We start from the raw sequence: 143,668 nt of genomic DNA on the forward strand, positions 1-143,668 counted from the left end.
TTCCTCTCACATTTCTGGATTCCAGAGCTCCACGAGAATCCATTCAAAGAGAGATAGATTGCTGGGTCCACATATGCACAAACAAACCGTGTCTCAAAGATTAGCGATAGTCTTTAACACAATCAAGGAAATACTTCCATTTTGTCACAGAAATATTTGATACACAGAGATTCTGAAATCATATGGATTCTCAAACCGAAACATGAGTCTCATTAACCTATTCAGACAATGACCTACTTTTCAGTCGATCCGAATTTTCTCGTGTGAAAGTGAAAATAGACATCACAAACAACTATGGTTACACTGAATTCCAATTCCTTGTTTCGTAAGAAAATAGTATTTACAACTGAATTTTAATTTCAAACTTTAATAATATCGTATTTAATATTTTATGGCGAGGTGTAGGCAGCATGACCTTAACTAAGACGTCTGAGACTGCCCCAGTTTGATGAGGTCGTAACATGATTCACAATGCATCTGGCTCACTGGTTACACCTGTTATGTGTTTTTTTGCGCTTATGCAGTATAGTTCTGTAACGCACAATGTGATTAATATAATATTAAGTCCGTACAAGGCCGCCAAACGTTTCTAGCGGCAGAGCCTCGTTTTAAGATTTCCACGATTTCCAGGTTTCTGTTTGTCAGTGCTCGCTGTACGACAGAGCACGCTGCACGACGTGTTTGCAAGGATTATAAGAAGCGTAGTGTTGCAATATACAAATGGTAAGATGTATCAAATAAAACTGATTAATATTTATGTATCCAGTTAAATTAATTGGTCTCAGAATTCAGGACTGGTTTTTGTACTAAGTTGCGCTATAGGACGGAACCCAGTCAACAGGAAACGAGACTGTTGTGTAATCAATGTTTTGACTTGAAAAGCAATGATAATATGTCAACAAACAATGCATTTTAGGAAGTTTGGTTTGGTTTGTTTGTTGTTTAAAGCTGCACTTAGAAATATTCCAGCTATATGGAGGCGGTCTGTCAATATTCGACCAGACAATCCAGTGATACAATGACATGTGTCAACCAAATCAGCGAGAGTTACCACCAAATCCCGTTAGTCACTGCTTACAACAAGCATGGGTTGCTGAAGATCAATTCTAACCCAGATTTTCACGGGTCTTTTCAGGGAGTAATCAGATAATCATGTTATATATATTGTGCCGTACCTTCTGAGCAAAGAACACATTTTAGTATTTTGTTTGTTTGAGATCAGTTACAGATTCAAACCTACGCTCTCAGCGTGAGACATCTAACTGCCAGCACACTAAGTCAGCAATCTAACCGTTTCAGACACTGAAACGTCCACAAAATGAAAATCGAATCTTGAAATTTGGCATTCGAAACCAGAGACCATATGGTCTCTGTCGAAACGAACCAACCTCAGATATGTCGATACATTTGATTTATAATGTGTACAACACTATCCCAAACCACAAAAGGAAAATCTTCACTCCTTGGTGAATTGGATAGTTTCTACTAAACGTGGCGACAGTAGAAGTAGCTATATATCTATCTTCAGAGGTTCAAAATGTGATAACAAGTGAGAGCTGAAATTATTGAGAAACAATATGTGAATTTCTGCACTTCTTCATATCTAAACATCTATATCACATTTAGGGCAAGATTCGGTATGAGCCATTTAAGCAAGATTAATGCATCCCTGAAAACCCAAGAACACTAATTGTATTCCCATTTTTTAGAGTTTTTAACGAATATGAATCCAAAGTCCTGTTTAGACTGGGAAAAGTACAATTTAGCCAGACGTTTTAACATTTCAGCTTCAGGTATAGCAATAATTATGATATTTTTTAAAGAAATATTGACGACCTTGGTAAAACCGCTTCATCTGTTTCATATTTAAATGTGTTCATAAAGATTCAGAGAGGCAAGAGGTAGGTCTTCAACTTTCCAATATAATAGTCGACTTTGCCTTTATGTCGGGCAATATTCCTACAGTTCCTGGCTTTGGAGTCCACAATTAGCAGGTTTCGAGGTACAATAATAATAATAATAATAGTGCATATTTATAACGCGCACCTATCAACGCTCAGAAGCATGCTCTTGGCGCTACATTAGTACCTTAAAATAAATACATTATATATACAAAGCAAGAAAACTACAATGAATAGGTGCATAATACATAAACAATAAATGCTATTGGGGATAATATTTAGCAAAGAGGTAGGTTTTGAGATTTGATTTAAAAGAGTCTAGAGATTCAGAGTGTTTGACATCAAATGGGATAGAGTTCCACAAGACAGGGAGCATACAAGAGAGTATACTATTTCTACAATGTTTGTTTAACGCCGCACTCAGCAATATTCCAGTTATATAGCGGCGGGTTGTAAATAATCGAGTCTGGGCCAGACAATCTAGTGATCAACAGGTGTACGTGCCTTTCCGACGGGTAATTGGAGGAGTGGGATACGTTCCTGCAGTAGCAGACACCTTGTATCATCAATGTGATAGTAAATGTTAAACTTGTGATACAATCGTACAAAGGACGCAATTTCCCATGATCATACAGACAGTTTTATCCTTTTGATTTGATCAGTTTTTCAATCCAAGGTATATCATGCACTTTTATGATGCCATTACTATTAACACGGTTTCCCGGAAGTCCAAAACTATATAATATTTATTCTTCAACAGAAATGACGGTTTATGACGGATAACATATATTTTCCAGATCTTAAGGAACATTTATTACTGCACTAAATAAATGCCATATACGGGTATACTGCTCACTAGTAATTCTGTGATTACACTATCTGTTATTTTAAACGGCATTGCAGATCTGACAAATCATAAAAATGAAATTTCAGAGGTACAGATAAGCTGCGTATCTGCGTAAATTACGCAAATATTTATGTGAAAACTCAATTCCTATAGAGTCTATTGCGTACAAGTACGCTCGAATTTGTGTAAATACTCAATAAATGTGATCTTACATGCGTACACGCAAAAAATATAAAATCCTAGCTTGCGTACCAGTGGATAGATAAAATAACTGAGGTATATTGAGAGGTTCTATTTCAGCACATAAACTTGGCAACTGGCAGTCTTCCTTATCGTTTCTCATATTACAGATCAAATATAAATAAAAAACACGTTAAATAACATTTAAACTTTATTTTATTTTTACAATTAATGGAAGATGGCAAAGTACCCACATGAGTTTGAGTGAGGTTGGTACAATTTATTTGGTTACTTAAAGGAAAATTAGGATACCCAATTGAGATGAACACAAGCGAGGACATAACTCAGTGACCCAAAAAGTTATCTGTAGCTCTAAACTGACTGACTGACTGAGTTTGGTTTTACGCCGCTTTTAGCAATATTCCAGCAACATCACGGCGGGGACACCAGAAATGGGCTTCACACATTGTACCCATGTGGGGATTCGAACCCGGGTCTTCGGCGTGACGAGCCAACGCTTTAACCACTAGACTACCCCACCGCCCCTGTAGCTCTAAATGAAATTATATTAAAAAATGGACAACAGTATATATGCAAATCTAAACGATTTCAGTCTTCTTTCTATACACCTATTGTATAACATTTCCCCTGAACTGTCAATCTTCCACTGCCTCTGTTTTTAATCATTTCTTATGATGTAATAAGTCACTGTAAATATCTTTGGATGGGGGTGTTATAAGTTGTAAGAACTTGTCCCCGATCATTTTCACTTTGTGAATGAAATATGTTTAAACTAACTGTTTTCAGACTGAAGGTTTTGTTTGTTTGTTGTTTAACGCTCCACTCTGCAATTTTCTACCTATACGTCTATAACTAATGGAGACTGAACCAGACACCCAGTGACCATGAGAGTTGATCTACTCAAATGGGATATGTTGGCATGTGTCAACCAAGTCAGCGAGCCTTGCCGCCCGATCCCGTTAGTCGCCTATTATGACAAGCATGGGTTACTGAAGATAAATTCTAAGCCTGATCTTAACGGGTAAATAAACTTATTGTTATTAGTCATGTTTAAAATCTGATCAGAATTCCAGACACCTTTGGCGGGAATCATTCAGATTTCATCTCCACTACCTTGTAGTTTCGCGGTTATGTCGAAAATTATAAACTAAATGATGGACGATGAGAAGTGCCACACGATTTAAGTTCACATCCCTAAATGGTGAATTAAATATCACAAATGTGTCAACGTTGCAATATGTATTGAAAAACATTCCAAGCCCACAACCAGTTAATGAATGTACATCATACATACATCACTTGTGTACTATTCGGGTTTTTCTGTAAAACGTATTAGGCATGATACTGTGATTTGGGAATGGATGCTTTAAAAAAACTTTTCATTTTTTCTTTATGTTTTTCTTGAATGCTTAATTATGGACACTCTTTGTGCATCGTAGAGATTATAATGCCATTTTAGTAGCATAAATTATATATTTTTTAAGCCGAAATCTCTCGTTATTTCAATTTTCTGTTATTAATGTTCGAAATTTCCTGTTTCTTCTCGTTAATTAGTTTTCATTTACTTCAATTATTTTCTTATATTATTGTTAGGTATAAAAACAGTTACGAGATTTTCTCGTTACTTTATTCATTTGTTCGTTAGTTCAAGATTATTTCGGTGTGTTTTCTCGTTTCTTTGAATATATTCTCGTTATTTCAACTATTTTCTCGAAATTTAAATATTTTGGTCAGTTCTCGATTTTTTCTATCGTTATTCCAATTATATCACTCGTAATTTCGAATGTTTTCAAGTTTATTTTCAAAACTATGAAATTGGAGAAATTAATCGAAATTATGACAAAATATGTTCAAAGTAACGAGAAAATAATCGAAATTTCAAGTTTTTGTTTTTTTACTGAAACGTGGAATAACGGAAAATATTCGAATCAAAGAGAAAAAACTTTCTAAAAGAACCGACGAAATTACGTGAAAAAAATGAAGGAAACAAAATACTCGAAATGTGGAGAAAATATAGAAATCACTAGAAAATAAGGGAAGCAACGAAGCACACTACGAAATTTCGACTCTTTTAATAAACTTAAAATAACGAAACAATAATTGAAATGACGATAGTATAATAGTAACGTGAATAAGCTCGAAATTTGTGGTTCATGTGGTTCATAAACAACGGAAGGTACAGAAAAAAACGTGCACGAAGTAAACTCTTATCCGACTGAGCAGTCCATTTCTCGAAACAGTGACTGTCCATGAATGCTGAACTAAAGTGCGACTTGATTTTCAGCTAATTATGGGGAGAGCTTCCTACAAGCATACCTCTGTGATGCGAGTACTGGACAAGCGTGAACACTCGCAAAAGTTAGCTGCATTTGTGCTAAGACTTAGAGACTGGAAGATGATTGTCTCATTTGAAGAGATATTTATGAGTCTTTTCACCGATGTTGACATAACCCGGAATCAGTACTATCCATCATGCATGGAGGATACAATTAAGCATTCTTACCGTCGGCTCCAGAAAGAAATCCACGAGCCCGGGTCAGCCATACCAGGAGCCAGAGAGTCGTGAACACAGCCATACCTGGATAGCGCTGGCCTTAATTACATTTCACACCTGTGGGGGGCGTCGTTAGCTGGCAAGTAAGTATCTATGTCCCTTACCTGGCTCACAGCCCGTCAGTCACTCTCCGTGGGCACATATACTGCTGACGTAAGCTACTATCATGAAACTCTGCTGACACTACCATCAGTCGGTGTGGTGAGTGTGTACCATTGACATATGCTACTATCACGTGCAGTGAGTCTGTACCACTCACACATGTTACCATCAGGTGTGGTGAGTCAGTACCACTGACACACGTTACTATCAGGTGTTGGGAGTCTGTACCACTGACACTTTACCATCAGGTGTTGGAAGTCTGTATCACTGACACTTTACCATCAGGTGTGGTGAGTCAGTACCACTGACACACGTTACTATCAGGTGTGGTGAGTCAGTACCACTGACACACGTTACTATCAGGTGTTGGGAGTCTGTACCACTGACACTTTACCATCAGGTGTTGGAAGTCAGTACCACTGACAAATGTTACTATCAGGTGTTGGGAGTCTGTACCACTGACACTTTACCATCAGGTGTTGGAAGTCTGTACCACTGACACACGTTACTATCAGGTGTTGGAAGTCTGTACCACTGACACACGTTAATATCAGGTGTTGGGAGTCTGTACCACTGACACTTTACTATCAGGTGTTGGAAGTCTGTACCACTGACACTTTACTATCAGGTGTTGGGAGTCTGTACCACTGACACTTTACCATCAGGTGTTGGAAGTCTGTACCGCTGACACACGTTACTATCAGGTGTTGGGAGTCTGTACCACTGACACACGTTACTATCAGGTGTTGGAAGTCTGTACCACTGACACACGTTACTATCAGGTGTTGGAAGTCTGTACCACTGACACACGTTACTATCAGGTGTTGGGAGTCTGTACCACTGACACATGTTACCATCAGGTGTGGTGAGTCAGTACCACTGACACACGTTACTATCAGGTGTTGGGAGTCTGTACCACTGACACTTTACTATCAGGTGTTGGGAGTCTGTACCACTGACACTTTACCATCAGGTGTTGGAAGTCTGTATCACTGACACTTTACCATCAGGTGTTGGGAGTCTGTACCACTGACACACGTTACTATCAGGTGTTGGGAGTCTGTACCACTGACACTTTACTATCAGGTGTTGGGAGTCTGTACCACTGACACTTTACCATCAGGTGTTGGAAGTCTGTATCACTGAGACTTTACCATCAGGTGTGGTGAGTCAGTACCACTGACACACGTTACTATCAGGTGTTGGAAGTCTGTACCACTGACACTTTACTATCAGGTGTTGGGAGTCTGTACCACTGACACTTTACTATCAGGTGTTGGAAGTCTGTACCACTGACACACGTTACTATCAGGTGTTGTGAGTCTGTACCACTGACACTTTACCATCAGGTGTTGGGAGTCTGTACCACTGACACTTTACCATCAGGTGTTGGGAGTCTGTATCACTGACACTTTACCATCAGGTGTTGGGAGTCTGTACCACTGACACTTTACTATCAGGTGTTGGAAGTCTGTATCACTGACACACGTTACTATCAGGTGTTGGGAGTCTGTACCACTGACACTTTACCATCAGGTGTTGGAAGTCTGTATCACTGACACACGTTACTATCAGGTGTTGGGAGTCTGTACCACTGACACTTTACTATCAGGTGTTGGGAGTCTGTACCACTGACACTTTACCATCAGGTGTTGGAAGTCTGTATCACTGACACTTTACCATCAGGTGTTGGGAGTCAGTACCACTGACACACGTTACTATCAGGTGTTGGGAGTCTGTAGCACTGACACTTTACTATCAGGTGTTGGGAGTCTGTACCACTGACACTTTACCATCAGGTGTGGTGAGTCAGTACCACTGACACACGTTACTATCAGGTGTTGGGAGTCTGTACCACTGACACATTTTACTATCAGGTGTTGGGAGTCTGTATCACTGACACTTTACCATCAGGTGTTGGGAGTCAGTACCACTGACACACGTTACTATCAGGTGTTGGGAGTCTGTACCACTGACACTTTACTATCAGGTGTTGGGAGTCTGTATCACTGACACTTTACCATCAGGTGTTGGGAGTCAGTACCACTGACACACGTTACTATCAGGTGTTGGGAGTCTGTACCACTGACACTTTACCATCAGGTGTGGTGAGTCAGTACCACTGACACATGTTACCATCAGGTGTTGGGAGTCTGTACCACTGACACACTTTACCATCAGGTGTTGGAAGTCTGTACCACTGGCACATGTTACCATCAGGATTTGGGAGTTTGTACCACTGACACATGTTACCATCAGGTTGTGAAACTAAAGGTTGGGTACTGCTGACACTATTGGTCAAACAGGTATTGCTGACACTACAGATCAAACAGATATTGCTGATACTATAGGTCAAACAGGTATTGCTGACACTATAGGTCAAACAGATATTGCTGACACTATTGCACAAATAGGTCAAACATAGGTATTGCTGACACTATAGGTCAAACAGGTATTGCTGACACTATAGGTCAAACAGGTATTGCTGACACTATAGGTCAAACAGGTATTGCTGACACTATAGGTCAAACAGATATTGCTGACACTATAGGTCAAACAGGTATTGCTGACACTATAGGTCAAACAGGTATTGCTGACACTATAGGTCAAACAGGTATTGCTGACACTATAGGTCAAACAGGTATTGCTGACACTGTCAAACAGATATGCAGGTCAAACAGATATTGCTGACACTATAGGTCAAACAGGTATTGCTGACAGTATAGGTCAAACAGGTGTGCTGACAACTATAGGTCAAACAGATATTGCTGACACTATAGGTCAAACAGATATTGCTGACACTATAGGTCAAACAGGTATTGCTGACAGTATAGGTCAAACAGGTATTGCTGACACTATAGGTCAAACAGGTATTGCTGACACTATAGGTCAAACAGATATTGCTGACACTATAGGTCAAACAGGTATTGCTGACACTATAGGTCAAACAGGTATTGCTGACACTATAGGTCAAACAGGTGTTGCTGACACTATAGGTCAAACAGGTATTGCTGACACTATAGGTCAAACAGGTATTGCTGACACTATAGGTCAAACAGATATTGCTGACACTATAGGTCAAACAGGTATTGCTGACACTATAGGTCAAACAGATATTGCTGACACTATAGGTCAAACAGATATTGCTGACACTATAGGTCAAACAGGTTTTGCTGACACTATAGGTCAAACAGATATTGCTGACACTATAGGTCAAACAGATATTGCTGACACTATAGGTCAAACAGGTGTTGCTGACACTATAGGTCAAACAGGTATTGCTGACACTATAGGTCAAACAGGTATTGCTGACACTACAGATGAAACAGGTATTGCTGACACTATAGGTCAAACAGGTATTGTTGACACTATAGGTTAAACAGATATTGCTGACAGTATAGGTCAAACAGATATTGCTGATACTATAGGTCAAACATGTATTGCTGACACTACAGGTCAAACAGGTATTGCTGACACTATATGTCAAACAGATATTGCTGACAGTATAGGTCAAACAGTTATTGCTGACACTATAGGTCAAACAGGTGTTGCTGACACTATAGGTCAAACAGGTGTTGCTGACACTATAGGTCAAACAGGTATTGCTGACGCTATTGGTCAAACAGGTATTGCTGACACTATAGGTCAAACAGATATTGGTGACACTATAGGTCAAACAGGTGTTGCTGACACTATGTGGGACACACTGCTAAGAAAACCAAAATGCAAAATACTGATATTCAGCATGATTATATTTACAAATAAAAATCATGATTACATGTCTTGGTTTCATAAAATGACATAATTCAATAAATACATATGGAACACACACACAATAACAATGATCTAAAACAAATCAGACATAATTGTGAAGACATGGTATTTTATGACTATATACAATATTATATACATGAGTCCATCCCATGCAAGAAACTAAATGGCAATGTGAACATATGCATTTCATCAAATGCATTTGTCAGCAAGTCAGGGCATCGGACGACTAACTATAACTGTGAGTGACTCTCCCTCACTGTTTTGTGTCGAGTGGACACCTCGCTTTGACCAATTTACCTCTCTTCGGAACACTACAGCTACATGTTGGCAGCGTTCTAACCTGACATTTTATGTACAAGTGACTTTCGCTCACTTGATCGGAAGCGATCATTACCCGTATTTATGCCTATTCACACTGTATACAGTCTATTTTTGGAAAGATTTCCGCCCGTAACACTCATACTGTTTTTAATCATTCTATGCCTAAGAATATAGGCCTATGTTTTTTAATAATTGGCCTAAATTTGACCCTAAAACCTAAACCTAAACCCTCAAAATAATCTTAATAAATAGATTACATTTCAAGCAGGGACTGCAGGCGGAACTCTTGCCCTATTTTTATCTTAATCCCACTCTTCCTATTCTATCAATGTACCATGCTTGTTTGTGGTTCTTATGTATTAGCGTGCCAGCTCCTAGTTTTGACATTCATGCTGAGACCAAAAGGATTGTTTGATGGATATTATTATAAGTTTGGATCTTATTTCAAACAATGACAACAAATAATGATTAACTAAAACAGATATGTATTGCCTTGAATTATATTTATATATATATGTCTTATCTGTGTGGCTGAACAAAGAAGTGAACAGAAATTAGTTTACAGTTGGGAGAATTTGGATTTTGTTAATCAATTTTTTTCGGTTTAATAATCTTTAAATTCAATTAAACAGTGAAATATGATGTATCTGTCATCCTGTGACGTGAACAAAATTATGTTTTCAAATGAAATATAGTTATGAGAATCTATTTTATATATATATATATATATATATATATATAAATCTGTATATATATTTATAAATCTGAAGTGATTCTCAAACATATTTAATGTCCCTAAAAAACCTGTCCACCCTAACTCCGACTCTCTGTTTATTAGTGTTGGGAATTGGTTGAAATCTCACAATTGATGATTGTTTCATTACCAACGAACAATCATCGAAAGATATTGGTTAGCATCATTTTTCAGATTTTCCTATCCAGGTTGTTACTGCAGATATGTATAACATGTTGCAGCTTGCTACTTTAAAGTGATGACTGATATATCATGAATATAAACTTCCTGGAGTCTTAGAGAACTATTCAGTCATGATTTTTCAGATAGTGAAGTGAATTAAACATGTTTTCAGGCCCTGAAAACTTCTAAGATATGTTCCATTGTCAAGTATTTCAAAGACTAAAACAGTAGTTCCAAAATCGTTTATGTTCGATTATGAGAAAATGTGATCGATTACTTGGTCGTTTGGTCACTGCGACCAATCTTCGATTATTTCAATTAATTGGAACACCACTGCTGTTTACCACTGACCACTTTTCATTGTCCATGATCCAGCTTGGGTTATCAAACAACAAAGGGGGTTATTTAATTGTGGCTTACGCTTTTGTCTTATGTCTTTTTCAAGGTTGGGAGTGTAAGGAAAGGACAAGCCATGTCAGCAAGTTTGAACTGAGTATGCCACGTTGGCATTGGGTGAATTAAGCATGTTGTGCTTTGTCATTTCATATGAAGGATTTATTTGTGATATTATTCTGAGGATCTATTTGGAACACGAAAGATTTTACCACAAAGTAAGCCTTTTTAACCGTTTTCACTGATACTTGCTTTTTATCTTTGTACATGATATAGAGTGCCATAATTAAAACTATTTTACATTGTTGTTTGATCTCTCTATCATACCAAATTCTTTGTTTATCAAACAGAAGACAACATCTGAGTTGTATCCTACCATAGTGTTGTCACAGATTCCGATCACTTCAGGAATGTTGGTATGAATGAGCTGATGTTGTTGTATTCGTCTTACTGCCACTTTCGGAAAGATTTCCTCCCGTAACCCCGTATTTTAAAAAATAATTCTATGCCTAAGAAAAACAGGTCTATGGTTTTTATAAAAAGCCTAAACATAACCCTAAACCCTAACCCCTCGAAATAATCCTAATAAATAGAATACATTTCAAATGGGGGTTACGGGCGAACTTCAAGGTCTTTAGCCATAGGTTCTGTGCATACCTCTCAGCCTCTGGTATGAGCTTTGGGTACAAGTGACACAAGACAGTGTGAACTCTGTGTACAACAAAATCTAAGTCATGAATTCTGTATATACAAGTTATGCTTTAACCCAAAGGTCTGTGGACATAAGTTCTTCTAATACCTCCAAAGTCTGCTCCATGACCTTCAGGTAATGGTAATGCTACAATTCCAAAGTGAGTGAGTGAGTTTAGTTTTACGCCGCACTCAGCAATATTCCAGCTATATGGCAGCGGTCTGTAAATAATCGTGTCTGGACCAGACAATCCAGTGATCAACAGCATGAGCATCGATCTGCGCAATTGGGAACCGATGACATGTGTCAACCAAGTCAGCGAGCCTGACCACCCGATCCCATTAGTCGTCTCTTATGACAAGCATGGGTTACTGAAGATCAAGTCTAACCCGGATCTTCACGGGTCTACAACTCCAAAGAGTATGGACATGAGCTCTATGTATAAGTTATGCTACAGCCCCAAAGTCTGTGGGCACAAGTTCTGTGTACAACTCCCAAGTCCGTGCCATGAGCTCTTGATATAGGTCCAATGCATGTGCTATGAGCTGTATGTGTAAGACATACTCCACAGATATATACTCCAAAGTACATGGACACAAGATCTGTGATGACTCTGTTAAATCTGTGACAGAGAATAATTGAACTGGTTCCCAAACTTGTCACGGACACGTCGGTAGTCTGCTGCATCCAGCCGTGATCGTCACACGCTTCACCGCCGACCTGAAACATCGTCAGTGGCACTAACGTGTACAACACATTCTCAGACCATATTCCTTAGATATTTATGACTTGTATCAGAGTGACATATACTGAATAATGACAAACTATGGTGAAAATGTAAATAATGTCCATCTTGTGTTGAAACACAAGGGCAACATTTCATCTATGACTTCCCATTATCACCACGAGGGCAATCAAACCTGATCTTCAAATTAAACACTTCAACCACTTGCCCTCCCCAGGGCCCTTTTATATTCCACTTTGCAGTTATGACAGTGTAGTGTAGACAACATTGACAGTGATGAGAGGTGACAGTGATGAGAGAGGTGACAGTGACGAGAGAGGTGACAGTGATGAGAGAGGTGACAGTGATGAGAGAGGTGACAGTGATGAGAGGTGACAGTGATGAGAGAGGTGACAGTGATGAGAGAGGTGACAGTGACGAGAGAGGTGACAGTGATGATGAGAGGTGACAGTGACGGGAGAGGTGACAGTGATGAGAGGTGACAGTGATGGGAGAGGTGATAGTGACGAGAGGTGACAGTGATGGGAGAGGTGACAGTGATGAGAGGTGACAGTGATGGGAGAGGTGATAGTGACGAGAGGTGACAGTGATGGGAGAGGTGATAGTGACGAGAGGTGACAGTGATGAGAGGTGACAATAATGAGAGGTGACAGTGATGAGAGAGGTGACAATGATGAAAGGTGACAGTGATGAGAGAGGTGACAGTGATGAGAGAGGTGACAGTGATGAGAGGTGACACTGATGAGAGGTGACACTGATGACAGTGGTAACAGACAGTGATGATGGTGTGACACTGATGACAGTGGTAACAGACCCCGATGTCAGGACAGACAGTTCTGACAGGATAAACAATGACAACAGCAATGAAACTTAGACAGTGAGGACAGCATAGACATTGAAGAATGTGAAGAGAGTGACAATAGTGTAGACACTGATAACAGTGTAGAAACTCACGCATTGAAGACCTTCCTTTCCAGACGGGACCTGCTGGTATCCTTAATCTTGTCAATATCTGTCAAGTTGCCATACTTTGTCTTCTTTCCTTTGCCCTTGCCCTTCCCCTTGCCTTTGCCCTTGCCCTTGTCTTTATACTGTTTGAGCTGTAGGTCAAGGCCAGTGCTGGCCTCGATTTCACGTAGCAGCTGTGGATCCTGCCAGTCAGGCACTTGCTCTAGGAATGGAGAAGTCAGGTGAAATGGACCTATTTAAGATTGATTCACTCACACAGCAGCATGAATGCATGTGTGGTTGCCTTACCAGTTCAGCCTTGTGCTAGTGTTACAATGCTAGCCCAATGAGAAAACATCATGCAGTTATTTACGTACAAGCATACTGACCGTACCACAAATCCCAGTTTTATTCCCCTAATACAGAGCACCAGGCAGGGGAACAACAAGTACCATCTTTTAACATGTTATGGTATGACAAGGACAGACAGTCACACCACCAGTCCACTTCCAGAAGGACCAGAGCACTGAATGAGCTTGGTAGCAGGCTGCAGATAATTTTTCAACATCAGGAGTATGTACTCCTTATTTCTGCAATATAGGAGTACTGGATAAACTTAAGAGTACATTCTGAGTACTGAATGGAATTTAATGGCGTATCAGTAATCTTGTGTTTCGTTTCATATATGCACCACAACATTGCTACTCCTGTGTAAACAGGTCAATAAACAATAAAACAACACTCTTTCAGATAAATACGTCTGTAAATGATTCCAGGACCGTACAGCATTGCTGTGGTGCGTATGTGCTACGTTTTCTCAATTATTTCCTACCGTATCGTGCATATTTTTTATCCGTACATACGCCGATAGGGCCCTTATCTGGAGCCCTGTGGTAGTATCATAGTTCAAACAAAGTAAAGGTCTTCCTTAAAGGCATTATCAAAAGTAACTTTTTTAAGGCTAAAAGTAATAGTAAGACAATTTTCACGACCACTAACTAGTTATATACAGATAAAATGAGAAGTTGGATCTTTAGCTTTGACAATCAGATCTCTTACAGTGCATATACCATACACTCACATCTTCTCTGTATGTAACATCACAGCATATTTCCTACACAGCATCTAACATACCTTCAGCATTCTTCTCTGCTTGTTTTGCTATCTCCAGTGCATCATTGAGACGTGCCGGACGCCCCTCCTCATCACGGGCAATGACCTTCCCGTGAAACGGGCACTGCAAGGAAGTCAAACAGAAACTGAGGTATATCATGCCCTATTTTAAAGCATGTTCTGTCACTTTGTGCCATACTTTAGCAAGGATTTACACCTTCATGATATTCAAAAAGACATATCCATATAAATATATAAATAAAATGCTCTTAAACTCCTCAATTGCAGTAAAAACAGGCTTCAGATAAGTCTGACCTTGACCTTGGTCTGACCTTGACCTCTGCCTCACCTTGACCCTGTCCATTCTCTCACAAAGTCCTCCATTTGGCATGGGTGCTCTGCACTTCCACTTGACAGGTTCGAAGGTTCCCGTGAAGTGGAAAGTTCGGTTTTTCACTGCAGCAATATCTAACTGCAATGTACAAGTACAGTTATAAATGATTAAGTCGGTTTGGGGGCTTATATAGTTCATTATGAGAGTGATTAATTAGGTTCAAAGGTTTCGTTTTCTACCACAAAATCTAAGTGAAATGCATGTTAAGTCATAGTAGAAATCACACATTGGGATATCATAGTGCAGTGAGACAATCTTCAATTTTCTACACGTAATCCTATTAAAGTTAAACTTGAAAGCTTGGTAAAGCTATGGTACATAACGTATCTTAAATTGGCAAGACTGACCCAACACATGCATTATCAGTGAGTTACCTTCCTTTGACTGAGAGTGACCGTGCAAGATTCTGGTCATCTAGTCATCTGACCATGTACTGATTAACTTGATCAGGTTGATATATGTACTCTAAACCTACTTCAAGACAGTGTCAGAATTGGGATATGTACAGAATTATTTTGTTCATGACAAAAATGTCAAATATAGACTCACAGGATTAGGCTTCTCAGATTCCGACTCTGGTGGCACCCAGAACCGATGGAGAGAGTCGTACCTGCAACACCAATTTAGAATGTTATATCTGTCATCAATACTTCACAGGTTGTACACACTGTGTATTCCTCTACTGCCTGACCACAAGGCAGATAGTGCTAGGCAAACGGTTGTTATAGCTATTTTGGCACGTTGTCAAGTAGTGAGTGAGTGAGTGAGTTTAGTTTTATGCCACACTCAGCAGTATCCCAGCTATATGGCGGCGGTCTGTAAATAATCGAGTCTGGACCAGACAATCCAGTGATCAACAGCATGAACATCGATCTGCGCAATTGGGAACCGATGACATGTGTCAACCAAGTAAGCGAAACTGACCACGTGATCTCATTAGTCGTCTCTTACGACAAGCATGGGTTACTGAAGATCAAGTCTAATCCGGATCTTCACGGCATAGTCGCCTTTTATGGCAAGCACATGGGTTGCTGAAGACCTATTCTACCCCGGATCTTCACGGGTCCCGTTGTCAAGTAAGATACCTTACTCTGCTCCCCAGTTGTGTCCCCCTCGTTGAGATCCACTTTAGAACAGCTGTTCAGCAACCCATGTGATTAACAGGCAGTCAGACTCACAGACTTGGCTGATGGTCATTATATTTCATCGAGTTGCATAGATTGATGCTCAAGACCTTATTTTACCTTATTGTCCTGTCCAGATGCTGTTATTTACAGATTGCCGTCATACTGCTACACCATTGCCCAGTGATACATATTATCAAAAAGTCATTAGCAAATCACACAAATTTACCCCATCACTGGATATGTCACCTTTCCTCATCACTTTTAACTTGTTAATTCTTTTTCAGAAGAAGTCCTCCTTGGGGTACATATAAGCATTAAAATGTCCATTTTAAAAAGCCTATGACAGTTGTAACTATATTTTAATAAAAATATTTACAAAACAAAACACGTTTTGTCTTGTGAGACCACCCCTATGGGGCCCCCGAGAGGCCCCCTACCGGCAAGAGCAGGTAACTCTAGCCGACAACCTCGCACCTCACTTTTCATGCTGAATGTATCAGACAGAATGAGGGGAGGCGGGTGGCCGAACCCAAAGGAGGACTTTCTTCAAAGAATTCATAACCTCTACAGGTTTGTATAATTCTTTTTCAGAAGAAGTCCTCCTTGGGGTACATATAAGCATAAAACAGACTCCCAAAGACAATAACCTGGGAGTGGTATTCTGTCTGACACACTGATCCAATCGAAGTAACTAACTACAGCCGTATGGAAATAGAAAATCACACTTACCTAGTCATGCTTATATGTACCCAAAGGAGGACTTTCTTCAAAGAATTCATAACCTCGTTACTTCTAACTTGTTAAATTTTTAAGAATGTTACAACATTTACAGTTACTGCATCCGATAACCAGGTTATACATTAGAGATGTACCGATACAATGATTCTGCAATAACATTGTAAAATTACTAAACAGTGATATCTTCAACGAGTGGGTAATAAATAAGTTTTGGACACAGTGAAGACTCTGCTAATTATTGTCAACCAGGAAGTACTGCACAAACTGGTTCTTGCACAGTTTCTGTCAGTATTCACATGTTTTTTAATCAATCTAACATAATGTTAAGCATTGTATGCACTGTAATGCAGAAGCTGAGAAATGATGTATCACACCGTGAGCCTGGTATGGTGATACAAAACTGTATCGTTGTATCATTACACTACCGCTAAACATTCAAAACTGTATGAAGGAAAGACACAGGAAATGAGAAATATGTATTGTACCGTGAGGCCTGTATTGTGATACAGTACCGTATCATTGTAAGATTACACTACCGCTAAACAATCAAATCAGTAAGAAGGAAAGATTCCTACTTCATTACAACAGGAGCCTCCATCTTGTCTGGGTTCTCCCAATAAGCCAGGTCTGCACCAAAAGGCACAACTGGAGCGTCACCTCGAGCTTTCTTGGCTGGAGTTGTATTCCCTGATGTTCCTGGGCCTGCTGCAGTTGTCTCCCTTGATGTACCAGCATACGGATGCTTGGACCTGGATTTATATGTAATTAATGTCATTAAAGTCAGACTCTTACTCAAATATGATATTACTCTTCATGGAGATCTCAGGACAGCTCAATAGGAGGTCTTGGCAAGTGAGTGAGTGAGTTTAGTTTTACGCCACTCAGCAATATTCCAGCTATATGGCAGCGGTCTGTAAATAATCGGATCTGGACCAGACCCTCCCCCCTTCAATTTATGTACTGTACAAAGTAAGTGACATCCCCACCCCACCGCATGCCATGTACAAAATCAATGACCCCCCTTCCCATAATTTCTAAGAATAATTTTTAATATTTTCAGGGGTGGAAATAACTTTAAAATTGCTAGTGTACTCCGGTCTATACCGTCCGTTTTTCTTGTTGATTCTTTAAATAAACAACATAATTAACATTGCCATAACTTATTAACAGTCCCTTATACTGCTAATGTTATGATGTGTATCTTGTTATTTGTGACAGCCATGACATCTTCATGTGGCAGGTATGAAGTCATGTAACATTTTGTTTATTTGAAGTTGTCATTGTCTATAGTTTTCACGCAAGTAGTATCATTTTTAAGCATTGGTCTATGGTTATTTTTAGATGTTGCATAGTCCATTACGGGTATAAGGGGTGTCAAGAGATTGTGTCATCACTTGTGTTGTGCCTGTTGACTGGCTTGGCCCCTTGTGTCGATGGGTTCTTTTAAAACACTAAACACTACTTGCACGTCGGCCACTGCACTTCACTTCAATCACATCTCAGAGTGAGTGAGTGAGTTAATATTTAACGTCACATCGGCAATATCTCAGCCATATCATGACGATCACATCTCAGAACACAAACAGCTAACACATCAGATCAAAAGGTAGGAACAATATTACAAGTATTGTATATATTCCGTCAAATTCCAGAATGGTTTCTGTGGGTAGCCGATTGGTTAAAGCGGTTGCTCATGATGCCAAAGACTGGGTTCGATTCCCGACATGAATGAAGCCAATTTCTGGTGATATTGCTGGAACATTACTAAAAGTGGTTGAAACTATACTCAGACTCATCCATTTCTGTGGAAGTTACATGATACATGTGTTCAGTGTTCTTTGCTAAGACAGAAGTTAAAATTCAACATATCAGAGACATTGAGCCACAGAGAAAATGGCTGGCTCTTCTTACAGAAATATTAAAATGCCATTGTTAACAAGACCGAAATATTTGTTCGAGGGCACATTGACTCATGTTAGTACATATCCGACAGGGCGAAATATCACAAAGAATGGCCCCATCATCAGGATCAATGGCAGGGCTCCAGATAATTTTTCAACATCAGAGTACATACTCTAGTGTTGGGAATTGGTTGAAATACTTCATAATTGATGATTGCTTTTTTCAACATCAAGTATCGTACTCCTTATTTGTTCAATTCAGGAGTACTATGAAAACCGTGCAAGTGTACATTTAGAGTACTGAAATATGGAATTTAAGTTGGAATGGAGTATCAGTAATCTTCATGTGCCGTTTCATATATGCACCACAACATTGCTACTGTGTTATATGTAAACAGGTCAGTAAACAATCAAAACAATATGATTCTAAGACCGTGAAGTGTACACCATTGCTGTATATGCGTATCTGCTACGTTTTTAAATTAGGCCAGTAAACAATAAAACAATACCGTTATCGTGGATGTTTTCTATAAATTATTTCCTATACATGACGCCGTTTCTATCCACGGCCCTTATATGGAGCTCTGAATGGGTTGACTGACTGTACTGTTCTGTTCTGCACATCTGATTATATCGTACCTTCCTGCGCTGTAACCTAATGTAGAGTTGCTACTCTCTGTGGAATTGAGGCGCGAGACGTTGGCCTCCCTGGACGTTGGGTCTTCATAGCTGGTCAAAGAACTAATGGCGGACATACTCCAAAATTGAGGAGTCATCTGTGCCATGAACTTCTCGGGAGCTTTTTTCTTCTCCTCAACTGACTCAGACACGGGCTCCAAGCCTGTAATATAGTAAACTATGTTTATAACAAACATATATAACGACGGATATAACAAAGTTGTTGCTTTTGTTATGGCCATTTGCTGCATATTTTTATCATAAAGAAATGATAGATATAAACAACATGTTATAAACTGATGGATATCTAAACTAGGGCTGGCTATCGATATAAATCATTGAGATCGATAATCGTTAACTAAATATTGATTGATTATTGATAAAGAGCAAAATTGCTCCTCAAGATTTGTAAGAAACGAGGGAGAATTATACAAGGCACAAGAGGATTAACAGTCACATGACCATCTTTCCCTACCGGTTGCCTAAGGACAGAGATGTGTTGATAGGACTGAAGCCCTAGAAACTCTCAGCAGTCAAGCTGCTAAATACAGTCCCCTTTCCAAGTATTTCGCACAAACAACATTGCTGGTGACATGTGATCTGTACCATATGATAAACTCAGCAATTGATAGCCAATACTGACAAAAAATCTTAAAACAATACCAAGATACAAGTCTGACCTGGTAGACATGGGATGTTTAGCCCACAGTTTCCGGAATGTGTGAGTAAGCACTATTGCTACCTGTGGTCATTTTTGGTTTGATGATGGTTCCAGGGGTGGACACAGCTTTTTGAGAAAGGGGTGGGGTGGGGCACACTATTGAGAAAAGGAGGGGTGCACACTTCATTTTCACCTGAGTTTCAATGGTCATTTAATAAACTTTCAGGGCAAAAGGAGGGGTGCGCACCCCTGCAACCCCCCTCTGGATCCGCCTATGGGTTCAATGACGGCTCAAAGTGGAAACTGTAGACATGCTCACCATACTCAGCTCTCAGATGCTGTGGGATGTTGGGTTCATAGCCTTCCTTCTCCGGCACTTCCTCGAAGTCATCATCATCATCTACAAGAGAATCAACAAATAGTGAGGTGAGTAGAAATTGGGTTTAACGTCATGCTTGAGAATATTTCACTCATATGACGACGTGCATGCGTGTGTATGGGTATGTGTGGCTGCTTGTACTAGCCCAGACTGAAGCTGGTTTTATAGTGCTAGCCCACTGAGATACCATGCCACAGTGAAGCATGAATACCCCACTCAGACACATTATACTGACTCCGAGCCGACCAGTCCTTGTTGTACCCATTAATGCCGAGCGCCAGGCAGGGACCAACAAGTACCATATTTTAACGTCTTTTGGTATGACGCGGTCGGGGATCGAACCCGCTACCTTCCGCTCTATCGGAGGCGGTCTCAACAAATAGTACTCCTGACGGCAAGATGCTCAGTGTAGGTGTTACAGATTCTTCACGGACTGTACTGATCACAGATAATGTAACCTACACATCAGACTGCATTCTGCTAATACTAACAGGCTCCCTAGAAGGGTATCAAAGATATATACTACGCAAACCTTAACCTACCAGAGCTTTTGTTGCTGACTCAGGCTACTACATATCAGTGATAGCAACAGACCAGAGCTCTTGCACCTGACACAGACTATTCAACAATCAATGGTAGTGATAGTGAGTAAGTATGGTTTTACGCCGCTTTTAGCAATATTCCAGCAATATCACGGCGGGGGACACCATAAATGGGCTTCACACATTGTACCCATGTAGGGAATCGAACCTGGGTCTTCGGCGTGATGAGTGAACGCTTTAACCACGAGGCTACCCCACCGCCCCTGTTAGTGACAGACTAGAGCTGCTGATACTGACATTACTCTACATCAACAGCAACCTACCAGAGTCGTTCCTCTTATTCTTCTTGGCGATTTCAACAGCAGGAAGGACTCGGAGCTCATCACACTTGGTCTTGGTGGACAACAGTTTGTTCTTCAGGTCGATCATCTTCTTGATGTCTGCTTCAGAGCCGCCATTCTTGGACAAAATCTGAAAATATGCACCTAATAAATCATGCATGCTATTTTCTCTTGCAGATCTGTAATGTCCATGTTAAAATTCCTCTTGTCATTTGTGTAACATTCTCTTCTGGATTCCACTCCTAATGAACATGACAAAATCTTCATGAGAATGACGACAACCTCATTTTGATACATCCCAATTGCACAGATTATGCTCATGACGGCAATCATTGGAGATTCCGAGCAGCAGGACAAATAGATCCAAGATTATTTTTCACTTTTGATACACAGGCAATTAAAATACATTTTCAAAAAGCAGGATGGAATCGGTAGATCTATCTTACAGCTAAATACATATTAGACAAGTTTAAGGAGGCAACACAGTTTCGCACTCAGTCAGATTAAAAAGAAATACCAATCCGAGAGTTTCAAAACTTGTCACTAACTAACACAGTCATCACTGGTCAAGCTCTGTTCGGTGTCATGCTGGAATAAACAATATCATGAGAAAGTTGAGTGAGTATGGTTTTACGCCACTTTTAGCAATATTCCAGCAATATCACTTCGGGGGACACCATGTTCACACATTGTACCCATGTGGGGAATCGAACCCTGGTCTTTGGCATGTCAAGTGAACACTTTAACCATTAGGCTACCTCACCACCCCCAACAATATGATAACTATTACCTATTCAAAACTTCACATCCTGTCATTTTACAGGTTGAAGGTCAAGCTAACTTTACCTCCACTGTGACCTACCTCTAGCCACCGCCCGACGAGAGGGATGTACTTGATGGCTATCAGACAGAGAGAGTCCTTTAGGTTGTCAAAGATTTCCTTGTTGTCGTCCGTCTCCTGCACAAACGCCTCCACTGCCTGCATATCAATAGAGATGTTGTACTGGCGGGATCCGAGACCATGAGCTTGTACTAAACCTTCAGCATCTGGGACATCCTCAAAGTCATCATCCTCTTCCTCCTCCTCCTCCTCTTTCTCCTCTTTCTCCTGCTGTGTTGATGTCTCTGCTGGCTCACTGGCTTTGGTGTTTGCTGTAGAGGTAGATGGAGATGTTGAGCCTGATGCGCCGACAGTGTCTTCATCTCTTAAAGTACTGTCAGAGAGTTGGGGCACCTTATTAGCATTGTCCTCTTCCTTTGGCTTGACAGTATCACTGAATGCATCCGCCTTCCCTGATGTAGTGGGCATGTCTTCACTATCGTCATCGTCACAGATAAAGAAGTTGTCTGGAGATGGCAGCAGTAACTGCAGACAGCTTTCCACCTCTGTTGCAGCATTCTCCATGTCAGGGGCGCCCTCTGCAAGGAATACATTTCTTTCTCCGTTACCTTTGCTTCTAAATATGAAACAGTTATACTTCCAGCTTTATTCTTGCATTCACTACATCTATGGTACACCAGAAAGGACTTCACATATTTTACTCAAGTTGAGAATATTTTGAGCACATTTGATGGTATGTACTATTTATTTCTGTCAATACCGCATCAGTCGGGACCAAATAAAATGCCGGTTTTGACAGAGTGCGGTTTAGCTAGGTTCGCTTATGATAAGTTCGCTGTCGGGACTGAAACTTTGTGCCGATATAGACAGAGTGCCGGTGTTTACAGAGGCCGGTATTGACAGAGTCCACTGTATTTATTTCTATAGTCATTTCCTTCTCTCAAGTCATTATGAAATGACATAGTGAGCATGTTTAGTGGAACCAGGGAGACTATAAGACGGGGAGTGGTCACTCCTCGAAAAGCCCCTTAGCGTATGCCTCGGCTTGTCACATGACCAGTGTAGCCAATATGGCGGAAGCTTAGTTTAGCAACAGCTGATTACATTCATTCGCTGAGTGTTGTGACAACTGTTCAGCCTATCTGAAAGTTTGGGGAGGGGTGGCCGGGTGTATCATTTATTCTTTCATTCATTCATTCACATATAATTTTTGCTATAATTAATTCATTAATTCATTGTAAAATTTGGAAGATAATTTAGAAATTGAAAGTAAAAGGCATGGGAACTCAACATAAACAGAAAGGCATTGAAACATTATGAGACATTTTAATTGCGTATCAGATCAATTCAAACATATATCATAATAGTACTGTACACATATGTGTAAATATTTAAGGAAACATGCATGATCATATTGACAGTAAAGCTTATGCTTGCAAAAAGTATGCCGACTGATATAATAAACTGGCTGAAGTACTGTTAAACGCAACCGAAGTTGCGCTGGGAACGAACCAAGTCACTGTGTGCATTGGAGCATGACAAGGCACACGCTAATTAGTAGAAATGGCAGAGAAAGCAAGCGAGTGACCTATCCCTGTTGTAGATTATCCCTGGTGGAACATACATTAATTTAAGAAATATGATGTACAGAAATACAAAAGGATAAATGACAACATGGCCTTGGTACTACCACTATCACTATCCAGCTGTAATGCAGTACAGTTGATATCATACAACAGAACTTGTCACACACATAGCCAACATGCCATATGTCATGTCATGCATTGACACATCTGGTCATACAGCCTGTCATGAGTGAGTGAGTTTAGTTTTACGCCGCTTTTAGCAATATTCCAGCAATATCATGGCAGGGGACACCAGAAATGGGCTTCACACATTGTACCCATGTGTGGAATCTAACCCGGGTCTTCGGCGTGACAAGCAAACGCTTTAACCACTGGGATACCCCACCGCCCCACAGCCTGTCATGAAAGAGACACAGCATGTTACACAGGTCATACCGCTTATCATACACCAACATATAAAAATAGACCTGGCATGTCATACACTGATGTATCATACATAAATATACACATCATGCCACACAATGACACAACATGTTATATAGCATGTCATACACCAACAAAACGTGTCCTACACATTGCCATACACTGACACCGCAAATCATATGTCATACACCAACACATCATGTCATACAGCATGTCATACACCAACACAACATGTCATACAGCATGTTATACACCAACACATCATGCCATACAGTATGTCATACACCAACAGACATGTCATGCCAACACAGTATGTCATACAGTATGTCATACACCAACACAAAAGTTGTCCAAACAGTCATGGAGCATGCCATACAATACATTATGTATGTCATACACCAACACATCATTCCAAACAGTATGTCATACATCAACACACCAACACATCATTCCAAACAGTATACACCAACACATCACAAACAGTATGTCCAACACATCATTCCAAACAGTATGTCATACATCAACACCACATCATTCAAAACAGCATGTTATACACCAACACATCATTTCATCATACACCAGCACAGCCATACAGAGAGCCATACACCAACAGAGCATGTTATACACCAACACAACATGTCATACTGCATGGTATACATCAACACAACATGTCATGCAGTATGTCATACACCAACACATCATGTCATGCAGCATGTCATACATCAACACATCATGTCATGCAGTATGTCATACACCAACACATCATGTCATGCAGTATGTCATACACCAACACATCATGTCATGCAGTATGTCATACACCAACACATCATGTCATGCAGTATGTCATACACTAACACAGCATGCCATTCTACATTTTCTACTATATCTGAAATACACAATACAACAATGCAATCCACGTCACCTTCTATATCTTTCAACACACGCTCCAGGCGGACACGCATAATGTTCTGTTTTCGCCTCTCCTTTTCCTCAGAGCGCCGTCGTTCTGCTATTGTTCTTGATCGGATGTCATTGAAATCCACCTGATGGAAGTACATTTGATATGTTGTCAGATGTGTTATAAGTCAGGGAGTTTGACCAGCATTTCACAACATATATCTCCCATCGTACAATATGTTACTTGATTGATGATGACAACGTCTAACATGTCAGTCAAGTCCTTGATTCTGCTGATGTCTCCTCGGGTTTGTAGTCCAAATGTAAACTTGTTGGGGGACTCTTGAGGTTATAATTCACAAGTACTATTTTGATAGCATTGTGACAGTTGTCAACATTTTCTTCTGTTAAATTTGTAATGGTTAATTTAATACAAAATTATTTTCAGGTCAACATATAAAAATATTCTCAAGCTCTCCTAGACATTAAAAGGTTGGTTCTGAAACCGATCGGAAGCAACAAGTCTTACCATCTTGCAGCTGCGGAGGTAGTGATATCCCAATGCCAGTTTCTTGTAGGCTTCACCATATTTCTCCTGCCACTGTTGGAAAGCCTTCAACGTCTCCCTCTTCAATGTCTGGGCGATTGGCTTTGGGGGCGGAAGAGGCATATCAGGATTGGTATCTGTAATAACAAATAAATGCATCACTGTTGGTAAAAATGCATATCGAAATGCCTCTTACTAGGGGTGGGTATTGCAGAGAATTTTCATATTGCGATATATTGCGATGCGGAACCATACATTGCGATATGTACTGCAATATATTGCAAGGATTATTTTTTTAACAAAAACTACTTATAATCGAGTTAATGCTTGATTATAAAGCAAAAACACAACAAACTCACTATGATTGATTAACCTTTTATAAAAACTTTTAATCATGACAAAATAAAAATGTAAGTAACATTTGGCACTAATGAAACAGGGAAAAGAAAAATTAAAAAAACGGAAATATCCGAAGATTTCCAAGTGTTACGAAGTTTTCCAAATGCATGTCAAAATACCGGTTTTCGATCAGCGAATCGCAATACGTATCGTTTTCATGTCTGAATCGGTAAATACCGGTAAACCGGTTATATTGCGCAGCCCTACCTCGTACTAATAGTGGTAATAATCTTTGATATACCTACATGATCTATGTGAACAGTTCGATCAGTACCAACAGAAGGCGTTTCAGATATACATGCCATACACACATATATATTCTTGAATTTTGCTTTTTCTCAGAATTCATATAAAACAGGGAGTCTCACTGTGAGGATAGTGAGATATGTCTGAAAGTCTGAAGCTCAGCATGGTGAAAATCTGTCTGTGATCATGGTGAATAATGTCTGAGAGTCTGACTGTCAGCATGGTGAATTATGTCGAAAGTCTGACTTTGATCATGGTAATTAATAACAAACATCATACTGTGAGCAAGGTGAGTACTGTCTGAGAGGCTGGTGAATAATGTGTGAGAGTCTGACTGTGAGCATGGTAAATAATGTGTGAGAGTCTGACTGTGAGCATGGTGAATAATGTGTGAGAGTCTGGTGAATAATGTCTGAGAGTCTGACTGTGAGCATGGTGATCAAAGACGAACATCTGACTGCGAGCATGGTGATTAAAGACGAACATCTGACTGTCAGCATGGTGAGTAATGTCAAAAGTCTGACTGTCAGTAGGGTGAGTAATGTCTGAGACTCTCACCAACTGTAAGTTCCATGAAGACCTGGAGGTCTGAGATGAGCAGCTCACGGAACTCATGAGATCGGTTGAAGAGTTCATCAATGATTTGGAAGGTGGAGAGACGGACCTCTGCATGGTTTTTCTCCAGTTCAATCATCAGCATGTGATAGGCATGCTTCACATAGGTGTTGGACTTCCTGAACAAGAGAAAACAAAGAAAAAATGATTAAACTGTTTAGCTAAAGATTAATATGTCCATCAACTGGCATATACATGATGGGCATGGTAGAGAGAATCTTGTTCATTCAACATGATCACCATGGCAACAAATGCCAGACATTTTTCATAACAGGGATGATAACTATTATACCTTTGGAGAAAGAAATATGCTTTCTTTTAGGTGTGACTGGAGCATTCCTTAAGAGTTAAGGCATGTCATGGGTGCACTTTTGGCATCATGACCTTATTGGACAAGTTGTTAATCAAATGTGCTATAAGAACAATACTTTTCATCCATCTTCAGTCATGGTATATAAGGTCAATCCCTATGAACATGATGAACTGCATAATAACAAAGAAAGTCCACGAATGAAGCACACTAGCTTCCAATGCAACACAGCAATCTGTGATCAAACCCTCCATACAAGGATACAAATGTGTGTGATCTGCCAGCAACATTGTAGGCTAACACTGAATGTTAACATGGTTAAAGACACAATCATACAAATATAACACCTGATGATATTGATTGTTTTTCAGTGGGAACACTACAGTCGGAGGAAGTTATTTTCACTGCGCCATGATGATCATACTAATGCCATTAATAATAATAATAATAATAATGCCATGACAGTAATAAAGGAGTACAACCCTGAATAACCTGAACAAGCCGAGAGCCGAGAAGGTAGAGGACGTAACATGTACGTGGTCAAGACATGTAGGACCCCATCGCAGGTCTCGGCTAAACCTGGAACTTACTTGCATATTTTCTTGAACTGTTTCATGACATCAGCATCAAGCTTTGGTTTCCCTGACATGGTGAGTTTCTGAACATATTTCTCCATCTCCACTCGGAGAGCATCGTCGATGCACTCATCTGCATCCTCCATTGTCGTAAAGTAACGAATATCTTACACAGGAAATTGTCCAATTGCTTTCCACACCAGTCTGAACTGCCAGGAGATACAATGTTCAACTGCTTACTTACATATCAAGCTATTACCAAATCCTCGAGAAAGTCATTCAGTCATTGAATGAATCAATGATTGACAATTTTCAGGTTGTACATATACATAATAAAAAGACATGTAGGCTGGAGACAGACACCACGCTGTAGATCACAAAAAGATCAGAGGTCCTTAGTCCTTGTCAACATCTTCAATTGGAACCTCTTTTCAGACGTGACGGTACCGATAATATCCTTTTGTTTACATCCTTTTCTCATGTTTACCCTCCAAATCCCAGTAAAAGCTTGTTTGCTAGTTTAAATACTGATCTTAGAGATCAGGCTAACTAACAGAGGCGTTTCTTGGTGAAATTCTGCTGTTAGTTTGTCACATGATAAGCTCTCTCATTTATGAAGTCGCCTGTTGTCAGTCTAACAAATCACTTTCTCAGCATTATTTACTATTTCACAACGGAACCGGAAACAATTACCCCGTTTACAGTTGTCGTTTTATCATTTCGACTAAGCTGGGCCCCGTCTCGCATATCGCATATACGCTTTGGCGAACGTTAGCGCGCGCAAAGGGAGCCGGGAACCAGCTTACATTTCGACACACTGGAGATGTTAACCGGAAAGTGATATATATGGACTATTTTTATCCAGAACAGATTCAATATATACGAACGATGCAAAATTAATGACTGATAAAGTTAGACTTAATCCCAAGATGAGTTCATGATGTCGTAAACAAACATACAGACTGGTTTCCGGGAATAAATGAAAGATGGCGTCTGCTAGCTGGAACCAAGAAACTAAAGCAAGATTAAATGAGAAAAATCACGGCTAACATAAACGATCTTGGTTCACTGGCGCGTCAGGTTATAAGGGGATCAAAGTCGAACGATGTAAGTAATAATGTTCCTGGTTTTATTCAATTTGATAAGTTGTACACTTCCCAAAAGACATGTTTCTTTCTAGTTGTCAGCTATTTCAGTATTTGTCATAACATTAGGTTTCATTAGCCCTTTATCGGGTACTCTTTTTCTGATTTTAAATGGCTAATTAGCACCTGTATGCGGAACGTAAGTGGTCATCAAATGACATCAGAAAGTTGTCCCCTTTGAAAATATGGTGAAGTGCTTGATGAGAAAGGGGATCCAAGGCTACAGACAGAGTTGGTGGGGTATAAATATAGAATCTGTTTTACAAAAATGAGATAATCATAAATAATTCTTCAGAATTGTCAACATGTAATCCGTCTTATTTCATAGTTGTTCATCTTGTGTTACAGCTTCTTGCTCAAGCAGCCAAAAACTTTTCTTCCCAGGAGCCCTGCATCAATCATTCCTTTGATGTGAGTTTATTCATTACTATAAATGTATTTGAATAGACCTAACTAAACAATTTGGTACCACAAAACCCAATTGTAGTGTATTGCCATTGTAAGTAGAGTTCAAGCTATGTCATACAGAATGATGTCAGACTGACAACTTGTACTCCAGCAATGTTCAAGATTAAAAGCTTGTTGAGAGTCTGATGTCGTGGTGGTGGTTGTGGATCAAGTAAGCGATGACCGACCTACGAGACAATACCTCTAAACAAATGTAACACCTATGGCGAAATTTGTAAAAATATATGAAAGTTAATTTTTCAATTCAGTAATGATGGTGTTCATTGTTCTCCCTTCTAATCCATTTTACAGCCTGGGAGCTGATGCATAAAAGCATGCAAATAGATGCACTTGTCGGGATATTCTTTTTCATTTTACTGATTTATTATTTTCATTTACAAATATTCTTCACTGAGGCATTTTGAGAGAATATCATGTTTTACTGCCTAAAGGAAACATATGGAATTTCTCACCACATTACTTTCAGCTACTTTCACTCACTAAATCATGTACATTAGGTGAGCTATGATTCAAAGCCAACCCACCTTCATGGCCTCTCTTGTTCCTTACTGTGACCAACAAATTCCATACAAGCTGATATCATGCTTCCTTCTACACTTTCCGGTCACAGTCACCCAATGATTTAATGAATACCCTGTCATTCATGCATATGTAGACTCAATGTCTTATTTGTAAAAACATTCACTCAGTTTAATTTGCTATTCTGTTTCAACAATGATCAATTGTGTTCATTTTGCAGACACTTAAGAAGCTGGACCACATCAAATCACAACTAGAATTTCAGTAAGTTTCAAATATATGCTGTATCCATTTCAAATTAAAATAGCAAATTATAACTAACATGATGTGTTTTGAACATATTTTCTCAAAGGTTTAGACATTTGAATGTACTGTATACAATCATGGTGATAGTTCATCGCAATGTCATGGAAGTGTCTTTTGACTGTCAGAAATGGGCTTCACACTGCCCAGCAACTGGAATAGTGACTGTCTAACTACTGGAATAGTGACAACATAAACACTGATTAACTAAATCTGGATACGATTTTTTTTCAATTAGAGTAAGACTAACCCTTGGTATATATTGGTCTTTATCAATCCATGCTTGTTGTAAGAGGCATCTAATGGGATTGGGTTCATTGGTTTGCTTGACACATGTCATTGTATCCCTATTACGTAGATCAATGCTCGTGCTGTTGATCACTGGATTGTCTGCTCCATACTCGATTAGTTACAAGCAACTACCATATAGCTGGAAGGTAAGAGTTCCGTAGGTACCCCCACCTAAGTTTTAACTATAAACTATAGCCAAAACTACAGTGTTTGCTCATCACAAAAATAGGTGGGGGTACGTAAGGAACTCTTTCTAGCTGGAATATTGCTGAGTGCGACGTTATGCAACACACCAACCATGGTATATATACAATCATCAGACTTACTTTGGATAGTATACTTAAGTTATATTTAGTTAAAGAATAAAACCATGTCATTGCTCATTGTACCTCAGGGCGGTGGGGTAGCCTAGTGGTTAAAGTGTTCGCTCATCACGCTGAAGGCCCGGGTTTGATTCCCCACATGGGTACAATGTGTGAAGCCCATTTCTGGTGTCCTCCGCCGTGATATAGCTGGAATATTGTTAAAAGCGGCGTAAAACTGAACTCACTCACTCACTCACTCATTGTACCTCAGTATTGTTATTTTCCAAACGTCCCTATTGATTTGAGCATTGATATCATGGTACTGAATGTTTCAGACAAGCTGCCATAGAGAGAAGGTAAGATAGATGTGATGTTAACCTGTCGATTGTTAAACAGCCCAATGGGCTAAATATTTTTTGGCTGGCTGCATATCCAGAAAGATTCTATGGTTAAGATATCATTTTTAAGATCATGCTAATGGCATTGTCAGGGTCATTGTAGGATGTTTCATACAGTGTTTGATGCATGGAGAAGATTGTATATCAGTATTAAACCAGTTCCAGTATATATCAATATGTGAGCCATAGTTTTACTAATCAACTCAAATCATAGATCAAATTCTGACCAAAGTGTTGACATCTTGCCACAGTCATGTTTAGAATGAACTGGTACATTGTTACACTCATTAGCTGTTGTGTTGTGTAGCTAGAAATGTTTGAAGAAATTGATGACGTCTTGTGACTGTCCATTCTCTTTCCACAGAGGTTACTTGTCATATCTTCCTACGAACCTCTGTTCTGATATGGCCATATTTCCCGGTTCTCGTAAACTCCCCTAGCGGCCAAAAATTGCAACATGAATTATCTCCCTTCTTTCTATCCAATCAGAACACGTGTTACATCGACTTAGATCCAGCTTGACTAATGCAAGCAAATGTGGGGCCACAAATTTGCCCCCTCTGCCGGGGACTTATGTTGATGTGACACACAAGACATTTATTGGCTAGCTTGTCCGTTGTCAACGAGGGCGATGGAGACGCCATTGATCCGCCATTACATGACTGAGTTCTGTCTAGAAGAAACGTTTGCGCATTGCGCAGTCGAAGAGGTTCTAGTTTTCCCGAAGCATACAACATCGCTGATTGCACGACTAAATCTGATTTCAACCAATCCCGAATCCCGAACACTCGTACCATGAAAGGGCCGTATTAGAACAGAGGTACGTAGGAAGATATGACAAGTAACCTCTGTGGGAAGAGAATGGTGACTGTCAGGTTTAGGTCAAACTAGTACATAAAAATTATTTATTATAAAGTAATCTTTATCGTAGTTGGTTATGTTGATTATGTAATTGTAAACTTGGATGCAAATACAATTTGATGTCCTGTTGCAGTATGGGGAATCTGGATGAAATACAAGATGAACTGAAGACTGTTCAGAGAAGATGACGTTGATGAAGATGATGTTGGTGTGCTGGTTTGCTTGACAATGACACCAGGTGTCTGTTCCACTAAGTGATCTTCGTGCCACCCCTTCATAAAGCACTAAGGTTACATAGTGGAACAGACCAGGGTGACCCTTTCATGAAGACTGAAACACATTTCTCTGCATATGCTTATTTCATATTTATAGATAATGGATCAACGTCTCCACACAATAAGAGATATGTTTAATGTTGTCTTGGTCATTGTTGACTGTGAGTTAAGCTAGGCTCTGGATAATGTTTTCAGCCAGTTATACGTTATTACATGTTTATTATTCAGATTGGATAATGATATTTTGTTTAGGGGATGTGGGTATTAAGTACATTATAACTATGAAGAAGTTTCACATTTTTCACTTTAATGATTTTGAACATGTTGTCAACAGTTCCTTTTTCAAAAAATTTGGATGGAATCTAAATTTGTTGTGGGTTTAGTGGTGTTTACCTGCTACACTTTGTGTCATAAGAATCAGAGTGCTGTCTATTTCTGGCTTGTTGAACACACTATACAGCTTTACTTGGGAACATTATGATTAAATTCTTACTCAACAGATTTTCCCTTTAAAAGTGTTTCTTCATTTTCATAAGTATATATCATGTATATAGACATGTATTATGTCAGTGTCACTGTCTAGGTACTCTTAATTCCAACAGAGTTGGAAAGAATGTAGTTTGTTGCACATAGTGATGTATAATATATAATGTGTGTGAGTGAGTGTGAGAGTGAGTTAGTGCAAGGACACTATTGATTTCAGTTTTTGTGCAATTTTTATATTAGTTGGGACCATGCACTGGAGAACACAATGTGGAGTACTTGTTTGTACAATCTTTACACTCTTTGTAATTGATTGAAAAAGCTCCCTGACTGAAATCCAGGTGAGATTCCCCAGCAGTATGTGCTACCACACCGACTGGCTTGGCATGTTGCATAACATAGTACCCAAGGTGATGTTACTTGTTATGTCTATCACTGGTTTGTCTAGTCCCATCTTGATCATGTACAGGCTGAGGTCATGTAGCTGGAATATTGCTGAACATGATGTTATTTTACGAAAAATATATGAAATATGATATAACATATAGAACGTACATTTTGAAAGTCTAAATTGGCTCTTTATTGCCAACTTGGATCAGATGAATCTATAATCCAGAACAATATATAAAATGATGGGCAACAGTTAGGATTTGTGTCATGCTATGATTGTAAATAATTAAACATCTACAACCAAACAGTGATAAGCAGTTTTGTTTTCTTTTGATAATTCAGGGCGGTGGGTTAGCCTACTGGCTAAAGCGTCCGCTCGTCACGCTGAAAACCTGGGTTCCATTCCCCCATAGGTACTACTACGGTGAAGCCCATTTCTGGTGTGCCCTGCCATGATATTGCTGGAATATTGCTAAAAGCAGCGTAAAACCATACTCACTCACTCTTTGAAAAATTGTTATTAACTAGATTGTAAATTCAAGTGACAAATGTGCAGGTGATCGTGGTCATTGTGATGTTGGAGTATATTTAACAGTAAGCATCATCTGGAAATTTGAAACGTAAAGATCTAGGTGAAATTGGTTTTCAGCAACCCTTGTTTGTTGGAAGAGGAGCCAAACCGGAATAAGGTAGTCAGGTTAGTTGATTTGGTTGACATGTCATCAGAAAAACCACCATTAATATTTTACCATTGTTTGTTTTTTTAAGTTAGGAAAATTACAAACATAATACACACACTGCACAATGTTTTCTATTTGTCATCAAACAAAACAGGCAAGACATCTCCAGCATGGCAAGAAACATCCTTAGCTCAGCAGGGTCGCTTAAATCATGTTGTCACCAGTATGGTAGAGAAGATACCTTGAGATGACATTACCAGAATGACAAGGAACATCATTATCACTCACAATATTTCCTGATTGTTACTGACGGTTAAGGGTTTTTTGGAGGCATAGGTACTACAGATACGTACCCGAGGTATGTTTCTGCATTGTCCTGTTTTCTTGATCGGAACTGTCATATGGGCTCGTCAGCTCATTTAATATATTACTCAATCAAATGCATCTCCTACAATAGTAAGACAGTTTCGACCAGGGAAATGGCACAATGTGGAATGGACTTGTCTGTGGGTACATTTCCTTATTCTGATTTTGGCTGGGGTATATTTCTGTATACAGAAACCTACCTGGGGTACATATAAGATAAGATAATTCTTTATAGTCTCAAGGGAAATTTGTTTTGCATCATACGTTCTCATATCTGTAGTACTCGTGCCAACAACGACCCCCTTCAGCCTGACTGAAGAATATTTAGAGTTGCCTGCCTATGATGAATTGATGACATTAGCATCATGAGTCCACCTCCTGTCTAGTGGCCAGGCTGTCCAGATGAACAAACCACACAATCATTGTTGCTGTTTCAAAGACATATTCACATAATATTAAATCAGTCTGTTTCATTCATGATTATTAGTACAAGAGAAATAAATACTGGAATACAAGTGATATTTCATGACACAATTTTACATCATCAAGTTTCTCAGTCATAAATTCCAACATGAAATTCTTATAATACATAATATGAGCATCGAGCAAAGAATTTCAAAAGCATATACTCTTCCTCAAAAGTAATGTGTTTCAAAGAAATGGGGATTTTTTTCCAACTCTTATAAGCATGAGATTGCCAAACCTGGCAGTCAAGAGTTTGTTGTATTTGTTGACATTTATAGGTGAGGTGAAATTGGGTTTAACGTCGTGCTTGAGAATATTTCGCTCATATGACGATGCGCATGCGTGTGTATGTGTATGTGAGGCTGCTTGTACTAGCCCAGACTTAAGCTGGTTTTATAGTGCTAGCCCACTGAGATACCATGCCGCAGTAAAGCATGAATACCCCACTCAGACATATTATACTGACTCTGACCCGACCAGTCCTTGTTGTACCCATAAATGCCGAGCACCAGGCAGGAACCAACGTTGACATTTATAACTGTATTTCAGCTTTATTATGGAGCAAAGCTTCAAATCATTTCATAGTGAGTGGGTGAGTTCAGTTTCAAAAATATTTCAGTCATACCATAGCCTGACAGTTTGATGTTGGTGGACAGATAGTTTCCCACTTTCATGAAACCAATGAGATGTGTCATAGCAGTAAGAACCAGGTACACCATGATAATATGGGTGAATCCAGGATTTAAACTCATAATAATCAAACAGGAATGACTGTGCAACACATCTCCCATAGTGAGTGATTATGATTTTACACCGCTTTTAGCAATATTCCAGAAAAATCACGGCGGGAGACACCAGAAATGGGCTTTACACATTGTACCCATGTTTGGAATCAAACCCGGGTATTTGGCCTGATGAGCGAAAGCTGTAACCACTAGGCTACCACACTGCCTCTTCCCACCTGCAGAGCAAAGAGCATCCCATTGGAACAGAGTCATCACAACAGCTTGCTGTGCAGGAATAGATACCTTCATCACCCCAGTAATCAGTTGTTGATATGTAGAATCAGTCGGGTTTTACCAGCATTTAGCAATATTCTTGCAACATGATGAGGGGCACCGGAAGTGGGCTGCACGCATTGCATCGATGTGGGGAATCAAACCTTGTCTGACGAGTGAACACTTTAACCACCACTCCATAATATGTAGAATATTTGAGGCAAAGTTCTGAAACTCACTGACAAAATATTTGTTGAACATGGACAGAACTGAGTCTCCTTTGTCTAGTTGGTAGGTATTCTGAATATCTAATCATAGGCATTTACAAATTTACATTTAAATTTACTTTTCTAATCGATCAAAGAAGGGGCCTAGTATGCATGATATTACACTGGGTGCATTTATTAACTTCATGCCTAATCCTCACATTAATATAGAGACATAAGGAAATCGCTCTCTATCACAGTAATTTTGCATAAAGGTATAATTCAGAGTATTATCTTTACAACAGTTTAACAAATCACAATACAATTACCATGTATTTGAAACTTTTTCTATACATCAAGTGTGCTACTGGCAAACAAGGATAAGTTGAGCACGACCTGACAATTAACCTGTATTAGCATGTATGAGTGCCACCCACTGGTGCTTGGCATTGTGAGAGAAGGGGCCCCAGGTTGTCCGTGATCAAGTGTAGTGCGATGGGGAAGCGCATTGCATTGCTCGCTTTTAACAGTGCCTGTTTCGTAGATGTAGATTCTTTCTCCATGTACTTACTAACATTGTAGTAAAATGTATTATCTGACCGTGCTTACCTAACTTTGACATGTTTCATTCTCTCGAAATATATATCTATATATCCGAATATTACCGACCACATGAGAGTCTTATGAGCAAGGCGTGTGCAGCTACGCGCGGAATCAATTTCATCGTCATGCATTGCACATGTGCGAGCCTGCTCTACCTTTCACAAACCAAATGGGTTTGCTCATTGCCGTGCACCACCTACTTCTCGTAAATGTGTTCTCTGCCGGTCCAACTTATCCTTGTTTGCCAGAAATGGATAACAGCAAGCACCTTCCTAACTTTCAGTTCACCTCCTTCCACCATACAGTTCTGTGACATCACACAACAGGTTTACAGTGCAGCACTGCTTTCAATCTCTTTGGCCATAAACAATATGTAATATGTTAAATATATCAAATGATTTACTCTTTGGTGAGAGTGTTGTATTTACATGTTATAATGAGTGAGTATGGCTTTACTCTGCTTTTAGGAATATTCCAGCAATATCACGGCAGGGGACAGCAGATATGGACTTCACACATTGTACCCATGCAGGGAATTGAACCCAGGTCTTATGAGCGAATGCTTTAACCACTTGGCTACATCACAGACCCTTTGCATGGTATATGTGACTTTTACTATATACTAGTACATCACAGTTTCATCATCTGATTTAAAATATATTGTTTTGAGATTCTCAATACAGGTTTGAGTTGCTCACTGGACTCCCAACAGCAGACAGCCTCATATTACCCTGAGATGATCAATTTGTAGACCTGCAAACACTATTTTGGAGGGAATGTACCATACAGTTCATTGATAAATACAGTGTATTGTTTCAAGAAATTAGCTCAAGCATCTATGTTCAAACATCAGATTTGCATTTGAACCCATGCCTAGTATTGGTGAGTAACCTCTTGATGTTATGTAGACTCATTATCCCCAAAGTTCTGAACATCAATATTCTCTCATTCTCTAAATGGAGCCCTTCATGTACAAACTGCTTGTGTCTGTAATACACGGTGGCATTTAGAAAGTGGTCAAATGTAACATGTTAAATTTTGGATTTAACTTTCTCAGTGAAGTAAATTGTAGTACCTTTCGTAAGTTTAGTCTATAAAAATCGGTGAGTGAGTGATTTCCATGTCAATTGCTGATATCTCTGCAGGAACCGGGTATCAGTGCCCTATTTAGCGACTTGTTATCTCAATGCATAACGTCACTGGTTCTTATTTTCTCATTTTTACCTCATCAGGAGTAACTATTTGTTTTGTCATGCTGAAATTCACTTTAATGTTTACAAAGCCTTCAAACTGTCCTCTGTTTCATTACAGATACCTGCAAGACACGACACATTTCTGAAAACAATTCATCAGGTTTTCCAGCAGAAAAGAGTCAATATCCAGTATGTGACAGATCCATACTGATCACAGCATGATCCAACTCGTATTTGAGGGCAGTGTCAATCATGTGATCTGAGTAGTCTACACTGATATGTATTCTTTGATCATGTGATACAGATTAACCAATGAAATTGCAAGATTCACAGATATTAGAAGTTACTTAACATGGAAACCTGATCTCACAACTTATAAATATGTACAGTGTTTGAAACTAATAGTTCCTGCAGCCCTTGAGGCCTTCTATCAGATTTGAATCCAAGCCTTTCACTTTCAACATATAGAAAATGACAAGGGGCCCTAATTTCAAAAATTGCATTGTGCTTTCGCAAAGACTTTTCTGGTTAGTAGGTCCATGCAAGTCCCAGTCCCTGAATTGATATAATACACTGACATCAGTCTCTTCCACACTCCAGTTGGTGCTATGAATCGGGGAAACCGTTGGCAACATCAGACACGGCGGCTCCGTCAGTCTTCTCTCCCTTGTTGGGGTAGGACCTCGCTCCAAATATAGTACTCCCTACACGCACATTGGTGCTACCATTCTCTATCTGCAAACAATAAAGTTCCTTCATATTTATCTGTATTAACTGACAAGAGGTACAAGAAATTATGGATGATCTCCCTTGAATGATGTAAGTCATAGCTTACTACACACTCAACACTGATAGAAATTGGCCTGAGCCAGTTAAAGAAGGGTTACAGTTGGCTGAAGAAAGGTTAAAAAAGACGCTTGGATTTTGAACACTTTGGGATGCTCATGTATCTTATTTAGAGCTGTGTATCGTGGGCTAAGTGGCGAGACAATATATCCCGATACTAGTTTAATGAGGCGAGACGATATATCATGAAAGTATTGGCAAGGAACCTCCGAGACGATTATCATCACGATACAGTGATGGCGATACGATACTTATCCCGATACTTTACAATCCTAAAAACAGGACATATATGATAGATAAAAAGACTGAATCTTTATTTGTTATACAGCAGAACATGTTACATTCACACACACTTAAAAGGCTGTTCACGTAATAAAGTTTCAGCGTTTAATGCTTAAGAAAGTACAATCAAACATATTCAGTATACCTTGATCTAGGTTCCCCTTGGGAAGTTGTGTTTCTGCACTAATGCTTTCACAGACAATTTATACAGTAATTTATACCAGAATCACTGCAAAAAACTCATAAGTATGCTTTCTAAATTTTATCTTGTCTTTCTTAACAAAGCTAAGACATCGTTCATAGTTGTTAATAAATGGTGTTGTTTGTCAATCAACTAAAACATGTTTCAATTACTTAAAGACAAGTCTTTACACTTCACAGAGATTGTTCACATGCTTTCACTGATACACTAACTCCTTTGTTCATGTAACAAAGATGGCAGACACAAACAAATTCCTTTTAGGTTCAGTTTGTTTTTAAAATTCAGAAAAATTTCAAAGAGACTCCCTTCCTATTACTTATGCAATACTCCCTTCAACTTTAAGTAATATTTAAGTAGTATCGGGATATATCGTCTCTTGTGGCGATACATCGATGTATCATGGACCCTCGCGATATAAATATCCTGATATATTGCCTAAACGTGTTTTGTATCGATGCACTCGTATCGCGATGCAAACATCGATACTATCGATGAATCGTTACACCACTAATCTTATTGCTATCCAGGGTACTATTCTAGTACTTACAGCATGTTCATAGTCTCCCGACATCCCCATACTGAGCTCCAGGTCTTCCTGCTGTAGTCCCAGCTTCTCACACACCTCCTCCCTACACCGAACCAGGCACTGAAACAGGAACATACAGCACTTTCATAACACAGACAACTGAGTTAAGGGGAAGATGGCTCAACATTGTAAACCTCTGCTTATGTCATCCCATTGTCCTATATGACTTATTCTCATTTGACCAAGTATTTGGACTCAAATTAGAAAGCCTAAAGTGAAAGACAGGGAGGTCTTACTCTCCCAGCAGGACCTGCCTTGAGATTATATTTCTTTCAAGTAAGATCCAAGGTTTTACATGAATATAATCAAGATCTGCACTGAGGTTTTAGATTTGAACTATATCAGTTAACTGGCTTTTAGTTGTCGACTTTTGATCGGTCAAGATTGCTTTTACATGAAAATTCCACGGCAGATATTAAACTAGACTAATGCTTAGTCTCTGAATATATATAATTTTCAAAGAAACAAATAATTCCTTTCAAACTGAAAAGGAACCACTGTGAAATGGGAGATTCTAAGGAAATCTAGACTTGCTTCATTAACGGCTTAAAGGTCACATGCAACCAAAAAATCAAACATAATTAAAACACAATTATCACTTATTCATGACATATAATATACATTGCTGGTTACTAAAAAATATATAAACAAAATTATAAGCGTACAATCGCAAATCGAAAGTGCAAAATTGTGTACTTCGGTTTACTTCCCAAGAAACGAAGCAGCCGGGATACCGAACCCAGTCAGAGCGGGTGGGTGTGCACTCAAGTGTAACGGCTGGCTCATTTGCAGATGCCTTCACGGCTAATTGTGTGTGTATATATAGAGATGTTGGGTTTTGTAAATACATGCTCATTTTTTGTGTATAACATTTTGCAATCAACAGACATCATAACATGTCATGTGTTCAAGTATCACACCTGCCTGTCTGTGTAATTACATAATGTGACAGACACCGAACTCGGGCCATAAATCAATGCATTTTGTTTATGGTGTATAGCCTGATTGGTGTTAAGTTCAAATTGCATGTGGTCAGTGATAGCAGCTGTGTATTGAATATTGTCATTAGCAGACAGGCAGGCAGACACACAGGTGTCAATAAAACAAGACATTGAGTTTTGTCTGTGACAACGACATATCTATATCACAGTTAGAAATTGTGTCAACGCTAAATAATGACATTGCTTTTAAGTATCGAACTGAGAAAGTGTCTCGGTAAGAAGAACGTGTGGTGAAATAGACAAATGAAATTATAAACAGTTAATTTACTGTCCTAACATATAAAAAGCTCGCGCCTGTGAGATATCAACAAAACATTAGAAAAATAGCTCACACTAAAGCCTTCACCGAGTATTCACCCGACAACCCGCTTACAAGCTGCGCGACCCTATTTACTTGCGCAGACGTGCTATGAGCGCAGCCCAGCTGTTGAAACCCGTTTTCCCCAGAGAAGTCTGGGGAAAATTAGTGAAACGTTTGAACTCCGATTTCGCGCGTTTTTTTTCATCGCGTTATTTTTCAACTTTATAAGTTGAATTTGCATTTTTGACGATTTGTTTCGGTAAGTCCATACCGAAAGGTATCAGAATCTGCAAAGTTGTGTTTTACGTTGCATGTGACCTTTAAGCATTGCAGAAAGGACAAGGAGGAAGGGAAAATAATGTGGTCCAGGACTGGGAGGCATACTAGAATCGAACCTGCAACCACGAGAGACGGAGGCAGGGTGGCTAACAAGTATAACCTCTGAGCTATCGGCCTTCAGGCTTTCTTTCCTAACTACCCCCTTACTACAGATCTTACTCATCCAACTAAGGCCTGATTCAAGGTTGTGAACCTTTCTATAAAGCTACTATTGCAATAGATCGATGTCAATCTAACTTGGCACATTTCAGCAAACCTTCATTGTGGCTGTGGGGTAGCCTAGTAGTTAAAGTGTTTGCTCGTCACACCGAAGACACAGGTTCGATTCCCCACATGGGTACAGTGTGTGAAGCCCATTTCTGGTGTCCCCCGCCATATTGCAGGAATATTGCTAAAAGCGCATAAAACTAAACTCACTCACTCACTCATTGCTAGTCACTGTAACATCCCCAGATACTCACCTGGAAGTCTGGGTTGGGCCCTTTACTGAGATCGTAGTCGTAGGCGCCAATAGTCATGAGCCCCACCAGGTCTAGAGAGGAACACTTCTCTCGTATAAACTGGACTAACTCACACACAGACTCAGGGGAACAACCATGCTTATCTGAAATGAGTCAGTAAAGTTCTCGAATTGACACTACAAACATTTGTTTTGCTGAGTGATTTGTTATAGAGCTGTAGAAGCTTTGGTGTCTAAACTTATGGGTGAGAAGAAGATTTGGTATGTACTACCACTTCTAGTTATTCCATAAACAATGGTTCAAAGGAATACATATCAAAAATTCATTTTACATGGACACAACCGTAAGTTCCTCACATCAAAGTCTGACACAACAGTATTTGACAGCACCTAGGTATGACAATAGTCACTGAGGTGTATATGTACTTCGCCATCCAAATTTTGGTGTTTTGATCAATTGTACAGCAAACCTCCTACATAACACAATCAATCTGAATTCCACAGGATCCAACATAAGTTACATGACCAAGACTCTCTATAGCTGTGTTCTACATAAAACAATAATAGGTGGTATAATATGGAATGTAAACAATTGCTCCATACATTATAAAAAACTGCTCCATACATCGAAAACTGCCGCACGCAGTGTTGTCAATGTTTGCCGAACTAGTTTCAATCACAATTTGTATGTAGGATATTTCTAAAGAGCCTCCAAGGGGCATCACTCTATGGGGTTCGCTTGAAACAATGTTCGGCCGGTAGAGGGCGCGAGAGTCAATTTAATTTGCAACGTTGCATTTATCCATTCGAACTTAATATCGTAATCTCTAAATGCTTAATTCTTTTTGGAAAAAATTATATGGTAGCTTCCCTGAGGGTTGACAGTTCAGAGGGCTGAGTATTATTGACAGAAATGCATCATTTATTTTTAGATAAGTGTGGGGTGTGATACAGTGCCTTTAAACAAAATGACCCATATTTCTCAATGTTCAGTAAAACATGTGACATCGATGCAAATGAGATAATTGGATCTGAATTCTGAAAGGTTTACTGACTCTGTTCACCACTGGTGTTCACTTGAGCCATGACCTTCAGTTGACTTGACTTCGTCAGCCTCTCCCACGAGTTGTTAACAGCCTGGGCCAGCTTCATCGAGTCCACCGTCTCCAACATGTACAGGTTGGGCACACCTAGGTAGCAATACATCCTTGCTTTCATCAGCTCATAACACTCACACATAAAACATTGGTTTGTTGTTTAATGCTGCACTCAGCAATATTCCAGCTATATGACTGCACTCTGTAAATAATCAAATCTGGACCAGACAATCCAGCGATAAACAGCAAGAGCATCGATCTACACAATTGGGATACAATGACATATGTCAACCAATTCAGACAGCCTGACCATTGATCCTGTTAGTAGCCTCTTACAACAAGTATGGGTTGCTGAGGACAAGTTCTAACCCAGATCTTCTTGGGTACTCACATATGAAAAGAATGGCGGATGAATTTATGACTGAGACAGATATGATCCAGATATTTCCTCTAAATAATTTCAGTTTGTGTGTGAATGTATGAGTTTGGTTTAACACTACTTTTAACAAAACCAAGTTCTATGGATCGTCAACTTCTTTATTGCAATGGGTGCAACGTTTCGGTTTAGTGAAGGAACTAACACCATTATCAAGCAAGTACCTACACTGAAACGTGCTTGATAACGGTGTTAGTACCTACACTAAAACGTGCTTGATAACGGTGTTAGTACCTACACTGAAACGTGCTTGATAACGGTGTTGGTACCTACACTGAAATGTGCTTGATAACAGTGTTAGTACCTACACCGAAACGTGCTTGATAACGGTGTTAGTACCCCACACTGAAACGTGCTTGATAACGGTGTTAGTACCTACACTGAAACGTGCTTGATAACGGTGTTAGTACCTACACTGAAACGTGCTTGATAACGGTGTTAGTACCTACACTGAAACGTGCTTGATAACGGTGTTAGTACCTACACTGAAACGTGCTTGATAACGGTGTTAGTACCTACAACGTAAACGCGCTTGATAAGCGGTGTTAGTACCTACACTGAAACGTGTTTGATAACGGTGTTAGTACCTACACTGAAACGTGCTTGATAACGGTGTTAGTACCTACACTGAAACGTGCTTGATAACGGTGTTAGTACCTACAACTGAAACGTGCTTGATAACGGTGTTAGTACCTACACTGAAACGTGCTTGATAACGGTGTTAGTACCTACACTGAAACGTGCTTGATAACGGTGTTAGTACCTACAACGAAACGTGCTTGATAACTGTGTTAGTACCTACACTGAAACGTGCTTGATAACGGTGTTAGTACCTACAATCGAAACGTGCTTGATAACGGTGTTAGTACCTACAACGAAACGTGCTTGATAACGGTGTTAGTACCTACACTGAAACGTGCTTGATAACTGTGTTAGTACCTACACCGAAACGTTGCACCCATTGCAATAAAGAAGTTGACTATCCATAGAACTTGGTTTTCCTTCATCTATACAACTTCTAAAATGCCTCTCAAAGAAGTATATCAGTTGTGTCAAGGCGTGTCAGCAAGAGGTGAGGACAAAGCTCAGTGATACAGGTGATAGAGTGAGTGAGTGAGTTTAGTTATACGCTGCACTCAGCAATATTCCAGCTATATGGCTGTAAACGGTCTGTAAATAATCGAATCTGGACCAGACAATCCAGTGATCAACAGCATGAGCATTGATCTGCGCAATGGGGAACCAATGACATGTGTCAACCAAGTCAGCAAGCCTGACCACCCGATCCCGTTAGTCGCCTCTTACGACAAGCATGGGTTACTGAAGATCAATATTCCAACCCGGACCTTCACGGGTTACAGGATGCTAACCACTTTACTTAACCTCATGAGCATAGTTCATGTCGAAAAGTAAGCTTCAATCATTGAATTTATGTTGATATCAAATGTAAGTTTCAATCATTGAATTTATGTTTATATCAAGTGTAAGTTTCAATCATTGAATTTATGTGTTTGTATCGAAAAGTGAGTTTCAATCATTGAATTTATGTGTTGATATAAAAAGTAAATTTCAGCTATTGAATTTATGTGTTTTATTTCAAAATATGAGTTTTCAATCAATGAATTTATGTGTTCATAACAAAAAGTAAGTTTAAGAAGGTCTTATCATGCCAACAGGAGGGCTAAACATACCTAAAACCTTGTTGACTTTATTTTTCTGAAGATGACCGATGAAATGCCATCGTATATCTCTGCATTGTTCAAGAATCTACAACAGAGAAAAGACACAGATCGATGATATACAGACCATCACACCATTCACATATCACCTCACTCTGTAACACATTTCCAACATCCATACCACTTATCTACATCACAACATACAAACATCATAATTCACCAGTGGATCACATGAGTCAAGATCGTTATCTAAAATGCTCTAAAGTTTTTTTAAAATTTGGTGAAAATACTGAAGATTGTCCAAAAGAGTCTTCAAATCATAAATATATCCAAAATTGTATATATCTTCTACACAATCATCACATATACATCACACTTCACAGATCTCAATAAATGATTCAAAGATTTGTCATGTCATTTACAGATATATGAACTTGCATATTTACAGATGATATCTATATGAAAATATATGAATCAAGTCCAGTATGTATCTAATAAGGGGCGGTGGGGTAGCCCAGTGGTTAAAGCGTTCGCTCGTCATGCTGACTGACTCACTGAGTTTGGTTTTACGCCGCTTTTAGCAATATTCCAGCAACATCACGGCGGGGGACACCAGAAATGGGCTTCAAACATTGTACCCATGTGGGGATTCGAACCCGGGTCTTCGGCGTGACGAGCCAACGCTTTAACCACTAGGCTACCCCACCGCCCCCTCGTCATGCTGAAGACCGGGGTTCGATTCCCCACATGTGTACAATATGTGAAGCCAATTTCTGGTGTCCCCCACCGTGATGTTGCTGCAATATTGCTAAAAGTAAAAGCGGCGTCAACGATACTCACTCACTCACTTACAATATACATGGTCATGTTTTTACTCAATATTCAGATTAAACGTGTCATAAGCAGGATAAATGTTGGATACATTAATAGTAGATATGAATAAACACCTTTGAATTGTGACCTTTTTCTTGCAACTCCTGTACCTGAAATAGAAAACAGTGAACAAGTCAGTCATAAGACAAGCAAGAACCAGTGCCAAAATATACAAGGACACAAAAATCCCAAGGGTCATCGTAACAGATATTAGGGTCAGTGTATTACTATTAGCATGTAAATTGCATGACAGTATATCTCAATACAAGACGCTGTATTTGGATTAGGGCTGGCTAGCAACAGAGATCATAGAGATTAATAATTCTGGACAGAATATTGATTGATTAGGCCAGGCCAATGTTATTTCTTCTTTTACGGATCTGCCGGTTGTATTTTTTCAAGAATAAGAAGAAAAAAAAAGAAAAAAATTCCTCGCTTAAATTGGCCAAAAATGTAAACTTTCAAGACAATTTGTTTCAGATTTTTTTGCCCCATATACAATTCATTAACTGAAAAAGTAAAATACTTTTAGTATTTAAAACGAATATTACTTTGATTTTTTTTCCCTCCTGTCTTTAAGATTTCAGAGGACAAAAATCTGCAAACAAGACATAAAATTGGTCTGGCCTTATCAATAAATATCGGAGATGTGACTTTGGGCAAAAATGCCCAATATTCCAAAAGAAATCAATATATTTCACACTCTTGCTGAGTGCTGACATGTTTGACTCAGATTACTAACAAGACACCATCTTGAATATAATTTCGAAAGCAGCCAATGAGTAAAGACCTACTTTGTGTATTGTCTGAGCAAATTGAAAAGTTATTTCATCAGAATAGTTTATGTACAACATTATCGATGACACAATGTTCATATTGATAATCATTAATAATGTCTCTAATCGACGATGTTTCCGATGATCTATCCATTTAGCCATCCCTATTGTAGTTTCTTCTCCGGACCCAAAAATCTTTTATATACATATTTGTACTTTTCAATTGGTGAAACAAAACCCATAACTTTTTATGACTGATGGCAAGGTTTGACCCATAAATGATTACATCAAACAAATGACAACTTAAAACTGGTAAATTAATGTAGACAGCGCTAAGCATTGCTAGTCCATCCAAATACTTCAAGACAGAAGATATGAACTATGCAATGACAATAATTCTTCTGTGACTGTGTTGGAAAATACAGATATTCAAGGGAAGTATGGCGATATTTGAATTGCTGATGTACATATTACATTATCTTGCCTCACACATAAATGTTGTTTTCTGATTGGCTGAGCGCTCTTCTATTATTTTCAATGTACCCCGCTTACAAGCGAGTGACATTTTCTATGTACCCGCGCTGGGAATGCCGAACTCATTTGGTACTCCATAGTAGTAATTCTTTATCTCGAATAACATTGAATCCGATGTTTTGTGAATGCAAATCGATGGAAGGGAGATAACTCTACATTGTTTTTCTTGTCGTCTGGTACTCCACACTATGATCCGATACCTGTGCTTCAAACAGTTAAAAAATTACCATTAATGTGTTTGCTAAGATAAATACATTGTTCACTGGTCCCTCGGGGCCCATGGGTTGATGTACCCTCGATGTTTCTTTATGTTCAAACGAACATCTAGGGTACATCAGCCCATGATCCCCTCGAGACCAGTGAACAACTTATAATATACCAGTTATATGGCACACCACTGACAAACATATGTAATATGGAATCAATCAGGCAACAGTATATAAACATAAGCGAGTGAGTGAGTGAGTTTAGGTTTACTCTGCACTCAGCAATATTCCAGCTATATGGCGGTGGTCTGTAAATAATCGGTCTGGACCAGACAATCCAGTGATCAACAGCATGAGCATCGACCTGCGCAAATGGGAACCGATGACATGTGCCAACCAGGTCAGCGAGTCTGACCACCCGATCCCGTTAGTCGCTTCTTACGACAAGCATGGGTTACTGAAGATCGATATTCTAACCTGGACCTTCACGGGTTAAACATAAGCAAAGGAGATAGATGTTTAATTACTAACTAAAGTACATAGATGTTTCTGAAGGAGGGTTTCATGCAAACAGATGTTAGTTATCCTTGAAGCAGATGAATACAGGCAAAAGGCAATTCAATTTCTGTCAAATGGGGTTTTCCTGAATGCTCTACTCTTTGTTGACTACCTACATAGTTTTCCCCAAAGTGAAGCTGTCCACACTCATATGCTGTAACGATGGCATCCACTGGTTTGGTTTTGCTAACTGCTACTAAACGCGGTGAAACCTTCTGATGAACCTGCAAAATACAAGACAACAATGTTTCTAACTTGTAGTTTTAATCCTATTACTATTAATGTTTCCTGGTTGGCGGAGTTGAATAAACATTAACTCACGATGATGAAGACCTGGTTCAAATTCCCATTTTGGCACATTACAGGAAACCATTATTCATGTATTGTGACTTTGCAGAACCATTTCTCCAAATGACCTGAAAACCAGCTCACACTCATTTACCTGTCACCTACATACTTTTCTGTCCTAACAGATGATTAAGAAAACAACTCAGGGCTTCTCATTGAAAAAGGTTACATTTCTAATTCTTCTAACAATCACCTGTGCTCAGTCTTGTTAAACAACAATAGTAACAAACGAGGGGTGATAACTCTCACCTTCGCTTCTCAAGTTCTGTAGACATAGAGTGTGAGTTCAGTTTCACGCCGCTTTTAGCAATATTCCATCAATATGTGGGGAATCGAACCTGGATCTTCGGCGTGACGAGTGGGTGCTTTAACCACTAGGCTACCCCACCGCCCTCATTGATCAATAGCATATTGAAAAAATGACTTAAAAAACATTTGTCAGAGACGAAAATAATGGTTTTAAATGCAGGGTTTATCATAATAGTCCAGAAACACTGGCAAAAGGGGTAGAACAAATTGCAATAAAAATCATTTTTGCTGGAACATGCAAGTAGGTTGTGTACTTTTAACATATCAAAAGTATAGAAAAGTATCATGAACAATTTTGTTCGAAAAAGTTATTTTTTGTAATGCCAAATCGTGTACATCTGATACGAAAAAAAACAGATGGCCGCTGTTACTCGCTGTGTTTCCGCAGATTGCACCACATAAACAAGATGGCCGATCAGTGCACCGTCACGGCTCAACACAACCAGGGTAATTGTTTTCACACATTTACAAGTTAACTGGCACCATTAATATCTAATATATACATAAGTTGCATATATTATCCCCCAAGGCCAAGAATCATTGACGTAGTGGATACTGAACGATAGTTAGCTTCGAGCTGTTGACGCCATTCAACGTTTATGATACACAGTAGAGATTTCACTAAAAAACGACACAAAAACAAACAGTGAGACATAATTTGACATGTCATTACTTCCTAATTGTTAGAAAAGGGGAAAAAAGCTATATTTATTACCAAGACATCCCGTAAAATCTCGAATATTAGCACAGACTTACTCTGAATTTTCAAACTATGGAAGCCTATTAGGACCATTACTTTTCTCAAATTCATCTGTTTTTAGACCAGTTTTATGCGATTTTTTTCGGTTCAGTGGATGAGCAGAAATACTATAAAGTACTGAGGGCACATTGAATATTTCCACACAAAAATACATGACTTCTGTTAAACGGATAGGTCGAATGGGGTATTTTTTGGTGGAAATGAAATTCGAGGGGATCTTCCTGTTTGCACATCTACGGTATTGTTACATGAGTCCATCTCATGACTTTATGTGATGTGAATTATGCACATTCATTTCAAAAGAAACACAACGAGCAGTGAAGCCATTCACCGGCGCTGAATTCGTATCCAAAACGATCAGAGAACTCGTACCCACTTTCTTTATTTAGGATTATTAGTAAATTATTATGTACAACATTAAACTGTAGTGATCATTAATTATGATTTTTACATCACTGTCACATAAATAATGTTATGTAGCAATTGAAATTGATGATTTGGTAATGTTCATGTTCGCAGTTTCACGTTAAACGGAAAGCCAAGTTGCACTGATGAGTCAAAGTCATTTAATTAATTTAATAAACTAACGAGCAAAACAAACAATACCAAAATTTAATTCGATAATTTGGACTCGAACTCAAATTTTGTAGGTAGTTATGAGCTTAAAACAAACGCTACAACGGTTCCCTAACATTTATCATGAAAAATGTTGTATTTGGGCGAACAACATCACTGCAACAGGTCGCGAAGCACGAAAATCTTGTGAACGGATTTGCACTAAGCACGTGCATCTTTGGGGGTATAAGAGTGCACTCAAACATTCCTCGACATCAGACCTTCAAGTCAACTTCAGCGACCATGCCCGATTATTGCAGGAATCCAGAGAGAGAGAGAGCCATTGGAATGTACAGATGGGTACCACTCATGCACATGTTGCAGCGACCTTGGGCAGTACACGTTTAACCATCACGAGGATGATGGCCCACTACAGGCAAACAGGGCGGACAGTAGACAGGCCCAGAAGTGGAAGACCTCACGTCACCACCCCCAACGAGAACCGCTACATACGTATCCTGCACCTGAGATACTGTTTCCTACCTGTGACATCATCAGCAGTGACTGGACTTGGACATCCCATCAGTCGATGAAAAGCAGCATGACGACTCAGACAATGCGGTATCTGCGCCTTCAGGCCCTACCGTGGTGTACGGCTGACGCTTCAACATCAACGTCAACGTCTTCGATGGGCACGCACAGTTTGCCAGTGGCAAAACAGACAGTGGCAGAGAGTGATGTTCTCAGACAAAAGCAGGTTCCAGCTGTTCAGGAATAATAGCAGGGTTCATGTCTACAGACGCCGTGGAGAGCGTGTGCAACGTTGGTGTTTTACAGGAAGTGGAACCGTTTGGTGGAGGCGGTGTTATGGTTTGGGGTGGCATATGTGACGATATGAAGACAGATCTTGTTGTGGTGGATGGTGATCTCACTGCTCAATGATACACTGATCAAATTCTGCGTCCGGTTGTACTACCATTCCTACGTCAACGTCGTAACCGGATCATGTTCCAGTAGGACAATGCCCGTCATCATACAGCACATATTGTCATGGAGTTTCTACAGAGAAACAACGCCAATGTGCTTCCTTGGCCCTCCAGGTCACCTGACATGTCACCAATTGAACACTTGTGGGACCATCAGATTCGTGCTAGAGCCCTTGCTCCTGGAAACCGATGTCAGCTTGTCCAAGCCCTTCAAGGGGAATGGCGAAGGATCCCTGCCCAAGGTGTATGGCGTCTGACGTTCTCAGCACGTCGTAGAGTTAGGGCTTGCATTTATACCAGATACTGACCACCTATGTTAATTTGTTTACATCTGTGATCGAATACTGGACACTTCATTCCTTCATTTGTACAGTGACTCAATGTTATTGTTGCTACTCGAAGGAAATGACAGTGTATGTTGTTCATACACCTGTTATTAAAATTCACTGTCCTTTTTCATAATGGTGGTTTGTCGTTTTGTAATATGAGTGATTTCGACTCGGTATCGTTTCTTTTGCCCATTAGTTTATTATCCAGAAAAAATTAAGTTTATGAAATGATAAAAATACGTCATATAGTAAAAATGCACGTAGGAAGATCGGTATGCTTTAATTGGAATTAGGTTCACTTGAGTAATTAGACAAACATGTTCAGTGTCGTTTAACCTCTGACTTGATCCACTTTGTGTTTATAATATCTTAAAATACATATTATGAGGATTACAAAACAGAAGAGTTAGCTTTTATTGCAATTTGTTCTAGGTTGAGCTGTATATGAGCTAGAATGACTGGACTATAAGTGCATTTTCTACGATTTGCCAAAATTCTGGTAATCATGGTAATGGCAGACAAGAAATTCCAGCGAATATGTTACATGTGATTCTGTGGCATTTGATTGGCTAACCAAGCAATTTTCGGTATGAGACATGATATATTGTGCTGAACAATGTCTCCAATTTCATATTATTGTCACCAGATTTTGTGTATTCATGTTTAAAGATATTAGATAAGCAGTTCTGTGAAGTTATTATTGTTGACATATTTATTTTGAAGAATTGACTTCAACATGTTTTTGCATTTTCGGGGGTACAATATTAAAAACTGGCGTATCCTTTTGTACAAATTTGCTCTGGTAGGCAGTTTACACAGCCTGCCCATGTGTCTTGTGGTGAGCCGCAATCACCTTACTTCAATTCTTAAGGACTCATAAGTTCATATAACAATCACATGACCATACCTGCCAACTGTCACGCATTTGGCGTGAGAATTACGCATTTTCATACAAAATCACGCTTTCAGGACCAAACAGTGAAATCTCAAGCATTTCCAAAAATTATAATATATCTCCATTCCCTGGTCTCCAAGAGAGTGTTTAAAAGTGCTAAATCCTTTTTCGGCTGGGAGGCTCCACCCCGCTAGACTCCCTGCCAGGGCATCATCATTGACCTGACCCTGGACCCCAGCTTTTGGTAAATCTACTCGTTGGAAACATATTAGGTTGGCAGCCCTGCATGACTTCTATTCTCTAGTCCAGTTTTCTGTTTACAAAACAAGCACCTGACCTCAATTCTCATATGCTGAATCAGCTGAGATAACAAGCACCTGGCCTCAATTTTTGTATGCTGAACCAGTTAACATAAAAAGCACCAGATTTCTATACTCTCATCCTGCTTTCTGTTCATAACATGACCCCAATTTTATGTTCTGAACCAGTTCAGATAACAAGCACATGACCTGAATTTATCGTGCAGAACCAGTTTACGTAACAAGCACCTGACCTCAATTCTCATGTGCTGAACCAGTTTACGTAACAATCACCTGGCCTAAATTCTTGTATGCTGAGCTACTTCGCATAACAAGCACAAGACTGCTTTTCTCTCGTCCTGCTTTCTGTTCACAAAACAAGCACCTGGCTCCTATTTTATCGTGCTGGGCCACTTTACGAAGAAGCACCTGACCTCATGTCATTGTCGCACAAAAATGGCAAATCCAAATAACAAGCTGTCATAAGCAGATGCGATCGACGTGTTCGTGTATACATTCACAGGGATGTAACAATGATGACAAAAATTAAAATGGTGACACGGACATGGTGATGATGGGGCTTCAGGATTTATCATCACTCAAGCAGACGACGGGTCACAAACAAGCATAGAGAGCAAATGCCTTTCAGTGTTGTTTTCCTGATACACGATTTCTCTAATAAAATACATGTACAAATAAAGGGTTACCATGGTGTCCCTTTTCTTCATTTACCTCTTGTCTTTTACTACTTGCAATGCTTATTTTCTCCAAGACTGACTTGATCGACCGACAAATATTACTATCCGCAGCCATTTTGCGGATCATGACTGGCCCGGAGATAATTCATTCGTCTTTTCTATAATAATATTTTCTCTTTAAGAAATCTCAGATATACATATGAATGCACAACTGGTGACTTACATTAGATAAAAAACATTATACATTTGTTGCAATAAGATTTATTAGATCAAGATCGCAGTAAAGTCTCATACTCTTAGCATTACCGAGTGCATTTTCCCTGTACAGACGAATAGTATTCGAAACCTTCTATGTACTGTAAGGAGTTTAGGTCAGGTGCTTGTGTGTGATCAAGGCAACACTTGACGGTTTCGCAAACAATAAGAACTTTGGTTTGGAAGGGGCATAACTGCTGTAAACATGACTCTAGCATGTGGCGTGACCTCTTGTATAGTGACCCCACATCGGCTCATGTTGTTCGTCAAGATACAACAATAAGTCATACACTATCGTCCCTGTCACCATGTTTTTAAGTGTTTACTTACCCTAAAGAAATCAGCCCACTGTGTGAGCTAAGCTACTCCACTTGCAGCCGATCAGCAATGCAGCGTCAGCGTCGACGGTAGCGACTGTCACTAAAGTGTATAGATGTGATTATTCAGGAAGATTATTGCAGGGAACATGTAAATTACGGAATTTCCGGGTTTGTAACTGGGACCATTGTACCATTACACCTCAAAATTGACAGACGACGTGATGGCTTCCACAGACGTCAACGGTTTTCATTTTCCAGAGGATTCATCTGAGAATAATGGCACAAGTGTGGACTATCCAGGTAGGTGTAGCATTTAGGGATAGAGTGAGTGAGTTTAGTTTTACGCCACACTCAGTAATATTCCAGCTATATGGCAGCGGTCTGTAAATAATCGAGTCTGGACCAGACAATCCAGTGATCAACAGCATGAGCACCGATCTATGCAATTGGGATACAATGACATGTGTCAACCAAGTCAGTGAGCCTGACCACCTGATCCTGTTATAGTCGCCTCTTACGACAAGCATGTGTTACTGAAGATCAGTTTTATCCTGGATCTTCACTGGTATTTAGGGATAGATGTCCAGATAGTGAGTTTTGTTTTACACCCATTTGAGCAATATTCCAGCAATATCAGAAATTGGCTTAACATATTGTACCCATGTGAGGAATTGAACCCGGTTCGTGACAAGTGAACGCTTTCACCACTCTGCTACCCTACCACCTAGATGTCCAGATGCAAAGGAAAACCTGTTTATGTGTATAACCACCTGTAACCCCATTAAAAGTCATACTGGGGTAAAAACATTACCATGGAATTCAAATTTACTATTATCATGATTATATCTGACCCGTGAAGATAGGGTAGAACTGGTCTTCAGCAGCCCATGCTTGTCATAAAAGGCGACTAACAGGATTGGTTGGTCAAGCTCGCTGACTGGTTGACACATGTCATCGTATCCCAATTGTGTAGATCAATGCTTGGTGATGCCAATCACTGTATTGCAGGGGTGGAAATAACTTTAAAATTGCTAGTGTACTCCGGTACAGTGGCACATGTAAAATCACTTGCCCTGATAATTTTTCCACTATACCGTCCGTTTTCTTGTTGATTTTTTAAATAAACAACATAATTAATATTGGAATATCAACTGGACACTGGTACAGTGTGATATACAAATTTGCTTGCCCAACAGAAAAAACACTGGACTCGGGCGTCGGGCAATGGGTTATTTCCACCCCTGTATTGTCTGGTCCTCACTCGATTATTTACAGACCACCCCTATTGTCAGTAATATCACAGAGTGCAGCAACAAACAAATCTCATTTGTGGCTGTAAGTCTCACAATATTCATAGTGATGTCTAGCTTGTATATTTCTTCCTTACAATATCCCATCTTTGATGTCCTAGGTTTAAGAACAATCGATTCAGGATTGTCATTTATCTGGAAAAAGGAAGAGCATCAACTAATTAAGTAAAAGTACTGCATCAGGAATAGTGTATTATATCACCCATAAAGTCAGGATACATATTGTACAGTTATTTATTGGATTACTGCCTAATCCGTCGGATTTTGAACAGTCAGCAGTGCCGATCCGACAAATCATGCTTGAGTGGTTCTGTGCTAATCAGTCGAATTTCAGACCGTGTTAACAGACTGGGAGAGTCTAAGTTCATTAATTAAGGGGTCGGCTTGTATTAGATTAGACTACATGCGAAGAAAGTCTAAATTCTATCGATAAAAACGTATTTCACATATTTGTTTTAATTTTTAGAAGGGAAATATACCTTAGTTGAAAGGTGTTTGCAAGAAATAGTGACAGTTTCATGATTTTAGAAAAATTGTTAGGGTGTATTTGAGGTGTGTGAAAATATGACATCTGACCTGATCCACCATTGAAATACTACAAGGAGATGTTTGAGTTTTTCTAGTTATTATTCTAAAAACTTCTTTCACATGCACCTTTAATTTTTATGAGGGGAATATACCATCAGTTGAAAGATATTTGCAAGTAATGGTGATAGTTTTATAAGTTTAGAAAAATTGTTGGGTGTATTTGAGGTGTGTGAAAAATATATTTGTATATATTTCTCCTTATGAATGCATTATATTTAAAGCATGAAGTTTAATTTTGTACAAAAGTACAAAAATAAAGAGAGTTCAAACATATATTTAATGCACCAATTTCTCATTGAATCATAAGAGTAGGCAAAGATAAGTACAAAAGTACAAAAATACAGTGAATCAAACCTTACAACACCCCTTATCTTTTTTGGTATGAACCAATGTTTTGATAACTTATTAATAGCTACGATCACATTGCTCATTAGTCGAATGTTTTATTACTTGATATCAGAAATTGATGGATCGTGACTAAATGACCATTTATTGCACCCCTCCGTATCATGAACACAAACAATTCTGGAAACTAGTGTTCGGAATTGGTTTCAATCTCATAATTGATGATTGGTTCATTACAACCAATCAATCATCTGAAAATAATTGTTTTCAAGTCATTTATCAAATTATCCTAAAGATTGTGTTTGTTATAATGCAACATAGAGGTCAAAGAAAAAGATGTATTTCTTTTCGCTTTTCTTTGCCAAATTACAAAAAGAACTGCATGTTTTCACATCTTTTTTAATGACTAGCATGTTAGGAACATGAATTTCATGGAGTCTTTAAAAATAAATTCAATCATGAATTGAAGAGCTTGTAGTGCTAATGAAATCTAATTATGACAAAACCAACCTTGTGAAAAATATTGTTGTTGCAACACTAGTGTCATCCAAAATTGATTGTGTTTTACTACTCTGAACATGATCATTGCTTGGATTTGTCATTACGACCAATCTTCGATTATTTCCATGATCGGACCACCACTACTTACAACACCTCTGTGTGTCCACAAAGCAGCACTGTTATAATGATTATTACTGTGTGACATTTGGCACAAATTACTTTAATTGTGAGACAGTGGATACCCCCACCCAACCTGACGCTAGAACATAATGAGGTGCATGTACATATTTATCAGTTCTGTTAGAAAATAAGGCTTTCTGTTTTTTGACAAACTATGTTGGGAATTGCTTCTCATGTTTGACACTGCCCGATCAGTCATCGAAAAACTTGGTTAGCATCATTTTTTCAGATTTTTCTATTGAGGGTTGTTATTGCAGGTAAGTATAACTTTTCAAAGAAATATTCAGCTATTACTTTTCAGTTAGTCAAGTGAGTTTTTCTAACAATTAAACACATTTTACTTATGAAAATGTGCAAATTGTTTCTGAGGACCAGTATTTTGGGTAAGAAAATTATAACAAGTTCTGTCAGCATCTCTGTGGTTTATGTCTGTTGATTGCAAATGTTATACACAAAAATGAGCAGTTAAAATCTACACAGACTTTCATTCACCTCTGATGTTTTCCATGTTCAAATAGTTGACACTCTGAAACGGCAATCTATTAAACCTATAAACTCTGAATTGTCACAGAAAAATAGAACCATGTTTGATATCTATTAAACCTATAAATTTCATGTTGAATGTTCTTAAATTAGCATTTAATATTTAGTGATCATTTTGCCAAAATGTTTGTTATCTTGACATTCACACCTAGCGTCAAAACACACTTTCATTAAGTAGCGTTCTCTTCCGACTGCATACAAGCGGCGTAAATACTCTCACTCACTCACTCACTCACTCACTCACTCACTCACTCACTCACTCACTATAAGAGCACACGTCATTGTATCCCAGTTGCATAGGTCGATGCTCATGCTGTTGATCACTGGATTGTCTGGTCCAGACTTGATTATTTACAGATCTCCCCAATTTGCTGGAATATTGCTGAGTGCGGTAGTAAACAATGAACAAATAAACAAATACCAAATAGCAAACAAAAACACTGAGTCAACAAGGTACAATGTTTTATTTCATTTTCAGTCCACAGTCTTAGATACATTTTTAGTGATAATTTTGTCAAGATCGGTCTTTTTGTATCGTCTTACAGGACCCTTGAAATGCCCAAAACATTTACTACCAGAAAAAGAATAAATATAATTTGGGAGATACATTTGCATCATTGTAAACTGCTTTTAGATTGTAGATTGGTTATCTTCTATTATGTTTTATTAATAATCAAATAAACATGAAATGGTATGTACATCTGTGTGATATCAATTATGATGATAATAATTAAATGGACGCATAAACTGGTTTGTAATTAGCTGTTGTCATGTGTCACTGTCATGTTGGATGTTGCTCTCGACACAATAAACACAATTGTCCTAACACAATTGTCCTAACAGAAGTTGCACTGCAGGGAACATATGGCTGAAGTGTTATCTCAGGCTTGTTGGGAGTTCAGGGGGGTTGACACACAAGCCAGTTCCAAGGTTGTCACTGACATTTGGACTGTGTTAGGGGCAGGTAGAGCGTGAAGGGCAGGTGTGAGAGGGATAGGACGAACGTCTAGGGTTATAGTCAGGATCTGTAGAAAGTGGGAGAATATTTTCAAGACTGGTAGAGATTGTGTGAGGGGGACAGGTGGTGTGTGTGAGGGACAGTCAGGACAGGTAGAGGGTGTGATAGAGGTCAGGTGAAGGGTTTGTGAGGGCCAGGTACACTTTGTGTGAGGTCCTGGTAGATTTTGTGTGAGGGCCTGGTAGATTTTGTGTGGGGGTCAGGTAGATTTTGTGTGAGGGCCAGGTAGATTTTGTGTGAGGGCCTGGTAGAAGTTGTGTGAGGGCTAGGTAGAAGTTGTGAGGAGGACAGGTAGTGTGTGTGAGGGGGACTGTTAGTGTGTGTGTTAGAGACAGGATAGGTTAAGTGTGTGATAGACAGGTAAAGGGTTTGTGAGGGCCAGTGTGTGTGTGAGTGTGGGGGACAGGTGTGTGTGTGTGTGTGTGTGTGTGTTAGAGACAGGATAGGTTAAGTGTGTGATAGACAGGTAAAGGGTTTGTGAGGGCCAGGTAGTGTGTGTATGAGGAGGGCAGGTAGTGAGTGTGCGAGAGACAATCAGGACAGGTAGAGGGTGTGATAGTGGGAGGGCCAGGTAGAGGTTGTGTGAGGGACAGCCAGGACAGGTAGAAAGTGGGGGAACAAATTCAAGACAGGTAGAAGTTGTGTGAGAAAGACAGGTAGTGTGTGTGTGTGAGACAGGATAAGTAGAGTGTGTGATAGACATTGTGTGAGGGTCGGCTAAAGGGTTTGCTAGGACAGGTAGAAAGCCGGGGACAAATTCAAGACATCTAGAGTGTGTGTGAGTGACAGGTAGTGTGTGTGAAGGATAGGTCAAATCTGTGTGATCATTAGGCAGAGAGCAACAGGGACAGGTAGAGAGTGTTAGAGATAATTGGAGTGTGAGCTGCGAACCAGGTCTGGAAGACCAGGTGTGGGAAAGGTAGAGAGTGTTAGAGATAAGTGGAGAGTGAGCTGCGAACTAGGGCTGGAAGACCAGGTGTGGTAGAGAGTTTTAGAGATAAGTGGAGAGTGAGCTGGTAGGCAGTATCTGGGAAACACCGGGAGGACAGTAACATGCCAGCTGTTCTGTCAGGAAGTGGGAGTATGTCGGGTAACCCACCAGGTATGGGGATCATACCACCAGGTAGAGAGAGTGAGTATTGGTATTTGTTGTTTTCTGTCTAATCTTCTTAAATAATGCATTGGGTGAACTCTCTGATCTGTTGATGGCTTGGGTACAGGGGCTGCAACAGGGGGGTATCCTGACTATATAGATGGACCGACTGGTCTGTTGATAGGTAGACTGACTATATAGATGGACCCACTGGTCTGTTGATGGGTAGGCTGACTATATAGATGAACACACTGATCTGTTGATGGGTAGGCTGACTATATAGATGGACCCACTGATCTGTTGATAGGTAGGCTGACTATATAGATAGACCCACTGATCTGTTGATGGGTAGGCTGACTATATAGATGGACCCACTGATCTGTTGATGGTAGGCTGACTATATAGATGGACCCACTGGTCTGTTGATGGGTAGGCTGACTATATAGATGGACACACTGATCTGTTGATGGGTAGGCTGACTATATAGATGGACCCACTGGATCTGTTGATGGGTAGGCTGACTATATAGATGGACCCACTGATCTGTTGATGGGTACCCACTGATCTATATGACTATATGGACCATATTGATGGGTGGTGACTATATAGATGGACCCACTGATCTGTTGATAGGTAGGCTGACTATATAGATGGACCCACTGATCTGTTGATAGGTAGGCTGACTATATAGATGGACCCACTGATCTGTTGATAGGTAGGCTGACTATATAGATGGACCCACTGATCTGTTGATGGGTAGGCTGACTATATAGATGGACCCACTGATCTGTTGATGGGTAGGCTGACTATATAGATGGACCCACTGGTCTGTTGATAGGTCTGTTGATATGGACCCACTGATCTGTTGATGGTAGGCTGACTATATAGATGGACCCACTGATCTGTTGATAGGTAGGGTGACTATATAGATGGACCCACTGATCTGTTGATAGGTAGGGTGACTATATAGATGGACCCACTGATCTGTTGATGGGTAGGCTGACTATATAGATGGACCCACTGATCTGTTGATAGGTAGGCTGACTATATAGATGGACCCACTGATCTGTTGATAGGTAGGGTGACTATATAGATGGACCCACTGATCTGTTGATGGGTAGGCTGACTATATAGATGGACCCACTGATCTGTTGATAGGTAGGCTGACTATATAGATGGACCCACTGATCTGTTGATAGGTAGGCTGACTATATAGATGGACCACTGATCTGACTATATAGATGGACCCACTGATCTGTTGATAGGTAGGCTGACTATATAGATGGACCCACTGATCTGTTGATGGGTAGGCTGACTATATAGATGGACCCACTGATCTGTTGATAGGTAGGCTGACTATATAGATGGACCCACTGATCTGTTGATAGGTAGGCTGACTATATAGATGGACCCACTGATCTGTTGATGGGTAGGCTGACTATATAGATGGACCCACTGATCTGTTGATGGGTAGGGTGACTATATAGATGGACCCACTGATCTGTTGATGGGTAGGGTGACTATATAGATGGACCCACTGATCTGTTGATGGGTAGGCTGACTATATAGATGGACCCACTGATCTGTTGATGGGTAGGGTGACTATATAGATGGACCCACTGATCTGTTGATAGGTAGGCTGACTATATAGATGGACCCACTGATCTGTTGATAGGTAGGCTGACTATATAGATGGACCCACTGATCTGTTGATAGGTAGGCTGACTATATAGATGGACCCAGTGGTCTGTTGATAGGTAGGGTGACTATATAGATGGACCCACTGGTCTGTTGATAGGTAGGGTGACTATATAGATAGACCCACTGATCTGTTGATAGGTAGGCTGACTATATAGATGGACCCACTGATCTGTTGATGGGTAGTGACTATATAGATGGACCCACTGGTCTGTTGATAGGTAGGCTGACTATATAGATGGACCCACTGGTCTGTTGATGGGTAGGGTGACTATATTGATAGACCCACTGGTCTGTTGATAGGTATGCTGACTATATAGATGGACCCACTGGTCTGTTGATATGTAGGCTGACTATATAGATGGACCAACTGATCTGTTGATGGGTAAGCTGACTATATAGATGGACCCACTGATCTGTTGATGGGTAGGATGACTATATAGATGGACCCACTGATCTGTTGATAGGTAGGGTGACTATATAGATAGACCCACTGATCTGTTGATGGGTAGGCTGACTATATAGATGGACCCACTGATCTGTTGATAGGTAGGGTGACTATATAGATGGACTCACTGGTCTGTTGATGGGTAGGCTGACTATATAGATAGACCCACTGATCTGTTGATAGGTAGGGTGACTATATAGATGGACCCACTGATCTGTTGATAGGTAGGGTGACTATATAGATAGACCCACTGATCTGTTGATAGGTAGGGTGACTATATAGATAGACCCACTGATCTGTTGGGTAGGCTGACTATATAGATGGACCCACTGATCTGTTGATGGGGTAGGCTGACTATATAACGGATCACAGTGTTCAGTTTATTGCTGTCAGTCTGCAATTTCAGCATTTAGTATGGTCAGACACCCAAATCCTGTAAATGTCTGTTTGGTCTAATATGCTGAGTTAACAGTAATCATGGTAATGATACTTCCTGTTAAAAGGGCTTGTGAACTAAAGAGTGTTTAGCACAGACTGTAGTATGTTGACCGAGGTTGTGAAACAGTTGCCTACAGCTAGTGGCACTTGAGGTTCTGTTTTGCAAGTCACACTTTGGCAAATTTTCCATAGACAGTAAATGTCAGAAGACTTTACAGAATTGAATGCGTCTTTTCTCATAAAACAAGTTAGAGTCAGTGGGTTTTCATTTCTGATAGAACTTATTTTTTTCAGACAATTTCCGAAAAACGTGATAATTTTTTTGTGGTGTAACCATACTTGTTGATGATATCATTTGAATAGTTTGCTATTTGATAATGAGATACCTTATGTAAAACAGTATTGATTTTATTATTTTTACGGAAAGGTTTCTCCTGAAACTCAAAATGTCAGGTGAAGAATGAGGTGGCCTTGATCTCATTTTCAAGGTCATTGATAGCTGCCCATTCTCTTCACACAGAGGTTACTCCTGTCATATCTTCCTATGTAACCTCTGTCCTAATACGGCCATATTTCCCGGTTCTTGTAAAATCCTGTAGCAACCAAAAAATCGCAACACAAATTATCTGCTTTCTTTCTGTCCAATCCGATCATGTGTTACATTGACTTAGATCCATATGGCGTCCGCCATGGAGTTAGTTGATCAATGTGCAAGGTAGGGCTGCAACGAATACACTATGTGGTGAATATGATACGTATCATGAATATTGGGTAATGAATACGAATAATTATTCACGAATACAATATTGTAGTTTAGTGATTGATGTACAATATGGAACGCCATGACACTCATATTTGGTATGTTATAGTTATAATCGACAGTACCATGTGCAGTCTTGGCAAACTAACATGACTTGCGCTACTGCAAGGCTAGTACATGTTCCATTCTTGCATATCTCACTTTGGAAAAGGACATATGGGTTCAAGTAAAACTTGCTATCTTAAAACAATCGTAAATATTCGTTAATATTCGGTTCTGGTGACCACGAATAATGAATTGAATTCATGAAGGGCTACGGTTCAATTCACCGAATATGCGAGTGAATCGTTACAGCCTTAGTGCAAGGATAGATTCGGTATTTCATGTTTAACTGAAAACTAGAAACTAAAGTACTGTCGGAAATAAAAAAAACCTGTATTTTTCATTTATCTCTACAAGTTATGTATTTGATATGTGCAAGTGTGAAATATCTGTTAAACTAAGTTCGGGCCTAACTGCAAGTCTCAGCGGTAGGGACATAGGAAACGCAGTAAAAGGACTTTACTGAGGATAGCTTAGTGCAGAAATAAGCAATGCAGGGTTTTTTCTAAGTCCAAAGCGATTTATTTGGAACAGACCATGGCTTTATGCAAATTAGTGTGCGACGATATTGTATTACAAAGGACACTTTTTAAATGCCCAATTTGAAATCAGACATAGCTTCATTATAAACGATAGCTGGCATAAAAAATAATAAATTTCATGCTGAAACTATGAAGGATGTAGCTACCATGGAGTCTCACTGTAACTATAAAAAGAAACAGGTAGGAGGGGTCGTCTCAAAAGCAAAACCTAGACGGGTGTCGCAGATTGTTGGGATTGGGCTTGGGGATAGAGATATCAGCTAAGATAAGATAATCCTTTAGGGTAATTATACTGGGGGAAGTATACAGCATGTCATAACAATTTACAAATAATATCCAGTCCTGTCGATCTTCGCGATCGGGTGGTCATGCCACCTAATACATTCAATGCGAAGCGTTTCTATGGTTATCAGGTATCATACTCTTTTACATGTCTCAACATAAACTTCATGAAAGAAAGACACATAAGATGTTAATCAATACATGAGGCATAGTCAACATACATGAAAAAGCACAAAATATCTTTGAGATGACCCCTTGTGCCTGTAGGCAGCACGCGTGCATTTCATGCCAGGTGAGTCGACGGTCCGTCATCATACCTGGCTGAGCGACCTAATTGCCATCTATAGTCTGATCTATTGTTTTCAGCAGCTTTTCGTATTTTTTCTAAGTTTTGTCCGATTTTACGAGTAAACATGTTTTTCTGGATATCCTATTACGCATCCCACTGAATGCCCAGTTAGGCTGAAGTGGGTTATTTCGACATTTGTTATTTGCAGTTGTGTAAATTTTAGGGATACAGAGTAACAGCCTAAAAACAGTTTTTTTCTATTTCTGACAGTACTTTAGCACAATAGAGAGTGCAGGAATCAATCGATAAGATGTTTTAGTTTGTGAGTCAACGAGGGCGATGGAGATGCCATTGATCCGCCATTACATGACTGGGTTCTGTCGAGAAGAAACATTTGCGCATCGTGCTGGAGAAGAGGTTCTAGTTTTCCTGAAGCATACGGAAATTACCTAGGCTTTGCGAATGATAACTTTTGAAACAATGTCGCTGATTGCACAACTAAATCTGATTGCAACCAATCACAAATCCAGAACACTCGCACCATGAAAGGACCGTATTAGAACAGAGCTTACGTAGGAACATATGACAGGTCAGTAACCTCTGTGGGAAGAGGATGATAGCTGCCTTGCTGTCTTGCTTTTGATTAGTGAAATATTTAAAAGTAGTTTGTTTCCATTGATCATATTCATTTTAAGTGATAAGGTCAAATAGGAGAGTCTGTCAACCCTAGTGAATCATGATGACCTTGACCTTCTTTTCAAGGTTACAAATACCATTGGACTCTCTTTTTGTAAATATTTGTCACACTGATCACTGTCACTTAGTTGGCTTTATCTAAAAAATATTTGCTTCAAAACTTTTATATTTGTAATTCCCGCTGGAAAGCAGAATACAGGACCCTGGTTCAACCAGAAGCGGTCAAATGCATTCCTGTATTTATACCAACTTGCACCCATGTTATATTATTTTCAAGATGTTAACTCTGTTTATTTATCCAGAAATAATCATCCCACTTATCACATTCCTCAAGATCTTTTACAAGTACGACTGTGCTATTTAAGAGAATATGTAGGCCGCTTAAAGCAAGGAGTTATCACTGCTGCTGATCCTGAGTTGGACTCTTGGCCATGGAATAATGTTTACGTGCTTGAGGGCTGCTTGCATTTCACCATACTGCATTTGTATTGATTGAATGACTGTTATTGTTCATGTTATGAAATGTTATAAAGTAGAATAACACGATATAATAAGTCACAGTTTTTTATGATTATCATATTATCATGTTTATGATTATGCCAAATCATCATACCAGACCTCAAGCATTGCATATAATTTTTTTCTCCTGAGCAGCAGGTGCAACCTGTTTTTTTCTGGTGTAGCAAGGTTGCACCGTGTGCAAGTAGAATTAATTTCTTTAAATGGAGCCAACATCAACATTAGCGAGTACCCAGTCACATGTCTCTGCAGAAACAGATTCCATTGGGCTTATAAAGAAAATTAGCAGCTAAATCTACAGATTTTTGAAAAATCAAGAGGCAATTAACGTGATCGGGTGGTCGGGCTCGCTGACTTGGTTGACACATGTCCTCGTATTCCAATAGCTTAAATCAAAGTTCATGCTGTTGACTCGATTATTTACAGAACATCGCCTATATATTACTGCTGGAATATTGATGAGTGCGGCGTAAAACTAAACTCACTCACTGAAAAAACAGGTGTTCACCAAGTAAAGTAGTAAAGATTAAATATGGTGGTTGTGTGAAACTGCTATTCTTTGCAAAGTTGAATTGTCTGCAATCGACTGTGTACACTGTGAGAACAATGCGAAACGCAATAATGTTTAATAACAAATACCACAGCATGTCACTCTGCTTAATATCGAGCCTTGTAGTAACATCTGGTCTTATCAAAACCTGTGTAATAACATTTCATGTTTTATTGTGCTTGTAAATGATTAGGACTTCACAGTATTATATGTAAACCAGAAAATGTGCATAAAATCTTCTTAAAACAAGCTAAAAATATTAGCAAGGGTCACTAACACCCTGACATTGCCAACCGCCTCTGTGGTGTAGTGGTTAGAGCGTCCGCCCGGAGAGCGGAAGGTCGCGGGTTCAATCCCCGACCGCGTCATACCAAAAGACATTAAAAATATGGTACTTGTTGGTCCCTGCCTGCCCCTCGGCATTAATGGGTACAACAAGGACTGGTCGGCTCGGAGTCAGTAGGGTGGTGGGGTAGCCTAGTGGTTAAAGCGTTGGCTTTTCACGCCGAAGACCCGGGTTCGATTCCCCACATGGGCGCAGTGTGTTAAGCCCATTTCTGGTGTCCCCCGCCGTGATATTGCTGGAATATTGCTAAAAGCGGCGTAAAACTAAACTCAGTCAGTCAGTCGGTCGGAGTCAGTATAATGTGTCTGAGTGGGGTATCAATGCTTCACTGCGGCATCTCAGTGGGCTAGCACTGTAAAACCAGCTTCAGTCTGGGCTAGTACAAGCAGCCGCACATACACATACACACGCATGCACGTTGTCATATGAGTGAAATATTCTCAAGCACGACTTTAAACCCAATTTCACCTCACCTCACCTCACCTCACCTCACCTCAACATTGCCTGCCAACTTCAGCTGAATAACAAATATTAAACATATAAGGACAAACTTTAAGCAGAGGTACAGATAAGCTGCGTATCTGCGTAAATTACAGAAATATTTATGCGAAAACTCAATTCCTGTTAAGTCAATTGCGTACAAGTAATATTTTAGTATGCTTGAATTTTTGTAAATACTCAAAAAAATTGATCTTACATGTGTACACACAAACTAGATAAAATAACTGAGGTATATTGAGAGGTTCTATTTCAGCACATGAACTTGGCAACTTGCAGTCTTTCTCATTGCTTCTCATATTAGAAATCAAATATAAATAACAAACACGTAAACCAACATTTAAACTTTATTATATTTTACAATTAATGAAAAATGGCAAAATACCCACAGGGCTCCATATAAGGGCCGTATCGGCGTATGTACGGATATAACATAAGCACGATACGGTAGGAAACAATTTTAAAAACGTAGCAGATACGGACCACAGCAATGGTGTACGGTTTCAGAATCATTTACAGACGTATTTATCTGAAAAAGTATTGTTTTATTGTTTATTGACCTGTTTACACAAGAGTAGCAATATTGTGGTGCATATATGAAACGAAACACAAGATTACTGATATGCCATTAAATTCCATTCAGTACTCTAAATGTACTCTTATTGTTTTCCAGTACTCCTATATTGAAAAAATAAGGAGTACGTACTCCTGATCATGAAAAATTATCTGGAGCCTTGACCCAATTGAGTTTGAGTGAGGTGGGTACAATTTATTTGGCTACTCAAAGGAAAATTAGGATACCAAACTGAGATGAACACAAGCGAGTACATAACTCAGTGACCCAAAAAGTTATCTGTAGCTCTGGTTAAGCATGAACAATTTCTTTAGTCAGGTGATGCGATGTTTTGATACAGATTCATGTGTCACTGTCAAGCAGGTAACGATACAAGAATCTCTATCGAAACGTTGATTCATCCGAATAAACAAGTTGTACATCCATAAAGCTTGTCCTTATCTGACTCTCCAACTTCTAAATATGCCACTCAAAGAAATATTAAACACATTTTGACACATCCAGGGGTGGAAATAACCCATTGCCCGACATTCGAGTCCAGTGTTTTTTTCTGTCGGGCAAGCAAATTAGTATATCACACTGTACCGGTGTCCAGTTGACTTTCCAATATTAATTATGTTGTTTATTTTAAAAATCAACAAGAAAACGGCTGGTATAGTGGAAAAATTATCAGGGCAAGTGATTTTACATGTGCCACTGTACCAGAGTACACTAGCAATTTTAAAGTTATTTCCACCCCTGACATCACATGTATGAGCTGTTTAAGAGTAAGTAAGTAGAGCTGAAACAGAATACAGATGCTCCCAAAATATTTAAAAAAAAAAAATGATTTGTGACACTTTTTCACAATATACACATATTTAACTGAAAAATTAAATTGCATTGCACTTTTCATAATTTATAGAAAATGCTCGACAAGTCTGAAAACAGGTCATTACACGATGATCATTAGGGACACCTGTCACATAAACATAGAAGTTCTGCCCCAGTTTGAAAACATTGAACAAGTTGCCATGGGAATTATAATAAATTTATTACTGATTATTCTTGACCAAAATACAATATCTGTATCAAACTTTGTACTGCACCTTTCCTATAAACAAAGAAGCCATTACCATCATCTGAAAACAGTATATTAAATGATTGTAAAGTTATTGGAAAACAAATTTGAAGTGGGAATTTTTCCTGAGTTGAAGATATGTAATTTGTTATCATGAATGAAACATATAAAGATATAATTTGGCACTGCACCTCTTCTCTTGACATGGGGGCGGTCGGATAGCCTGTGTTTAAAGTGTTCACTCATCATGTCAAAACCCGGGTTCGATTACCCACATGGGTATAATGTGTGAAGCCATTTCTGGTGTTCCCCATGTGATAGTGCTGGAATATTGCTAAAAGCAGCGTAAATATAAACTCACTCTTGATATGGAGGACAATCCGCAAATCTAAAACAATCTATTCAAATGGGGTCAAGTTGTTGGTTGAACAAAACTTCCCATGGTTTTTGTTTTCAGTTAAAAAATATGTAGCCTAGTGGTTACAGCATTCGCTCGTCACGCCGAAGACCCGGGTTCGAGTCCCCACATGGGTACAATTTGTGAAGCCCATTTCTGGTGTCCCCCGCCTTGATATTGCTGGAATATTGCTAAAAGCGGCGTAAAACCATACTCACTCTCTACTCATCTCAAATGGGTATCCTAATTGTCTTTTGAGTAACCAAATAAACTGCACCATCCTCACTCCAACCCAGTGTATTTTACCATTAATTGTGAAAATATAATAAAGTTAATGTTGGTCTACGCGTTTGTATATATATTTGATCTGTAATATAAGAAACGATAAGAAAGACTGCAAGTTGCCAAGTTCATGTGCTGAAATAGAACCTCTCAATATACCTCAGTTATGTTATCTATACTTCCCAACAAAAGTTTAGACGCATTTAAAACACTCACTATATGTTATGTATATATGGTTACATCAAAGATTGATTTCTCCACTAACCTGGGGGAACCAACCGCAACTTTATGCAGATGAATTGCACGAGGATCATGCATCAAATTGCTGAAAAGTATGTGCCAATATCGTGCATGTGAACAGCTGCGTTTTGGTGTAAAGTTTTGTTAAGAATTTGTCAACTTTCACTGATTTTTATCATTTATTGAACTCATGACACAAATTTGTTTTACAATACATCAGTTCATTTGTAAACAGTATCTTTAAACAGTATGGAATATTTAGCAAAATTTAGTTCAGAACAGTTGACTGAAGTAAGTAGCTACATTTGCACTAGTGACTGTAAACTTTTGTGTGTACGCATGTAAGATCAAATTTATTGAGTATTTACAAAATGTCACGTGTACTTGTACGCAATAGACTTAATAGGAGTTTTCACATAAATATTTGCATAATTTACACAGATCCACATCTTATCTGTACCTCTGGATATGATTAAGGTCCATGTTTGAGTTGCCTTCACAGAGGCCCAGATAAGCTGGGTATCCGGGTAAAATACGCATAGAAAATTTCCAATTTCCAAAATTATTGTTGCGTACCATTTACGCATTTAAAATGTTAGATACGCAAAAGGTTTAAAACAAATGCGCACAGAGTATATTTATAAAAATCGCCATGTAATGAAAAGACATCGATTGCTAACAAGTTGTACTGTTAGTTAAGTGCCTTCAAGTTCAAAGTCCACAAACAAGCATGGGTAAAAGCTATAAATAATATTTGTATGAAACAGGGCTACATTAATGTTTTGTGCTATTTTAGTATCTGATCTTTGAGGTTGTGACCTCATTTTTTAACACAGGTCCCCAACAGTCAAATGCTGGTAGTCATCTTGTCACTAGATAAATATCAAAGGTAAATCCCTGCAGAGTTGGGCTTAAACTGACTGACAAGCTAACTTGGGTCACATGCTGTTGTGTTAAGGTTCGTCACAGATACTCTTAATGCTGTTAGAAATTCAGGCTTTTAAGGGTATTTCTTTTCTTTTATCATTGTTTTTCTATTTTTTAAATACAAAATATTTTGAATCTTATATTTTTTTCCCCCGCAACACATTTTGCTTGGGATATTAACATGGACGCCGTCCATCGGTCCGTGCCTCTGTCTGTACACATTCGTCTTTTCTGGAGCAGAACTTGAAAACCGTTCAATATTTCTTCACCAAACTTGGCACATAGATAGGTCTGGTGGTGTACTGGTGCCTTTTGGTGTTTTTGGATTTCTGAATAAAATATTTTTTGCATTTCCATGGCAAAAAGTTTGACTTCGACTGAAATTGAAGGTAGTGCTCTATTCTGGAGCAGAACTTTAAGACCGTTCACCATTTCTTCACCAAGCTTCTAACATAGATAGGTCTGCTGGTGTACTGGTGCCTTTTGAATGAATGAATGAATGCAACGTTACATTTAATCATCTTGAGCCTTATGGCCAAACATTATTTGGCTTTAACCCCATAGAGTTTGTCCCTTGGGCATCACGGATATCCATACAACTTGTGATTGAAACCAGTTCGGCAAACACTGACAACACCGCGTGCGACAGTTTTTTCGATGTACAGAGCAATTGTTTGCATTCAAAATATGGCAAGTGTTCTTTGTTTTAGGCTTTTCGCCTCGAAGTTTTAATTATCCCCCGCCGTGCGTTTAGCGTGAAGCAGGGGATATAGTATTAGGCTCAGTCCGTCCATACGTACGCATACAAATTGGAATATCTTAAGAACCGTTGACTGGATTCTTTTCATATTTGGTACCTAGGTTCATCACAGTAAAAGAAAGGTCCCAGTCAGGTTTGGTGACCTTGACCTTCATTTCTAGGTCACAAGGGGACTTCAACGTTTTGCCCTTGTCAGCGAGATATCTCAAGAACCGTTCACTGGATTTTCTTCATATTCAGCACCAAGCTTTATCTGTGGAAGGCGCAGGGCCCAGTCGATTTTGGTGACCTTCAAGGTCATGGCGACTCTCTGAAGATTTCAGCATGTTAACCTGCATGTAAAGATTGTCAGCGAGATATCTCAGGACCATTTACTGGACTTTCTTCATATTTGACACCAAGCTTCATCTGGGAAGGTGCAAGGCCCAGTCGATTTTGGTGACCTTCACATAATTTTCATTGTCATGGCGACACTTTGAAGATTTCAGCATCTTAAACTGCATGTTAAGATTGTCAGCAAGATATCTCAAGAACAGTTCACTGGATTTTCTTCATAGACTTTCAAGACTTCCCTTGAATGTTTTTCAATAAGCAATTTCTTCATTACTATTTTTGCATATTTCATACACTAAGACATTCATGCCAAGGTCAAAGTGAGTCTTGAAAATATTTGTGCGTTTGAACAACTACGGAGCAAGATATCAAGAGAGGTTGACTGGTCATGTTTTTGTTTACATTTAACTTCATCTTAAATTACAACCTTCACTTTCATTACTTTTTAAGTTTGATTTGATAATTTGCGGCGGGGGATTATGTCACCTTAGTGACAATGCTTGTTATCAATTTCAGGCTAGTCTTAAGGGATAATAAGTCTTTTATTGGATTAATAACAAGCTAAAGTGAGTGCATATGCCCCAATATATATATCATATAGCAGGGCTTCAGATAATTTTTCATGATCAGGAGTACATACTCCTGATTTTTTCAATACAGGAGTATGGAAAAAAGTTAGAGTACATTAGAGTACTGAATGGAATTTAATGGAGTATCAGTAATCTTGTGTTTCGTTTCATATATGCACCACAACATTGCTAGTCTTGTGTAAACAGGCCAATAAACAATAAAACAATACTTTTTTCAGATAATAACGTCTGTAAATACTAAATAATTCTAAGACCGTGCACCATTGTCGTGGTGCGTATCTGCTACGTTTTCTAAATTATCTCTTTCCGTATCATGCATATTTTTTATCCGTACATACGCCGATAAGGCCCTTATCTGGAGCCCTGAATTATAGGCCAAAATATTGTTGAAAATGTGTGACATTGTGCCTTTAAGTGAAACAATAACAAAGTTCATTCTTTTATATGTTTTGATGATTAAGACAGTGTTAAAATCACAACAATGACGAGTTCCCACATTAAATATAAATATATAAGAGTACTGACCACAATCCAGCCTAACTAGGATATATTCCATTTTGCATCTTTTCCTTTAATAAATAACAAATTTGTCAATGCAATTTGCTCAGTTTCTAAATAAAACAAAAAAACAACAACAAAGAACCACAAGTTTTTTTTTCTTTATACGTATCTGCAATTACAACTTAACCTGAATAGGAAAATCTGAAAAATGATGCTAACCAATCTTTGTCGATCATTTCTTGTTGGTAATGAACCTATCGTCAATTGTGAGATTTCAACCAGTTCCCAACTCTGGTTATCTCCCATTTGACAGACACCCATTTGACAGACAGTCATTTGACAAACACCCATTTGACAGACAGTCAATTGACAGACACCCATTTGACAGTCAATTGACAGATACCCATTTGACAGACACCCATTTGACAGACAGTCAATTGACAGACACTGAACTAGAAGGTTAATTAGCGTAACACCTACGGGTATAATGGAACAGTCCACTGTCTAGTGAGTAGAGCAGGGTGAGCCTGAAACAGGTTCGTTACTGAGAAGTTTGATTGTGTGTAAATAGAACTTTGTTGTGATTAAATGATAATCTGTCTTCTCTTCTCAAAATTGTTTTTACTATCAATTACTATCGAATATAAAAACAGGTTTTGTCACTGAGAGGTTTGATTGTGTTTATTGATTGAAACATATTTTATTCATTCAAGAAAAGGATTGGGCCAAAGTTATCCAACTTAGAAAAGCCCTCTCTCAATAATAGATATGTACAAGAGAAGATAACTGAGAAAAAGTTTTGTTTGAGAGATATAGATATGTACATATTTGAAGACATTCTGATTTTCAGTAACTGAGACACCTGCATTGCCATGTAAGATTAATAAGAGTCAGTGTTCTAATTTTTAACAATATTTTCTAAATATTCTAACAGTTTATGTCTTTGAATAGTATACAATGGACATTCTAGGTAGTAATGAAAAACATTCTCACATGCATGGCCACATTGACATGATGCATCATTTTTTTAATATTTATTCTAAATAAATCATAATTAAGTGTACTGATCATATATCTTAATCTTGTGTGCAAACCGGCATATAGCTGGAATATTGCTGAGTGTTGCGTAAAACTAAACTCACACTCACTCACTCTTGTGTGCAAACCATTTAACTTACTTATTCAATATGAATAATATTTGGGTTAAAGTAAGAAAGCCCTCCTTGGTGTAGTGGAGAGCGCGACGGAGAGGAAGGTCGCGGGTTCATCCCTGAACGCTGGCCATATAAAAGACGTTAAAATATGGTATTTGTTGGTCCCTGCCTGGCGCTCGGCATTAATGGGTTCAACAAGGACTGGTCGGCTTGGAGTCAGTATAATGTGTCTGAGTAGGGTATTCATGCTTCACTGCGGCATGGCATCTCAGTGGGCTAGCACTATAAAACCAGCTTAAGTCTGGGCTAGTACAAGCAGCCGCACATACACATACACAGGCATGCAGGTCGTCATATGAGCGAAATATTCTCAAGCACGACATTAAACCCAATTTCACCTCACCTTGGGCGCAAAGTTCATTTTAATGTCTTGTTTTTATTTGGACTATTCCATTGTAATGTGTAGGTAACAGGTAGTAGCTAATCTGTTCTTTGAACCATAAATGTTGTTTTAAGGCGTCTGCGAACTGCCTGTCTGTGTAATGGGAGGACACCCCACCACTAGTTATCACTATTCATTAAGGCTACTAAGTACAATCGTCAACACACTGCGACATTATCTAAATGGGTCAGTTGTTGAGAAAATCCATAAATAAGTGTATATCTGATTTGATCAATGTTGAAAACTATTCTTGTAATTTCCAATCATATATTACATTTCAATGTCATCATACAGAAAGTGTGCATGGCGTAATTGTCATTTCTTTTATAAATTATTTCATAGCATTTTGATAAAGGGTTTCTAATAACATGTAAAAGGACTGTGGAAAGCTTACATAATTGCAATTTGAACAGATTTTGTAAAGATTTTGTAGTTAATGATGAAATATATTTCATTGTTACTACAGCTGTTGCTTTAGAAAATGATGGCAACAAAAGCAAACACCTGTTCTCGACTGGTCATTGTCACGATAAATCAGTTATGGGTAGTGTTGGGAATCGGAAACCAAATCCACTATTGATTATCAGAGGACTGGTGAACAATTATCGATTATAATCGAAATATATACATTTTTAATGTAATCACCAATTTTAAGTGGTTTTTCCCCATATTTTTACTAATTATGTTTTTTATAACTAATACTGTCATGCGATGAAATGCATGCATGCAAAAAAGACAATAAAAGTGGTTAAAACTTTACAATGCGCATAGCTTTATGCTGTTGAGCGCATGTTTGTTCGTGAATATTCATCAAATTTAATGGTTAGTCTCCTTCATTCAAGTGTTATACTAAAACAACAAAATTCCGATTAATTGAAAATATGTTTTTTACGATCGATGATTAGTTTTAACCCATCTTTCGATCGATTTTCGATTATTTTCGATCATCGGACCACCACTAGTTATTGGGTCCAGTTATGGGCTCTCTTGATGTTGATGTTTACAGGACATAGTAGCTGACAATTGTTCCAAATAACCACAGAACTAGAATTAATGCTACTGGGTATATATTGCAGTCGTGACACATGGGCAGTGGGTCCCCTGAGTTGCTGAAGAGTTCGCTTGTCACGCTGACGACCCGGGTTCAATTATATATGGGTACAAATGCGTGAAGCCCATTTCTTGTGTCCCCTGCTGTGATATTGCTGAAATATTGTTGAAAGCAGTGTAATACCATACTCTCTCTCTCTCTCTCTCTCTCTCTCTCTCTCTCCCTCCCTCTCTTCTCTCTCTCTCTCTCTCTCTCCCTCTCTCTCTCACTCAAAACTCGCTCACTTTAGTAACATCTTGTCTCAACTGCACCTTCTTCTTAAACCAACACCATACTTCTTCACCCACTCACTCACTCATCGTGATACACTACACTTCTTAGCCCTGTTCTGTGTTTGTTTCAGCAATGCCATGGTTTGGAATGGACATTGGCGGAACATTGTGTCCCCGCGTGAATTGCTGGTGTATTTCGAAAGCCACGAGACATCAGCAGTCTTACAGCTGTGTTTGAAGAACATGGTTTGGAGGAAGTGGAAACACTGCGGACAATCCGCCGTTATCTGACAGGGAATGTCGCATACGGCAAGACAGGGATCAGAGATGTCCATCTGGAAATGCCCAACCAAATGATAGGAAACAGACGAGGATCTCTGCACTTTATACGTTTTCCCACCTCAGAAATGTACGCTTTTATAGATCTTGCAAAATCCAAAAACTTTTCCAGTTTATCTAGTGCAATCTGTGCCACAGGGGGAGGAGCTTACAAGTTCGAGGAGGACTTCTATAAGGTGAGGTGATGAAGATTCAGATACGGAAGAGTAGTGGTGAAATGGTATATTGCAGTATTAGTAGAACCACTGTATTTTGCCTTCAGTTCACTATACTGTAATGCAATAAAGAAATTCAGTATTTTCCGTTTTCATACCATCGTTTTATTAACCTTTTTTAACGTTTTCTAAAGTGTCTAGAAATCGAATAATGTTGTTAAAATCTATGCATTTCTTTGTTAGACGACCACTGTTTTCCCGTAAGTAAGTTCTCATGTACCGAACCGAAACGGACCGAACCGAAGGCCTTGTATTGCAGTACGTACTGTACTACAGCATACCATTTCATTCCTACGGAAGGACATGCAGATGTTGGATGCAGATGTTGGATAATGCTTATGAGTTTATACCCTTCCCTTTAACAAGAAGCCTTTACACAAAGGTGTATACCTGCTTTCATTAGTGTTTCTGCTACTGTAAGCCAGTATTTGAGGCAGGGAGTGATTTTGGGTGGGTATTTTTCAGTATCTGCAATGAGTGCAACCCAGCTTGGTTGCACCATCAAAATTTTAGCAATTTTCATAACAAGTTGCACCATAAAATAAGTACAATCTTCGACCCGCACAAAATACACTTACACCGCATGCACCACGGACTGGTCGGCTCACTTCACATATGTATCTCAGTGGGCTAGCAAATATTCTCAAGCAGCCGACATACACTTAAACCCAATTTCTCAAGCACGACGTTAAACCCAATTTCACTCACCTCACAAGTATTCAGTATCAGATACACTCATGAGAACCTGACCCACCCGTGAAGGTCAGGGTTAGAATACTGATCTTCAGTAACCTATGCTTGTCGTAAGAGGCGACTAACAGGATCGGGTGGTCAGGCTCGCTGACTTGATTGACACATGTCATCGGTTTCCAATTGCATAGATCGATGCTCATGCTGTTGATCACTGGATTGTCTGGTCCAGACTCGATTATTTACAGACTGCCGCAATATAGCTGGACTATTGCTGAGTGCGGCGTAAAACTAAACTCACTCACTCAGAACCTGACCCCCATAATGATAAGTGACGAATGATTCTGTTGCAATTTTGCATTACCTTTATTTAGAAATCTCAATTATATGATTACTTCAGATGTTTCTGCTTGTAATAAGTCACGCGGAGAGAAACATATTACTTTGAGTCACTTACTTCCGAATTAAAATACACGACGACAGCTATATGATAGTGAAGGTAACATGCACCAGCCATTGTTAACATGCACCAGTGCAGGTTGTTAACACAGGCCCTCGTGTCTTTGCGAGGATTAAACATTTTATAAATTATATACAAAAATTTGAGATGACCCCCTCACTCGAAATGCTTCACAGTATAATACATTATGACAAGGCCGGACACTTCGGTGTACCCCACCCGACTGCTTCGCCGATAGCTACGCTATCATAGCATGCAATCGATTAAAACTTAATGTAAACATAATCATGGATGATTGGCCTATCGAGCACCACTCATGACACCTACCAGTTCTTTATTGTTATTTCTGCAAGTCGATTGAAACCCGATTTTGACCCTCAACTAAACGATCTTGACACAAATGGCTGACGATATATCCGCACAAAACGGGGGTGTGGTCGAAGCAAGCCCTCTGGTTGGTTGATGTTTGTTAAAGAGACATTTACAATTGATGCTTTCTTTTGAGAAGCCATTGCAGGAAAAAAAAGCTTACATTTCTTCCAAGTCAAGCAGTCGATAAATGTGCAGATTTAGCAGCATTGACCAACCAAAGGGCTTGCTTCGACTACACCCCCGTTTTGTGCGGATATATCGTCAGCCATTTGTGTCGGGGGTCATCTCAAAAACAATATTTTTTTAATCATTAATCCTCGCAAAGACACGAGGGCCTGTGGCAAAATCACACCTTTATTTGAGGCAAGTAATATCTATATATAGGTATATCTATATTTATGGCTTGTGTATAAGGAGGTATGCATTATTTGTGGCTGGTAGGTATCCCAAAACGAGCTGAATTCGACGTTCTGGTGATTTCAACGATTGCATTGCTCGCGCTATATCGGGGGAGAATGTGCGCGATTGGAGTGCACAAGTTGTTTCATCGGTAGGGCGGATGCCCAGTCGCTGTCGGGAGAAGTTTTATTGACAATGGAAATCGGGAAGTTAAGTTATATAAAAAGCAAACAAACATCAACTTCAGGTGCAAAATCAGTTGCCTTTATGACAAAAAATAGCAAGCGGAAATTCAGTAAGATCAGTTGTCTGCTGGTATGTAAATAGGAAGCCACGTGATCACACATGAGTTATTTTCTTTGATACTTATCACCAAGTTTACCCAAACGCATCTTTACCCCATACTAAAGATTCTTCAAAATATGGCTGTTGAAATGTATCACTGGTCAGGGTATTCAGCAGTAAACAAGCAACCTTTTCACAACACACTGGGCTGTGTACAATAGCTGCCTATTTCCCATGTGGGGGGGCAGTGGGGTAGCCTAGTGGTTAAAGCATTGAAGACGTTGAAGACCCAGGTTGGATTCCCCACATGAGTACAATGTGTGAAGCCCATTTCTGGTGTCCCCCTGCTGTGATGTTTCTGGAATATTCTTAAATCAGCGTAAAACTAAACTCACTCACTCACTCACTCACTATCACCCTTCCTTTTCTGAGAAAGACTGACTGACTGAGTTTGGTTTTACGCCGCTTTTAGCAATATTCCAGCAACATCACGGCGGGGACACCTCACACATTGTACCCATGTGGGGATTGGTCGCGTGACGAGCCAATTCTGAGAAAGAATAACTTATACCTGTATTTCCTCGCACAGATGGTGAATCTGCGCCTTCACAAGTATGACGAGCTTGAGTGCCTCCTAAAGGGTATCCACTACATCGATCGCTTCAACCCCTCCTTCGAGTGCTACTACTGGACTGACCCAGGCAACTCCCAGCTCTGTCAGAAGGTCCCATTCGACTTCAGGAATCCATATCCCTACCTCGTTGTCAATATTGGATCAGGTGTCAGCATCTTGGCTGTCAAGTCTCCTTCTGAATACAGGAGAGTCTCAGGAACCAGGTGAGTTTTTGTACAAGTCAGTATGTTCGTTGACAGTTCAAAAAATACTTGTGCCAGGCAGCCATTTTGGAAATGTCAAGATGTGACCATATAATTAGGTAATGCATGGAGTTTTGATACATATTTCTCTATCAACTTGTATGCCCGTTTATCATGTTTGTAGCTGTATGTAGCTTTTGTGTGGCTTCTATAAAGGGATGTCGCCATCAGTTATCACTTTCTTTCATGTTCAGCCTGTTGACCTTTTGTTTCAGTCTGGGAGGTGGAACATTCCTGGGTTTGTGTTGTCTGCTGACAAATTGTGAGACGTTTGAGGATGCCATCCAGCTGGCGTCTGAGGGGGATGCCACCAAGGTGGACAAGCTTGTGCGTGACATCTACGGCGGTGACTACGACAAGTTCAACCTGAAAGGGGAGACTGTAGCCAGCAGGTACGCATCTGGTAGAAGAATAATGGTGTTGGTAGATAGGGGCCAGCACTGGTAGATAGGGTACGGTGTCGGCAGATAGGGGCCAGCACTGGTAGATAGGGGACAGGACTAGTAGATAGGGTACGTTGTCGGCAGATAGGGGACATCACTGGTAGATAGGGGCCATCACTGGTAGATAGGGGACATCACTGGTAGATATGGGACATCACTGGTAGGTAGGGGCCAGCACTGGTAGATAGGGGATGGTGTCGGCAGATTGGGGCCAGGACTGGTAGATAGGGGCCATCACTGGTAGATAGGGGACAGGACTGGTAGATAGGGGCCATCACTGGTAGATAGGGGACAAGACTGGTAGATAGGGGCAATCACTGGTAGATAGGGCCATCACTGGTAGATAGTAGATAGGGGACATCACTGGTAGAGATACTGGTAGATAGGGCCATCACTGGTAGATAGGGGACAGTGTTGGTAGGCAGAGGCCATCACTAGTAGATAGGGGCCATCACTGGTAGATAGGGGCCATCACTGGTAGATAGGGGCCATCACTGGTAGATAGGGGCCATCACTTGTAGATAGGGGCCATCACTTGTAGATAGGGGCCATCACTGGTAGATAGGGGCCATCACTGGTAGATAGGGGCCATCACTGGTAGATAGGGGCCATCACTGGTAGATAGGGGACAGTGTTGGTAGGCAAGGGGCCATCACTGGTAGATAGGGGACATCACTGGTAGATAGAGGCCATCACTGGTAGATAGGGGACAGTGTTGGTAGGCAGAGGCCATCACTGGTAGATAGGGGACATCACTGGTAGGTAGGGGCCATCACTGGTAGATAGGGGCCATCACTGGTAGATAGGGGCCAGCAATGGTAGATAGGGGCCATCACTGGTAGATAGGGGCCATCACTGGTAGATAGGGGACATCACTGGTAGATAGGGGACATCACTGGTAGATAGGGGCCATCACTGGTAGATAGGGGACAGTGTTGGTAGGCAGGGGCCATCACTACGGTAGATAGGGGCCATCACTTGGTAGATAGGGGCCATCACTGGTAGATGGGGACATCACTGGTAGATAGGGCCATCACTGGTAGATAGGGGACAGTGTTGGTAGGCAGGGCCATCACAGGGTAGATAGGGGACAGTGCCATCACTGGTAGAGGGCCATCACTTGTAGATAGGGGCCATCACTGGTAGATAGGGGCCATCACTGGTAGATAGGGGACATCACTGGTAGATAGGGGCCATCAATGGTAGATAGGGGACATCACTGGTAGATAGGGGCCATCACTGGTAGATAGGGGCCAGCAATGGTAGATAGGGGACATCACTGGTAGATAGGGAACATCACTGGTAGATAGGGGCCAGCAATGGTAGATAGGGGACAGTGTTGGTAGGCAGGGGCCATCGACGGTAGGCAGGGGCCAACGATGGTAGGTAGGGGCCATCGACGGTAGATACAGGTAGAGAGGAAACAACACTGGAAGATTGGGTTGTGACCAGTAATGAAAGATTGGTTCCACACTGGTAAGTAAGCGCAATTAACAACTGCATCACAGGTAGATAGCTGTGGTGGGCAAACTGTCTAAGGAGGGCTAGTGATGTAAAGCAACTTTGTGTGCAGTTTTCAGTGGACCTACAGTCTGTTTGACCACCTGTGATCAGTTTAGAAAGGGTTGTAAAAACCGAGGCAAGATGAGTCAACAATTTGTGTGCAGACTCTTTCAGTGTTGTCAAACAACCCCTACAGTCTTTTTGACTAGATCGCGATAAGTGTCCCCATTCAAATTTTTATGCTATATCCATATATCAGTTTAGTAAAAGGTAGTTAATAAATAGTTTAGCTAGCTATACTTAGGGCAAGATGATTCATGAATAACCAATACCCAAGCACCTTTTCAGCTATTAGAAGTTGTCATGAATCTCAGAAAAAGTTGTTTAACAAACTATCATCATTATAAACATGATTGTTGGCGCTGAGGGGCACACGGCAGCAACGGGAATAGACAGGTGCATTTGATGCACGGGCATTTCGTGATAACTGCTGTCTGCTGATGACAAAATGAAGTTCACTGGACAGGCAAAAAAGTTGATAATTAAAGAATTAGGTCTTGGAACATATAATACAGAAGAGAAACAGTGTTGTCGACACAACACTTGTAAGGGGCATGTCAAAAGCATCAATTCCCCAGGGAGTTGAGATTGAAAATACGATGTGCCGTTGAGATTGACATCCAGTGCTCAAGGGAAAAAGCAAAGCGCTTTGAGCATGCATGTAGATGGGATGGACTATAGTGCTATATAAATACCCATATACTATGATAATAATAATTCTACATCCACCGTTAACACTGTTGCTTGACCGTGTTCCAGTTTTGGCCAGATGATGAGCAAAGATCGGAGAGAGACGGCTTCAAGGGCTGATCTGGCCAAGGCAACCCTGGTTACCATCACCAACAACATTGGCTCAATAGCACGGATGTGTGCCGTCACAGAGGTCAGTACTCAGGTCATATGGGTCTACATGGCCATCTTCAACCAGTAAACACAAACCGCCTCCGTGGTGTAGTGGTTAGAGCGTCCGCTCGGAGTGCAGAAGGTCGTGGGTTCGATCCCTGACTGCGTCATACCTAAAGACGTTAAAATATGGTACTTGTTGGTCCCTGCCTGGCACTCGGCATTAATGGGTACATCAAGGATTGGTCGGCTCGGAGTCAGTATAATGTGTCTGTGTGGGGTATTCATGCTTCACTGCGGCATGGTATCTCAGTTGGCTAGCGCTATAACACCAGCTTAAGTCTGGGCTAGTACAAGCAGCCGCACATACACATACACACGCATGCACACGTCGTCATATGAGCGAAATATTCTCAAGCACGACGTAAAACCCAATTCCACCAACACCACCACCACCAGTAAACACAAATACATTGGTTATTAATACTGTTGGCCGATTGCCCTTGGTCTGTTACTGAGATGGACTTAAGAAATATAGTCTTGGTTTTCTGGCACTGCGGCATCACAACAAAGTTTGCAGCACGTTTAGATTTTCTTTCCGTTAATAATTAATCAATTTGATAAATATACAGCATTGCGAACACACAACCACTATGGATCCAATACAGCATGCAGTTACCTCCCTTCCCACGCGTTATACAGAACTGCTCATATCATGTCATCGTAATGATGGCGGTAAATCTTTGAGCTTGTTATGCTGGTCTCTAATTCGGTGAGTGATCTTGATTAAAACTGTTACAATACATTACTAATGTATAAATGAACACCTTTATGGCCAGATAGCAAAATAAGAAAACGAACATATTTACTGAAGTTTTGGTCTGCTGGTAGACTGTTTCTGGGTTTATGTGCTTAAGATATTCTTTTTGCGTTGACAAACAAAATCAGAGTTTGTTGAACACTGCTACTGTATTCCCTGTATTTCACTAATTCACTGGATATTGGAATACATTGGCAAAGTTGACCACAAAAACATAAGTGCATCTGCTACATACATAGCTGGTTATCTGGTTGTTGGGCTTAAATAGATTATTGGTTCAAGTTGAGTTCTATGAATTAGGGATGTATGAACTGTTGGACTTCCTGCCTGAAGAGTTAATGTGGTGACCACAACAAGCCGCTTCAAATTGGATGAAGGCATAAAATGACAAGTATTGTACTTAAAGTACTATTATATATATATGGAAGCACTTTCCAAGGGACCGCCTCCGTGGTGTAGTGGTTAGGCGTCCACCCGGAGAGCGGAAGGTCGCGGGTTTGATCCCCGACCGCGTCATACCAAAAGACGTTAAAATATGGTACTTGTTGGTCCCTGCCTGGCGCTCGGCATTAATGGGTACAAGAAGGACTGGTCGGCTCGGAGTCAATATAATGTGTCTGAGTGGGGTATTCAAGCTTCACTGCGGCATGGTATCTCAGTGGGCTAGCCCTATAAAACCAGCTTAAGTCTGGGCTAGTACAAGCAGCCGCACATACACATACACACGCATGCACGTCGTCATATGAGCGAAATATTCTCAAGTACGACGTTAAACCCAATTTCACCTCACCTCACCTCACCTCTTTCCAAAGTTGAAAAAAGAAAATGCCACCTTTCTGCACCAATGTTTCAAAAGCCATTGCCTGAGAACCAATTTGTTTTAGCTGTTTATGGCCCATGCTTGGAATAAAGTCCAGCGGTGATAAAGATCAGCTTATTGTTTTGTGTGAGATTGCCGATGTGACATTAAATATTAACTCACTCACTCACTCACCTTTGTGTGAGCATATCATCTGTGGAATTAGTTCCCTTAAGAATGCCATTATCCCAGTTTCTACTTAATGGACTTAAATTTTGCAGCATTTAGGTTTGGTATATGCTTAGGTTGTTTTCATTAGTGGTGGTCCGATTAATTGAAATAATCGAAGATTGGTCGCAGTGACTAAACGACCAAGCAATCAATCATGTTTTCTCATAATCGAACAAAAACAATTCTGGAACACTTGTTTTCATCAACAATATTTTTCACAAGGTTGGTTTTGTCTGTTACATTTCATAAGCACTACAAGCTTGTTCCAAGTCGTGATTGAATTCATCTTAAAGACACCAAGAAATTTATGTTTCTAACATACTAGTCATCCTTTAAAGATGTGAAATTTTGCCCAAAATACCCCAAAAATAACTACATGTTTTTTTCCTTATTTTATTGTGCATTAACAAATTTCATAAATGACGCTAACCAATTATTTTCGATGATTGATCGGTGGTAATGAACCAATCATCAATTATGATATTTTAACCAATTCCCAACACTAGTTTTCATTATCTTCCAGAAAATCGAGCGTGTGGTGTTTGTGGGGAACTTCCTGCGAGTGAACACTATTTCCATGAAACTGCTGGCCTATGCCATGGACTTCTGGTCAGGAGGGTCACTCAAGGCCCTCTTCCTGGAGCATGAGGTCAGTATAGGCAGATATGATACTGTCTGAATGTGTTCACTATGAGTTAGCAGGACTGGTAGATGCCTGTTTGTTTAGGGTATTTCTGTCTATTAGATGCCTGTCTGGTGATGTACCTGATCACCTTCAGTGTATTTTGTTGTCAGTTGATGTTCTATCTGATCATATTATATGCTTTCAGGACTTGTAGATGCCTGCTGGGTTCGAATCCCCACATGGGCACAATGTGTGGAGCCCATTTCTGGTATCCTCCGCCTTGACATGGCTGGAATATTGCTAACAGCAGCGTAAAACCATACTCACTCACTCACTGTAGATGCCTGTTTGTAGTTGTTCTTTGTTTGTTTCCATGGCTTGTTGATGCTGTTCTGTAGGTGCATGTCTATGTGATGGTGTTCTGTTTGTTGGTGTTCTATCTGATGGTGTTCTATGTGATGGTTTTCTATCTGTTAGTGTTCTATGTGATGATGTTCTATGTGATGGTGTTCTATGTGATGGTGTTCTATCTGATGGTGTTCTATCTGTTAGTGTTCCATGTGATGGTTTTCTATCTGTTAGTGTTCCATGTGATGGTGTTCTATCTGATGGTGTTCTATGTGATGGTTTTCTATCTGTTAGTGTTCTATTTGCTGGTGTTCTATCTGACGGTGTTTTATGAAATGGTGTTCTATGTGATGGTGTTCTATCTGATGTATTCTATCTGATGGTGTTCTATGTGATAGTATTCCATGTGATGGTGTTCTATCTGATGGTTTTCTATCTGTTAGTGTTCTATCTGATGGTGTTCTATGTGATGGTGTTCTATCTGATGGTGTTCTATGTGATAGTGTTCCATCTGATGGTGTTCTGTGTGATGGTGTTTTCTCTGATGGTTTTCTAACTGTTGGTGTTCAGATGGTGTTCTATCTTAGGGTGTTCTATCTGATGGTGTTTTATTTGTTGGTGTCCTTTATGTTGGGGTTCTATTCATTGATGTTGTATCTGATGGTGTTCTGTGTGATGGTGTTCTATTTGTTGGTGTTCTTTGTGATGGTTTTCTATCTGTTAGTGTTCTATGTGACGGTGTTCTATCTGTTGGTGTTCTATGTGATAGTGTTCCATGTGATGGTGTTCTATATGATGATGTTCTATGTGTAGGTGTTCTGTGTGATGGTATTCTACATGATAGTGTTCTATTTGTTGGTGTTCTATCTGTTGGTGTTCTATATGATGATGTTCTATGTGTAGGTGTTCTGTGTGATGGTATTCTACATGATAGTGTTCTATCTGTTGGTGTTCTATTTGATGATGTTCTATCTGATGGTGTTCTATGATTCTAGGGCTACTTTGGAGCTATGGGCTGCCTGATGGAGTACCTGAACCTGGGTCACCCTTGCAACACCTGAGGCCGAAGTTGTCACAAACCAACATCTACTGTTACTGCCAACGTCATGTCTTGGAATAGCTAGCAATATGCTGTGGGATAACAAGCTGATATACTGTAATGACTCTGGGATAACAAGCTGATATACTGTAATGACTCTGGGATAACAAGCTGATATACTGTAATGACTCTGGGATAACAAGCTGATATACTGTAATGACTGGGATAACAAGCTGATATACTGTAATGACTCTTGGATAACAAGCTGATATACTGTAATGACTGGGATAACAAGCTGATATACTGTAATGACTGGGATAACAAGCTGATATACTGTAATGACTGGGATAACAAGCTGATATACTGTAATGACTGGGATAACAAGCTGATATACTGTAATGACTCTGGGATAACAAGCTGATATACTGTAATGACTCTGGGATAGCAAGCTGATATACTGTAATGACTCTGGGATAACAAGCTGATATACTGTAATGACTGGGATAACAAGCTGATATACTGTTGTGACTTTGGGATAACAAGCTGATATACTGTAATGACTCTTGGATAGCAAGCTGATATACTGTAATGACTGGGATAACAAGCTGATATACTGTAATGACTGGGATAACAAGCTGATATACTGTAATGGCTCTGGGATAACAAGCTGATATACTGTAATGACTCTGGGATAACAAGCTGATATACTGTAATGACTGGGATAACAAGCTGATATACTGTAATGACTCTGGGATAACAAGCTGATATACTGTAATGACTCTGGGATAACAAGCTGATATACTGTAATGACTCTGGGATAACAAGCTGATATACTGTAATGACTCTGGGATAACAAGCTGATATACTGTAATGACTCTGGGATAACAAGCTGATATACTGTAATGGCTCTGGGATAACAAGCTGATATACTGTAATGACTCTGGGATAACAAGCTGATATACTGTAATGACTCTGGGATAACAAGCTGATATACTGTAATGACTCTGGGATAACAAGCTGATATACTGTAATGACTCTGGGATAACAAGCTGATATACTGTAATGACTGGGATAACAAGCTGATATACTGTAATGTCTGGGATAACAAGCTGATATACTGTAATGACTCTTGGATAACAAGCTGATATACTGTTGTGGCTTTGGGATAACAAGTTGATGTACTGTAATATCTCTGGAATTACTAGCAGATAATCTGTACAAGATGTAGCATAACAATCTATACAGACAAACTCCGTTGTCTCAAACTCAGTTGTGTCAAATCCCCAGTCATGGTGAACTTACAGACCTCCCCTCATAAGTATGTTATTTATCTGTTTTTAAACCTTGACATGTGAAACTATATGTGTCAGATTCTCTGTTGTGTCAGACTAAATCTATAGTCCTGGGATAAAATTCATTGTGATACGTCAAGATCAAAGGTGAAAAACAAAGAAGAATTTGTATCCAATATTGTGGCTGAACGTGAAGGACAGGCAAAACATGGTAGAAAACAACAGCTTGTCACATCAGGGACCTGGTTTAGTTCAGCTATAAACCAGATTCTTCCCCTTCTCCTCAGATGTTTAGTAAGAAGAGTAGGACGTGTCACATCCCAGACAAGTCAACATGGTTTTACATGACGCATGATTCCTGCGTATTTGACACTACAATTTTGTTAACGACTCTCAAAATACTATCATACGAGTCAAGCTTGACGCAAGTTTTATAGGTGGCCCTCACAATTCAGTTCAATAAAATCGATTTGGTGGTGTGACATACACAGTTACATACTGAGAATATTAAACGCAAAGAAATATTAAAAGAATTTCATGACTCCTAAATGTTGAAAATGACTCCCAAAAATAAATATTGTGAGTCACAATGACTCTCATTTTCAAAAGTCTGTGGAAAACCCTGAGTCAATCTAATTCTGGTCTCCAGAAGCTTGAGGCATCGGGGGTTTGACTGCATACAGAAATAGTTGTAAGAAAGCAGCATGTACATAGTGTCTTTGTGTGTCAAGACAATGTGTCCAGTACCAAGTGGATTATACTACTGGTGTATAAACTGGTTGTGTGTCCAGTAATTCAAGGCAAATTATTGATTTTAAAAACAACAGATGCAATGCTATGTGTATCACTGTTTGAGGGCCCAGAACCTTTTGTTTATTTACATGAAGATTACAAAGATTAAATATTAAATTAATTTAAGGTTTGATAGATATAGGAACATTGATTTAATGTAATGTGTGACACAAAAACGTCTGTAGCCATGGAAACAGTCCTGAGTGATTACTGATTGCTTGTTACTGATATTTATATGAGATGAATCAAAAATGAAAATATTATTCCAGTTACATTTATTGGAACCCTCTAAAAATTATTTACACTAATGCATCGGCTAATCATTCGGCATTGAATCTTCTAAAACAGCATCCTCATGTGACGATGGCAGTGGTAGTCTTGAGGGTCCAGAACTTGTTGATGATGTACAATATTATGACTATATGAGAGATATATTTTTATATATGAAAGGTGCTTTTGCTTCCTGCAACCTTGTATATTATTGTAGGCATGTGTATAATCACAAATATGGCTGGAATCCATCTTGATGTCCAGGGAGTTGTTTTTAAAAGGTGAGGGTACAGATGTTCAGCTCTGTTGTACTGTATAGATCCCTGGTTGGGAAAGTTTAACTCGTGTGGTGAAGATAGTCCATTGCCACAAGGGATAGTGGCATTGTGACACTGGGTAGTGATGTTTTTGTCATGTGGGTTAGTAGTATCACAGAGGGTAGTGACATTACACTGGGTAGTGACGTTGTTACACTGGATTGTGATGGAACACAGGATGGTGATGTTATGCTTAATTGTGATGTCACACAGGATAGTGAGTGTTACACTTAATTGTGATGTCACACAGGATAGTGATGTTACACTTAATTGTGATGTCACACAGGATAGTGATGTTACACTTAATTGTGATGTCACACAGGATAGTGATGTTACACTTAATTGTGATGTCACACAGGATAGTGAGTGTTACACTTAATTGTGATGTCACACAGGATAGTGATGTTACACTTAATTGTGATGTCACACAGGATAGGGATGTTACACTTAATTGTGATGTCACACAGGATGGTGATGTTATGCTTTTTTTGTGATGTCACACAGGATAGTGATGTTACGCTTAATTGTGATGTCACACAGGATAGTGATGTTACGCTTAATTGTGGTGTCACACAGGATAGTGATGTTATACTTAATTGTGATGTCACACAGGATAGTGATGTTATGCTTAATTGTGATGTCACACAGGATAGTGATGTTACACTTAATTGTGATGTCACGCAGGATAGTGATGCTGTTACACTGGTAAGTGATGTCACACAGGGTAGTGACATTACACTGGATAGTGCCGTGACACAGGACAGTGACATTACACTGGATAGTGGCATTGTGCAGGATAGTGATGTTGTTACTCTGGATTGTGGCATCACACAGGGTAGTGACGTTACACTGGATTGTGACATCACACAGGGTAGTGACATTGTCACACTGGATAGTGAATGATGTTGGTACTCTGGATAGTGAGTGACGTCACAAAGAATAATGTCCATCATAGCAATTATGAAATGCAATTGCAAGAAAGAAATTGTTGATTTTATGTATATTTTGTCCGATGTTAATACTAAATACTAATAAATGCACAACATATACATGATTTTATGTTCAAGCATTATGACATTTCATGTATCTAATGTTTTATTTATTTATGTGGGACACATTATCTTTGGGATAAAGTGAAAACATTCTGGTTACGGTTGCCTGACCAACATTAAAATACGGCAGCATTTCTATCCTTTTTTAATGGCGACCACTGTTCATGATAGACCGAAGAAATATGCCTTCGTTACTGATTTTATGGAACTCCAGATTATGTTTTGAGTTGTTAAGTGTTTACCCTCTTGTTGGCATGTGGTGCCGATACTTGTAGCTACTCATGTAATTCGGGCAAACCGGATGGCAACTCGTACCCCTTTCGTGGCCATGTTGGTGACTGGGCCTTATCTAAGCACAAATGGGCACGTAGATGAAAATAATCTAGGACTATTTCCAAGGAAAGATAACTCTGAATTTCCATCATTTTGCAAAGTTTCAAAGTTCGACGATACGTCAATTTTATGCTTCGAAATGTGTTAACTATTTCCTACACCAATTAATTTATAATGCAACACGAAAGTCACTTTTAGTAAGTTTCTTATGTCATTAACAAATATTAGTAACAAGATGATTTTATAATCATGAAAATAGTAATGAAAATCAATAATCGCAAAGAAACTGTTTGACCTCATTTCACATTTTACTACACGAGATTTGATTGGTTTGCCACGATTTTTGGCAATAATGGCGTACTATACAGGTACGAGTCTTCTTGTAGGTCACGGAAAGAGGCGAGTAGTTACGAATGCTGGTACCGTTAGTTTTGTTTGGGCATTTAATATATTTGATCTCTCTGTCTACCCAATTGGTTTTATGAACCAGGGTGTAATTTTATTAATATAATTAACCTTCATGATATGTCAGGGAAATTGTATTTTATGTTTTTGTGCTGTCCTGAGTCATCACATGGATGTGTATGGTTGGTTGTTGATCAGCGCGCCCAATCCAGCAGCAATATTCAAGCTGTATGACGGCAGTTTGCAAATAATCATGTTCAGACCGAACAGTTCATTGATCGACATCATGAACATTGATGTACATAATTGGGATATGATGACATCAGTCAACCAAGTCAGCAAGTCTAACCATCCCATCTGGTAAATTGACTCTACTGATAAGCAATCAGCTGAAGATCAATTCTAACCTGATTTCATGACATTGGTTTGGATGGTTGGTTGCAATATTCCAGCTATATGGCAGCGGCCTGTAAATAATCGAGTCTGGACCATACAATCCAGTGATCAACATCATGAGCCATCATTCTACGCAATTCGGATATGATGACATTTGTCAGCGAGCCTGACCACACGATCCTGTTAGTCGCCACTCGTGACAAGCATGGTTTACTGAAGACCAATTCTAACCCGGATCCAGGTTGATTCCCATGGATGTAGTGAGTGAGTGAGTGAGTTTAGTTTTACGCCGGACTCAGCAATATTCCAGCTATATGGCGTTGGTCTGTAAATAATCGAGTCTGGACCAGACAATCCAGTGATCAACATGATGAGCATCGATCTACGCAATTGGGAACCGATGACATCCCATGGATGTAGCCTCATAGCAATGAGGGTGGAGGGGTAGCCTAATTGTTAAGTGTCCGCTTGTCACGCTGCAGACCAAGGTTTGATTCACAAAATGGGTACAATGTGTGAAGCCCATTTCTGATGTCCTTACTCACTCACTCATGGCAATGGCACAAGTTATGAATAAGCAAGCTATCCGACATCTGTACCTTATTCACTGCAGAAGAGCCCATGTATTTGCGATATAGTGTTTTATAGGGCTTGCTATTGTTAAGGATCATAGAGATTGACAATCAGTTGTAAATTTTATGTTAAGATCCGGGTTAGAATTGGTCTTCAGCAGCCCATTCTTGTCAAAAGAGATGATGGCGTCTGGTGGTCAGAATCACTGACTTTTTTGACACGTCATCGTATCCCAAATGCGTAGATCGATGCTCATGATGTTGCTCACTGGATTATCTGGCCCAGACATGAAAAATTACAGAACGCCACCGTATAGCTGGAATTTTGTTGAGTGCTGCATTTATCAACAAACAAACAAAACATTGGTAAATATCAGGAAGTAACTTTCTGAAAATATGCTGAAAAAAATCTGAGAGAAATCAACACTGGTGAGATTTGGATAACTCACAAAACAGCACTCTAAAACATAACATATGGGTTACCCATGAATAAAGACAGAACTTTGTGTATTGTGTGTGTATTAAGACTTTATTTCATTTCACTAGTTTTTGTCAGATAGTATCAATGTCACAGTTCTCATGTTAGGGGTTTATGATTTTTCACATTGACGATATTTCTGATTATTTATCCTTTTTGCCAGCCTGAAAGTTTAACCTTGACCTGCCAAACAAGGCATCCTTTGAACTCCTGTTTCTTATTTCAAGGGTTTTGACTGGAAATATGAGGTGTATAAAATGGTTTAGTGTACTGATAAATAAGATTTAGTAATTCTGATTTACACCAACCTTGTATAACATTGGTATAATTAACATTTTGATGCAACGACAGGTGCAATATATTTGTTTTTTTGCATCCATTCTATAATTTGTGCATACTTGATGCACATCTCTGGATCGCGTAAAACAATGTCAATACTTGCATTCAGTCAGTAAGAAAAGATCTGTCACAGTCATACATGTATGCATTGTTAAAAAACAACTGGTTTATTATTGTGTCATGTTTATACGCAAGAAGCTAGGAAGTTAATTGTATTCTGATGATTTTGTTTGCCTATTTTATGTATATGCTCTGGAGGTCTGCTACCTCTCTCATATGTTTGCTGACTCTTTAGAAATAGAAAAACTAGAAAGCCTGTCTAATCTCTTTGATGTTGATGATGATGATGATGATAATGATGAATCTGGATGATGATGATGATGATGATAATGACTTATCTCTATGATGATGATGATGATGGATGACTAATCTCTTTTTAATGATGATGATGATGATGATGACGACTAATCTGTATTATGATGATGATGATGATGATGATGATGATGACTACTAATCTCTTTTGATGATGATGATGATGATCAGACGTAATCAGAACTGCAATATTATTTTTATCATGGTTTTAGCTTGATAACGGTGTAAGAATCTACACAGAAATACTGTTGATTAGCACCCCGCAGCAGCAATATTCAAGCTGTATGTGTCAATATGACTGCATGTGCCGTGGTTATACCAGGAATAACCTGCTGAACGATGAATGCTTTATTATAAGTTTTGTAAGTTGAAATAGTAGAAACATCATTTGTGCAATGAACAAGAAGTTGTTATTATAAATATGCTTTATTATAAGCTTTCAGTATCCCATAGTCTTAATCCGTTAGAATATTGATCTTCAGTATCCCATGCTTGCCGTAAGAGGCGACTGACAGGCTCGCTGACTTGGTTGACACATGTCATCGGTTCCCAGTTGTGCAGATCGATGCTCATGTTGTTGATCACTGGATTGTATGGTCCAGACTCGATTATTTACAGACCGCTGCCATATAACTGGAATATTGCTGAGTGTGGCATAAAACTAAACTCACTCACTCACTAGTCATTTTAATAAAAGACAGGTATTGTGCCACTTCTTTGGAGTGACATAACAGAGTACCTATAGTCCTATGGAAGGATAACAATATATGGATGAACAACTTCTTTATTGCTGTGAGAGCGACGTTTCGGTGTAGGTTATAACGCCGTTATCAAGCCAGTTTATATCAAGACGTTATAGTCCTATGAAAAAGTTGGGTGTTCTGCAGCATCTTTTGATTAGTATGTGTGTTTAATTATGCGAGTTTGAACATGAATATTACGCAGGAATGTAACCATCATGTGGAGTGGAGTACACTAACACTTGTTGTAAATTAATTATCAACGAATTATCTGAAAGTCACTAACGATGAACTAACGATGTCCATGTCACAATATAGAGATATATCATCAAATCAGATCATTTCATCCAATAGGATACATCTGTGTATGACGTTTGAAGGACATCTCCATAGAAGATTGACTGTCCAGTTGAAGGGATTGATTCTTGAGCCAACTTGATGTTGATTTCCTGAAAACTGCAGCTTATTTCTTCACAACATGAATTCGGAAATTTTGATTGAATTCTAATTTTGGCGTAGATGACATTGCATTCAGAAATGGCAATGAACATGACAAGAGGCATGACAAGAGGCATGACAATGATTATTTTACATTCAGGACTGTTTTTTTTTATTGTTTTGAGATACAGAGCTTAGAAATGCATGTCTGAGTACCTTGCTCAATCTGTCATGAAGTACTTGACGCTGTTTGGCTTCGCAGAAAGTTCACTTGACTTGAACACCTGTCAGGTGACCTCCGATCTTCTTGCACTGAAGTATTGTATTGGAGTAAGGATCTGATTTGATTACAACTGGTCAAGCATCACAATGCATCATTCAATCTTGGTTTGATACAGTTGTACATATGATGTCCATGTTATGTGGTTGAGGGATGATCGTCTTTGTGATGAATGTACTCGTATGGGAGACGTGTAAGTGACTACTGTAGTCTGTATATTGTTACAGCTGTATGCTGTATGCTGTCTGTCCATGAACATGTAGCAGTGTATGAAATAAGCCAAAAATCCATCTAGACATGAGGGCTGGTAACTTCAAAATGTTACCAGTCCAAATGGATTTAACCAGACCAAATATGGTGAATTTACTCAGATGTATGGAGCATCTAAAATTTGTACCAGACCATCGGGCTGGCTAGCTGTAAATTTAGACCGTCCGCCAGAAATGTAGACTGTCTCGGGCGGCCGGACAGGCCTTATTTCATATACTACATGTAGCTGTGCATTTTTTAACAATGTGCACCAACGCCATGACATCTTCACAGCGACATTAATGTATCATCACAGGAGCAGCAAACATTGCAAGAACATTATGGCAATATTGCAAGAACATTGAACATTGCAAGAACATGGCAACATGGTTCTTGCAACTTGGCAACATTGCAAGAACATTATGGCAGTATCGCAAGATCATTGAAACATTACAAGAACATTGCAAGAACATCATGACGACATTGCAAAAACATTGTGTCAACATTGCAAGAGCATGTTGATATCGCAAGATCTTTGCAACATTACAAGAACATGGCAACATTGCAAGAACATTGTTGGAATATTGCAAGAACATCGTGGCAACATTGCAAGAACATGGCAACATTTTAAGAACAACTTGGCAACATTGCAAAAACTGGCAATATTGCAAGAACTTTGTGGCAACATTGCAAGAGCATCGTGGCACAACGCAATTACATGTCATCATTGCAAAACATCACAGCAACATTGTGAGGTCATTGCAACATCGACACATCATTGCTACATCGCAACAGCACCATGACGTCACAACATTGTTGCAACTTCACAGTTGCAGGGCAAGAGTGCAACAGCAACTTTCTAACTGATAATATGTGCCTCATAGTCTTAATATCTATTGCAGAATAATTGACATGTTATTATAAAGTGTGTTATTCAGAACATTGAAACTGAAGATTGAATCATGAAAATAGCGTATCACATGCAAAGCCAGGTTCATGAGAGTTTCCATTCCTTTGAAATTTACGAATGACCTCAGTAATGACTCATGTTTGCTGACTCAGTATACCATGTAGAAGTATGAAGAGGTCAGTGACATCATCAAGCCCAAAATGGACCGCCGGAGGTCAAGCAGTGTTGAAGTCCATATCGTAGCAGAGAAGACGTTAACTGACTCATACCACAGTTAACGAATAGTCTCTGCTTTGGGCACTTGCTTAATACTTTGAACTGAGTCTCGCTGCCCTCGATATCAAATAAAATTGTCCGACCACTGCATGTGCCGTGGCAATACCAGGAATAACCTGCTGAACGATGAACGTAACACACCAGTTTTGTAAGTTGAAATAGTAGTTTAAATATTGGTAAAAGCAATCATAGTCCTTCGGAACTGAAGTCCGTACTGGACATTTTCACTGTGTGAGCAAGTAGCATTTTGACTATGATTGAAAGAAAAATGTACAAGGTTGTCACGAACAATGACCTCACACCTGGTTGCTATGAACATGCTCATTGCTGTTTGGATACTCTAGAACCTGCTTGATCAGCTTATATCAACTATCTGCGACCAGCAATACTTAGTGAATACGAGTTGAGTAAACTTTACATCGGGGTTCATTTATTTAAGCCTTTGTTCCATCTTTGATATGAACCTGATTTGATGATATTGGTGCATTTTGTACTCCCCAGGGAGTTGAGAATCAAAATCAATGCTCACTGATTCATCCATCGAGGAAGTAATAATGACACGCTTTGAGTATCCCTTCGTGTTGTATGAAAGATTATAGATCGCAGTGATGTTGTTGTTAGCATCATTTCAGAGAAATTTCAATATGCGAGAATCACTCATAAAATCTCCATCATCATTGATTGGTTGTTGTTTAATGCCGCAGTCAGCAATATTCCAGCTATATGGCGGCAATCTGTAAATCGACTTTGAACCAGACAATCCAGTGATCGACAGCATAAGCATCGATCTACGCAACTGGGATGCGATAACACGTGTCAACCAAGTCAGGGAGCCTGACCACCAGATCCTGTTAGTCGCCCCTTAGGACAAGCATGGGTTGCTGATGATCGATTCTAACCGGGATCTTCACAGGTCCATCATCAACAAATATTGTGAGCATCAATTTCATGACTTAGAGTCACACTGGTCAGACACATCGATTCGGAGACACTTGACATACAGTTTGTTTTCATTATTATTATTATTTTTATTATATACAGATTTGAATAAATAAATGCAACACAGGGTTTTCAGGTCCTCCTTGTTTATTGTTATTATTATTTAATTATAGATGTGTTTTATAGATTGAAAATTATTTTTATGTTTAACAGATTTAGATACATGAATGCAGCAAAGAATACTTGCGTGATCCTGGCACTGTCAGGCTGGTTACAAATAATGATTATTATTATTATTTTGTTGTTTTACACGACTGTGACTCTTCAAGTGAGAGCCTCTCCCAATTCTTTTGTTATTTTGCTGACATCTTTGGGATGAAACCATCTGAGATGATTACGTTTTTGTTTAAGTTGTGTATGCTTTGTCAATGAAATGAAGGCACAGTATAATCTACAGGATGATGTTCCAAGAGGTTTGTAATGCAGATTCTTTGTCAGGGTATGACTATGGTTTGATGTGACAGTGCGATTTGTTATAGTAAATTCGACTTTTAGAGTTGATGATGTACATGATTATTTAAGTAAAGTATCCGATTGGTTTATGATGAATACATAATCATATTTGATGTGTATAGATTTGGAATGTACATACGTCTATGGTTGTTTGTTTGAGAAACATGTACAAAGGTTAAGCATGATATGTGAAGGAACCTTTTTCAATCCATTCAAAGTTGTTCACACTTGGCGCACCAGGTTATTTTTGTTCTGTTTTTGTGCAGTAGCTTTAAATGATGAACTGGTGGAACTAACGACACGTGTACTTATGAACTGTCATAGGTACCTGCTTGTAAACTGTCATTGGAATTGGGGCATAGGTACCTGCTTGTAAACTGCCATTGGACTTGGGACACAGGTACCTGCTTGTAAGCTGTCATTGGACTTTGGGCACAGGTACTTGATTGTAAACTGTCATTGAAATTGGGGCATAGGTACCTGCTTGTAAACTGCCATTGGACTTGGGACACAGGTACCTGCTTGTAAGCTGTCATTGGACTTTGGGCACAGGTACTTGATTGTAAACTGTCATTGGAATTGGGGCATTGGTACCTGCTTGTAAGCGGCCATTGGACTTGGGACACAGGTACCTGTTTGTAAGCTGTCATTGGACCTGGGACACAGGTACCTGCTTGTAAACTGTCATTGGGATTGGGACATAGGTACCTGCTGTCCTTTTGCCTCCTATGTATCCGATTGTAGACACTCACTCACTCCGGGGAATGGGCATCTGCTTCTAAATCCTTAGTTACTCAGGGGAAAAGAGGGACCGCCAGTGTACTGCTCACTGTCACGCTTGAAGACCCTTCTGGGAGACTGGGCACCTGCTTGGAACTCTCAGAGAATCCTGTACTGGGATCGACACCATCTTTCTATAACTTTTGTATTGAAATCACAATCTATACTTACACAAATGTACTTGTTTTGTTTTGTTATATCTAATCATAATGTTGGGTAGAAATTTATAATTTCATGAATTACACCATTACGTCTTATCCACTTATTTTCTTTTGGTATATTATTTACCAATTATTTTGTTTACCGCCCATGTGTATACACCGGTTTTTATTTTGGGATGTTTTACTGATGAATATATTATGATGGGTTGCCATGGCTGCTGATGACTTGTAATGAGTGGAAGGAATAAACGTATTCCATACAGAATCCTGTGTCAACTCGTCATTAACGTTTCGCTTAAATATGATTCTGTCTGAATTTGGAAGATACCACTGTCAGAGTTTGCTTTTGAAATCACTCATCATTTGAACAGGGAGTCCATAAAAGGGTAAGCATGTCCTTTATGTTGTTTGTGCAGTGTGGAGCACCATTTAAGTGGCCTAAATATAATTGATACTATTCAAAAAGACGTTAAAACCCAACTCACTCACTGTCAGTCCATGTAATGCATACCTCCATTACAGACCTGAGAAACCTTTCGGACATATTGGTCCGAAATGAATGGGTGAGTGATCGGGTGGTCAGGCTCTCTGACTTGGTTGATACATGCCATCGTATCCCTGATGCGTTGATCGATGCTCATGCTGTTGATTACAAGGTGACCGCCTCCGTGGTGTAGTGGTTAGAGCCTCCGCCCGGAGAATGGAAGATCGCGGGTTCGATCCCCGACCGCGTCATACCAAAAGACGTTAAAATATGGTACTTGTTGGTTCCTGCCTGGCGCTCTGCATTAATGGGTACATCAAGGACTGGTCGGCTCGGAGTCAGTATAATGTGTCTGAGTGGGGTATTCATGCTTCACTGCGGCATGGTATCTCAGTGGGCTAGGACTATAAAACCAGCTTCAGTCTGGGCTAGTACAAGCAGTCGCACATTCATATACACACGCATGCACGTCGTCATATGAGCGAAATCTTCTCAAGTACGACGTTAAACCCAAATTCACCTCACCTGACTGATTACAAGATTGTCTTGTCCAGACTCGATTATTTACAGACTGCCCCCATATAGCTGGAATATTGCTGACTGCGGCTTTAAACAACAGTCAGCCACCCAGTCTTTAGTCTTTCTATTTTGAGTCAACGGAGGATGTAAAGTAAAAATAACTTGTACCTGCGAGAACAGTTGGACGACAAGTCACTGTTGGGAGCTCGTGAGGAACGGCCTCCTTCGTCAGCGAGCTGACCACAACGATGTACTTGCTGCCGCCTGTTGTGTCTTGTAGAACGCCGATGATGTCGATTCCAACGAGGCTACAGGTTTTGGCAGGCACAGGAATGGAGTGGAGTGTTGACTTTGGGATTGATAACAAAGCACTTCGGACACGGCTTGACATATTCTTACACGCCGTTCTAAATGCCTTTGAAATAACAACACAAGGATATCTGCCGAAGATTTTCGTTGCTTCTACTACCGTCTCCGCCATGCCTGGCTTCGACTCCGAGGTCCATCCATGGTACGAGCCTGAATATGAAAACGATGCTTTCGAACCTTTGTGGAATCGGCCTATGTACAGCCTCAGATGAATTCCAGCCAACAAACCTGATCTTGTCCTTTTTGATAAAACCAATGAATTTATTTATATCATTGAATTTTTTGTCCCTTTTGATAGGAGTGTGATTGGCAAGATTCAGAAAAAGCATGCTAAGTATGCGGACCTCGCCTTTGAAATGTCTCGCTTGCATCCCAAGTACACTGTCGTTAGACTCCCCATTGTTCTCGGTGCCCTTGGTTTGGTACCTCCTGATCTCTTGGTGCAGATCAGGAGAGTGCCCGGGTTCTCCACCGGGAGCACTGCCCTTCTGACACTCTGGGTAATGCAGAAGGCTGCAGTGTTGGGGAGTCTACATATCCACCCTAAAGTTCTTGGTGGGTTCGACTTGGCAGCGTTTCATAGGAGAAGTCCCATTCGCTGTCTGGGATGCGTGTAGATGGGGCAAGGGCCCTGAGCTGCTGATGAGCCTTATCAGTATGTGTCAGGATCACCCGAACCCTCTCTGCTGCATATTTTCTTTAATTTTATTGTGTACTTTTACATATATTTATCAGATGACCCTCTGGTGATGCATGTCAAGACTCATGATGAAAGCAAGGAATTCCACAGCTATCTTAAGCGTGCCAAGGTTGTAGGACAGAATCTGAGATTTGAGGTTGATTTTGCTGATGGTGATGTACTGCTGGACGTTACAACGATGGGAGTAAACCAGGTGAAGTCCTTCACCAAGTCTGCCCAGAGTTGGTCTTTTGTGGAGAAGCTTTCTGAGAAGCCATTGCATCGTGTGTACATGCAGTGTGTGGAACAGAATAGCAATCCCACCGACTCCTCCGCCTGGATGAAGTCAGCTGGTCTCAAATGTGAAACTGAGGGCTTCCTTTTTGCTGCTCAGGACTGTCATTTACCACTCATAATCGCCAAAATGTGATTCTAAAAGAAAATATCAATATGAAATGTCGACTATGTAATGAATTTACAGAGACTGTCCGACATCTTGTCATTGGATGCCCTTCTTTGGCACAAACAGCATATGTTAAACGACATGATGGCATGGCTCGTTGCTTTTACTACCGTCTCCGCCATGTCTGTGGCTTTGACTCCGAGGTCCATCCATGGTACGACCCTGAACATGTCGGGCGTCATGGAAAACGATGCTTTCAAACTTCTGTGGAATAGGCCCATATTCAGCCTGAGAAGAAGTCCAGCCAACAAACCTGATCTTGTCCTTTTTGATAAAGCCAATGAATTTATTTATATAAATGAATTGTCTGTCCCTTTTGACACCAATGTGAAATGGCAAGATTCAGGAAAAGCATGATAAGTATGCGGACCTCGCCTTTGAAATGTCTCGCTTGCATCCCAAGTACACTGTCGTTAGACTCCCTATTATTCTCGGTGCCCTTGGTTTGGTACCTCCTGAACTCTTGGAGCAGATCAGGAGAGTGCCCGGGTTCTCCACCGGGAGCACAGCCCTTCTGACACTCTGGGTAATGCAGAAGACTGCAGTGTTGGGAAGCTTTCATATTCTCCGGAAAGTTCTTGGTGGGTTCGCTTAGGCAGTGTTTCCTGGGAGAAGTCCCATTCGCTGTCTGGGTTGCGTGTAGAGGGGGCAGGGGCCCTGAGCTGATGATGAGCCTTACCAGCCTGACTGTGCCAGAATCACTCTGCTGCATACTATTTTTATCTGTAAAACATAATAATAGACAAGCTCCAGAATGCCCAAATTCAAGACAAACTTCGGGCCGAGTATTAAACTCACTTAAAGAAAATCCGGAACTCAGAGCTAAATGCTCGAAACAAGGTCAAAGCCACCAATACTTTTGCTGTGCCAGTCCTCTTCTATTCCTTTGGACGAGATCCGGTGACTCTCCAAACAGGCACCTGTCAGTGTGTTGGGAAGGGATGCTCACATTACTCATTTAACTCCTGACATCTGTTGGGCCGAGTCCTGAGAAAAATAGATGCCTTAGATTGTCACCTCGTAGTACGAGCTTGGCAAAACAAGTCTTGGTTCCTGGACTATTTTGTTTCTTTGTTCTTTACACTCAACAAAAATCCAGCCATGTGACATATGTCTATAAATAATGGAATTTGAACCAGGCACCCCAGTGATAGACATCATCAGCAATGAAACGTTTGGGAAATGATCACTAGCATAAATCAAGTCCAGACAGCCTGGCCACCATATCACACTTCCCCCGCGACCCCTCAAAAAGCAACCTCAAAATTAATACCTAAAAACCCAAACTAAAATACTCCCTCGCACAGAGACCTTATTGTGCCCCGTACAGGGTAGTGCTGAAGTTATCTTTCCACATGCTGTCTTTGTCCAGTTTTTATTTCTATTTGGACAGTCCCCAAAGAGTATCATTTTTGATTTTCTGTTTCTGTCATTAGTAAAATTTATGTGAAGATCTGGGTTAGAACTGATGTTCAGCAACCTGTGGAAAGATAACTTCAGCACTACCCTGTACGGGGCACAATAAGGTCTCTGTGCGAGGGAGTATGTTAGTTTGGGTTTTTAGGTATTAATTTTGAGGGATGCGGGGGAAGTGTGGTTGGATCGATGTTATTATGACATGGCTACTGTAGGGGTAGAACTGGTACCCTCACTGGTTTGTCGATGTTACTATGGTTCTTGAGTCTGGTAATTAACACTACTTTAGCATTGATGAGGCAATCCCCTAACCTCAGTGTGGAATACTGTAGATATATCTGGGATCTGTTTCTTGTATTTCGTGACTTAAAATTGTATTCTTTTTTACTTAAAAGTTTCTTCAGTTAATGTAAACTTGACCGGTATTAGCTGAGTGGTTGTCATGATCAAAACTGTGTATAACAGACACGTCATCCTTGCTGTAATGTCGGCGATTGAATTTAAAAGATGAGTGAATTTACAGAACGACCCTTCTCTTTCTGTTTGTATCATATTAAACACCTTATTATTGTTTTCTCGAGTAGTGCCTACTTTTCACAGTGCAGTTGTCAGATGGATGGAGTGATGGACTGAAGTAAGGGGTGGTCAGTCGGAGGGATGGAGGTGGTCAGTTGGATGGCCTGACCGGTAATGTGGCATTGGATAGCCGGAAGGGATGGAGTTGTAGTGCTGTACAGAGGGTATTGGACGCGGCTGATGATCTGTAGACAACTGTAGACAGCCGGACTGATACTATACCGGACTGATATTCAATTTGGCTATTTTGTTGTACTAATAAGTCCTTAGAAGGAAGTATTCATTTTGAATTGCAATTATGTAATAAGAATGATAATAATATATAATTGATAGTGCGCCTTTTCCATGTACAAGGCACGTGCTCAAATCGCTAACACATCGCTGATTATTTTTACCCCGGATAACGCAAGCTGCCTGTGAGGCGCAATAAAGTTTATAGTCACATGACTTATCCCATCAGGTACCCATTTTCTGCTGAGTGAACAAACGCAAGTTTGAACTTGTGTCACATGTGTTTCGTTGCGGGGCAGGACTAAAATCCAAGAATCTCTCAGGAATCAAGCTCCCAAACACGGTCACCCATCCAAAGTCCCTCCGCGCCGAACGTTGCTTAATTTCAACTAATTTGTGACCTGAGCTCTATGCACAAGACCACACACCATGTAATTAGAAGTGTGTATGCGGTTTGATTGTTGTGACAGGCATGAGGGTTCGGATTGTTTTTGTAATCCTTGTCCTATTGTTGTCCTGGTTTCTGACACACGACGTGTTCATGAATCCTCTTTGAAAAACAAATTTCTCCAATTTAAAAGTTAACTGTTGCCTATTTTAATGATCAGGACCCACAACATTGTGTGGTTCTGAGTCCTTAGTAGTGTTGGGAATCGGTTAAAATCTCATAATTGATGATTGGTTCATTACTACCGATCAATCATCGAAAATTGGTTAGCGTCATTTATGAAATTTGTTAATGCACATTAAAATAAGGGGAACAAAATGTAGTTCTTCTGGGTTTTTTTGGCAAAATTTCACATCTTTAAAGGATGACTAGTATGTTAGGAACATAAATTTCTTGGAATCTTTAAGATAATTCAATCATGACTTGAAACGAGCTTGTAGTGCTTACGAAATGTAACAGACTAAACCAACCATGTGAAAAATATTGTTAATGAAAACAAGTGTTCCAGAATTTTTTGTGTTCGATTATGAGAAATTATGATCGATTGCTTGGTCGTTTAGTCACTAAGACCAATCTTCGATTATTTCAATTAATCGGGACCCGTGAAGATCCGGGATAGAATAGGTCTTCAGCAACCCATGTGCTTGCCATAAAAGGCGACTATGCTTGTCGTAAGAGGCGACTAACGGGATCGGGTGGTCAGTTTCTCTGACTTGGTTGACACATGTCATCGGTTCCCAATTGCGCAGATCGATGCTCATGCTGTTGATGACTGGATTGTCTGGTCCAGACTCGATTATTTACAGACCGCCGCCATATAGCTGAAATATTGCTCAGTGCGGCGTAAAACTAAACTCACTCACTCACTCAATTAATCGGACCACCACTAGTCCCTAGGGACTGCAGCTTTTCAGGGTTAAGGGCAAACACTGTCTGCCGACAGATAGGATAGTCCGAAAGATGTTCGATATGGTTCATATCGGGGCTCCTTTGGTTCATGGTGCTGTTCTACAAATGGTGGCTCGAAATCTCTGAAGTTTTGCGTTGTCATCTATGAGTATGGGGCAACTGACAGGGGGATCGTTATTACAACAACAACGACGACGGTATCCAGTAGCAACAGCAAACAAACAAACTGTATGGAGGACGAACTTGCAGTCACACCTCACCATTATTGAGCCAACACCAACTGGTTCAGCAGCACTGACCATCTCTTGGTGATATGCCTCATTATCCAGCCTTATGTAAGAATGTCGAGTTCACGTGAACTGGTTCACGTGACTCTGCTAAAATACCATGTACACCCGTCACGATCCGCGAGCTGGATGTACAAAAGTCATATTATCCTGCCACGCCTCGGTGACCACGTGAAGGGAGAAAAGCGTGCATCGCCAAGCCTTCAGTAACGTGCGCTGCATTGACGTCAATCGATCAGCTGGTGCACGTGGCAGCATGGCAGCAAGGAAACGTTTTGCCACAACAACAGAAAATGAAATTGATGCGTTATGTTTTCTTTTGGTTTAGTAAAAACATTCGGTTAGATAAATGCGTTATCACATCGTGTCCTCGACGTGTGTCCTCGACGTGTGACTCCATACGCGACAACAGCAACGGTAACATGCACAAGCTATCGCCGATCATCATCAGACTAAAAAAGTACTGTCAGAAATAGAAAAAAACCCTGTTTTTAGGCTGTTACTCTGTATCCCTTAAACTGACACAATTGCAAATAGCATATGTCGAAATAACCCACGTCGGCCTAACTGGGCGTTCAGTGGGATGCGTAATAGGATATCCAGAAAAGCATGTTTACTCGTAAAATCGGGCAAACCTTAGAAAAAATACGAATAGCTGCTGAAAACAATAGATCAGACTATAGATGGCAATTAGGTCGCTCAGCCAGGTATGACGACGGACCGTCGACTCACTTGACATGAAAGTATATTTTATGCTTTTTTATGTGTATTGAATATGTCTCTATTGATGATCTAATCGAAGCTAATGACTCCAAGCCCGACCCCAACTACTGCCAGCAACACCCGTCTCGTTGCTGCTTTTGAGACGACCCCTCCTACCTGTTTCTTTTTATAGTGATAGCGAGACTCAAAGGTATTCATATCTCCTTAATAGTTTAAGTATTAAAGTTGTTATTTTTTACGTCTGCTATAGTTTATAATAAAACTAAGTCTAATTTCATAATGGATATTCAAAAAGTGTCATTTGTTATACAATATCATCGCACACTAATTTGCATAAAGCCATGGTCTGCTCCAAATAAGTCGCTTCAGACTTTGAAAAAACCCTCATTGCTTATTTCTGCACTATTCTCTCCTCAGTAAAATCCTTCTTTAACATTTCCTATTTCCCTCCCACTGAGACTGTAGTTAGGCCGAACTTAGTTTAACAGATATTTCACACTTTCACATATTAACTACCTAAATTGTAGATATAAATGTGAAAAAACAGTTTTTTTCTATTTCCGACAGTACTATAGTGAAGCCTATTCTATGTTCTCAGGTTGCAGTTTTCTCGTAGCCTCCACCATACAAGACGATTCTGTGAGGAAGGTCCCGTGAAGATCCGGGTTAGAATTTATATTCAGTAACCCATGCTTCTCTTAAGAGGCGACTAGGCCCGTGAAGATCCGGGGTAGAATAGGTCTTCAGCAACCCATGCTTGCCACAAAAGGCGACTATCGGGATCGGGTGGTCAGGCTCGCTGATTTGGTTGACACATTTTATCGGTTCCCAATTACACATATCGATGCTCATCCTGTTGATCACTGGATTGTCTGATATAGCTGGAATATTGCTAAACTCACTCACTCACTTAAGAGGCGACTAACTGGATCGGGTGATTAGGCTCGCTGACTTGGTTGACACATTTCAACGTATCCCAATTGCGTAGATCGATGCTCATGCTGTTGATCACTTGACTGTCTGGTCCAAACCCGATTATTTACAGACCGCCGCCATATTCCAGCAAAATCACGGCGGGGGACACCAGGAATGGGCTTCGCACATTGTACCCATGTGGATAATCGAATCCGTGTCTTCGGCGTGACCACTAGGCTACCCCGCCGCCCACAAATTATCCGGCGGAAGGTCGCGGGTTCGATCCCCGACCGCGTCATACCAAAAGACGTTAAAATATGGTACTTGTTGGTCCCTGCCTGGCGCTCGGCATTAATGGGTACAACAAGGACTGGTCAGCTCGGAGTCAGTATAAGTGTCTGAGTGGGGTATTCATGCTTCACTGCGGCATGGTATCTTAGTGGGCTAGCACTATAAAACCAGCTTCAGTCTGGGCTAGTACAAGCAGTCGCACATACACATACACACGCATGCACGTCGTCGTATGAGCGAAATATTCTCAAGCACGACGTAAAACCCAATTTCACATCACCTCACCTCACAAATTATCCGAAGGTATATCACCTTTCTGTGCAAGTTTGCTCTTCCAAAACCAAAGGATAGTGTACTTTCTTTAAACATAAGAACATTATGTAATGTTTAAGTTTGCATATTTGAACTGAAATTATGAATTATTAAGTATCTTTCATGTGTGTATGAAGGCTTGATTTATTATTTGCATAATATATTATCTTATCATCAACACTATATGTACATACAATTTTAACATATACTGAAAGACCACCATGTTGATCAACCATTGTGAGTAGAGCCGGACGATGGATATTGTCCACATAACGTTGAGCATTCAGATTGCCGTTAACCACTACCATCTGGGATCGGAAGTTGGCATCGATGGCGCACCAGATCATGACACAACCTCCTCCAGAACAATAATGTTCAAGAACACACTTTGGCTCAAGTATACCTCCTCGACGTCCATAAATCCATTGACATCCATCTGCAAAGGATACGTTAAACCTGGATTCATCTGAAAAAAATGATATCTCGCCATGTCCTGTTGCCAAGATTGGCCCTTTAGCTGCCCATCGCGGTCTGTCAAGTCTGTGACAATGCGATAGGGTTGGACCACGGGGTAGACGACACCGGATGTTGAAAGCAGCAAGGCGCCTTCGCACTGTTTGGGTGCTGAAATGACGTTGTCTTGTCCCAATTATCCTCCTTGCCGTATCAGCAGCTGTTTGGAGCCTATTTCGCAAGTGTGAAACTCGGATTTTGCCGTCCTGTCGAGCTGTCGTCACAGTTGGTGCACCAGGTTGCGGACGATCAGTACGACTTCCGGTGGCCCGAAAACGTTGTCTGAGTCGACCAACAGTGGTTGGATCCATGTTAAAGTGCCTGGCAATCATCACATCTGAAGCACCTTGGCTGACCATAGCGATAGCCTGATTATTTCGTCTTGTGTCAAGCCTGGCATTTTCTCAAAGCGATTGAGTTTCACATTTCCTTGTGCTTTTAAAGGGCCTGGGTTCAGGTAATGCACGTGCACAACGTGTTTCATGAATGTGGTTGTGTTTACGAGAGGTGTCAAAGCTTCAGTTTTAAAGCATCAAAGGTTATGTGGGAGGAATGCTCCGGGACTCAAACTCGAAATGGTCCAGAATAACAGCCATTTATGCCTACATCCTCTGTTTCGCACAAAAAATCTTCAATAGAACTTTTGTAAGTTCCAGGACAACAAATACCAATCGCGTTTTTAATGGCTTTCAGTAAATTATCCATAACATGGTTTACCTTCTAGTCTCTCATCTTGTTTTGACGTGGTCAAATTCCGTATTGCACCCCATGTTCCGTATTGAACCCCTGCCAGTTCTACCGTTTTTTTTTATCAAGTAACAGATTAATGCAAGATAAGAGGGTATATAATAAATATAGAACGTCATACTAGTCCATCTGGATGTTCTGTATTGAACTCGAAGATGTCATGGGAGCAGAGAAACAACTCGTTCTTCGAAATCGTTGTTTCTCTGCTCCCCTGACTCCCTTGAGTTCTGGGGGGTAGCCTAATGGTTAAAGCGTTGGCTCGTCACGCCGAAGACCCGGGTTCGAATCCCCACATGGGTACTATGTGTGAAGCCCATTTCTGGTGTCCCCCGCCGTGATGTTGCTGAAATATTGCTAAAAGCGGCGTAAAACCAAACTCAGCTAGTCAGTCAGTCTTCGAGTTCAATACAAAACATCCAAATGCACTAGTATGACGTTCTGTATATACTAGCCACATAAAGAAACGGTGCACACAGAAAATGCCTTCATAATTGGAATACATCACAGCAAAGACGAAATGATGTAGACACGTTATAAGCTGAAGTATCTGACCACAAGAAAATGTCAAAAGAACATGAACAATATCCGTAACGATGACGTCAGAAGTTCAAAATCGAGTAGGGGGTCACACGACGAAGTCACAAAGTCAATAATGGGTATGACCACCGTGTGCGTGAAGCACAGCAGTGCATCGAAGGCGCATAGAGGCTAGCAAATGAGCATTGAAGGACTGGGGAATGGTCTGGGACGTGGTCACTGCTGGAACCTGTATCTGAGATGAGTCACCCGAATCCATCTGTCCTGTCTTGGCGTCTTGGCCCAGAACGTGGGTGGTCGGCGACGTCATTACTGTTTGGATAACGCCTGACCCCTGCAGATATCGTGTTACGATGGCATTGGAAATGTGCTGCCACCTGTTGTTGGATCATTCCTGCTCGAACCATTCCAATGGCTTCATGACGTTGAGCAGATGTTAATCTTGGCATGATGTGCATGTGACTTCTCATGTGAATTGGTGAACGTTTGAATGACAAAAGATCAAGCTTTCGACAGTGACAGCAATTTCAGAGTTTCACATGCTGTGTGCATCTGTACGGGCTTCACGTGCAGTAACACATTGCAAGGCCTTAGGCCACCGTCAATGACGTCACGTCGCCTGGCACGTGCATGAGCGTTTGATTGTCTCCAGTACTTACTATGTTCACAAATGTATTGATTTATAAATACGCTGAGTGCCTATATTTATATTTTCTGTGTGCACAGTTTCTTTATGGGGCCAGTATATGTATCTATTATGTCTGAATCTTCTATGTGTGTATTAAAGTGACTGTTTAACAGATTCATGTGTTACGTGTTGAGGCTACCCATGTTTTGTTATTGTGTTCCCTCTCCCTCCACCCTGAATGTTCACTGTGACGTGAAGTAATAAAATCCTGCTTCTCTCATTTTTCCCTCCCTCTGTGGAAATATTTGTCGTGATGTGAAAAAATATTCATACACACTAATACAAGACCCAGGTCAGCATCTTTCTTCATCCATATTTAGTTATAAAAGTACAATTTGTGAAGCCCATTTCTGGTGTCCCCCGCCGTGATATTGCTGGAATATTGCTAAAAACGGCGTAAAACCATACTCAGTCAGTCAGTCAGTCAGTTATACAAGTGTTTCCCAACAGATTAACACCATCTTCACTATAAATTAACGATACGTTTATTTCCGAGTGAACTCACTTTTAAAATGGCATGCAATACAGAGTTTTTATGTAATTTGTAAGACATATGTTTGACTCAACAGTTTTAGCATTGTACATACCATCGCCATGGGAACAATTTGACGTTAACACCTGTATGTGGGAATTGCAAGCGCCCTGCTGTGACGCATCGGACGAACAAGGAGAAACGGTATATTAGCGCCACGTATTTACACTGGATGTCACACTTTCAGCTCATTGTCTTTCAGAGAGATGACGCAGAGGTTTGGCAGAATGTGTGAACAAGCATCAATGCGGTGTGAGCGACTAGGTGGTGTCCGGGGTAATGGGGCTGGGGTGGGGGTGGGTGTGGAGGCGGGGATTGGGGTCGGGACAGAGGAATGGGAATGGATTGATGAGCGTACCATTATCCTCCTTAGATTTGGCGCTAACAAACACAGCCCAGGTGAAACGTACCAATTTCTTTCTGTTGATTAGTGTTGCTGTTGAGGTCTAACGTGAGTGAGTGAGTGAGTGAGGGAGGGAGGGAGCGAGTGAGTATTTTAAGTCACATATTTCAGCCATATCGTGACTAAATCAAGTTACAGATTTTTAATAAATAGATTTTTTTATAAAAGAGCAAGACCTCTCGATACCTCTCCAGGTGATTAGCTGACAACGGTTGTATTGACTGCAAAGAGAGTGCCGAACAAAATTGCTGAAATGAAAACTTATGAAGCCATTTTTTTGAAGTCAGTGGTGTATGTGAAAAAAAATAAAAGAGTGCAATTAACCTGTCTACATGAATTTATAAGTGCTCACTTTTGCTTTTGGCAATGAAGTCCAGGTTATTGATAATTCTATCAGAACGATTAATGAATCATTTAAACACTTTTAGTTACTTCATCAGGTATATTGTCGGGAGACTGAGTTCTGCATTTGATTGTTTGTAATTTTGTTCTATTCTACGAATGTAGTTTATTTATTTTCAGAGACTTGAATTGGCATGTGATCCTCACCATATACAGGTGAATATTGTTTCTCATTTTTTTAAATGTAATACATTTTCCTTCTTTTGATCTTCGTTCTTTTAAAGGTTGAAAAATTGAACAATTTATGGCATGGCTAGTGCCATGAACCTCCCCAAAGAGCGTCCAAATGCAAATATCGAGTAATAATGATTGTTCGTTGGTACAGTTGTTCCGACGATGACAACTGTAGTCGCAGTTAGGCCGCAGTTATACATACTATAAAGTATATCTGGTCTGCCTTTACTTAAAGCAACTTGGTTGATCATTAGACTAACGTTTCCAATAATTTCATTAATTTTTAATTTCCAAGAAGAATCACTTTGAAGTCTAATTCAATTTTTTTTTTATGAATCCTCCTTGTATAAGTTTGGTCTAGCGCTAAATGTTTCTATTCGACAATAATAACGTATTCGTTCAATGAGAAGATGTTATCGTAAAGAACTTTATCTACACTTGATTATATAAATATATTCTTTTATAAGCAAAAAGAGATGATTGCTAAGAATACTCTTATCCGTGTGTCATTGTTGATTTTATAAGTGTATATGTTCGCGGTGTTTGTAGCAAAGATATACATGTGGACTAAACATACTTCATGTGAATACCATCAGTAATCCTGTGAATAACATCCTTAAACGCTTATAACTGTGATGTCGTGTATAATACGTGCTACATATAGTTTGTGGAAGTGTATAACACAGTATTATTGTAGAAACATCAAAATAAGACAGCACAACTGTTTGATGCACACTAAAACGTTGGAGAGAGGGATGAACATGTGAACTCACAGTTACTGGAGGCGTGTACCTTTCGTTTCGTAATCAGCTGCTCGGTGCTTTTTCGCCCCGTAAAGATCCGGGTTAGAATTGGTCTCCAGCAACCCATGCTTGTCGTAAGAGACGACTAATACTATGTTCAACCTATTACGATTCGCCCCAGCGATTGAAATCGTGGTCTTAATTGTGGACTAATCGTGGTGATCCTATCAGATCTGATCAGATCTTGAGGTCAGTCCAAAAAAATTTGCTCATGCTGTTGAACACTGGATCGTCTGGTCCAGACTCGATTATTTATAGATCGCCACCATATAGCTGGAATATTGCTGAGAGCTACGTTAAACAAACACAAAAATCAAACAATCTACTTTGCTGAAAACAGTCTCCGAGATTCCACAAACGGAACATCCAAAACAAAACTATCGAAAACCATCAAAACATTTAATGATTAAACACATTATCCGAAGCCATATCACATTTCTCTGTTATTTTGCTGGAATATTGCTGTGTGCGGCGTTAAACAACAAACCAACCAACCAATGTGTTTTTCAGTAAGCAAAGATCAAGCCAAGAAGAAGCTTTCCTTCATCGAACACAGGTTGTGATGGTCACAGCTGGTGATTTTAAAACCTCTGTTGGAACAATGCAATTGTAAAACACGATCTGTATTTACTTGGGCTCCCTTTCCGTAATGTTCTCGGATCCAATAAGAATGAGCCACGTATGGTAGTCGTAACTGCTGTCAGACATGTGTTCCAAAAGCTATGAATGCAATGTAGGATAAGAAAAAATGATTTTCTATGAGCAGTGAAGCAAGGATCAACTAGAATACCATTCTACATGCGACGTGTGCTTGAATAGATACTGGAAAACAATGTTTGCCGAACTGGTTTCAACCACAGGTTGTGCGTAGAAATTCGTAAAGAGCGCTCCAAGGGACAAAACTCTATGAGTAGGGTTCGGATGACGTAATGTTCGGCCGTAATGCAACGTTGCATTAATTCATTCGAACTTTTTAATTTAATATTATAATCTAAATACGTAATTTTCTTTTGGAATAATTTAAATGGTAGATTCCCTGAGGGCTGATAGTATTACTGAGGGAAATGCATTATTTATTTTTTAGAGAAGTGTGATGTGATAAAGTGCCTTTAAAATTTAATCATGTCACAACCATCAATGTTTCCAAACTGTAATATTTGATGTGTGGTAAGCAGCCATTTGTTGAAGGGTAATACTAATAAAATTTTAGATGATACAACCGACAGTTTAGAATTTGCATGTTACAAACTTTGACGTCTCAGACGTAGTGCACAGTGAACAACATAAAGTTGTAGCTTAATAATAACGAATTATCATTAGATACCATTACGTTGATGAAACTACTTTATATGTTATAGGATGTACAGACAAACGGTAGGTATTTAGATCTTTAGCTGGACATATCATAACAAAATGAAATTCATCTTCAATCATGTCTAACTTACACACTTTACACAGACCACTTCTTATGCTATATTTATCGATACAAATGTAATTAATATTTTGCTCCATCAACAATGGACTACTTTCACAGTATTTTAATGACGCTTTGTTCAAAGTAAGACTTAAAACATATAATAAAATATATAATAAACAGAACAACGGTCCTTCTTGTCACCTCACGTGTTTATTTCACCACGTGACCTTACACAACCGACGATAGTTTAAAGCCTTTAAACCCGTGTGTGTTCCAGCCTGCAAGGATTTTCTGTCGCTATGACTACAGGTTTCAAGTTTTACAGTTTGACATTTATTCAAGGGTACGTTGATATGAAAGGGTCATTGCTCAATAACAATACGTACACGAGTAAACATACTCACGTGCAATACTGTACACCTGAGCTGAGCTGAGCTGACAAGATGATAGAAAACCTTATTTTGTCATACACGCAGTTGCATGACCGTTTACCTCAATAAATACACAATGCCAATCGGGAAGACATCAAATGTAGCATTTGTTACATAGACTACATTGCATTTCAGCTCATTTGCTCTCAGTTTCTGCCCTTTTGGCATCCCGCAGAAAGTCAGTGTTAACATGCTTCGGCTGCTATTAAGGGCCTATTCGATTATGCTAAACTGGTTTTGGTTTCTGGAAAACTATGCACTCGATTATGTCGAAACCTAAAACTGGTTTCTGAAACTTCGAAACCATCTCCGAGGCACGTTTCGCAGTTTCGGTTTCGCGTTCTCTAAACAAACATGGCGGAAACGAAAGCTCAGCTGATCTTGGTTAGGTGGCAAAATAGGGCAGCAGTTTCTGTAACCAAAGTAATGATAAAAATCAACGGAGAACAGGGAAAATGGTATTTAAAACCCCAGTCTATTGAACATGACTATTTTATGAGGTGAGGTGAAAGTGGGTTTAACGTCGTGCTTAAGAATATTTCGCTCATATGACGACGTGACTATTTTATGTAACGTGTATACATATAAGTACTTGTAACAGTAAAATTACACATACGCAAATATTTACCTCCAAACAATGCGTACAAAGGCCTCGAGTACATATTTTCCATTGGTATACATTTTAGAACGTATTATCAAGTAGAAACATAGCCCGTCTTCTGCTTACTTTCGGCCCTCTGACAAAAAATGCACAACGTCCAGTCCTCTATGGAAGTACCACCGAGTAAAAAGCGGTATCCTTCATCTGAAACACTGGACTGCTCCTTGGCAAGATTTACATTTATTTTTCCCTTATGTGTGTATGCTGAATAACACACTTTGTGCCATTTCAGTTTAGGGTTGCTCTCAGGAGGTTCTTCAGAGGGATGAAAGCCTGTCTACAGCTGACCGAACTTCGCAATTTCTCTGTTTGCGCCTGACCTGGGTGGCCTCCTTGACGGAAGAGATGCCCAGTTCTGTCTGGTTGTAAAGGGTATCTGTAGACCGACTGGTTTCCTGAACAGAACAGAACAGAACAGAAATTTTATTATCAAAAATCACATATAGTGACACAGAGAACATACAGCAATTTGATACATATTAAAACATTGAGCAAGGTCCAGTTTTGATAAATTTGGCAATTTTAGAGTTAAGTGGTGAATAGTCACATTTCATTAGATAAACAAATTTTTCAAGAGTGAGATGCTTACAGAAATATTGGGGAAGAAATTGATGTCTGAGGGCATTGAGTGCTGGACAGTATAATAGAAAGTGAAGTTCATCACACACAGATGATGTACAAAGTTGGCAGGTTCTATTACATCGTTTTGATGCCGTACCAACGTCCTGTTTCAATGGGCAACCTGTGGTTTGAAGTTCTAAATTTAGTTAACCAGCGTCTATAGTAATTGTAACAAATAAGGTTCTTCAAATAGTGAATGCTTATATATTATATAGTAATAACCCTTCGATGAGTCAACAGTAGAGCGCCACCATAACTGCTTAAACTGATCAATGAGAATGAACTGACAGATGATACAAAGCTCAAATGACAAATCTTGGTCTGTGACTAGAAACAAACTTACACCAGTGCTATGGTTATTCTGCAACTGATGACCTCTCCTGGTACACACACACTGCACCTTTTGAATAAAAATACAAGCAGGACATCAACTAAAAAAAGCCCTCTGGCAAAAAGGTTCCTGAAACCTAATGTGTGATAGCAAAGTCTTTTAGTACAGCCTGGATCCTTCAGTCATCGCAATGGCTTGTATGCATTTATTTTACACTTTCGCCTTCATCTTCATATTATCTATTTGACACAGTATCGGATAGGGTTCCTACCTGTTCCTGTGATTTCCTGAACTGTTACGTGGGTAATTGTGTTGTAAAATCATTAATCAAACTCACTGCATGAATGAAAGCAGTTTCATTTGACATGCATGTGAAGCAACATTAAGCAGTCGTGTGGCATACATGTAAAAACGCCTACGACCTGTCCCACTCATTTTCTTTAGAAGTAATTATGCACTTAATATGCAAATTTTGTGATTTAAACAGTTTGTCTGGAATATAATTCTGTCAAGAAAAGGAAAAGATTCAGCCCTGCTTTGCATTTTTGGAAAAAAATGCCTGTAAAATGTAGCTCTTCACGCAAAAACTGAAAGTCGCTCCGAAATGTTTCCTTCAGCATTTCCTTGAAATCTAACATTTTGAAATCCCGGGGTAACATTTTTATTCAATATATTTTAAAAGGACTTCATTGTATGGATAGAGAATGATAAATAAAACACTTTTTTAAACAATTGAATTTTGCACTCATTGACCTTTGACCCCATTTTGTGATCTAATTAATCATTTCTGAGCTTAGCAAACAAAAGCTTCGTATTCAGCACGAAAAACTACCCCAGAGTATGTGGTTTGCTGGCTTTCTCTTAAAAAGGCCTCATGCATTTACATTTCTGAGAAATTTGACTAATAATACTTCAATATACATTATGGCAGGCGGCGCTAATATGGACGTCATGTGTGAAGGCTGAAGCTTACACTATTTATTGTCTCGGCTATAATGACACTTGTCAAGTCTCGGAGTACAGCTGAGTGCTGGCAAACACCTCCCTAAGGATTCTCGCACTGATATCATGAAGCGCTAACATAAAAGAAGACGCCTTCTGCAGTATAGTGGTGCGGTTGGTTTCCTAGTTATAGGATGACATTTTGGAGGTTAAAATCTTTTCCCATTGCTCAATCCATCAGGACTCTGTCGTGTCTCTGCAACTTCTCCCCGGAACTACGAACCCATTTCGATCTCGCAAAAGTAGACATTACATGAAACTACCAACCTACCCGAAAGTCGTCCATTTCTGCATACCCTTCCAACATGCATGTTCTTTTATATGTCCTAGCGCCATGGGTCGTAACTCCTTCGTAAACTAGTAAAACGTCATAAAACCTCACTCACTCATAACTAGGGGTGGGTATTGCAGAGAATTTTCATATTGCGATATATTGCGATGCGGAAGCATATATTGCGATATGTATTGCAATATATTGCAGGGATTATTTTTTTAACACAAACATGTACTTATAATCGAGTTAATGCTTGATTATAAAGCAAAAACACAACAACATCACTATGAAGATTAACCTTTTATAAAATCTTTTAAACATGACAAAATAAAAATGTAAGGAACATTTGGCACTAATGAAACAGGGAAAAGAACAATTAAAAAAACGGAAATATCCGAAGATTTCCGAGTGTTACGAAGTTTTCCGAATGAATGTCAAAATACCGGTTTTCGATCACCGTATCGCAATACGTATCGTTTTCATGTCTGAACCGGTAAATACCGGTAAACCGGTTATATTGCGCAGCCCTACTCATAACCTTTTACAGGAAATGATATGAATTTTGGTCCAGACAAGATTGCTCACAGTCCCCTAACGTAAAACGTAACGTAAATATAAAATCTCTGTTGAATTATTGCCGAGAGCGGTTTCTTAACACGAAAGACAAATAAGCCAGATCGTTGGTCATCCGAATATAATCAAACCCCATGACTCAAACAAATTGAAATGGTTTTAAGAGGTTGAATTTCTCTTAAAATATACTTATACACATTCACAATTTCATGTTTAATAGAAAGTTTTTGTGCTTTTGTCACAAGAAATCAAATATGGAGGAATGTCTGATATTTTCTACAGCAGATCGACGGAAATGACATACACGTTAAGGTGTGAACGTCTTGCTAGTTATAACCACAGGATGTTGCACGGAGCTGATTCTCGTATTTACAAAAATAACCTAAACCGTATTGGGATGCTCATCTCATTTTCGCGACATCAGTAGGGATGGGATACCTCTTGACGCTTAAACTGTGAACATATGACACGTCGGTGTGACAGACAACGGTCTGAAGGCAGTTATAAAACACAAGACGCATCGTCAGGATCACAATAGGGTAGACACTTTGGGGTTTAACGACAGCATCCCAGTTCGCACCTGCATCGCCTTCTCTCATTGGCTGACAGTCGTGATAGGAGATATATTTCTTTCACCTTTGGTGACGGGTGTGTCACTTGTGAAGGCCACACGCGGAAGACTACACTAGATCGATCGACAGTGGTCAGTTTACAAGCATGGAGGTAAGTGGAATCATATTTTTGGGATTTGTATCATGTTTTCTAAACTACTGTTTGAAAATTCCGGTGCGTTGTATTCACAAGGAGTGTCATTTGAGTATATGGTTAAGGCTAGGCGTGTATTCGCGTTCAATGCATAATGCTCTTTTGAGAGACATACTGGATAAAAATATTTAGGGATATATGTAAATTTTGAGATTATGAATAATGATTTATTTATTCATTGACACACTGACAAAATATCAATCATAAAAATACAAATACCCCTAATATATTTTGTCCAGTATATATGGTGAGGTCACAAGAATGTACGTGGCAGTCACAGTCATTTAAAATATACGTAGAGAAACAAAATAAGAAACACAGGAAAATTCAAGTGTTCCTTTAATATTTTCCAGTTTTCATCACCACAGCGCTATTCAAAACTGGGGATGAAAACTGGAAAATAATAGAGGAACGCTTGAATTTTTCTGTGTTCCTTTATTTGTTTCTCTACGTATACATTCTCACTCATTTGGGTACATGGCTCAGTCTCTGGGTTTTAGTAAGGTAAAGGATACTTTGCACAGCTAAAAAGTACATGGCACAGACAACTGGTAGATGCGGAATCAAGGCGTGAGTGAGTATGGTTTTATGCCGCTTTTAGCAATATTCTAGCAATATCACGGCGGAGGACACCAGAAATAGGCTTCACGCATTGTACCCATCGCAATCAAGGAATAAATCGCACATTTATTAGGGTACATTATGTAATCTTTGGGCATTGCACAATTAAAGGATAGTTCAGACAATGGGATAGGTGCAAGTTCAAAAGGGATATTCAATTGGTTGGTGTAGAGTGGCGCAGTGGAGAAATGAACTGCACTCATGTGGGTACATGACATAGACTTGGGTATTTTACAGTGAAAGGATACATAGTACAGTTATAGGGGGGGGGTATCATCGGAGTATGTCAAAGAGACCATGGCACAGGTAACAACAGAAGCATTGCTCAGACAGCATGGATGCACGGGATGGTGCACGCTCAACATGTACACAATGTTTGTGCCTGTGGTTCAAAACAGAATAACTTTTCAAATTATTTACGTTTTGGGGAAAACTGATCCCAACTCAACGGTTGTGTACTTTCGTTTGTACCTTAGTTTAATCAGGCTGAGGTTTAGGATCTTAAAGTACACAGTGGGCAAATGTAACTGAAACGAACAAACGCGAATGGACATCAAATCTCAGCTTCTGGAATTTTTCATTATTCGTGATGGATAATATATTCCTTGGGAGTGGTCCAGGGATCATCTTTCAAGACCATTTTCTTACAAATTCAACATAATATCTGTCTTGATACATAGATATAAATAAAATAAAATGGCCTCTCACAGGTATATATAATCTATATGATCTAGATATCAATAAAGTATAATGGCACTTTCTATACTTGTGAAATGTAAATGCCACTGATACATAATATAATAAAATGACCTTCAAAGGTTTCCGTACTTGTGAAAAACGGTAAATTGGCGCTGAATTATGTGCTTACAGTTATTTTAAAGGACCAACTGCTTTCTCCACAGCTTCCTCTAGATTTGAGTGTCAGAAAGACTACCATCGATGACGTAACGCCCGGCGACGACACTGGCATATCGACCAGTGGCGACTCCCAACTGCCTTACATCGATGGTACTGGCTTCATCGCGCACGACGTCAGCAACCCTTCTGTTACCAGGCACGGTGGGGAAGTTAGCATATCTCTCCTTGATGCCCATATATGGGAAGCATTCAGCCATAATGGAACAGAAATGATCATCAATAAGACTGGAAGGTAAGCTTTTCCATGTGATGAAAAGTACCCACACATACATGCCTTTGTTTTTGTCTTTTCATCCTTTTTGGGGATTTCTTAATTGCATCATCATTAGAGCTGTGTATTGGTATATACGTGTACGTTGTATAGCAATATATTGCGATATGGTTCCCTTATTTAGATCCGTGTTGCCATATGTTGGAAGCTGAAGTAAATGACATTGATTGTACATGGAGAGTATTTTTTACATACGAAGGACATGAATGAAATATTCGACCAATCAAATATTTTGGATGTGCCGAATTGCTGAAAATCTGTACAACGAATTTTGGCGCTCTGGAGGACTTGGCTCTGCAGCCTTGATTTTAGAAACAAAAGTTACTTATATTGTTGATGTAAATTCAATAGTGAAACATAACTTAGATCATGTACATATGACCTGATCTTACAGAATTTCACTTCACATGCGCTTTAAGTCGCCGTGCTGAATATTAACAATCACGTGATCTGTTTAGACGAATGTTCCCACACGTGACTGTATCTGCTTCCGGTTTAACTCCATCCGGGCTCTACAGCGTCTGGCTTGAAATTCTGCCTGCAGACGGGAGAAGGTTTAAGTACGTACAAAACAAGTGGCTCCCCGTCAGTCCTGCTGACCCCTGCAAAGCCTTCCCTCCCTACCTCCACCTAGACTCGCCAAACACAGGGGCGTTCTGGATGCAAAAGAAAATCTCCTTTGCACGCCTCAAACTCACGAATAACCGAGATTCTGCAGTTGGAAATGTAAGTAGATGCTTCACGAGCAAACATTAAATTACATTAATATTTGTATGTTGGTGTAAAGATGTTTTAGTCCTACTACAACGGGCCTGGGAGAACCCGTGAAGAACCAGGTTGGAACTGATCTTCAGCAAACCATGCTTGTCGTGAGAGGCTCGCTGACTTGTATGATGCAGGTCATCACTGGTTTTAACGTACATGTTATATTTTAATATATCGTGTATTTAATGTATCATCAACTAAGATCTTATTGGTCATGTATGCACAGGTAATGCTGCAGTCCATGCACAAATACAAGGTCCAGATTCTCATCAGTGAGATGGGGAAGGACATCAACGTCATACCGCCCAAAACGTTCACGTTCCCAGAGACCACGTTCATGGCCGTCACGGCATATCAGAACAGCCTCATCACAAAGCTGAAGATTCACAACAACCCTTTCGCGAAAGCCTTCAGAGACAAGCACATTGGAAGGTAAAATATTTGTTACGGCGCAGTCTGTGTTCTTCCAGTGTGTGAAGGCTATCTCTGGTGAAATCGAATCCCATGTCAGCCTTATTATGATAGTTGATTTGTCAGTACCATTTCTGTGCTGATGGTTTTCATCAAAGAGGTAAATGCTAAATCCTGGAGTTTATTTTTATTTAAAGACTTCCTTCCCACATTAAACTGTTGCAAGCGGCTCCTCACTCACTAACGCCACCACCAATTTACCGATCACATGTCAATTGTATGAAGAAGGATTTTGAATCACGAACTGGCTGCTTCCTTCTAGAATTCAGCTCGTGACTGACCTGACTCTGATTCAGACTTTATCTATATTTTTCAGAAAGTACCAGAAACAATCTTGTGTCTCTACAAGATCCTTTCCTGCCGGTAAGTGCAGAACTCCTCAATTGTGTTGATAAATATATGTGAAAGGTTACGGATGTCACAAACAATTTCAATCTTTGGCTTTCGTTATATGTTTCAAAGTAAACTGCCCGGCAAACGAAACTGATGGTTATTCTGTTTTGATCCACTTGATATGGGTGTCATAGTTGGGGTTTGGTTCTTGATTGATTGTTGTTTAACGCCGCACTAAGTAATATTCCAGCTATATGGCGACAGTAAATAATCGAGTCGGAGCCAAACCATCCAGTGATCAACATCATGAACATCGATCTACGCAATTGGGATACGTTGACGTGTCAACCAAGTCAGCGAGTCTGGACATCTGACCCTGTTAGTCGCCTCTAACGACAAGCATGTGTTGCTGAGGATAATTTCTAACCCGGATCTTCACGGGTTGCGGTTTGGACCTTAAGTCGGTATTGTTTAGGCAACTGTTTTCCGTACAATAACGTTTGGATAACACTTTGTAAGTTTGGGCAAATCTAGCTTTCAAGTGTACATCTTTTACTCGGTGGTTTACATGGAATTTCAGCCTCGAGTGTCTCACAGTCCCCATGGGCAATATGATTTTCCTTTTTCCCAGCCTTACTATAATGTTATGTCATCAAAGAAAGCAAATTCAGATTTTCCTCAGGTGAGGATCATATCATTGGGGCTTCTCTATCAAATTATAGTTGCATGGTTTTATCAAAGACATATCATTTTAAAGACTACGTATTTGTCGCAACTTTATAATGTGTATATTTCTAGGGAATCTTGACAGTTCACACAACAACAGGAAGCGGAAGCGTGAGCCATCAGAGGAAGATGCAGCCATTAAAGACCGCGCAGGTCACACAGGAGGGATGAATGCTGTAGGCCAGGCAATGTCAAGGACGAAGATGGATCTAGTTACCGACTATGGGTGGGATATGATACGTGAGTGACTCTTTCCCAGATATTTGGCGTGACGAGCGAACGCTTTAACCTCCATTCTACCCTCCGCGCCCATGACTTAATGGGCTGGAATGTCACTGTCGTGAAAGTGAAACATCTTGCTGGCTTACGATCATGCTTTTGTACCCTTGGACGTTAGCAATAGATGCTTGTCGAAAGAGGCAATTACGGTATTGGGTGTTCAAACTTGCCAAATTGGTTGATGCATGACATCATTTCCCATTGGTGATACTCATGATTTCCATCACTGGATTGTCTTGTCCAGACTCGGTTCCATTCTTTAAAAAGTGTGTTTCCTGGCTCGGATATTGGACTTCAGAGTAATAGACACGTAAAGCTATAATTATGAGTTCAGGAAATATCATTGGTTGTTTATTTATACGACTTGTAGGTGCCATTGTGTTATTTCGAGATCTCTCGTTTTACAGCGTCTGAGCGAGGCAGTCGTCCCATGTGTGAAATCGACCAACATACGGGGTTATATCCCCTTTACGGACCCTTTCACCACCAGACGTCTCCAGCGGCCGGCGGATTCTGTCCCCTTCCCTCACTGATGTACCCAGCACGTTACTTACTCAGCCCAGAGGTTTTCCTCTCGCACCCCAGCAGCTACTCACTACCCCACCCAGTCAACACGTGTCATCCGCAAAGGTACACTCCGTCAAATCATTATAAAGACTTGTCATAGGATGGAGGGTATTGAGATGGTAGATGATCTCTGATGACGGGATCTCTGTGAATAAGTGTTGAGGGAGATATTTCTGTGCATGTCGTCGATCAAAATGGCGAACTTCGTCGTACGTGAAACAGCGTACAGGTGTTCTGAGTGAGTGAGTGAGGTCAGTTGTACTCCGCATTAGCAATATCCAAGCAACCGTGTCTTCAAGATGGGTGTGAGCAACAAGTGCTCCTTGCATGATACTCGTGACATCTCCCTCATACTGAGACAGAAACGTGCGCGCCACGTGTTAGCCATAGTAGTGCTGGCAAAAACATTGTTATGTTTGTTTCGTGTTAAAATTGTATCTTATTGTATTATTGTATATTCTATTATAAATAAACTACAATAACATTTTAGCCTAATGTGTTTTGTGTGGACAACCAGTTTGGAGTTCATCGTGTCGAGAGGTAGATGGATAGGGTAGCTCTTTTGCACAAAGAATTCTTAAGGTTACAGCTCTTGCAAATCCAATACCTTATCCCAGATATTGGATAGTCGCAGTGCTAAAATCGCAACGGCCCATGTTCCACATAGCGATGTTCACAATACAGCAGACATACATGCCTCTGCGTTTAAGAATAGGAAGTAAGGACAAGATATATGGATGAACAACTTCTTTCTTACAATTAGGAGTGACGTTTCTGAGAGTTCAAACACCTCTACTCACCTCCAGTCAGCTTCATCAGATCATATCCATGATAATTCCTGCCACAGCATCCAGTGGATAACCCACGATAAGATATACAGTAAACCACCTTTACAACCAACACTCTTCTCATGAACTGACGGATATTACGTTTGTCTTGTCCCCCACACATGCTGGGATATGAATTTATAAGTGTCAGGATGTGCAATGTAGTAGCTCTTAATATACTTATATATCAACATATAATAGGCTGGACATATACAGTACAACCAGAAATTATTGAGAATTTAAAGATTGTAAATGTTTTATTTCTTTCACTCATTACTCACGTATTAAATGTGAATATTAGCAGAACATAACTCCAGATTCAAAGACAGGTGAACAGTTAGTATGTTGTCAAGTCACCATGGGCAGCAATGCAGGCTTCAATGCGGCAGGGCATACTATTGATCAAAGAAGTTAGAAAGTCGTGGTCCATGCTGTCCCATTATCGGACCACCTCTTCTTTCATTTCAACAATATTTATCAGATTTTTCTTATTGACACTTTCCTTCATAAGTCCCCAAACATTTTCTGTTGGATTTAGGTCAGGGGTATAGCTTGGCCAATCTAATAATGTCATATTTTGGGTCAGAAACTAGGCCTGTGAATGCTTTGAACGATGTTTTGGGTCGTTGTCCTGCTGGAAAATCCAAAAGTTTCCATAGAACATGTGAGCAGATGGAAGTAAATGTCCCTCGAGAATATCTGTGTACCGCTCACTGTTCATATTCCCTTCAAATACACAGAGGGGCGTTGCCCCTAACACAGATATGCCACCCCACTCGTTAAATTTCGGACTGTACTTTGGACGCTGATACAAAGGGTTTTCAGTTTGTTTGGTCCAGAATTTCAGTGTATTAGGAAACAGCCACACAGAACTTTCATCTGAGAAAATCACATTGTCCCAGTTAACATTTCTACGCTGTAAGCACCAGTTCAACCTTCGCTCCTTTTGTTCAGGTTTCATGATCGGTGATGGAATTCCTCGACTTTTCTGCCAACCCATTGCATGCAGCTCAGTTCTAATTGTCTCCTTACACACAGCCACAGTTCCTCTATCAATTATATCCAGCCTTAAGTTTTCTAAACTCCTTCGTTTGTTTTTTACAAACAAGAATACCAAGCCGCCTCCTGTCACCGACAGTCAATTTTCTGGGCCCACCTGCGCCTCCCTGGTGCTCAATGCCATATCCATTTGCAATTTTTTTCAAAACACGATAAACAGTGGACAAAGGGAAGCCTGTTCTACTTGAAATCACTTTAGCTGATCTGATCTCCTTGTTATAATACTCTAAAATCAACTTCCTCTTCTCTAAATCATCCATACTGAGGTTCACTGAAAATGTCGTCTGCTAGCAAGTAAACAACTCTTCACAAACTAATGAAAAAGGATTAACGAATTAACGGACTTTTTGATACATATTTGCATACCAACAAAGAGATAAGTAAACAAAGTATTTGATTTTCATCATGAATGTTGCTATAAGTCTCTGGAGAGCTAGAATTGACTGTTTTTGTCCTCGCAACCCGACGACCACGTTGTTTTTTACCCTGGTATACGGATACCCGGTGGAATGCGTGTAGGATGTCGCCTGTTGTTGTTGATAATGACTTTACTCATTGTATCTGGAGACGTGGAATCAAACCCAGGACCTCCTAAAACACCACATGCGTCTTCTGATAGTAGGGTTCAGACAAGACTATCGTCTCAGAATGTCGCAGGTCAGTGTGTTACTCCAGACGCTGAGGTCACCCTTGGTGACCTCGCTAAAACGCTCAACAACATTCAGACTCAGATGCCATCGTTGAATGACAAGTTTGATGAGTTTCGTAACGACGTCAGGGAAAAATTTGCCACACTCCAGGAGGAAAAAGGCATTTTAAGAAAACAAATTTCTGATCTTGAGACAAAGCAAGATAATTTAGAAGCACAATCCAGGCAATGTAACCTCATTTTCCATGGATTGACAGAGGGACGAAATGAGACGTGGAGTGAAACAGAGAAGGTAGTGCGAGATTTTATGAGCTCGTCACTTGACATCGACTCATCTGGTTCATTGAGCATTGAACGTGCTCATCGGTTGCATGCTCGTAATGGGAAGAGACCCGTGATTGTCAAGTTTGCTTTCTTCAAAGACAATTCAGATATATTAGAAGTAGCAAAGAAAACTTTGAAAGGAAATAAACAGTTCAGAGTGTCCGAGGACTTCACAGAGCGTGTCCGACATACCAGATCCAAGTTATTTCCCTTTATGATGAGAGCAAGGGATGACAAGAAAGTGTCATACATGAGCTATGACAAGCTCATCATAGATGGCCTGGTGTATGTCTATGACCATGAACTCTCTGATTTGAGACAGGTAGGAAAGCGTCATAACTGGGTCTCATCCAATCGTGCTACAGACGAGACTAGCCATCACACTGGATACGAAAACGGTTATAGTCTCAGTGAAACTGACTGTATGAATATCAAAGTTGCATATAGTAATAACGATAATAATCTAAATAGCGACTTAAATTCCAAACCACACTCTGCTGGAGATCCAACTAACTTCTCTTCTGACGTCACAAGTCGTAGTGTTACTCCAGACGCTGGGGTCACCTGTGGTGATCTTGCTAAGACACTCAACAACATTCAGTGTCAGGTGTCATCGTCAAATGACGAGTTTAACGAGTTTCGTAACGACGTCAGGGAAAAATTTGCCACATTTCCTCAGGAAAATGCCATGTTAAGAAAACAAATTCCTGATTTACAGACAAAACAAGAGAACTCAGAAGCACAATCCAGTCAACTCAAGGTAAAGTGCCCCTACCGTACAGCCAGCACGATCAGAGCCACGTCAGCAGCCAATGCTACAGCTACCAGTGTCTCATAGACAGGACGATACAGATTTGTCAGTTAAGTCTAACTTTGAAGTACGCTTAGACAATGATGATATTGATTTTGATATTGCTCTCACTCATGATTTTTATGAATATGAACAGGGGTCAGCGGAAATCATAGTGAAGGGTCGTTTAAAGTCTAGTATTGCATTCTGGCATAGTACAGGTGCTTCACAATTTGTTATAGACATTATAGACAAAGGATACAAAATTCCTTTCATTTCCAGACCGCCGAGGATGGATTTACGAAATAACAAGTCGGCGTTGGAACATTCAGATTTTGTCAGTCAGGCTATTTCAGAGTTGCACAAAAAACACTTGATTGTTGAGTGTGATGCTCCACCCTATACAGTAAATCCACTTTCTGTGTCTATTCAGTCTTCGGGGAAAAAGCGTCTAATCTTAGATCTGTCTCGAGTGAACAAGTTTATTAACAAAAAGTCAGTTAAATATGAAGCCTGGAAATCTGCGCTTGAGTACATTAACCTCAATGACTGGCTGATTAAGTTCGATATACATTCAGCTTATCATCATGTAGACATTTTTGAGGGTCATACCGAATTTTTAGGCTTTGCTTGGGTAAACGCATTACAAGAGAAACAGTATTACAAGTTTATGGTTTTACCTTTCGGGCTTACATCAGCGCCCTATGTGTTTACAAAGATTACACGACAGTTGGTCAAAAAGTGGCGTTTCGAAGGAAAAAGGGTAGTCACGTTTTTAGATGACGGTATCTTGTCAGCGCAGTCTGAGCATATCACTCGTGTGTCTGGTGAGGCGGTGAAAGGAGACTTGATCAAGTCTGGTTTTGTTCCGAAGGTTGAAAAATCACTGTGGGCTCCCTCTCAGTCTGTAGAGTGGTTAGGTTTCCACATAGACACGCGACAGTTGCGTTCATCTGTTCCTCAGAGGAAGTTGGATAAGGTTGTAGCAAATTTGAAATTTCTGTTGAGTAATAAACGTTTTAATCAGCCAGTGCGTTTGATTGCAGCGGTGGTAGGACAGATAATCGCTATGAAATTAGTGATGGGGAATGTAGTTCAACTCATGACGAGGTTTTTTGAGTATTGATATTTTGTCAGCTCAATCTTGGAACAGAAAAGTTCATCTGTCGGTGCTTAGTGTTGATCAGTTAAGGTATTGGATTGATAACATTCCTCGTCTGTCGAGTACAGTGCTGATTAAATGTTCCACTGTGAGTCGTGTCGTGTACAGCGATGCAAGTGACACTGGATATGGAGGCTATTGTGTAGAGATGGATTCGGCTTTTTCCCATGGCCAGTGGTCAGAAGAAGAGGCTAGGAAAAGTTCAACTTGGAGAGAGTTGAAAGCTGTTTATCTTGTTTTGAAAAGCTTTATTCATCAAATGCAGCATCGTAGGATTATGTGGTGTACTGACAATCAGAATGTGGTAACTATAGTGGACAAGGGAAGTATGAAGCCCCATTTACAGTCAATAGCTCTTGATATATTTGAGTTGTGTTCAACGCGAAATGTTGCTCTGAGTATGCAGTGGATCCCGCGTGCAGAGAATGCAGTGGCAGATATGCTGAGTAAGATACTTGACTATGATGATTGGGCTATTGCCTCACATGTATTCAAACGGATAGATGCCAAATGGGGCCCTCATGATGTGGATAGATTCGCATCTTGGTACAATGCAAACTTGTCATGTTTTAATTCCAGATATTATAATCCAGGATGTTCTGCAGTGGACTGTTTTTCAGTTAGTTGGAGTGACGTCATGAATTGGGTTGTACCCCCTGTTGGTATGATACCGAGGACTTTGAGACACATGGCTGAGTGTCGGGCGAGAGGCACTCTTGTAGTACCTGAATGGTATTCGGCATGTTTTTGGCCACTTATCACATGTAGCTATTTGTTTATCCCTCAGGTGTTAGAATACATGTATTTACCCAAAACTAAACAAAGTTATGTGCCTTCCAGGATAAGAGGCGGTTTGTTTGGTGAACAGGACTTGCACTTTAACATGTTAGCTCTGCGAGTTGATTTTAGCAAATGATGATTTTGTATATTGCGTGTTACAGGTGTGATATCTTGTGCTTATGGAGAGGAGATGAAGGCGTTACCCCCTGGTGTGAGGGGACTGGTGACAGGTTTACCAGAGTTGTTGAGCGAATGTAGAGCTGAGTCTACGTCGCGGAAAGTACAGATACGGTTTTCAGGCCTGGAAACGGTGGGCGCAATCTTGTGGTATGCCTACAAGTTTACCTATTGCCCCCTTGCACTGTGCAATTTATTTGGTGTCTGTTGTTCAGAAGAGTGATTCGTTTGCTTCTGTGCAGACAGCGTTTTATGGCATTCGGCATGCTCATGTTGTAGTAGGATTGCAAAGTCCCACTGATAATGGGTTGGTTAAAAATGTATTGGAAGCAGCCAAAAGGAGATTGGCTAAATCTGTTTCTAAAAAAAACCCATAACACCTGCTTTATTGGAAAAGTTGTATGATGTATGTATGTCTCATCCCACGCTTTGTGATGTGAGAATTGTGTGTATGTGTTTTCTAGCTTATTCAGGTTTCTTGAGATCATCAGAGTTATTACACATCAGACGTTCCGACATTGAATTCTATGAGTCTCATATAATGTTATTTATTGAGCAATCCAAGACTGATATATACAGGGATGGTTCATGGATTGTTATTGGTAGGACAAATTCTAAGCTATGCCCAGTTTCATGTTTGGAGAAATATCTTGAGATTTCAAGTATTTTGCCTTCATCTGATGAATATATTTTCAGAAGCATTACCAAGACTAAGAATGGTTATATACTTAGAAAAATGATTCCCCAATGTCATATACTCGTCTTAGAGAGCTTTTCATTGATGCCTTTGCTCCCTTTGTGAGTGATATCAGGAATTATGGACTGCATAGTTTAAGGAGTGGTGGAGCAACAACAGCGGCAAACAAGGGTGTGCACGATAGACTGTTTAAGAGACATGGCCGTTGGAGAAGTGAAAACGCAAAGGATGGTTACATTAAAGATAATTTACAGAGAAGACTTTCAGTTTCTCTGTCTCTTGACTGTAGACTTTCTTTGAGGTTCCGCCCGTGTCGACACTGCGACCGGGCCAATATTCTTGTGATGTTTGTTGTTAGTGAATTGGTAATGTTATCATTGCATGGTGTGTACGGAGAAATGATGTTTCTCTCGGTTGAATGCATTGTGAATAAGAGAGAAACTACTTTCTCCGTAGTGGTATGCAATGGTAAAGGGAGGTAATTACACCGGGTGATCTAGGGGTATATATAGGGTGTATGACAGTAGGTCTTCTCTCTCGCTAATTACCACGGCAGTGTTCATATTACAGTGTTTGTTTCTTTGAGTGTTGCAAAATATTAATATGATTTCTATTTTCAGATTGTAATCTGACGTGATGCTCGTGTGAGTGGATGTTCACTTGTCGGGTCGACCTGTGTATGGTATGGTCGTGTTGGCGAGTGAGCCTAATCATGCATTAAAGTTTCTTCGTTCAGAAGCGTAGGCTGACGAGTCTTTATAATACGTTTATTGTGTACATATTTGTTTTTTTTTGTCTGTTTGGCTGTTGAGCCGAGAGAATACGAAATATGTTTTGTAATGCAGCTCAGCATACAGTTGATTTACCTGTTTTTGGTATGGTCGGGTCGGCTAGTGAGCTTTTATGGTACGCTTATAGTGTGAATTTACGTGTTTGCTTACTCTTTGTTGAGTTATGATAATTCGTAATATAAGTATTGTAATGCAGCTAAGCAGATACTTGATTTGCACGTATATGAGAGAGGTGTATTATCTGTGTTCTAGGCTGGCGAGCCTTGATAATACGAGTTCACTTTGAACGTGGTCTGTTTGGACGAGGATTGTTTCCCTCATGTGCTATGTTGTACAGTATACATCATAATTTGTATTTATGGCATGCTCAGTACATCAAAGGTTAAGCTGTAAACTCCCCAGAAAGGTGCCGCTGACTTCGTCGGGAGAACACGGTCCAGAGTAATTTTCTCTTGAATGCAGTTTTTGATCTCTGTTTACGTGTCGGGCAGCGGTTCCACACCTGATGATGTAATGTTGAAGGAGGGAAGTGTATTTTGAAGGTTGGTGCGTTGATGTCACACTGTTTGCAATATTTGTAAGAAAACTGCCGTGTGTCGACACTGCGACCGGGCCAATATTCTTGTGATGTTTGTTGTTAGTGAATTGGTAATGTTATCATTGCATGGTGTGTACGGAGAACCGCATTTTCCATGGTTTGACGGAGGGACGAAATGAGACGTGGAGTGGGACAGAGAAGGTGATGCGAGATTTTATGAGCTCGTCAATTGACATCGACTCAGTGGACATCGAACGTGATGATACTCAAGATATCGACTTTAATTCAAAGCCAAAGTCTGCTGGAGATTTAACAAACTTCTCTCCTGACGTCACACTTGATACTCCACTCTCGTCATCTACTCTGTATAATGATGACACAGATATGCATATTAGTGACATCATAACTCGCCACAATACACCGAGTGACACTGATGTCATAACGTCCATATGTTCTTGGAATATAAATGGGCTCATATCAAAAGTTGAGTATTCTGATTTTATATCATTCTGTAAAAAGTTTAACATTTTCTGTTTCATTGAAACAATGTGTCCAAATGCACATGATATTTTAAATGACATTGTCGGTGAATATTATATTTACACTAGTAATCCTAGAAGATATAAAACCCGGGGAAGGTTTTCTGGTGGTTTAGCAGTTTGTATTAAAAGAGATATTGAATCTAATTTTGAGAAAATTTACTGCCAAGCAAAAAATGCTCTCTTTTTCAGAATAAGAAGCGAGTTGTCCCCCTTTCAACTCTTCCTCGTGTTTGTTTACATTAACTCCGAGGGGTCACCAGCGTACACAGACAGTGAAGAGAGTGGGACTGACATACTAGAGCGACAACTGCTTGATATTATTAATGATTATGGCGGGTTGTCGGAATTCATAATGTGTGGCGACTTTAATGCCAGGACTGGAAGTGAATTAGATTACGTCATAGATGACGATGTTGATTAATTACCAGTTGATGATGACTATAAATCCGATGACTTCTCTTGCCCCCGACATTCGCTAGATACTGTCGTTAATAATTATGGTTTAAACCTACTACATATCTGTAAGGTACTTGGTATCCATATTGTTAATGGAAGAACTAAATCAGATAACGTTGGAAACATGTCATATATATCCCATTCTGGATCAAGTGTTGTTGACTATTTTATTCTTTCTTCAAATATATTCGATAATATTGTAGATATGAAAGTTTGTCAACGCACCGAGTCGGACCACCTTCCATTGGTGTGCTATTTCAAGAATATTATCCCATCAGTAAGTAATAATGAGATTCCGAATTCACAAAAAAATGAATCATATTCAAGGATGAGTTACAGGCTTCCTCCGGATTGTCAAATTCCATATCAAAATTATCTCCGCAGTAAAGATGTCATAGAATATAATGTTTAACACATTTACTTTATTATTGGAGGAAGACATCAACACTGCTGTAAGACATCTAAGTAATATATTAATTCACTGTGCAGTGAATGCCGGAGCCTATGATACAGTCACCCGGAAATCTCATTCACAGCAACCACCTTGGTTTCATAAGGATTGTAGTCAATTAAAAACGAGAAAATATTTTCTATTCTTTTTTCAAATTCAGAAGATTTAAATGTGATTTAAACTTAAAGTTGTATGTGGATGCCAAAACTGAATATAAAGATGTTGTGAAAAGAAGAAGCGTTCTTTTAATACTAAAATATATGATGATATAAAGAGGTCTGCTGAACATGGAGATTGTAAGAGTTTTTGGAAGACATTGAAAAAAGTTATACGTGGAAATGTTTCAAGTTATTCGATGTCTCCTGATATTTGGTACGATTATTTCAATAATTTGTTAGATCCGAAAGTTGAAAAAGTTGATGTAAACGATTTTGATTGTTTTGTCTCTCAATATATTAATTCACATTCTTGTGAGGATTGCAATGATTTGCCTTTCACGGATGATCTTTTGTCAGGTGAAATAACCGATAGGGAATAGTCGATGCTCTGAAGAGTTTAAAAAGTGGTAAATCTGCAGGTGAGGATGGAATACCCCCTGAATGTTTCAAGATGTCGGGAAATTTTATTGTACCTTATTTGAAACTTCTTTTTAATAGAGTCTTAATTACTGGCGATTTTCCAGAATCATGGAATATAGGTATGATGTTGCCTTTGTTTAAATCGGGTAAACGTTCCAACCCTAACAATAATAGAGGTATTTCTATTCTGAATGTCACAAGTAAATTGTTCACTATTGTCATAGAAAAGCGCCTTAGAATTTGGTTAAATATAAATGATCTTTTATCAGAATGTCAAGCCGGTTTCCGCCAAAATTACTCAACAGTTGATAATCTATTCATATTGCAAGCATTGTGTTCAAAATATTTATGTAAGCCGAAAGGTAGATTCTATTGTGCTTTTATCAATTTTAAATAAGCTTTTGGTTACGTTGATAGAAAGAATTTGTTATATGTACTGCTTACTAAAGGTTGTCCTGGAAAATTGTTTAACGTCATTCGTAATATGTACTCTTCTGTAAAGGCTTGTATTAAAACTTCATCAGGTAGAACAGAAGGGTTTTCCACTTCTAGTGGTGTGAGACAGGGTTGCATATTAAGCCCAGCTTTATTTGTCTTCTTCATTAATGAACTTGTAACAGAAGTATATAAAGAGTGTAGTTATGGTGTATTTGTAACACAGGATATTGTTGATTTAATGTTACTTCTTTTTGCTGATGATGTTGTCATGTTTTCATATACTGTTAATGGCCTGCAGAAACAATTAAATGTACTGTCTTCCTTTTGTAAGAAATTGGGTTTAGAAGTCAACTCACAAAAAACAAATGTCATTGTATTCAGAAATGGAGGTACAATTGCTAAGCATGAACACTGGGCATATGACAATGTTCCTTTACAAATTAAGACATATTATAAGTATTTAGGATTACTTATGTCTTCTAGATTATCATGGTCAGTATCTTGCAAACAATTAGCATGGCAAGCCTCTAAAGCTGTCATTCCAGTTTATACATTTTTCAAAAAACTTGTAAATGTTCCGTTTTCCAAAGCATGTTCTATTTTTGATGGTAAAATTGCGCCGATTTTGTTATATGGGGCAGAGATATGGGGCACAAAATATAATGAGGCAATAGAGAAAGTCCAATCATCTTATTTTAAATGCTTTTTACGGGTTGGAAAGTTTGCTTCAAATAAGGCCATTTTAGGTGATACAGGGCGGTATCCTCTTTTTATTCTCAGCCAAGTTAGAGTGGTTAAATATTGGTGTAAATTACTAAAGATGGAACGACAACGATATCCTTATCAATGCTATAATTTATTAAAAACTCTTGATGATAATGGTAAGACCAGTTGTAACTGGGTTTCAAATGTTAGATCTTTGCTGTTTATTTGTGGGTATTCTTTTGTTTGGATTGCGCAAGACTTTGGCGATGAAGAGTTATTTCTATTTTCATTAAAACAAAGATTACAAGATATGCATTATCAAACCTGGCACAATAGTATTTCATCTTCATCCTTTTTATGTCATTATAATTCGATTAAGTCAGCTATAGAATCAGAGAAGTATTTAACATCATTAGAAAATAAGGATTTGAAAAGAGCCATGTGTAAATTTAGACTTTCCCTACACAATTTTAATGTCAATTTTTCCAGAAGGTTTAAACAAGACGATATTGACCTAATTAAATGTGCAAACTGTAAATTGGGTTTTATTGAAGATGAATTCCATGTATTATTAGTTTGTCATAAATATAAAGATCTGAGAGAGAAATATCTTCCACACATTAAACATGTCCATAAAAACAATATGTTAATGGTAAATTTATTAAACTCTCACAATCCTCTTGTTATACATGCAGTTGCAACATTGTTAAAACATATATTTATTGCTACATAACTATTTCAATTTGTGCTCACGTGACATTAAAAAAATACATTATATATTAACTGTAAACTGGGCCCAAAGGCCGTATATTACCGAATAAAATGTCTGTCACATTATACATTTTACATATCCTGTGTTGTTTTATTAAGCCTAAATACCCACCAGCTTCTATTAGCAAATCATGAGATGAACAGCGGAATTGCGCAAGGCTTAGTCTGAATGTTCTTAAATCTAACACAGACAGATACTGTTCTTTGTGAATTGATTGTTTAATCATTATATAATAAACACATTTGCCAGAACGAGGTGCATTTTCAGTCCAGTTTTGCATGTACATATCTTTAAGTCGTTGTTTAACAGATAACAGGAATAACGAGTGAGATTTCATATGCTGTTCATACCATGCATTACCAAATCGAACAGAAAATAATTCCTTCACGCTTGTGATCCAATTCCTTATCAATATTTCTATCATAAATAATCCTCATATTATAACATATTTTCGGTAATCTTCTTGGAACCATACTCAATAATTATAACCAATATTGAATAACTTTCATATTTGCTTCAATATAGGGGAAATCTACCACACTCACCATTTAGTGCTGAATTACATGTGTTAATGTTTACCCCAAGATATTTCTTACGAGCATATAAATGAGCTTTTTCTATTACATTGAAAGTTTTGATTTTCTAGATTTCAGCACCAAACAAAAGTATAGGGCATATTTTAGCATAAAAAGCATGTTTCTGACACATATCTTTATATTTTCATATATACACCGTACCATTTTGTTCATTTTACAACTAACACAATGTCTAAGTAAAATATTCCATAATTTATCTCTACAAACCGAATCGAACGCCTTTGCAAAATCTACAAAGAGAACATAGTCGAGGAGGAGGCAGCTGAAAAAATTGAAATCGTACTCCCCAGTACTGATTTTGTTTGACACTATATTCAGTTAGTATGATGTGTTGGGCGCACGAAAAGACCTGCAATACCTCTCAGATTGTGGTATCAGGGTTTTTTACAGGCCATTATATGTGGTGGGGTCTGCGAGCATTTTCGTCACATTTGGTTTGCTGTCCGAGAACACCTGAAAGTTCATCATGGATAGTTTTACTACTGTCAATCTGATCACATTTAGTTTTACCTCGGTGTGTTGCTAAAAGATATAGAAATTATTTGACATATTTTTGTTTTTGAAAAATATAAAAATGGCCGCCATTTTGTTTTGTCGTGTTTTGTCTTCTCGGCGCTTAAATTTACATAAAAATGAACACCGAATGTTTCCATTTACATCTAGTGTTGATACTTTTGATATTTTGTTACACTTGTCTCTACTAGAGTGATGTCTTGCGCACAAAACAAGTCGTTTTGTATGGTCACATTGTGATAATGTAATGTTTTATAGCTTATTCTTTGAGGTATTTTAGCGTTTCTCCTACTTTTCATGGAAACGTGTTGTGGTGATTTATTTACTGAGAGTAAACATTATTTTTGCAACTAAAACAAGTTGTTTTTGTTTCCCCTTTACTTTTAGAGTGAGGCGAACAAAATGGTGTCTATTTGTATTTATTTTGAAAACACAAATATGCCAAGTAATTCCAATAGCATTCAGCAACACACAGAAACTCACTCACTCACTCACTGAATTTTTCTTATTGAACAGATAACCAGACAAAAGATGTAGATGTTTTCACAATTCCGAGCAGAACAGATACTCTTATATCACAGGTCTTTCTGTCATTTCAGATCTAAACCTTAAGAATTATGTCATTTTTGATAAAAGCTTTGACCTCCAAAATGAATTTTAACATAAAATATCTTGACTCTACTGATAAAAAAATTATTGAGGTTATTTTTTATATTTATTTTACATTTATACCATTCAAAAATGTAGGGGATATTCCATTATGCGAGCATACCACTAGCCAATGCTAATGCATATGTGAAAAGTAATATATATCCATACTGATGAAACATTTCCAAAGGAATGGAAAAAATTGTCGCATTTTCACTTAATTTCTCTTCATCATCTGTTTCCTCCTTGGCTTCATCATTTGCATTTTATCAGTGCTGTAAATCCAATATCCCCTACTTCTTTCGGAGGGCATATTTTGTTATTATCTCGTACTATAGATATATCTTCCCTCCTCCAGAACAATACACAAATAGCCTGGACTATGGTGTCCTATAATTGCTATCGCGTGGCGCGTAAAAGAAGAACTACGTCGCATAAAAAAAGACGACGTCTTGCGCGACGTCGCTTTGTAAAATATTTTTTGGCTACAAAAATAACGGGCGACGTCTGACTATATCGTATGGTGTACTATAATTGCCATCGCGTGGCGCGTAAAAACAGCAGAAGATTAACAGCAGAAGAGCGGGAGAGGGCCATTGGAATGCTGCAGACTGGGTCGACTGATCGGGAAGTGGCTGCTGCATTCGGGTGTCATCGCCTCACCATTCTAAGGCTGCGTCAGCGATTCCAGAATACTGGCACAACTAGAGACAGACCCAGGAGCGGGAGGCCACCAGTTACAACCACTTCCCGATCAGTCGACCCAGTCTGCAGCATTCCAATGGCCCTCTCCCTCTCTTCTGCTGTTAATCTCGGCATTGTAGTGAATGTATGGTGTGAATTGATACATTTAGGGGCCTTATTTACCCGTTTCCAACAGTTTTCACGTGCATTTCATGCAAGGTGAAGTTACAATGGGTACGTTTTGGCGTTATGCTTCCTTATACAAGGACAGAAATAGGCAAAAAATTTCAGCATCTAAGGGAAAAAATTAGTCTTTTCTCGTTTGACGACTCTTCCCAAAACAGTCGAAAGTCATGATGATCCAAAAATTAAACCTCAAGTGGTTGGAATGTGTTTTAAAGAGACAAAAATCCAATTTCAGCATTGGGTCCCTTTTTAAGGTAAACAACCATTCTTTCATATCCAAAACCCAACTTTATCACTCTTTGTGAATGTGCATGCATTATCATCATAAACAATATCATTTGGACCCTTTTCTAACTGTTTTTTACACTTTTGATTTGAATTTTTACATGATTGAAAATAGGACAATGGACCCCACCTAAACAAACATGTCGATATCCTAATTATCAATGAATTCCTCAGTCTGATGTTTTGACTCAATAGAGTTACATGATTGGTTGTTAAAACATACCAAACCAAAGTCTTCTATCCATATAACATTTTAGGATATTCTCATGTTCAGAGGTGTAACATTTCTTTTGGCGTTCAGTTTATATTAAATCACAACCTTTTGTAATATGTTATAAAGGATCAAAGAAAGTATACATTTACACACAAAAAAATTCTTATGTGTTTTCATTGTATTCTAAACCATAAACAACACCAGCCAAAATCCGATAGCCAGCGCGTATGCATATGCTTAAATTTGCTAGTACACATGAAAGGCAAAATGGTATTCTATGTACCTAAATACTTCTTTATAGAGTCGCAAAGCGTAGTATTTCAAGCAAACACGTTGCTCGAGGTGAAGCCTTTTTTCTATATACATGTATGCTCAACAAACACACTGTGTCACAAGCGTTCGGTCCGGCTTGGTTCGGGTCGTCAAACACACCTCAAAGGTGAATCTTTAATTGTGCTTAAATCCATAGATTAGTAGTATATCTACCTACATATCACATTGAAATGTTACAAAATACCACATGTAAAGGTAACTGGTCCGTTAAAGTGAAGCACTTAACACCTCAAAGGTGAACCTCTTTGAAATGTGTTTAAATCCATAAAACAGTATTATATCTTCCTAAATGCCACATTGTGATGTTACAAAGAAAACTGGGTCTATAAAGTGGTATTTTGATAGATATAACTATGGTCATTGGATGTAAACAGAATCTAGGATTCATCTGTGAGACTTCAATCCACATGTGTGAGGTGTAAGTTGCTTTTGACAGCCCGGGCCAAGTGGGGGCAACAGAGACTTAACACTTTTGATTGAGGCTACGTTGAAAATGGAGAGTGAGTGAGTGAGTGAGTTTAGTTTTACGCCGCACTCAGCAATATTCCAGCTATATGGCGGCGGTCTGTAAATAATCGAGTCTGAACCGGACAATCCCGTGATCAACAGCATGAACATCGATCTGCGCATTTCGGAACCGATGACATATGTGAACCAAGTCAGCGAGCCTGACCACCCGCTCCCGTTAGTCGCCTCTTACGACAAGCATGGGTTACTGAAGGCACTTTCTAATCCGGACCTTCACGGGTGAAAATGGAGAGAGAAAAGGGCTGGAAAAGTGATATATAGGTAGATGTGATACTAATCTGTGAATTAAAACACAATTCAAGATACATGTGTGAGGTTTAAGCTGCTTTTGACGGCCCTAGTTATGCCGGACCGAACAATAGTGGCGGTGATTATGTTTAGAGTGTGGGGAAGAGATCGTTTCATTTGCAGATGGGTATGCCTTACATACAATGAACAGTGGCCTTCTAGGGTGGTATTTGATTGGATATAGATGTAAATACATTTTTATCGGGAGTGACTGTAGCATTTTTGCGTTTTAAATCCTGTTTCGATTAACGATTCTTCTTTTAGACGTAACCTTGGTCAGCCACGTTCAGAGGCCGATAACCCCTCGATATTAGTCAGACGTCGCCCGTTATTTTTTGTAGCCAAAAAATATTTCACAAAGAGACGTAGTTCTTTTTTTACGCGCCACGCGATGGCAATTATAGGACACCATAATATCGAGGGGTTATCGGCCTCTGAACGTGGCTGACCAAGGTTACGTCTAAAAGAAGAATCGTTAAACGAAACAGGATTTAAAACGCAAAAATGCTCCAGTCACTCCCGATAAACATTTCTGTCGACCCGAAAATGTTTTTACACCTATATCCAATCAGATAGCACCCTAGAAGGCCACTGTTCATTGTATGTAAGGCATACCCATCTGCAAATGAAACGATCTCTTCACCACACTCTCAACATAATCACCGCCACTATTGTTCGGTCCGGCATAAGCAGCTTATACCTCACACATGTATCTTGAATTGTGTTTTAATTTACAGATTAGTATTATATCTACCTATATATCACTTTTCCAGCCCTTTTCTCTCTACATTTTTAACATAGCCTCAATCAAAAGTGTTAAGTCTCTGTTGGTCCCACTTGGCCCAGGCTGTCAAAAGCAACTTAAACCTCACACATGTATCATGAAATGTGTCTAGATTCATAGATTAGCATTATATCTACCTACATGTCACTGTATAAAGTTCCAAAACGTCGTATTTGAAGCAAACACGTTGCTCAAAGTGAAGCCCGCTTTTCAACAGAGTTGCTATATCGAAAGCCTTCCGTCTGGCGTGGCCCGGGCTCTCAAAAGCACCTCACCTCAACCTACACCTCACATATGTATCTGAATTTGATTAAATCCATATAGTCCATGGGCTGATATAGGTGACCATGCCCCCCAAAGGGGGGCAGGGTGGGAAAAAAATTAAAACACAATTCAAGATACATGTGTGAGGTTTAAACTGCTTTTGACGGCCCTAGTTATGCCGGACCGAACAATAGTGGCGGTGATTATGTTTAGAGTGTGGGGAAGAGATCGTTTCATTTGCAGATGGGTATGCCTTACATGCAATGAACAGTGGCCTTCTAGGATGGTATTTGATGGGATATAGGTGTAAAAACATTTTCGGGTCGACAGAAATGTGAAGCATTTTTGCGTTTTAAATCCTGTTTCGTTTAACGATCCTTCTTTTAGACGTAACCTTGGTCAGACACGTTCAGAGGCCGATAACCCCTCGATATCAGACGTCGCCCACGACGTCGCCCGTTATTTTTGTAGCCAAAAAATATTTTACAAAGCGACGTCGCCCACGACGTAGTTCTTTTTTAACGCGCCACGCGATGGCAATTATAGGACATCATAAATAACTGCTTTCTATCAGGAACTATATAAATATATTTAAGGTTTATTGATTAGTTACAGGTACAGGAAGACATTTACTTTGAAAAATGCATTGCGTCTAAGGGAAAAATAAAACTTTATAGCTGTTTTTTAACGCTTTCTAGTTGGCAATTGTTTTAAGAAAGTATTCTTGTTTCAATAGCTCTAAAATGATCAAAATTAATGTTACAGGTATACTCAAAGCATGAAAAGACTTTGAGGTGGTTTATTGTAGTCTGGGTGCGGAGGATCTTTCGTGCACTGACCCCCAAAAGGGGCGCCAGGGGGGCCAGGGGAGGGGGTTAAAATTTCGAAAAATGATTTTTTTTCTTTTTTCACAAAATACATTCTAATAACTGCTCTTTATCAGGAACAATTAAAATCATTAACATTTATTCCTTAGAGGCACAGAAAGACTAACTTTGAAAACTGCATTGCTTATAAGGGGAAAATCAAACTTGAAAGCTGTTTTTCTACAGTTAGTATAAGAATGTATTCTTGCTTCAATTGCTCTAAAATGATCAAAATTAACGTTACAGCTATACTTAAAGCATGATGGTTTATTGTCACTTTGGCTTCCTATAACATTGAGTTACCCTTGAGTACCTTTATGCCGAATCATCATAGAAGACCCTCAATCTCAGCTTCGTCTGAATCCTCAATTCTACTCCAATCTAAGTTCTTGCTGGATATTATGTCTGTCAACTCTTGTGGAAGAATGTTGCCTATCGTCCATTGACATCTCGGAGTGTATCTGAACCATGCAACTATCGTGGAATATCTCTTTTAAATATTTCTGGAAAGTTATTTGCGATTATTTCAGAAAGGCGTTTACGTGCCTGGGTTGATCTAAACGACGAGGCTCAAGCTGGTTTTAGACCCGATTATAGTACATCTGATAACTTATTTATATTACAATCATTATATACAAAATACCTATGCAGGCCGTGATTCTATTGCGCTTTCATCGACTTTGATTTTGTTGACCGTAAGAAATTGCTATTCATGTTACATACCAAAGGATGCCATGGCAAAATGTATGATATTTTAAGAAGCATGTATGACTCTGTTGCAGCCTGTGTTAGAACTAATTCTGGCAACACTGAAACGTTAAACACTTCCGCTGGTGTGAGACAAGGCTGTGTACGAAGCCCCTTACTCTTCATCTTTTATTAATGAACTTGTAGATAATACGATAAATCATGTCATAATGGAATATTTGTTACTCCCAAAATCAAGGATTTACTTTTACTTCTGTTTGCAGACGATAATGTTACGTTTTCATTTATGGTAAACGGTTTGCAGAGACAGTTGAATATTCTTCAAACATTTTGTGACACATGGGGATTAGAGCTGAATATGGATAAATCTAGTATACTTGTTTTTTTAGAAAGGGGGGTATAGTGGCACATTCTGAAAAAATTATCATTCCGTGGCAAAAATATGAATGTTGTTTCATATTATAAATATTTGGGTCTTTTACTTTCCAGTCGATTAAATTGGTCCATGGCATGTAAAACTCTCGCAGCGCAAGCTAAGAAGGCATTATTTTCCATTTTCAAACTTTTTAAGGCTAATAAGTTTGTTTCATTTGATTCTGCTTGCTTACTTTTTGACACTAAAATAGCACCAATTTTGTTATATGGATCAGAAATATGGGGAGAAAACTATTTCGAGGCCATTGAAAATGTCCATGCATCATATTTTAAAAGATATCTTACAGAAGGTAAATTTGCTTCCAATAAAGCCATACTTGGCGAAACAGGACGTTATAACATGCATATTGAGAGTCAACTGAGAGTAATTAGGTACTGGATTAAACTTATAAGAATGCCTGATTATCGCTACCCCCATCAAAGCTATCAATTATTGTTATCACTAGATAAATGTGGAAAGTATTCATGGGCTTCAGATGTGAAAATATGTGATTTTCAAGCGGGTTTTCTTATGTTTGGTTTAAGCAAGATGTTGGTTATATAAAAATGTTTTTGTCAACATTTAAACAACGAATAAAAGATATATATTCAGAATTGGTACGCATCAGTAAATTCATCCAGTTTTATTAGTCACACATATGGAATACCGATTCCAGCTGACTTAGTTGGTTGGTGATCATCCATGTAGGTGTTACGACAACACTGATGTATTTATACAGTCACAGTTCACACTTTGCCTACTTCAGCCTGCCCCCATCATTCACCTGTCTCTATTTCCGTACATGGAAACCTCGCCAGTGGCTGAAGAGATGGTATAAATCCAACAGGTAGCAAAGGCACTGTAAGTCCCCATGGTCCCTGGTATGGTGATCTACCTTCAGTTGTTGGCGACTTATATTTTGTTTTTATATTGTATTATCTTCGTAAATAAAATAGTTTTAGATTTACATGCTAGTTTTAAACACCATCAGTGATACTCTAGTTATTTTACAGTCCTTCGATGACTGGTTATTTATCAACTTCTGTTTATTGTGCATGCACAACTTTTCTCGTCACTATATGTGGCTGAAATATTGTAGAGGTGACGTTATATTTTAACTCACTCACTCACTCACAAACTACATGGAAACTCCAACATGTGACTCACTGATCATGTCCAATTCTTTTTCGAGCCATGGTGAGAAAACAGAAGGAGTCACTAAATAATTGCTTTTCAAAATTTGTATATAAAACATACAGGACAGAACAGAAACACCCTCAATATTTTATGCCGCACGCAATTTCACAATTGTCTGTAAATAATCGAGTCTGGAACAAACAATCCTGTGATTGGCATCATGACTTGGTTCAAGCACACGTAGATCTTTGTCAAATGATTTCAAACACCGTACTGTCTGGTCCAGACGAGATTGCTCACAGTCCCCTACCGTAAAACGTAACGTAAATATAAAAATCTCTGTTGAATTATTGCCGAGAGCGGTTTCTTAACACGAAAGACAAATAACCCTGGCCAGATCGTTGGTCATCCGAATGTAATCCAACCCCATGACTCAAACAAAATGAAATGGTTTTAAGAGGTTGAATTTCTATTAAAATATACTTATACACATTCAATATTTCATGTTTAAATGAAAAATTAAGTTTTGTGCTTTTGTCACAAGAATCAAATATGGAGGAATGTCTGATATTTTCTACAGCAGATCGACGGAAATGACATACACGTTAAGGTGTGAACGTCTTGCTAGTTATAACCACAGGGTGTTGCACGGAGCTGATACTCGTATTTACAAAAATAACCTAAACCGTATTGGGATGCTCATCTCATTTTCGCGACATCAGTAGGGACGGGGTACCTCTTTATGCTTAAACTGTGAACATATGACACGTCGGTGTGACAGACAACGGTCTGAAGGCAGTTATAAAGCACAAGACGCATCGTCAGGATCACAGTAGGGTAGACACCATGGGGTTAACGACAGCATCCCAGTTCGCACCTGCATCGCCTTCTCTGATTGGCTGACAGTCGTGATAGGAGATATATTTCTTTCACCTTTGGTGACGGGTGTGTCACTTGTGAAGGCAACACGTGGAAGAGTACACTAGATCGATCGACAGTGGTCAGTTTACAAGCATGGAGGTAAGTGGAATCATATTTTTGGGATTTGTATCATGTTTTCTAAACTACTGTTTGAAAATTCCGGTGCGTTGTATTCACAAGGAGCGTCATTTGAGTATATGGTTAAGGTTAGACATGTATTCGCGTTCAATGCATAATGCTCTTTTGAGAGACATACTGGACAAAAATATTTAGGGATATATGAATAATGATTTATTTATTTATTGACACACTGACAAAATATCAATCATAAAAATACAAATACCCCTAATATATTTTGTCCAGTATATATGGTGAGGTCACAAGAATGTACGTGGCAGTCACAGTCATTTAAAATATACGTAGAGAAACAAATAAAGGAACACAGGAAAATTCAAGTGTTCCTTTAATATATTCCAGTTTTCATCAACACAGCGCACATTCAGTCTCTGGTTTTGTAAAAACAGGAAAATAATGGACAGAACAACTGTGAGTGAGTGAGTATGGTTTTATGCCGCTTTTAGCAATATTCTAGCAATATCATTGCGGAGGGCACAAGAAATAGGCTTCACGCATTGTACCCATCGCAATCAAGGAATAAATCGCACATTTATTAGGGTACATTATGTAATCTTTGGGCATTGCACAATTAAGGGATGCATAGTTCTGTCAATAGGATATAGGTGCAAGTTCAAAAGGCATATTCAATTGGTTGATGTACAGTGGAGAAATGAACTGCACTCATGTGGGTACATGACATAGACTTGGGTATTTTACAGTGAAAGGATACATAGTACAGTTATAGGGGGGGGGTATCATCGGAGTATGTCAAAGAGACCATGGCACAGGTAACAACAGAAGCATTGCTCAGACAGCATGGATGCACGGGATGG

General features: G+C 39.6%; 4 protein-coding genes and 1 long non-coding RNA gene across 7 annotated transcripts; 3 read left to right on the forward strand and 2 right to left on the reverse strand.

Annotated features, from left to right (window-relative positions):
- Positions 1 to 12,022: 12,022 nt before the first annotated feature.
- LOC124267517 (UV-stimulated scaffold protein A-like) lies at positions 12,023 to 28,372 on the reverse strand. Its single transcript, XM_046702440.1, has 14 exons — positions 27,722 to 28,372; positions 26,765 to 26,940; positions 25,544 to 25,698; positions 25,040 to 25,160; positions 22,130 to 22,686; positions 21,250 to 21,397; positions 20,325 to 20,405; positions 19,306 to 19,507; positions 17,341 to 17,514; positions 15,450 to 15,510; positions 14,856 to 14,978; positions 14,528 to 14,630; positions 13,400 to 13,616; positions 12,023 to 12,420 (listed from the first exon to the last, which is right to left on the reverse strand). Exons 1-14 carry the CDS (start codon positions 27,850 to 27,852, stop codon positions 12,360 to 12,362), a joined length of 2,310 nt encoding a protein of 769 aa, XP_046558396.1. The 5' UTR covers positions 27,853 to 28,372; the 3' UTR covers positions 12,023 to 12,359.
- Positions 28,373 to 28,513: 141 nt separating this feature from the next.
- Positions 28,514 to 33,451, forward strand: LOC124267518 (BLOC-1-related complex subunit 7-like). Its single transcript, XM_046702441.1, is given in 6 exon segments — positions 28,514 to 28,740; positions 28,742 to 28,813; positions 29,200 to 29,262; positions 30,059 to 30,102; positions 31,073 to 31,093; positions 32,130 to 33,451. Coding segments are annotated over 6 exon segments (303 nt in total). The 5' UTR covers positions 28,514 to 28,692; the 3' UTR covers positions 32,185 to 33,451.
- A 3,166-nt stretch (positions 33,452 to 36,617) lies between these two features.
- LOC124267519 (pyridoxal phosphate homeostasis protein-like) lies at positions 36,618 to 53,140 on the reverse strand. Of its 2 annotated transcripts, none has more exons than XM_046702444.1 (8): positions 53,020 to 53,140; positions 47,948 to 48,055; positions 45,832 to 45,867; positions 44,897 to 44,972; positions 42,728 to 42,862; positions 41,674 to 41,816; positions 39,533 to 39,631; positions 36,618 to 38,390 (listed from the first exon to the last, which is right to left on the reverse strand). In XM_046702444.1, the coding sequence occupies exons 1-8, from the start codon at positions 53,038 to 53,040 to the stop codon at positions 38,262 to 38,264; spliced, it is 747 nt and encodes a 248-aa protein (XP_046558400.1). In that variant the 5' UTR covers positions 53,041 to 53,140; the 3' UTR covers positions 36,618 to 38,261. The 2 variants fall into 2 exon arrangements, with proteins under 2 accessions (XP_046558400.1, XP_046558399.1); XM_046702443.1 differs by having other exon boundaries at positions 53,045 to 53,137.
- A 264-nt stretch (positions 53,141 to 53,404) lies between these two features.
- Positions 53,405 to 85,494, forward strand: LOC124267520 (pantothenate kinase 2, mitochondrial-like). 2 transcript variants are annotated; one of them, XM_046702445.1, is made up of 7 exons: positions 53,405 to 53,885; positions 75,046 to 75,429; positions 78,264 to 78,511; positions 78,766 to 78,942; positions 81,316 to 81,439; positions 83,773 to 83,898; positions 85,218 to 85,494. In XM_046702445.1, the coding sequence occupies exons 2-7, from the start codon at positions 75,256 to 75,258 to the stop codon at positions 85,281 to 85,283; spliced, it is 915 nt and encodes a 304-aa protein (XP_046558401.1). In that variant the 5' UTR covers positions 53,405 to 53,885; positions 75,046 to 75,255; the 3' UTR covers positions 85,284 to 85,494. The 2 variants fall into 2 exon arrangements, with proteins under 2 accessions (XP_046558401.1, XP_046558402.1); XM_046702446.1 differs by lacking the exon at positions 53,405 to 53,885 and adding an exon at positions 58,520 to 59,202.
- A 10,070-nt stretch (positions 85,495 to 95,564) lies between these two features.
- LOC124267521 lies at positions 95,565 to 97,430 on the forward strand. Its single transcript, XR_006896054.1, has 2 exons — positions 95,565 to 96,586; positions 96,701 to 97,430. It is a non-coding gene; the product is annotated as an uncharacterized LOC124267521 (long non-coding RNA).
- The last annotated feature ends 46,238 nt before the right edge of the window (positions 97,431 to 143,668 follow it).

The sequence above is a fragment of the Haliotis rubra genome, unplaced genomic scaffold, assembly GCF_003918875.1.
Source record: "Haliotis rubra isolate DU_JTF1 unplaced genomic scaffold, ASM391887v1 Scf1318, whole genome shotgun sequence".
In the NCBI taxonomy this organism is placed as follows: Eukaryota; Metazoa; Mollusca; class Gastropoda; order Lepetellida; family Haliotidae; genus Haliotis; species Haliotis rubra.

Coding starts and splice junctions, on each gene's coding strand:
- LOC124267519 (XM_046702443.1), bottom strand. CDS start 53,137: ATGATCCGCAAAATGGCTGCGGATAGTAATATTTGTCGGTCGATCAAG. Junction 48,056..53,044: donor CAAGTAGTAAAAGACAAGAG/GTAAATGAAGAA, acceptor TGTATTTTGCAG/GTTCATCAGAAGGTTTCACC. Junction 39,632..41,673: donor GGCCCAACCCAGACTTCCAG/GTGAGTATCTGG, acceptor TTCCTGTTTCAG/TGCCTGGTTCGGTGTAGGGA.
- LOC124267517 (XM_046702440.1), bottom strand. CDS start 27,852: ATGGAGGATGCAGATGAGTGCATCGACGATGCTCTCCGAGTGGAGATG. Junction 25,699..26,764: donor CTTCATGGAACTTACAGTTG/GTGAGAGTCTCA, acceptor TTGTTATTACAG/ATACCAATCCTGATATGCCT. Junction 15,511..17,340: donor GAGGCTCCTGTTGTAATGAA/GTAGGAATCTTT, acceptor TTGGTGTTGCAG/GTACGACTCTCTCCATCGGT.
- LOC124267520 (XM_046702445.1), top strand. CDS start 75,256: ATGCCCAACCAAATGATAGGAAACAGACGAGGATCTCTGCACTTTATA. Junction 78,943..81,315: donor GGGGAGACTGTAGCCAGCAG/GTACGCATCTGG, acceptor ACCGTGTTCCAG/TTTTGGCCAGATGATGAGCA. Junction 81,440..83,772: donor GGATGTGTGCCGTCACAGAG/GTCAGTACTCAG, acceptor ATTATCTTCCAG/AAAATCGAGCGTGTGGTGTT.